At 44.3% G+C, this 138,183-nt stretch overlaps 1 protein-coding gene and 1 long non-coding RNA gene across 16 annotated transcripts; both read right to left on the bottom strand.

Moving 5' to 3' along the window:
* Positions 1-46,558: 46,558 nt before the first annotated feature.
* Positions 46,559-137,982, bottom strand: dysf (dysferlin, limb girdle muscular dystrophy 2B (autosomal recessive)). 15 transcript variants are annotated; one of them, XM_064343782.1, is made up of 57 exons: positions 137,683-137,982; positions 127,228-127,283; positions 125,726-125,817; positions 120,396-120,501; positions 118,632-118,746; positions 117,265-117,476; positions 117,040-117,168; positions 116,770-116,832; positions 116,412-116,462; positions 115,641-115,671; positions 114,370-114,485; positions 114,083-114,209; positions 113,632-113,735; positions 113,244-113,312; positions 112,716-112,759; positions 111,787-111,869; positions 109,949-109,981; positions 106,650-106,765; positions 106,077-106,190; positions 105,474-105,651; positions 104,692-104,816; positions 104,333-104,439; positions 103,651-103,846; positions 103,087-103,233; positions 102,486-102,617; positions 102,074-102,240; positions 101,474-101,588; positions 101,009-101,114; positions 99,420-99,562; positions 97,629-97,802; positions 95,938-96,025; positions 93,653-93,730; positions 89,655-89,836; positions 89,209-89,349; positions 88,125-88,154; positions 86,485-86,520; positions 86,120-86,161; positions 83,507-83,608; positions 82,569-82,730; positions 81,985-82,153; positions 80,820-80,893; positions 72,298-72,369; positions 63,790-63,888; positions 61,737-61,865; positions 61,212-61,367; positions 60,742-60,833; positions 59,799-59,969; positions 59,424-59,566; positions 56,089-56,228; positions 55,654-55,742; positions 55,377-55,472; positions 54,789-54,930; positions 54,176-54,275; positions 52,820-52,992; positions 52,408-52,517; positions 51,949-52,096; positions 46,559-49,263 (listed from the first exon to the last, which is right to left on the bottom strand). In XM_064343782.1, the coding sequence occupies exons 1-57, from the start codon at positions 137,768-137,770 to the stop codon at positions 49,204-49,206; spliced, it is 6,363 nt and encodes a 2,120-aa protein (XP_064199852.1). In that variant the 5' UTR covers positions 137,771-137,982; the 3' UTR covers positions 46,559-49,203. The 15 variants fall into 15 exon arrangements, with proteins under 15 accessions (XP_064199852.1, XP_064199854.1, XP_064199853.1 ...); XM_064343784.1 differs by having other exon boundaries at positions 72,310-72,369; XM_064343783.1 differs by lacking the exon at positions 137,683-137,982 and adding an exon at positions 131,705-132,082.
* LOC135259405 (uncharacterized) lies at positions 107,819-108,720 on the bottom strand. Its single transcript, XR_010331266.1, has 2 exons — positions 108,250-108,720; positions 107,819-107,977 (listed from the first exon to the last, which is right to left on the bottom strand). It is a non-coding gene; the product is annotated as an uncharacterized LOC135259405 (long non-coding RNA).
* Positions 137,983-138,183: the final 201 nt, after the last annotated feature.

Below are 138,183 nucleotides of genomic sequence, written 5' to 3'. Positions count from 1 at the left end.
GGCAGACCAATAGCGTTGGGTGCTCATGCATAAAGGTAACCTTCCTGGTCAGGGATTATGCGGTTTACATAGCAACTATCATAACATTTGGTAAAGCGGCAATTACAGCAGAATCATAATGACATCACTAAAAAACAATCATTTGCTTGGTTCTAAGTGCTGTACTTACAGGCAATCATCATATAATTAGTAATTCATAATTAACAAACGGCAATTCCTGCCTCTGTGCCTATCTAGAAATCGATTTCCGTCAGGTTTAGCCACTGGGGTTGCTGTCATCATCGCATTGTCACGCACCCGCAGTCCAGGAACTGCGGCGGAACGACGGGTTGAAGCCTTTTCCTGGGCCGCATTTCCACTACAGCTCTCGTGGCCAGTTTCGGGTTTCCCCTTGCGTGTACCCATCGTGCTACCAAGAAGGGCACGAGGACACATACTCATGTGGGGGCGTACCGCACACGTTCCTGCTGCGGCTGAGTGCACACCTTCGCACGCTCAAACACACACATACACAAGCTTTCAGGCCTGCAGTTAGAGACAGACACAGTCACACATATATTCATACTTGCAATATGTATGTAACAAGCTATGCACAGTGCAGAGTTATATGGTAGTATCACAATGCAGATCATATGATGCAATAAACTTTTAGTTCAGTGAGCTGGACGAATGTTTTTTGCATCTATTTCTGTTGATCCCAATTACTGCCTCTACACTTTAAGAAGAAACGGTTCCAAAAGGCTCCTCCGTGTCTCCATGGGGGAACCCTATCTAGTTCAAGAGTTCTCTGTTGGGTTCAGTGGTTCAATCTGGGAGCTTTCACATTTTTTGCACCACCATAGAGTGAAATAAAGAACGCAATAGGGTTCCGCTATGGAGACAAGCCAAAAAACCCTTTTTTCTGAGAGCGTTTCCCTGAAGAACCTCTGTTACCAGGAATGAATTGACCTATTTTTACTGTGAGAGAGAGTATCACATCACGTCAATACGAAGCGCTCAAGTAAAGCAACCCGTTTACTGCCACTGAGCTGTATGAAATGATTAATGGTCACAAAGAAAAAACAAAAATACCTTTAACTCATCCCTTTAAAAGCAATGAGGGGGCACTGGGGGTGCAGCTTCAGGTGGGTCGGGGTTTAAATGACCTTATTTTAGTACTCTACTACTCTTGATTTGTGAAGTTAGAAGGACACGTCTTCAACATAAGAAACCTTACATCGCTGAAGTGCCTTCAAATAGAGAAAGAATTTACACTAAAACTAAAGCAGTTTTAGTACCTTAGTGGATATAGGAAATGAAAAAGAATACTTCTCTAAAAATTACCCAATAAATCATAATTTATCAATACCAAAATGGTTTGTATATCAGACAAGAATAAACCAAATAAATGAATAATACTTAATCGTAATAAATTTTATCAGACGTACGCGTAGAACACATTTTTTATTTTCGGTCTGGCTGGATGCTCCAGATGACTGGAACCTGTGCTTGCCGAAGCGCACGCATTCTGGTCCGAGTTATCTGGGGAAGATGAGTGTCTCGCTGGAGACCCGAGGTGCGGGCCCAGAGGTCACGGGCGCGGGGTTCACAAGTTCAGCGGCTTCACTTCGGCTTCGCGCCGCAGACCTAAATACTGTAGGAAGTGTTCCAGCGTGTGGGTAATGAGCGGGGATAAGCGGAGTGCACGCCTGCCGCCGTGTGAGTGATAACTCAGCCCCTATCCCGGGGGAGTGCTACATCAGGGTGGATTGGGGGGGGGGGCAGCAGAGATCCTCATCTGGAACCTGGCTACCCCTGTTCAAACAGTAAGGCTGAGTTCAGAGTCTGGCCACTGAACTTGGTTTCCCTGAATTCTGGAGCAGCAGGAGCCTTCTAGCATAGACACACGCGCCAGCGCGTGCACACACACACACACACCCGAGACAGAGGTGAACGGGGGGACAAAGGAACTCATAAACAGGTGAATTGTGGGGCTGGGGGTGAAGGGCGAGTGCAGGGCACGCATAACCCTTCTGTTCTCACACTGTGTGTGTGTGTGTGTGTGTGTGTGAGAGAGAGAGGGTGTGTGAGAAAGAGTGTGTGCGTTTGCATGTGTGTCTGTGAGAGGAAGAGAGAGAGAGAATGTGTTTGCATGTGTGTGAGTGAGAAATAGAGCATGCGTGTGTGCGTGTGTGGGAGTGTGTGTGTGGGAGTGTGTGTGCATGTGTGTATATGTGCATAGCCAAGCCAAGCCACCTCTAATCGTTGTCATATCAAAAGTAAAATCTCAAATGCCTTGTGAAAAGTTTCAGATTATTTGCAGCCAATGTTTGGTGTATCTACAGCAACAGTGTTCCTGATGATCTGGCGCAGGCCAACGGCAAAAACTGATGCCGACTCACACCTCTTACACTGGGGGCTCTCAGAGGGCCAAGGACGAGAAACAATGGATCAAAGACAACAGAGTAAATTAGATTTTAACCGGCGGGACTGAAATCTGTCAAACAAGGAGCATTAAGTTTTAACAGCACCGTAGCGCAGTTTCAAAATCCCAGATATTTACATTTAAGTGTTGACCAGACACTCTTATCCGGAGTTCACAGTTTTTACAGTCGGCCCATTTGTACATCTGGATATTTACTGAAGCAAAGTGAGGTTACGTACTTTCGAGGCGAGGGCAGTGCTCCACCTGGGAATCAAACCTGCAACCTCTCAGTTAGGAGCCCACTTCCGTAACCATTATACGGCACTGCCGGCCGCAATCTTGATTAGAGAGCGGATTGCAATTTTATATCTGCAATCGCGGCCGCAGTTACTAAGTGCTCCAAAAGGAGAGCCAGTCTCGCCATGTGTACGCTCGTATGGACATGGTAGTCTCGACCGCACTCCACTGCTTCGAGGCTTCACCGCACTGGTCGGGGTCCAGACCAAATATTAGCGTTGTATCGGCCTGTTTTTTTCTCAATACAGAACTGGAACAGTGTCGGCCAGGTTCCTGTCCTGTTGGAGAAAGATGGCGAGATCGAATAAGAATAACAGGGACTGATATCCAAAATACACATGCAAGGGTGTTAGAGAGAGTTCCCCCGGTGGGAGCAGCGGGAAACCTGGGGCACGGAGGCACACAAGGGGGCTGTGCTGTCCCGTGCAGCCGGTGGGCTGGGGGAACGGCTCTCTGCATTAGCCTACTGGAACACGGATAGAGAAGAACTGTAAAAACATAGCCTTGGCTGGTTCTGCAGATTGAGCCGCGATATCAGCGCCAGTGACCCCACTCTGTTACCTGAGAGGGCCAAAGCGTGAGGTCGCTGTTTGATTTTCATTTACAATACAAGCATATAGCAGACACTCTTAGCCCCAGCGGCTTACCACGTTAGAATACGTGCAGTAAAAGCATTCATCTGATTTTTATGAGCAATAGCATCAGACCTGGTTTGATTGCGATGTCATCAATGTTTCTGCTTAAAATATTCATCTGTATTGTTTAGGTCAGACAGCTGTCAGTGGGGTGTGCTGCATTATGGTGGGAAATTCTTTGCCTATTGCCCACAGTATGCTTTTTAAGCACCCTGAGGGGAAAATAATGTGTTACTGATGTAGCCACTGGTGTGTGTGTGCTTGCGTGTGCGTGTGTGTGAGTGTACATGCACATATGTGTTTGTGTGTCTGGGTGCGCATGTGCGTACGTGTATGCAAGTGTCCATATGTGAATGTGTGTGTGTGTGTGTGTGTGTGTGTGTGTGTGTGTTTGTGCATGTGTTTGTTTGAATGTTTGCGCATGTACTTTAGGATTGGGATGACTGACTCCTGAATGCCTCCCAGTCAGGGAAGCAGCGCCTGGGCAGTTAGCGGTATGTGGGTCTCCGGGGGCCAGCGAGATTTGACTTTTTCACCTGCCCCCGCATCCTCCAGCCCCCATTGTATTTGCTCCTGTAATAATGCTTGCTGCCTGTTTGTTCTGGCGTGCAGGTCCCTTGCCAGCATCCGATCCGGTTTATTTATCCTCCGGTCAAAAGACCAAGGTGCCTGGGGGTGTGAGAGGCGTGCTACTGTGGTGGGGAGGCAGCTGCAGGGGAAAGGTGTGCAAGTGAAGCGGGACATCTTTAACCCTTTGCTGTCCTCAGCCATTTGGGTCAGCTACTTGATGCGAAAAACTAACTGAATCATTTTTTTATTATGTGTAAGCATCTGTATGTGTGCATGTGTGTGTTTCGCACACACGCGTGTGTGTGTATGGGAATTTTAGTGCGTATGCACGTATTTGTATGTGTGTGTGTGCGCATGTGTATGTGTGTTTGCGTGTGTGTGTGTGTGTGCGTGTGTGGGTGTGCCCGTGCATGTGTGTGTGTGTATGGGTGTGTGTGCACATGTGTATGTGTGTGTATGGGTGTGTGTGTACACATGTGTGTACATGTGTGTGTCTGAGTGTGTGTGTGTGTGTGTTGGAGCAATCACAAAAGGGTGCATTACTTCACTCACTTACTTCCCATAAATCAAAGTAAATAACTGCTTGAGTAAGGTGCTGTCCAGCTGCTGGGAATGTAGACCACACCATCTACATCTGGAAACCTAAAGCTAACAGACAATATAATACTGGACTTCCTTTTCCTTTGTTTTAAAAAAAGTTCTCTTTTTTGTTTTTAAAATAAATAGGCTTAAACAAAGTCTTCCCAGCCAGCTGTGGCCCTGACTGCAACTGTAACTCACGTAGTGAAGTAGTGAATCTGCCTGCTTCTGCACACAGTTCAGGACTCTACTGCTTCACTAAGGACCTCAGGCCTGTTGTGGTTCTGATCTGGATTTGGCTATTAGGGTCTGACCCAAAAGCATTCCTGCTGGGCACCTCTAATGGTCCGAGGTGGAGGGAAAGGCGAGGGAAAGAGAATTAGTGTGAGAGAGAGATGGGGTGAGATGGTGAGAGTGTAAGAGCGACAGAAAGAGAGAGCGATAGCATGTGAGGGCGTGAGCGATAGAGTGAGAGGGAGAGTGAGAGACAAGTACCAGGGGACAAACGGATACAGGTTGTTTTCTGCTGGGAGGCCAAATTCTGTTGTGCACCCTCTCTTCTACTCTCTCCACAGCCTTACCCTCACATCCTGTTTCTTAAATTAGCCTGATGTGACACATTTAATAATAACTTTATTCATACAGTACAGTGCTTTTCATACTGTGCACTTAAAGCACTGGGTAAAAAAAAAGAGAGAGCGACAATGAAAATGTAAATATAACATCGAAAGCAAGGTAAAATATACACTGACTGCAATTCACCCCAAGATCCCAAGATCCCCCAGGACAGTGGTCATGAGCCCCTACCTCTGATCTGATAAGTCGTTGATGGAGCAGCTGTGCACAGTAGTTAGCGCTGTAGCGTTCACACTGTAGTGTTCACACTGTAGTGTTCGCACTGTAGCGTTAGCGCTGTAGTGTTCACACTGTAGTGTTCGCACTGTAGTGTTAGCGCTGTAGTGTTCACACTGTAGTGTTCGCACTGTAGCGTTAGCGCTGTAGTGTTCACACTGTAGTGTTCGCACTGTAGCGTTAGCGCTGGAGCTGAATTCCGCTGCAGCATTCAGAGTAGTGCTGGGCCCGCTTCAACATATTGCTTCAATAAATCAACGGCACAAAACCCCTTATTGAATATAAACGATATTCCTCCTTTAGCGGTTTCTAATTGCGACACGGCGCAGGATTCTGGCACGGATCTTGGAGTACAGTAACACCGTTTCGCACATATCAAAGCCACCTCCTTTCTCCTTTCTTTTTTATTTTAAGCTGAAAACCATAAAGTTACAAAATTGTATTACACCGGGAGTATGACAAAGTGAAATAAGTGTCAAAATCATTCATGCAAAAAGTAGCAAAGTAACAAATGCCAGAATTCAGACCTGTCTCTGAAGAACATGAATATTCTCCCTGTACCCACAAAAAAAAACACATAAAAAAAAACATAAAATGAGTGGAAAACAAATATATTAATTTATCTAATTAACAGCATAAAGTAATTGAACATTTATAACCTGGACCCAGTTCCAATATTATATATGTAAAGCATGTAAGAAAAGTAATTTCTTTATTTCATCACCTTATTTCAATAATGTATGCTTTGGATATGATGTTGTATACTATTTAATACACTAATACTTGAACTGTTGACATTGGGAATTCAGGGAATTCAGATATCTTAAAACAGGAAAGATCAAGCAAGTAGAAGCTGGAAAAGTGTACTTCAATTCCACAGAAACAAAGAAGGGGGAGGTTCCATAGAGGCCCACACAGTGATCATTAATTGATTGATAGATCAATGTAAGGTACATGATTGGCTGAAGCATCGCTGAGAAATGGATATCATTGTCAATGGAGCTCGGGGGGGGGGGGGGGGGGAGGGGTCTGTCACCGGGGTCAGGAGTTTCTCCCAGGCACTGGAAGGGCTCTTATTGGTCCCCTCAGGAAAGAGTCGTAACGCACGCACCCCGCGTGTTTTTTCCGCTCGCAAAACCAGGTCACACAGCGCCGGCGCTGTCACGCGCACCGGGTCCGTGACCCTCCCCGCCCGTAAAAGCAGCGAGGCCCGGGTCCTGGCGACGCGACAGGAACATGCTGGTAAAAGGTCAAACAGTTTTACTGGCCAATTAATGCGGTTACATGATCACCTCCTCTTTCTCAGGGGCTGGACCCGAAACAGAGCCCGTTAAAACCGCCCTGTTACTATTTACAAAAAAACACATCAATAATCCAATAAATCCACTCGCTCACTTTTCCTTTTTCTTCTTTTTCTTTCTTTCTTTCATTTTTAAAAAGCACGGGGGTGAAAAGTTCAAAAACACGCCACAACAGAGCTGGAAAGTATTTGCTATGAGAGCCCAGCTTGTTATGCTGATGTTAGAGAGGTCTGTATAAAAGAGCTGGTGGGGGGTGTGGGGTGGGGTGGGGGGGGGTAGGTGTTAGACTTGCACAGAAAGTCAAGTAAAGTACCTCTCATTAGCCTGCGCTCTCTTCAAAAATGCCCCCCCCCCCCCCCCCCGCGTCCCTCAGAATTGCCCCTGCTCCCCTCTGATTGCTTTAACAGAGCTCTCTATGAGGCTCGGGAGGGACGCCCCAAGTTCAAAGGGCAAACAAATTTTCTGTCAGATTTACTGGAGAGCAAGTTTGGTGGCAGCCCAGTAAACATATATCCCTGGGTCATCAGAGTAACCATCTCAGAAACACACAAACCCAGAGTATGCATACTCCCAAGTGGAAAAATACTCTGAAAAAGTATACTTTAAAGTATATAAAGAGTATACTACATTGTGGACAAATGGGACAATGATCCAGAACATTCACCCAGGGTCGAAAACACAAACACCAGGCGGAGGATTACCTCAATCCAAGTGCTAAAATTTTCTCTTTGAAAAATGATGGAGGTAACTGGCAGGATTTTTGATGCTATCGCTTATAAATATGTTTATTAAAAAATAAATAGAAATGAAAAGATTATGATATATATGTTTTGCTTTACACACAGAATATACAATGTGAATTAAAAACCCCTTTAATTAATTATATGGCACATCCACAAAGATTAACGGTGACAAGTGGAACAGCATTATCCTCGAGATGCATACATTAAAACAGATAAATAAAATAAATCCAGTGCTCAGGTATGTAAGTGTGACATACAACATACACCTTGTGACATATAAAGACACCAGACGCTGTTTCAGAAGATCGAGTCTTGCACAATCACCCCCAGCTGGGAGGAGGTATAGTCAGAGGGGGAAGACTTGTCAGGGAGCAGATGAAAGGTATTTGACTGAAATGAAAGAGCAGGCTGAGGGCAGATTCATGTGGCACTTGTGCGGTGATTTAAATGTGTGGCACTCCTGGCAGTGACAAGTGGAGTAATCTGCACTGTGTGATGTGGGCCAAGTGTTTTATCAGGTGACAGGACGGCTCAGGGACTGCCTCTCATCAAGGGAAGAGTAGCTAAAGAGCTACACACACACACACACACCCACGCACACACACACACTCTACATGTATAGGCATACACACACATACAAACACTGTGCATATACAGATACACACAAACATACACACACAAACACACATACTGTGCATATACAGACACACATAAACACACACAGACACACGCATGCACACATTTTGTACATAAACACACAAAAACACACACATACTGTACATATACAGACACAAACACATACACACAAACACACATGTACTGTACATATGCAGACACAAACACGTACACACAAACACGCACGTACTGTACATATGCAGACACACACAAACACACACAGGCACACACATACTGTACATATGCAGACACACACAAACACACACAGACACACACATACTGTACATATGCAGACACACACAAACACACACAGGCACACACATACTGTACATATGCAGACACACACAAACACACACAGACACACACATACTGTACATATGCAGATACACACAAACACACATGCACAAACATGAAGTGTAATCTCAAGGAGAAGGTGTAAGGTCAGAGTGAGAGTATAGCAGAGACATCAGAATGACATCACCAAATCTTCCTTTACTGGATTTAGGATCAAGATTAGGTGCCCAATTTTACCCAAAAAGGCGCCGTAGTGCTGGGCTAAAACAAAAACCTGCACCCGCATCAGCCCTTTACAGATGAGATTGGGCACCCTGATCTACAGTAGATCTTTAGCTCGTGGGTAACACTAGAAATAATCCAAACTTCAGGGGCGATTGCCTGTTAAACAGGTGTTTGACTTTGAGCAAAATATGTAGATGAGATAGAAAAAAAAACCCTCCAAAACTCGAACGAGCTCAGTAATAGTCCTTAGGTCTGTGATTAAGAGACCATGCTAAATTGCCTCAGTGGTCTACCAAAAGGGAGGAGCAACTGCAGCAAGAATCTGCAAAGGCACTTATGCCGTAATAAAAAAGGATTTGATACACTTTTTAATAGCTTGATCTGAGACATCGATCATGTCGACCATCCGTACACAGTCATTTCACATCGAGTATCTCCTGTGTCACCGCTGACAGAATCGTAATTGTATGGTGGGCCGGGGCCCGGTGGGATTCTTCCATCCCTATATTGTGGTCGAGCCTCTGGAGCATTTCGAACAGCCCGCTGGAAGCCCATCTAGGCAGAGCTTATGTAAGTTTTCAGTTCAAAGCCCATTAAATTTATTTTACAAAAATAAAGGACAGAAGACAAATGACTGCAAGTAGGGAAACCAGCTCCCCGGTTCTCTAACACCCTGACCATTATGCAATTCCTCCGGCCAAAATAAAGACCAGAAGAACATTTCCATTGACATCAGAATGCCGTTCTTACCCACAAACCTTGGGAATATGCATGCGGTTTAATCGAGGAATTACAGTACGCCTTCATTATAGAAAAAAAAAATTAATCACGATTCCACAAAAAAGAGTTCCTGAAAAACGCTGATTTTATCTTCCCTTAATTGTGTGGTAAAAGAATGTCCACAAATCAAAGTTCTTGTAGCCCAGCGGACAAGGGATCACCAGCACAATTTTTTGTACATGTTGTTTAAAAAAAAACAACAACTTTGAATCAGTATAACATTCACAATTTCTTGAGATAAATGGGGTGGTAAAATGCTGCTGCTTTGTGGGGATGTAGGCCTTTTCTCTTTATGCTAACCTACTGTTGGTAACCCATGGTAACAAGTCTTCAGTCAGAAACTCACAGGCCTTGTGTCAGGCTGCACTGAACATGCCTCAAAAAGCATTTGAAAGCTGTTATTTGTTAGGAAATTTTGCTAGATTTTTTCATTTTTGAAATATACTTTTTATAACCACCACTGTGCATAGAAACCCATCTAAATTGAATCTCTTCCAATACATCGTAATAGAACGATATTATGTAATACGATAATAAGTAAATTGCACAATTCATCAGCACTTTATTTTATAGCACTTAGTAGACCGGGAGAGAGAGAGCAACAGAGAGAAAGAGAGACACATAGAGAGCATAGCATCGTGTCTAAAATGTTTGTGATGGTGTTTGTCAGAGAGGTCTATCAGTTTGTTACATCATCACCACCCAGCCGTAGTGAGAAGATGAGGCAACCAGTGGGGAGGACTTCCGTAGTCATGGCAGCCAGCTGTGAAGTGACCCCGTGATCGAGTGGCAGCATTAATCTGTGGGAAACCCCATCTCTCCCTGCGTCAGTTCAGCTGCTATCCTCAGGCTAACTGCACTCATGCCTTAATGGTTTCTCACATTCCTCTCTCACACTTCACGAACTGATACACCCCTAAAATGTGTTGAAATATGAAGGCTATGTTGTCTGGACCAAAGGCTTTTCTTTCTATTATTTTATGACAAGCACATGGACATTAATAAACTGGAACAAGGTACAAAGACGTGAAGAAAACAATCAATAAAGACATAAGAGAAGGAGAGAATGAAGCGCCCTTGGGCGGTGAGTGAGCTGGGGGGTCTGATGGTGTTATAATGCTCTGTATATCAGTGGGGGTCTTTCTCACACCTTTTCCGTCTGACACTTTATGGAGTGCCATTTCTGGATGAAACCAACGATGGCTAAAGCCCAGAGAATAAACTCTTCTGCCAAACAAAACCGTACATGACACACACACACACGCACACACACGCACACACGCGCACACACGCGCACGCGCACGCGCACACACACACACACACACATGCACACACGCGCTCGCACACGCACACGCACATAAATACGCACACATGCACACACACACACACACACACACAAACACACAGAAATTCACACACACAGAATACCCACTCACCACAAGAGCAGACTGAGGTCTATTGCCTAGCCTAAACACCATCAATTTCAGTCTGGGGTCTGTCATTCCCAGGATCCCACACCGGCAGCATACTGCCTTTGTCCTCCTGGGGTGTGGCAGGTTCAATAGGGTTCTTTGGGTATGGCCTGTAATCCAGTCCATTCACCAGGCACTACCGGGTTACCAGTTGTCGTCAGTGAGGTGCTATCAGAACTACCTGATTGGAAATTGCGAAATCTCACAGAACATATTGAAAGAGGTAATGCCAGATGCATCTGCTCCAAACCTGGATCAAATCGCCTGATAAAAACCAGAAATCCTCAACATCATAAAATGGAGATAAACAAGGTTAACGGCCAAGTAAAAAAAAAGCTTTTCCAACACAGCCCATGGTCAGTAGCGACAGGCTAAATTGTGTTACTTTAATTAATCCTGATGTTTTAAGAAAGAGCACAAGAGTAAGAAAAGAAAATTGACAAAAAAATTTGAGTGTGGCGTTAGTGATAGGAACTTTGTAATTATGCTTCCCTGATTGGGAAGTAATGATACCAAAACATAATATTATGCCTGGCAGGAGGTCAAGGAGTCTGATTGCCTAATCCCGGAGTTCTATTTTCATGGACGGCGGCGGTCAGAAGCGCGGCGGTGTTTGGAGATCATGGAGCTGAAACCACAACACATGGAGGAGCAGGAAGAGGCGGCGACCGTATCAGGAAGCACCGTAGCGGAGGTTGTTTTGGCAGCGGCAGGCAGGCGCAGGCGGGGGTGCTGGGGTGGGGTGGGGCGGGGGGGGGGGGGGAGCTGATGAGCTGCAGGCCCCGAGCCGGGCCGTCTCAGCCAGGACCGCCCCGTGTCACCGGGCCCGAGGGAGGAGGGGGGTGTCACGTCGACAGTTCTGCTTCTCCTCTGAATACAAGTGATGCGTAAAAGGGAAAGAGAGAGAGAAAGAGAGAGAGAGAGAGAGCATGCCATAGTGTGTGTGTGTGTGTGAGTGTGCATGTGTGCAAGCACGTGTGTGTATGTGTGTGTGTGTGTGTCTGTGTGTGTGTGTGCAAGCATGTGTGTGTGTGTGTGTGTGTGTGAGTGTGTGAATATGCATGTGTGCAAGCACATGTGTGTGTGTGTGCATGTGTGTGAGTGTGCAAGCACGTGTGTGTGTGTGAGTGTATGTGTGAAGGTGTGTGTGTGTATGTGTGTGTGCATGCACGTGTGTGTGAGTGTGCGTGTGTGCATGCACATGTGTGTGTTTGTGTGCGCGTGTGTGTGTGTGTGTGTATATGTGTGTAGGTGTGTGTGTGTGTGTGTATGCAGAACTGAACAGAAACTGGTCCAGTCTCAGCTGACTCCAGACCAAACCTCTCTCAGTCTGAGCTGGCAGCTCTGAGCAGCAGCAGGGCCTTCACCAGCTCCTGATGCTTTCCAGGGAAATCCTGGTGAATCTGATCGTCTGTCTGCCACTGGGCTCCATAACGAAGCACAGAGTTGCAGCCTGAACATCAGAGGATGGTCTTATTTTTTCAGTCAGGCGTGCTCGCACATGTGTGCGCACATGTGAGTCAGGCCTCCTGTAAATTTATCCTCGTGCACAAATCCTCTGTATTTGGATGCACCCACTCAGAGTGAAAGGAGACCCCGGTAGTCACACATTAATAATGAAGCCGTCACTCACACAGCAAACAGGCCAATGGGCTGCACAATGCTCCACAATGCTCTGTATCACACATCGCCAGGCAGATGATGTCAGTACACACTTAACCAGCGCCAGGGTCAAAAGGGGAGCTTATGAGGACAGCTGACTATGTAGGAGTTCTCTGGAACAAAACTAGATGTGTATCCCCGACACATCACAGTCACTGGGAGAACACGGGCCCAGTAATAACTAATAACTCAGCTAACTTGGCCAACCACTACATTATCTCACCTGTCATCGACTCAGTATTTTAAAAAATATTTTTAATAGTCATGCCCCAAATGGTTCTCACTACTAGTGCTATTTGTTGTACTGCTGTGGTTGTTGTATTGCATTATATATTGCATGTTTTTTCAAGATATTTTATTTTTATTTTTTCTGTCCATGATACTCGTTTGCCAAGTCCTGCGGCTAAAGCAGTGCTAGGCTGCGAATTGCACCATCACTTTAGCATGTCAAGGCTATAGATGACATCAGCTGTCTCTGAATTTGAACGTGGAAGGTGGAGGGTAGGGTGAGGTGTTTTTGCGGTAGCGCTGGAGATCCGTGGGAGTTTGACAGAGGAGCCGTGACTGACCAGAAATTTAGCACTGACAGGACTGACAGTGGAGAAAAGCTGTCAAGGGTGGCTCACCCTGCCTGTTTAAAGAGTATGTCTGGGGGGAGGCGGGGTGTGAGTCAGGGCAAGGAAAGGGCAGCAAGAGGGCAGAAGGGGGGCAGGAGGGGGCCAGAACCAGGCCTAAATGCAAACCAGTCCTGTGACTTCAGGGAATCATTAAAATGCGCACAGGGAGTTTTTTCGTTTTCTTTTTTTTTTTTTTGTCTTGGGAACTGGAAAGTTAGAGCTTCATTGGCAGCAGATGTGTGAGTGTCAGAGCACTCCTGCACTCTTCTTCCTGGTCTTCTTTTTCTTTCCTTTTTATTTTCTTCACTCCTTTTTCTTCATCATCATTGTCATCTTCATCATCATCGTCAGCACCATCATCATCCTCTTCATCATTATTGTCATTTTCTTCTTCATCTTCTGCTTCTTACCCCTGCCCTTTTCTGTAGTATAATGGGAATATGAAATAAATATATGTGTTTTCGTTATTTTATTACATGATTATTGGTGCAGTACTTCACACACCTGATTTATGAGATATATATATATGGAGTCTAAAATAGTTGAAGTTTCCTCCCCATTTTAATTATTATGTCAAAGAGAGGAAGCTGACATATCTGAGTTATTATGATAACATGTTTTCAAAGTATACTCAGGATCTTGATGGAACTATGTGAAAGCAAACTGAATTTTCAGTTCTTATTTTTTTAAAGATTTATCATAACTTATTGGTGACTCCTCCCTTCTCCTTTGAATACATTTTCATTTAGTGATTCAAGATTACTTGAAATAGCGGTGGATAACCAAAATGTGCATTATTATAGCAAATAAGTAGCAAGTACCTTTACTGGACATGGATTTTTGGGCATTCAGAGTATCTAAAGAGGAGTATTGTTACAGTCTTTCTCTGTTAGCTTTCTCACTCCCTTTCACTGTAGGAAGAGTGCAATGGCATTCTGGAGAACAGTTGTGGAAATAAGGGCAACATTACACAGTGCTTTTCTGTGTGAATGGATAATGACAATAAAGTGAAACTTCCTGTACACGGTAATTGGGGTAATAAAAGAATGTGTTGTGGGGTGATTAAAACTGTGTTCCATCTGTGGGTCACAGGCCCACAGTGCCGCAGGGTGGGAGCACATTAATGCTACTGCGCTGGCAGAGCTAACAGCCCACAGGGGACTGGCCGTGTACATAGCACACCAACCAGGCCATCCTCCTCACTTCTGTTTCACACAACGCAAAGTACAGTGTTCAGAGTTCAACATTCTTTGTGTCATAACGATGGCTACCTGTGGAATATGATTATTTTATGTAATTCTATCATTTTTAAATTCATATCTTGACCATGTATGAGCCCCATGGACTTAACTCATGTATACCCCGTAAGCCTGTCATACAATTTTTTTCTTCACAAACATTCAGCTATTGTTTGTAATGTTCAGCCATTATGTTCTATATTCTATTCTATTCTATCAAAAATAATGAAGAAATGCTATTTTTGAATTGTTTTGTTTTTGCATTTAAAGTAGCATTTATACCAAAAATAAATTCTGGTGGAATTTTTGAATTTACCATTGTGCTAGTGTAGTTCTAGCCTGACTGCTATTCCAGCCCCACAGGGAGCACCGCAGCTGAATCTGATTATGTGTGCACCTCCAATGCATTACACCAGGAGGCAGTATTCCATGCTAAAAGCCACGTGGCATACAACATCAGAGCTAGCACAGGCCAGATAGAGCCACAGCTGTCACTAGTGACAAGAGCTAACCTGCAGGTTCCTGATGGGTAACTAAGAAGTGATTATGCAGTGGCTAACCCTGGCCTATCCTAGCCCTGCTAATTATACTGTGGGATGTAACTGAAACTAAAACTGACTGTCGTGTCAGTCAAAGTCAACCGATGACATTGGCCTAGAGATAGCTAGGCTATACGATGTTCAGTCGAAGCACGTTTACAACCAGAGCCACTTGTGAGGTCAAAAGATACATTTTAAACCATTAAATGTCACCCAGAGGTAAAAGTTTCAGTCATTTTTAATGTAAAAAAATATGTGAATTTTAAGTGCAGACAGATGATATGCGCCAAAGAACCCCTGGCCAAAATCTGGTCCTCGTGTCCCAGGAAGCCTACAGCCTCTGAGTGGAAATGTAAATGAAAGAAAGGTATAAGATGGTATCATAAGAGAACAACAGTTCAAAAAAATACACAACTTAATGTGCAGTGTTTGAAACAGACAAGATCACTTGACAACTAGAATACAAATCAATATAGACAATGCTTTTGTACCTCCATGTGTATAGGCCATTGGGATCGACAATCTGAGCATCATTGGCTCCTCACCTAGCACTAAATGCTGCATTGCTGTAAATGGGTTTAGACTGATGTCCATAAGTGACTGACTGTAGCGACTGTAAAAGGATGCTGACGGACTCAATGCCCCACCACAGTGCCACTGGCCCGCACGTTTGCCACACGAAGAGAGAGTCACGTCCCCGGGACGTGTGACGTCACGCGCTCAGCTTTCCGGTGACTGTTCGACGCCGCCATCTGACGTCGCCACCCGCAAACGCAGCGCCCGTAAACTCGAAAACCTGTTTTTGTTCACTCGCATAAATATGCGCTGATCTCATTTCACCTTGAGCAAGCGCTGCTCGGAAAAGGAGCGGCTCTGGTTAAACGGCCCGGTCACGTGGACGCGGCTCCTCGGTGCCCTGAACAAAGCGCTCGGCCCACTTTGATCTCCGCGAGGGAGAGAGAAGCGTCAGACCATCAGACCATCAGAGCTGATAGAGCCGAGACTCTGACTAGCAGGGGCAGGTTTCCAGTGCCTCCAGAGTACGGCCCCATTTACGCCTCAGCAAAATGGAACCAGACAGGACCTATTTGTGCCTGGCCATTGATTCCAATCTGCAACAGCTTTAGTAATTTTCTCCCTTCTTTCAGGTCCACTTTTATTTATATATTTCCTTATTTACTCGCCGAGCTAAGCAACGCGCCTGTTTTTTTCAGCCTTTATAAACTCTCTTGGCTTCCTGGCCGTTGTTTTGAACTCGACGGGGATGCCTCAGAAAAGTGTTTTTTATTGCAGAACATGCCCTGAGCACATTGTTAGTGAACAAGATTTAAAGTACCGAACTAATCAATCCCAGAGCCCGGTTCACTGCGGGGTCAGTATTCTCCACAGTAACCGCCATTGCAACATGCCTGCCGATCGGCTATCGCTCTTCCGCACTGTTCTCCTCACGATGACGCCCAGGTATGAAGAATCATATCAGAATCATATCTCTAACTCCCCTATCCAAAAAAATAAAAAAACTGGATCGAAATGACAGCTGTCTTTACAGGCCATATCAGATGGTTAAATAACCAGTAGGATCCATTTTTATTAATCCATTAGGAGGATTACAGTAATAAATGGATAGACGTTCAGAGTTGGCACGGAAACAGGAGTGGAATATTGCTGGCAAGCGTCCAGTCTCTAATGAAGGAACAGTTTGTTCTTGCACAAGCAGCTACTTCTGTTTGCAATCATTTTAACTTTAATTTAGTTTGCGCTTGGTAATTACCAACCCCAAAGCATAATAGTGTAATTACTGTGTGGTGTTAATGGGGTGATTTTTTTAAGAAAGCTGAGATGAAATTCTGAAGAAACCCAAGTGGCCAAACCCATACAAAGGTGGCTATTGTGTTTACACATTTACATGTTCAATAACTGGAAAATGGCCTGAGAGAAGAGGTAGCCATTCTTCTGCATCCACATTTTTTTTTCACGTAAAGAACAATAATTTGAATTGAAATTTTTGCACAGCTATATTGCTTAAAAGCAACAATTCAAACAGTTGCTGAGAGCCATATTTATGCTCAATTGCAAATTTGATTAATGACATTTTTATGGCAATGAATGTAATGGATGAATGTGATGCGTGCATACACATGAATGTGATGTGTGCACATAAATTCACAACAGGGAAACAACCTGACCTTTTGGCCAGCTAAATTAGTTAATTATCTGTCTGAGCTTTTCTCAGCACGTTAGCTTCCATCATTCCAGTTATATAGCTTCCCAAAGCCCCCACACCCGCCATCCCGTCGGCACTTTTTGATCCGTTTACAGCTTTCAGGCTGACCCCCAAGCCCCCCCCCCCGAAAAAAATATATAAACTTTACTGTCCCCTTAATAACTGCCTCCTTCATCAGTGTGCCACTGGCTGTGGCTATCCTAGTCTTCAAATGCGATGAAACTGTCGCAGCGGTTGCATTTCCCCCTTCTTACTCCTTAATGATGCGCCCTGCGGAATGTGAGGCACTGTACTCTGAACTGGTTTAGAGAACTTCTGGCACTAGAATTAGGTTTTAGGGTTCAAATTAGGGTTAGTGCTAGGGCGAGGGTCAGGGTCAGGATAATGGTAGGTGTTAGGGTTGAGGTGAGATTAGATTTATGTTTAGGAGGTTTGGAAAAGGATTGAGGAATTTACAGAGGGCTTTAGCAAAGCGCAAAACATTGTGAAGCCCCTTGTGAAATATTCCCATAACCCCGCAATAATAGTTTGTTACACTGGGGCCAGGCTGAGGAACAGGCCTCAGAGAATGTAGCCAAATATTAAAAAATGGCTGAAGAAAACAACAACAGCTCGGGCAGCAGCAGGGCCGCAGCAGCACACACACACACACACACACACACACACACACACGTGTAAAACAGCTACGTAAAAAAAAGACTGTAAATCCACCAAGATGTGTTTGCAAGACCCTGGCCTCACAATCAAACAAAGCCAATCCTGTGAGAGGTGACCTGCTGCCACTTCCCTGTCTCCCAGTCACCTTGGGCCCCCCTGGGACAAGGCGTGAGATACAAAACCCATGTTCCTATAAAATAGTGAACTAATGTTCCTACCTGCCCCCGCCCTCCATTCCCCAACACCCCCACCGTTCCCCTCAAACCCCCCAATCTGGCTCCCGCTTCTAGGAGATGTTGGCCTCTCTGTGAACCAGATGCTTGAACGCACCTCAAACAGAGAGGATTTTTTCACTGAATTTCTCTCCGTTGAGGCAGCGGGGTCAGCAAAGGGGTGTTATGTTCAGCAGAGCTGGTGAGCGTTAGGCCCGGACTGAGCTGGGCGTGATGTAGCAAAGAGAGTAGCATCAGAAGGAGAGAAAGCCCGCGCTTAACAGAAGCTGCTGGGATGCTGCTGAGACATTATGGTCCGGTTGCAGACATTAACATAAGTCATGTGTCTTTCAGATGGCGCGTTGGTCATCAGCCACAACATAGAAGAACAGAGGGGTTTTATCACTGGCATACTATGACCCAGACCATTACAATGCTTTCAGTATTACTCAGACTATTACACACAGTCTTCAGCCTTTTTATGGATAGCCAATCAACAGAGCAGTGATGGTTGACTGACTTGCGCTGTAAGCATAACAACTACGTCTTGCCCAAAATCTCTGCTCTTGACTCACAATGGCAACAGCGGTAATGCCGCAAGGTTCCTGTGATTCAGCAAAGATCCCAGGAGGCAGAATGTTTCACTGCACATATTTACATTTATTCATCCTTTTTAGTTTATTTTTAGTGCTGGTATAAAATTTTAGCTGTGGTTTTCTCTCTCTCTCTCTCTGTCTCTCTCTCTCTCGCACAGAAGAGCTGGTCATAGCCATCATTGTCTGTCAGCCCTAAGGTAAACCTGCAAGCATTCCTTCACAGATTAAATGTCTCGCAGGTGGACTTAGTGGGGGTGTGCGTCTGAAAGGAAGAGGAAAAAGCTCATTAGTTAATACCATTTTCATTCAGCAGGTCGCTGATCTCTTGCAGATGGAGGGTGAAGAAGTGGAATATGACCACTGTAAAGGAAAGGACAGAGGCTTCACTGTAATTTGTCAAAAACAGGGGCAGATGGTTCTGGAATGTACGGTGGAAATCTGCGTCCAACTACAGTCCGTATTATTGGACATTGAGTGCATTTTTCGGCACTGACATGTGGAAATGCGTAAAACAGGAAAACCGTGGTCTCCTTACACGTGAACCGAAGCAGGAAGAAAGACAATTGGGCCTGACCTGCATGAAGGGGGCAGGAAATTCTTCTGGAAGTCACATTGACATCACCATTAGAGTTCAGAAGAGGCATCGATAAAATGTTATTCTTTTAAAGTCTCTAACCCAACCTGTTATTAAATCTGGGCTCTACTCCTTTTCTTCCCAGGAATGTGTTTCCTGCAGCCAGAGGAAGAACCATCATCCCAGTCAAAAGAAACATTAGCGGATGCCTCTGGGGCTCCTCTCTGAGGTACGGTGATGTCCCCAGCCCATATTTTGAGGTTTTCTCTTTGTGGAGCGCTGAGCTTTCTTGCTATGCCCCATGACTGGTAAGAGGGCCATGAACACCTTTCAGAGTGAGTGGGCATTTGAAGATGACACAAGCGGTAATGTTGAACCAACTTCAGACGGATTTGGCTGAGTTACACTTTTTCGACAGATTCACTGCTAAAACCTGAATGGTTCAATGCCATCTTAATTGACAAGGTAATAAAAGAGTTATGAGGCAGATCACAGGGTTCTAGTAGCTTGAACAATCCCCTCCTCCACCCAGTAAAGAAGTCTGGGGATGCAGAGGAAGTATGGGGGGGGGGGGGTGTTGCAGTTGATGGGTTTGGGTGGGGGTGGGGAGGTTTAAAAATGGTGTGTGGATCACACTGGTGCTCAGACTCAGTTGTCAGCACATCCCTGGAAAACCATACGCTCGGGGGCGCTTCAAATTGACTGTGTTAGCACATTTGAGTAGCGGAATATGTGTGTTAAATGAGGAATAGCCATTTCGTGGAAAGGTTTTCTGCTAAAGTCCTTCAAGCTGGGGTTAATGAAGACCTGTTGGACAGACTGATATTGATTCCGGACTGCGCCAGTACTGACTGTGGTTGAATAATCCTGTGGGCAACATATATTTGTGCTACCCAGGGAGAGAAATTTAACTGGGATGATCATGGACTCATTCCAATTGCTTATTTTATTTTATCCATCCTTGTCTACTCTGTCCTTGCCTGTCCTGGAAATTAATCAAGGTCCGCCATCTTCAAAAACATTCCAACCCATTAAATTCTCTGTGAAGGAGGTAGGAGCAAGGAGTTAGGAGGCTCCCAAAGGATGCTTGAGCAAGGACACACGAGTGCATCCTTTGTGGAAGTTTTTTTTTCATAATGCGTTACATATAAATGTCACGCATGACTTGGATGGATCCACCTCTCCCCCTCTGCCAAGTCTGTAAATGACATGGCTTCAAACTGAGGATTGAATGAGCAAGTATGTTCTATTTGTTTAATACGTGCTTCCTTGATTCCTCTTAATCCCATGCTTCCTTTCCTTGTGTCTTCTGAGGGTTGGAGCTAAGAGCTAAGAAACAACACAAGGAAAGGAAGCAAGGAGGTAAAAATTTTGCGATTAGAATGCATCCCTTGTCTTATCACCCACTGGCGCCACCCACTGGTCAATTAGGCACCTGCAGTCGCACATGAAGTATTGTTCCTTGACTCATTCATGTCTATGCAAGCTGATCTTCTGCAAAGCACTAGAGATTTTACCTAGCCCAAAAACCTGAAAAAGTTAACTTTCTTTTTTAAAGTCTTTCAGAGCCTGTGATTCTTCGTTAATTGCTCATAGGATAGGGTAGCTCTTTTTCTGTATAACTTTTTTAATGTCAAAAGAGCTTAGTTATAAGTCTGTGTGTGGTGTGAAAAGAACCAGTTGTTTAACATCACGTTTTTCAGAGGAAAGTAGTGTTTGTCTGTGCTCTCTTAGATTGATAGTTAAAGTTGCAGTAATGAGTCTGGCTGATGAATCCAAATTTGGAAGAAAAAAATAAGGTGGAAAATCATAAAAAAATAACAGGGGAGAAAGAGTGACCATCGTTGACTGGTGTAAGAAAAAGTGTACAGTAGTTCCAGAATCTGGACTCTCTAACTACCGCAACAACTTCTTCTGTCCTGCTTCCTAAAGCCAATAGCCCCTGTGCTTATTCCCCTGTGTAATGTGGTAGAAGAAAGCGTGCTCCATTTTGCGTTTTTGGCCAGCGGCTCACATTGTGTGCGTAAAGCACACACACACGCTGAGTCCCTCCGTGACGTCTCCCCCTGACAGCACACCTTGCTGGCTGGGCTGACTCAATGTATCCACTGTTCCACAGCTTCCCAGCCCTCCACAGAGCCCTGAGGGAAAGTGATCATAAGGGCAGCATGCTTCTCACCTCTCCAGGCCCTCGCAATGGGGCTATCGCCGCAGCAGCCATGAAACTCCCCCCTCATCCCACCCCACCGATGCACACATCAGAGAGAGAGGGGGAGACAGGCAGACAAAGGTCTTCCCTCCTTCTTCTTCCTCCCTTTCCTCTACACGTCCTTCTATACATCCTTGTCTCCTCCCTTTCCTAAGATAGACCCTGCGACTGCAGCCACCAAGCACCCCCCCACCCCCACCCCACCCCCCCACCCTGAATTGGCAGGTGAGCACAAGCAGCCGTCTCCTTCGCCGGTGACAGACAGGGCCATAACCGGTGGGTTACCCCGGAGGAGAGTTAACAGCGTCACGGAACATTTGGTGAGTGAGCAATCCTGGAAAAAAAATATCACTGACGTGGAACACACGTTTTAAGAGACCTACTGAGGGAAGGCTTGAATGGAATCTACCATACCGTTGGTTAGATCAGCCATCCAGAAATCCCATTTTGAGGAAGGGCATTGGCAGGGCACGGCAGGAGCACATTTGCACATTTGCCTTGGGAGAGTCTCCGTTATTCATGTGAAAATATGTTTTTAGAGAATTGGGGCAGATGACCATCTCAGGTGCTCAGAGGTGCTGTGGACATATAAAACATTCAGGACATTAATTCAATGAATAGAAGTGAACCGAAATAAGGATGACGAATGGAAAACAGGACTGCAACGTATGTGTGTATATGTGAGAGAGAGGGAGAAAGAGAGAGAGTGAGAGAGAGAGACAAAGAGAGAAAGGGAGGAAGAAAGAGACAGACAGCCTGTTATATCTAAGTCTTTTCCCATTCAGATTAAGTCCCTGAAGTTCTTAAAGTTCCTCTTTCTTCTTTTATTTCTTCATTTATTTTTCCTCATTCTGAAGTGTCATGCAAAAATGGCTAATGGCTTTTGAGTTAGAGCTTCATTATTCAGGATTACTGTCAGGGCCTCAAAGCGGAACTGAAACACACACCCGAGCCGTCCTGTTTGCGCAGCCTCTCCAGTGACCGAACTGGCAGATGCGCAGTCAAGGCCCTCTTTTTTAAGGCTCTGCCTTTTGTACACCGCATTGATCATGCTGGTCTACAGCAGTATGTCCCGACTGGCTGCCATGTGGACCTGAACGGGGCGGCTCTCAACACAAGACTCGGTTACCTAATCGCAGAGAGAGCATGGGGACGGAGGGCCAAAGCTTCCTTCAGACCCGCGAGAAAGCTAAACATTTTGTGCTCATTATATCACTGCATCTAACATAACTCAACATAATCTGACTGAGCCTACTTGCTCAGATTTTTGCATAATGTTTTTTTTTTCTTGTAAGGAAATGGAGACAGACTGAGAGGCTACGTTCATTTGGCGCCACTGGTGCAGTGCGGGTGTTTACCTCTTTATTTATTTGGTCATTTATTTATTTATAAACTTGAAACAAGAAGCACTTAAGTTCCATTTTTGAAGTGCCAGCTCAAACCACTGAAATCGTTAACCTCACACATTAAAAATGTCCAGAATCTTAATTTGGCAAAGGTTATGGAATAGAATTTTCCCCCAAAAGTTTCTCATTAATGAAGGCAGAAAACCTGGCCCATCATTCATACACTTTCAAAACACATTCTGGCTTTCCTGTTTATACAGTTCTGTGTTACCCAGAGTGGTTAATGATAGCACTGTGTGTGGATTTCATGCGACAGTGTAAAAACAATAGCAGAGTACAGTATATGTACAGATCTTGGCTCTCTTGCACCCTCAGAACATTTAAGTGAGATGATGAGAAGAGGACATTCAGCCCATGTAGGTTCTGTTATTTTGTAGCACTTTGTTTAGCCTGGTCTTCAATATTTACCTGTTCCTACTCTGTGACTTGGCAAGCCATTCCATGAATAGACTCATCACAGACAACTCATCATATATATATTTTTTTTTTTTAATTTAAATTGCATCAGCTCCATGATGTTTTTTTAATTTGGCTTTGTACTCTATAATTTTCAATTTTTAATAAAAAAATTCACATGCACAGATTAAAAAGCAAATTCTCTGATTTTATAAAATTATATTTTTTTGTCCAATTGAACATGTGGTTCATGCGCTGCAGAAAAAAAAATTCTGCAACTAGCTCCTGGAACAAGCAGGAGCTAAAGATCGCTCCAGTACAGGCCTGGCAGGGCATCACTAGAGAAGATGCTCTGCAGCTGGTGTCTATGTCTATGGGACACAAAATTCAAACCGTCATTGCATGCAAAGGATATGCGACAAAGTACTAAACATGACTGCTTTCATTTACAGTACATGACATTAATATGTCCCAAACAATATGATGCCATGAAATGTGGGCTGTGTATTAAACGCGCTATAATTTTCATATGGTGAAACAAAGTGTATAAACATAGCCTTAAATAAGAGCTGAGAATGTGCCCTTTGAATGTGCCATTTAATGTGAATTGTTTGATTTCAAATCTGAAATTTGTATAGTACAGAGCCCAATCAAGAAAAAAAAGTCTTCGTCCCAAACATTATGGTGCTCACTGTATATATATGAGCGTCCATGGATGGGTGCTATGATGTGTCATTCTAGACTCTAACCTCTAAGAAAAAATCATTTGGAAGCTGCTGGAATCTGTTCAAATAATAAATACCTGTTTCTGGCTAAAGTGCAAAAAAAGCATATAAATGAGTAATAAGAAAAAAGTATTTGAAGGTCCACTCTCCTGGTCTGTTGGGCTTGGCAGGGGCAAACCAACAGCACTGTCAATATTTCGCAATAAAACTTTTTGAAGTGAAACATCCAGCATAACATCAGAACAGAAACAGCAGAACATTCCCTTCACTGTGCCATCCCCAATATTACACACATGAAGTATCCACTCAGAAGCTGTATGATTTAGTTCAGCCCCCGTACTTATGAAACAGCTGTGTGTGATACTCCGACCACACCCCCTAAACCACCTTCTTCATTATCATCACAATGATAATGATGATGGTGAAAGATGATAGTCTTAATTACAAAGACAGCTACAGGTATCACGTGGTAGTAGTGCTGGAGGCAATAGCTATAAAAGAAGGCTCCATAAGTGTTACTTTTTAAAAGACCAAAAAAGGCTTTTTATCCCTGAACAAATAAAAACTGGATACAATTTACAGGAATAAAAATGTTTAACGGCACTGAACTTGCCACTACTTTAGGGTTGCGTTCAGCCCGTATGGCTTTCATAACCACATGGGTCATGGAATAGCCTAGAAGCCGCACATAAAGAGGTAAAGGGGACAGGTTGTGATGTCAGAGCGGCTGTATCCCGGCAACCTGTTGGAGCTGCTGCGTAGGATTGGTCCCTGTGGGTGTGGGTGGTGCTGTTCTGGTGGTTCTCCTGGTCCAGCTAGCCTCGGGCCGAGCCTGTCTGCGCTGAGGGGTAGACCGCTCTGATGTCAGGCCCGTGGATGGAAATGGCTCCAGAGCGGGATGTGGAGTCGCCGGACACTTTGAAGCCCTTTTTCCGTCTGCTCCCCGGTGTGGAAAAAGCAATCGCCACTCAGCTCGGACATAAAAAAAATCTTGAAAAAACTGAATAATAATAATAATGACTAAAAATAATGTACAAAGAAGACTCCTCACGTATATGGGGAAATGGCCTTTTTTGATTGGAAACAGTTCCTTACGAGCCACTCTAATGGGTTTACAAGTCACATAAACCCAAGGAGAAAAATAACAGGGAGTGTTCAAATAATGACATGCTTTCGGCACTTTGGTTACAATTTGAGGGGGGCTTGTCTAGAGGGTTTGGGCAAGGCGGGTGAGGTGGGGGGGCTTTCTTGTACCAATGAAAATATGGTCACATTTCATTGCTCATTATTAGAAGGCCTTTGGGCTTTCCATTAGAAAATGACACAATGACACGAGGCTGAGGATAGAACCCCCCCAAAAAGAAAAAAAACAAAAACAGTGCCAAAATATTAGAAAGATTTGAGTAAAACAACAAAGAAACATCATGCAGTTGGACCCACTGGATCATGGCATAGGCAAACAAATTGGTGTGACTGTAGGTACCCAAACTCTCTTCACCCCCTCAGGATATCTTCAACCCTTTACTAAAGTATCCATACTAAATGAGACCGTGCCATATATCACCAAACTATAATTCCATGCCAGATGGAAAAATCCAGATGACCTTCATGGAAAAGGAAAATGTATTGATGTGCTACCATCTCATAAGTCATGAAGCCAACGTCAGTTGAAAAGAACTGCTCCACGATCCCCGCGTTTACCTCCATATGCTGGTGGCTGTGGCTGTCTCGTCCAACCTGTTCAGAGTTCCAGAGTGTGTCCAGTCCCACATTCCGCATCACGCGCTGCCGCGGATGTTCCGCACTCCTCCCCTTTCCATTTCAGGTTCTATTTCTCCACACCATGGCAAACTACGCAGGGCTTACTTTGAGTAAGGGCCAAATAAATGTAAAACCACTTACAGAATAAAGGCGTTCTGTGTCTAGGATGTAGTGCTGGGAAAAGTAAAAGCGTGAGAGTATAATGTTGAGGAAGGGGTATAGTTTAGATTGTGCTTAATTAGTGTTGCCTTTGATTTTCTGAAGTTCTCACTCTGAACTAGACTGAAGTTTGGAACTGGGCTTGAGAACGGAGTTCTTGTTCAGAAGCTCGTGGGTAGTTCTGCTCAGGCTTGTGTCTCAGTTTCTTAACAGAATGTATAAAGCATTGTTTTTAATCCAGCAACTGACACTGGCATAAAACAGAAACAAACCGGAAAAAAATGAATGTTACAAGTAAAAATAAGAAGCCTAATTGTATAGTTTCACAGTGACAGGTTTTTGGCTCTGAGCAGTTTTTTGAACAGGTTTTGAGTTTTAATGGGTTTGAATGTAAAAAAAAATATATAAATAGGAAAGTAATTTCACCCCCACCTCATCCCAGCCCATTTTATTTCAGAAAGACTGAACAGAGAGATTGAGACTTCTTTAATCATCTGTGAGTGGAGAAGTTGGCAAATCAGCACCCAATGGACAAAGGCCTATACTCTAAAGCAATGCAAAAGCCATATGAATGGGTTCCACTGCACGCCCCTCCTACAGTGGCTGCACAATGCCATTATTGTTTTTTTTAACAGTGCTAAAAATAATACACAGGTATTTGCTTTACATGTGGATTTGATTGTGCCTGCACAAAGGCAATATTGTAACAGTTACAAAGATCAGGCCAGTCACCTCGTTTGTTCACGGTGCCACCACAGGAACATGGCTGCTCTCCCTCCTCTCCTCACAAAATAATTAATCATTTTGCTTTTTTCTGATCAGAGAGAGGAAGAGAAAATCACAGGCACAGATTAAGCCACTGCAGGGCTTCAGTAATGTGGCATGAAGGAGTAAAACATTTTGGGATCTGGGACCATTTTTGGTCGACACAAATGTGGCCGGTCTCTTGGAGGATTTCTGGGTAACTGCAGATTGTCAGAGGTTCTTCAAATAAGATCCTAATCACAGGATGTGGACTATGTTTAGTGTATCTACAAAATTGAATGTCTTCAAACCTGCCATTTGTGCAAATCAGCTGTTCAGAAATTATCGCAAACAGCTCCCACACAGATTTGGGAGCAGCAACTGAGACTAAATCCCCTATTTTGGTCAGCCCTGCCTTTAACCCTTTGAAGAGTAGGTTTTTTGGAATATTTTTGAAAGTCATTTTTCTAGAGCTCCATTGCTTTCAGTTACCAGTAGTGAGTGATACAGCATTGGAATGTTCAGTCAACATTGTAATCACATTTGTGATTGTACACCCTGAAGGGTTAACGTTCACTTTCAACACCAACAGAATATTTTCTGTGCAACTTCAGCTCACCTTGCAGTAACACTTCCATTTAATTGTGAACAAAATAGGAATCTTTATTGACACAAGGGTCTCAATATGTTTGTGAATTTATCAAATACCCTCAGAACTTTACAAGTCCTTCTCTCTTTAGCCAAGTATTTTTGTACTCAGATATATACCCGTTAATAAAAACTGAGAATCTGCACTTTAACTGTTAATGTTTAACCACACATCAATTGTTTGATCAGAAATCTAAAATTGTGGAGTACAGAGCATGATCAAGAAAATAAATAAATAAATAATAAATATGCATCCAAAAGTATGTGGACACCTGACATCCAACATCTCATCCAAAACTATGGCCATCAATATGGAGTTGGTCCACCCTTTGCTGCTATAACAACCACCACTCTTCTGGGAAGGCTTTATACTTGATGTTGGAGCAGTGCTGCAGGGATTTGGTTCCATTCAGCCGGAAGAGCATTAGTGAGGTTGAGCACCAATTGAGTGATTAGGCCTGGCTCACAGTTAGCTTTCCAATTGATCCCAAAGGTGTTAGATGGGGCTGAGGTCAGAGCTCTGTGCAGGCCAGTCAAGTTCTTCCACACCGTTCTCAACAAAACCATTTCTATATGGACCTCACTATGTGCCCGGGGCATTGTCATGCTGAAACAGGAAAGGGCCTTTCCCAAACTGTTGGGGAAGAACAGAGTCTTCTAGAATGTGATTGTATGCTGTACCATTAAGATTTGCCTTCACTAGAACTAAGGGCCAGCCCAAACAATGAAAAACAGCCCCAGACCAAGGGATGTCCAGATAATTTTGATAATACAGAGAATTGACTGAGGTATTTCAGGATTTAAAGATTTAAATAACTGGAGCATGGAAATGAAACCTATAAAATTCAAGAAAAACATTAATAAAAAACTACTGGGAAAAAAAGATGAACCACTGAAAACTGTAAAAAAAAAATTAAACTGTCAAATAAGTAATAATGCTTCACAGGAAAAGGCATATAAGCAATGTTTTCCATTTGTTTTGACCTTAAAATAAATATTGGGAAAAGCACAACCTACTTTTATTTAAACAGAGATTCCCTTACCTCACTGTCCTTTGTGCAGTATATTTCATTTTTTTGGGCTAATTAATCACTCTTTGGCTATAAAAGTAGCTGTGTCTTTTCTACATGTTAAAGTCATGTTGGCAATTTAAAAAAAATACCCATAAATGTAGAGTCTCTACCTCCCATGCTGTAATATCTCCTCTGTACTAATGTACTGGAGTCTTCTGTGGTTTAACCTTTATAAGTGGAATCAAAAACAAAGCAGTGCTTATGCGCGTCCACTGGTCCAAGTTTCATGTGATTTATTGTGATAACAACAAAACCTTTCTTCTTGGCAGGCGCATGCTACATTTTACAATGATTTTTTTTCTGTTTGCTTTGGTCCTCGTCTAGCAGCAGAATCCAGCTCTTCGAGAGGCAAAATCCAGCTCAGAGTGTTCTACAAATTTCCAGCTACTGAGCATATGTTTTTTCTTATCGCTAGACTTAGCTTTAATCAAGGGGAAAAAAAGGGTCCACACACCAAAAGATGTCTTTAATTCACATGTGTGATGGCTTTTTAATTGAGGACTAATCACAGACGTTTCTTGAAGAAAGATTGATGCTGTAACCTCTGTGATTTATCCTCAATTTAAAAGTGATCACTCAGGCAAATTTAAGGCATCCTTTGGTGTGTGGAGCCTTCTTTTTTCCTTGATTATTACTTTTTTCCGTGATTACACACTCAATCAAATCTGAGCTCAGTATCATTTTGTTTTTATAGACTTAGCTTTGAACCAGGAAAAAAAAGTATGTCACAATATTGTTGTACAAGGTTTTTATAAGTGTTTTGAATGTGAAGAAATAATGATAATTCAGAACACATTCCATATGTAAAGTAGTTTAACAGTACATTCAAATAACGTGGTTTGAACACCAGTTCATATTTTTAAATACTAATAATTTCAGTTACATTGTTTTGCCCAATGTCTTTACCACAGATAATGCTATGGGATGGATGAAAGATTATAATCTTTTCCATATTTGAAAGATTATAAATGGAATTTTATTGAGTACATCAATGGAAAAATGTATTCTTTTTTAAAACAGAAAGTTGTTTCACCAAGTATTTTTTTTTTTGTGAGATTTAAGATGGTTGTCAAAATTATAGTATATCAAGATCAACAAACTTTATAAATGTGGAATTTATTTTATAATACAAATTAAATAGAAGGGCAAAAGGCTCAAAATTCTAAGAGCTGGCCGTCTTAAATGTTTACAGCTGAAATTACACAGGAGCCGATCTCCAAAGCCGCAACACACAAAGATTGCAGTGGGCTATCCAAAGTCAGCTACTGAACAGTCTTTAAGAGACTGAAAGCTCTCATCTGGAAACTTGAATGTGTGTGTGTGTGTGTGTGTGTGTGTGCATGTGCATGTGTGTGTGCGTGTATGAGTGTCTGTCTGTGTGTGTGTGTGTGTGTGTGTGAGAAGGTGGGTCTGTGGTCTTCCTTGGATACCAGGTAAATGCTTTCTCTGGTTGAGATGGAAACCAAGAGTCTAGACGTGACAGTTCTGATTAGAGTTCAGCCAATCAAAGAGGGCAGGACTCTCATAGGCACTCATGGGGGGTGCGCTGAAGGTGGGACTTGTCAATCCTTCCATTCTCCTAAAATAAAGTTCACTCCAACCTCCCACCTCCCTGTCATCAGGCAGTCACGCAGGACCACCTTGGTTGGTCTCACAAACCCCAGTCAAATAGGTGTGAACTGTGTTAATTCAACTGGGATTATTTCTGTCTGGTGTGAGGCACACCAATGAGACATTATGTTGGAAATCTCAGTGTTTTAGCTGGCTTTAGAGTGCAGGAATTACCGGCAGGCATACGAAAACAAAACATAAATAAAACAAGAAATATTTACCCACACTGAGAAATTAAGGATGATACTAGGAAGACTAGTCAGTGTGAGAAATTTGTGGTTGCGATTGGGTAGTTCAGTTATATATATATACAGGCCTGGCAGAGCATCACCAGAGTAGATACTGAGCACCTGGTGATGTCTATGGGTCTCAGACAGTAAGCAATTATTACATGCAAAGGATATGCAACAAAGCACTAAACATGAGTGACTACTTTCATTTACATAATACTAAAAAATCCCAAACATTATGGTGCCCTGTAATATGGGGGCGGGGGGGAGGAGGTGGGGTGGAATGTATAAAACGTGCTGGAATTTTTATGTGGTAAAACCAAAATGCATAGAAATACTCTTTAATACAATCTGAGAATCTGCACTTTATCCACTTTAAATGTGTGAACTGATTAATTACAAATCTAAAATTGTAGAGTACAGAGGCAAATCAAGCAAAAAAAATGTGTGTGCCCAATACATTATGGAGCTCACTGTATATATATATATATATATATATATATATATGCAGTACTGTGCAAAAATCTTAGGCACCTGTAAAAAAAAATACTTTACAGCTAAGATGCTTTCAAAAATAATGAAATGAAAGGTTATAAATATAGAAAAAAATAATATAAAGAGCAGTAAATAGTTAAAAACTAAATAAAATCAATGTTTGATGTGACCACCCTTCACCTTTAAAACTACATCAATTCTTTTAGGTACTCTGTCTGGCAGTTTAAAAGAAAATCGGCTCGTAGGTTGTTCCAAGTATTTTGGAGAACTTGCCACAGTTCTTCTGCAGATTTTGGCTGTTTCGCTAGCTTCTGGCTCTTCAGGTAATCCCAGAGACTCTTGATCAAGTTTTTATCTGAAAAGCACTCTATTACTTAAAATATTACTTTATTAACAAAATACAAAAATGTATCTGTAAAATTTAATTTTTTGGAAAATTCATGTTTGTAAATCTCAAATTTGCTAAAATTTCAATTTTGGAAAAATTACAATAATTAAATCCAAATTTGCTCTTTTCTACTGAATCATAATCAAAAACATAAAATAACAAACTAATATAATATATACTATATATTATATTTAAAAATCTAGAGTGCCTAAGACTTTTGCACAGTACTGTATATATATATTTTTTAAATGAAATGAGAAATAAATGCATTTATTGTGGCTTTCCCACAAATGCTAATTGCTTGACACTCTCCAAAGCACAAGTAGTCAAAAAATTTAATGTGAATCCACATGTACGTAGTCTATAAAGGACCTAAGTGTCCTGGACTGTGGAACGGGACATGACCCGGGTGGTAACTGACATCATTATACAGCAGTGTTCAGCCATTGAGGAACTGGAATGGATCACGTGAACAGGGGAACAATTGGACATAATATGGAAAGAATAAATAAATGGTATAGCTCAGTTGGTTGAGGGCAAGAATGGAAAATTAAACTGTTTAACCACAGAAACAGTTAAATTCAAAAGGACCATTTAAGTATGCCTTGTGCTTACCTCCCCAACCTTTCTGATCATTTGGGATAATCAGAACCAAATTCAATGGAAAAACAGGAGGCCTTTTCCTACCCAATGGCCATAGTAATCTTTATGCGTCTGCCTTCTAATGTGAATATTACGACATGGTGATAAAAAGCCTCGTTGTAATGAAGGTATTTATAAAGGATTGGCTGAACGCACACGCACACACACAAGCACACACACTGATCTCATTAAAGCCCTAAACTCCGCCCCCCAGCTAACCGTCACCCTAATGACAGTGGTTATGACCTTCCTGCTTGCCTGGCACCACTCTCTGGCTGCCTGCCATTCTTCTGGGGACCCAACCACTAAATTAAATTGACATTTTTCACAACCAGAGGGTGTAAACCCCTCAGGATTTGCTTATGGAAAATACAGTGAGACTTCTGGGCGAAGTGGGGTGGGGTGGGGCAGTTGGATGGGACGAACTTCAGACCCAACTTTTCACCAACAGCACCAATACAAAGGCACCACAGAAGAAATAACACCCAAAAACGAGTCACTTGGAAGCTGGCAGTTTCACGACGGTTATTTAGACCCATGTTCTTTTACCTCACACTGTTATTTAAATGCTCATTCATTTTCAGATGAGTGATAACAACCCCTTCCTTTGTTCACACATATGGTCAGCTTTGTCAGGAGAGCAATGATCAGCAGATGAAGAACTGAGTGTTCTGCACTTATTCTTGAGAATAAATCAACTGCAGAAAAACAAGAGAAAGCATCTCAATTGTCATCTTCACATGTTGTCCATGTGACTCATACAGTGCTTTGCCACACGCCTCGCACATTAGCCGTTTAATTTAGATAGTTAATAAACAACCTTGATGGCAATAGGCTGCAGACCACACCAAACCACAAATCGTCACAGCGCAACAAATTCGCCCACGAGCAGAGTTCAACCCCATCTGAATGTGCCGACTCCGCCACCCCCGGCCGCACCCGTGCGCTAATAGCATGGATGTCCTATGTGTTCCAGCACAAATAAACGGGCACAGCTGTGTAAACGGGCTAGGTGGTACATTGTAATCATTCCAAGTTGCGTTGCATATGTAACACAATAACTTATAGAGAAGACGGCGGGCATGGGGAGTGAAAATGACAGCAGTTAGCGTATGCCAGCTGACAGATGAGTGGGCGTTTCGCTGAGAAACAGTAACACCCAGCCACGAGATAGGCCGCCACACCATCAGCACTTTGTGCTCTGGTTAGGTCTTTATTGATCTTTGTCATTTATTATATGGAGGGTGTGTCTGAAATCCAAAAGCCAGGGAAAACTGAGAACAGTTTATTGGATTGAATTCAGCGCTATATGCTCTTTTCTGGGCGGCACGGTGGTGCAGTGGGTGGGCTAACTGGAGACTCTAAATTACCTGTAGGTATGAGTGTGTGAGTGAATGGTGTGTGTGCCCTGTGGTAGATTGGCGGCCTGTCCAGGGTTTATTCCTGCCTCTCGCCTAATGCATGCTGGGATAGGCTCCAGCACCCCCTGCGACCTTGCTCAGGATAAGCAGGTATAGATGGATGGATGGATGCTCATTTCTGTCATGTAGGAATTAGTACGCAACATGATGAGGCCAGACAGACCTTAATGGCCTGCACTGTTCGTCAATACTCATGTTTTTGTATCTTTCAATTATATATCTTGTCTTGTTGTTATGCTATATCTTATTGATCATTGTGATGCTCTAAGTAGATGCTATGTTATCATAAAGTTTGTATTATGGTTACTTGTATGGTTATTGAACCATGTACAATGCTAAAAGCGGTTACACTTGAACACTTATGATGGCATTCTCTTCAGCTTGATCCTTTGTCACTGTTGTGCTACTCGATATTCTCTACATTACCCCATTATGCATAGATTATTATTATTATTATTATTATTATTATTATTACTATTACTATTATCATCATTATTATCATTATTATTAAAAATACTTGCCACATATGTTTGTGTATGTTTGCCGTAATGAAATACAGCATTGAAGCCAAATCGTTCATATGAGGCAATGCTGCTCAACTCATGTCAAACACGTGCGCGCTTGTTGTTACAGTGCGTTCGTTTCATTGTGAACTCCAAAGGCCGCTGTTCTGGCGAAGTGAAAGTGACGCATAGCTCAGGGCTGTCTGAGTCACAGGCCACTGCGTCAGTTTGGGATCAGCAGCGGTGGAGCACCGCTCATCAGCGAGCTCTGACTCACCAGGAGTTACTGCATTTGAAAGCGCTCTTAGTGGCTCGTTGAACCCCGGCAATTAGCGAACACGACTAGCACGTTAAATTTCCATCGGAGAACTACTGCAGGCGTGATTCAGCTTGGACCGTGTTCTCGGAACTATGACAAGCGCAGATCTCATATTGATCCATGCTTTCTCCCGAGGCCCGGTTCATTTAAAACATCTGCAGTGGCTGTTTCTCAATGTTTGTAAGGTCCAATGAAAAATGCTTCGCTTGACAGTACAACATGTTCCCGTTTCATATTACAGAAATAATGAAATTAAATAGTTGCTGTCAGATGCTAGCTGGCCTGCTTGATTTATTTAATCTATTTTGGGATGCTCGTGTTGGGGTATTTCAATGGTGATTAAGAAGTGCCGGTGACCATCATAGGAGCCATATTATGTATCCACGGAATATTTCATGTGATCGAATGAAAATAATGACAGCAACTCACTTAGCAAATGTATTGAACCAAACCTCAAAGCTGGCAAATTTAGGTAAAATCCTTCATCAGGGCTATTTTCCAAGGTCAAATTTCTGTCCTGAATGCATTTTTTTTTTTCATTTAATAACATAGAGTATTACTGTCATACTGTACGCTAAATGCAAACAGCAAGTGAAAAAAAGATCACTATTTACAAGATATTTCTATAACCGCAGGAAAGTAACTGACTTTTTTCAGTCCGCAAGAGAATGTTCATCCAGTAACCGCAGACTCCTCCTACCAACCGTTTCATTACTTCTCATTATTTCTCTCCCCTTTTTCCTTTCTTGCTCTTTTTTTCTAGTAATATTGAACATTTTTTGATTTACTGTGCTGTACACAGGCACAGGTCACCTCTCACTGCTTGATTCTGCACTTACAACAAGAATCGCCTCACAGGAAGAGTGCAAAGGATTACGTGTGAGTCAGAGCAAATTATTTTCCTTTTTAAAACATTCGCTCTTCCTTCAGTTGCACTCTAGGAAGGGCCCTGTATTTATTATGATACCTCCCTTAGCCTTGACTCCACTTACTGACTGATTCGCTTTTACTTAATCTATTTTTGTCTGAGTATGAAAAGCAGACACGTTTAACATTGTGTCAGAACAACTGACCTACACCGCTGCGTATTAACGAGCACAGTGTATTAATTCAATTAAGGTGAATGTTTATGGACAATGTACAGCATGATATACCACAAGTTGTTTTTTTACAAACCCACCAAGACGCCTTCTCATGTCTCACTGGCTCTCCTCTGTACCTCTAAGAACAATTGCAGGCCTATCCAAAGACCATAACAGGCAATCCAAAGACGTGAGTGCCATTGGCCAAACAGGATCACTCAAAACGAGCGTGAGGGGCCTTTTCCACGAGGAGAAAAGGCGGTGTTTGGGTCTGCCGTGATATTTTTGGCATCTCTGTTTATTGGTGACAGGAGAATAAAATAAATGCGTGTGCGTCACGTCGTGCAGAAAAACCCATTGGGTAATGTGGAAATGTGAAAGGGGGCGGGGCCAAGGGTGGTGCCCCGCGCAGGAAATTAACAAATGTCATGATCTCATAGGTTTTACAAAAAAAATTAATAAATAATAAAGCATCTATTTATTTTAAAAGTACAAAAATACTATCATGAACAATGCCAAGGAAACTATTCCACAATGGCTACAATTGTGTGATATATATGTATGTCAAAAATTCCCCTAGATCTCTTAAAATACTTTGTCCCCGTTCATTATGTTGCCTATACTAATTAATGGTTATGGTTATAGTTGATTATTTCGCATAGATTTCTTGAATTAATTCTTATTGATGTGAGTGAATAGATCCAGAAATTGAATTTCCTTTCTTTTTTGGCTTTTGTTCGCTCTAACGTTGATGGTTTTATTTATTTTTATATTTAATGCAATAATCATAACAAGCAAAACACATCTATTATAAAAATGTGAGGAAAGGCAGGATTAAGGGTACATTTAATATGCTAACAAATTAATTTATTTTATGAAATGTAATAATCACTTCCATAAAAATATATAACTTTGTTTTGACTTTTACAAAAGAAATATGTCCACTATTTCCCTCAGTTTTATAGAGGTGGTGTAAAGGATCTGGAAATACTGTAAAATATCAAACCTCATTAGGGGACTGGATTGAATCAAAACACTGAACTGGACTTTTAAAAGCTGTTGGATATTATATCATAAATGACGCATGATGCCAGTTGTTTGATTTTTCTTCTTCATATTTTTTTTTCTGTTTCAACAACTTTTATTTTAAATCATTTTTATGGGTAGGGCATGAATAACTGGGACTAAAAAATTATATTTGGCAAAAATAAGATGGAGGGAGAAGAAGAAAATGAAACATGGCTCCAGTTAGTGCATGGTTTCCACGTCTGTGTGTGAACCCGGCTTGCATTCCCGTGGGATACAGTACCTCACAAAAAGGTGGAGAAGGACCTACCACAATATGACTTGACAAAAATATTTTATTTTAACATCAATGTACTGGTATGGAACCCATACAAGTCTAAAAACAGGAATGGTTTAAACATAGTTTCCAACATGAATTTTAAAACAATTGTCTTTGAATATAACTGAGGCTGCATATTTTCATGTGGCTAATCCTATAATTACTGTCTGGCCAAGGGCAATGTTTCATCTGGAAAACTATGTTTGTAACGCTGCATGGGTTTTTTTGAAAAATCAAACTCCAGATTAGTATTAAGATTGATTCTGCTTTATTAAGTATCCCTCAAACTCGATACACTTGCTTGGTACCCTGCCCATTTTTGTTTATTACCTTACCAAATTCCATTATTCAAGGGGGTTCATATTAGCCACACAGTATATGCCATACAGATGTGTATTATTGTACTAATTCAGTGTACTAATTCAACAAGTACCTTGCTGCGGTACTTTAGAAAGGGAAACTCTGACTGGAAGCCTATCCTGTAACCCTCCAGTTATAAATTTAGTTTCCTGACCCCAAGGTTAACTGCCCACCTCAGAGAATATCTTTGCACTGCATTCGGTCATTAATCTGTTTTGATAGGTCAGGACTCTTGTTGAAGGACTCTTGTTGAAAGACTAAACATCCCTTTGTGATGGGCTTATGGCTCATGGTCATTTATACATTGAAGTATCATCAATATAACTCCACCCACACAATATATTTCATTTTCATTTATTTTAACTTTGAGACACATCGAGAGCAGGTGCCCTCTTTTACAAGCTAAATCTACATATATACAACAACAATTAGAAAATAAGTTGTACAAAGTAAAATAAATATTTAAAATTCAAAAACAAAACATATAGTAATTCAAAATAGCAACTAAAATATGGCATAAAATGAATAAATATTTTAATAATTAAAAAATATAATTAAAATATTTTAAAACATTCATTTAAAACACTCACAATTCAGGCTTAAAATCACCCATAGTAATTAATTCAGATTCAATTTGCATAATTCATTTGCAAAAGCGCAGATCAAATCACTAAAATTATCCATGGCACATTCAGCAAAAGAAGGAGGGTAATAGACTCCAATTAAAATAAACCATTTATTCTGTCCCAGGAGTAACCTTGAAGCACACAGACAGCAAAGCATGATCTGACATAAATGGCTACACCACCCTTCCAGTTCCATCAGATCTAAAAATGTTACCATCAGTAGTTACAGTGAATCATCAACACTAGTTTTTAGCCAAGTTTCTGTAAGTACTAGGGCGTCTGGGTCAGCCTGAGAGGCAATTTTCTGACGTAAGCTTTTTACAGTTACAAGTGAAGCAGGCAAAAGCCCTTCATAGATTTAAAAACAGTAGAATTATTCATTTGGGTTAGGAGTGCATTGTGAAATTGGAGCCATGAAGGTAGTTTTAATTTCATGTAAATTGCTAATCTGCCAGGCAACATCAACACCATAGGTTTGTCGGGGCCTATTTCCCACTATTATGGGAATGGAGAAAACAGAATCTGATGGTCCGAGTCCAGTAGAAGAACCATTACAATCCAAGGGGGAACCAATGTGAGAGGAACTCAGACCCAGGGGACTTCATTCACTGTTGGAGCTGTTAGCAGCTGTACCATGGTTGGCATAATTGAAGTTGCAATGGTGGATACCCGAGTAGATGTCCGAGCACCAGCTTTGTTTCGGTCAGGGCCATCCACTCTCTATAAACAACTTTACACCGAGAATAAGTTTAAATTGGTATGCAGACTCAACAACCTGCTGAAACAACCTGACCCACAGCCAAGTGTAGGGATTAAATCCAATATAAAAACATGCCTAGAAAATTTTGCAAGTGTGAATTCAACAGGTGGATAAAGTAATTTTTTAGCAGTTCAGAATGTTGCCCGGGAATGTCATTTGTTCCAACATGAACAAATGAACAACAACAATGATTCTATCAACGGATCGATGTTGAGAAGGAATCTGTGGAATTTGGCACCATGAAAACAGTAGGTTTTTACTGAATCTAGCTGCACTTCCGTGATAATAGAGTCGTCTATGATTACAGTTTTAGGATAACGTGACTGTTGAACAGGGGAACCAGCTCTGGCATTAACCTTCCAGGCAGAGGGCATAGATGGAGACTGAGTACACACCCTGTAGTGAGGTGGATGTGCTGCCACCGGCACAGTGGCTCCAGCTGGAGAGCTGGTCAGCCAAGAGGGGCCGGCAGAGGACTCCTGGTGTCCTGGCAAGGGGGATCTTCACAACTCATTCAGCACCTAGAACCCACCTAGTTTCCCAGCTGGAGGGCCTCTGGAGGTGGGGTATGGGAGGAAAGCTTGCGCTGTTGTTTATTATCCCGGATGTCAATCCACATCTCAGAGATATATAACTAATATATACAACTAGCATAATGTGAACAGAACAGCCCTCTGTATAATAATTAACAGAAGCAGCCTTCTACATAAATATGTGCTTTAAGGTCGAGCAAGCTTTTTACCCACTTGTATAAGAAGCTAAGATGTGTGTGTGTGTGTGTGTGTGTGTTTGTGTGTATTTATTTAGCCTTTATTTACCCATGTATACTCATGCATCTGTATGAATTCACCCATACTAATATTGATGCATGCATGTTTAATTTTGTAAGTGTCAATTATGATGAAATCTCTTTGGAATTTTAGTTAGCATGGCAAATTAATTTATACAATGAAAATGCATGCCATTGGATATTTTATGTTTATGGAGCAGTTTCAGTACTTTTCTTTTTTCATTTTAATGAAGCAACTCAACAACAACAACAAAAAACTGGCGCAAAAACATAAAACAATACCAGTGCTAATCATGATTTAGCATCCCGCTGAGTTCTGGGACCGCACAGTGAGCAAAACCAACAAATTAAACAAAATTAACTGGTAAAACAGAATCCCTCAGGAAGGAAAACACCTCTCAACAATAGCCTGCATTGTTCTGTGAGGCCCTTGCAAGCTGAGATGTGCACAGGGCAATGAACGGGGACAGAGAGTTAAGCACATGGCCTGCAGTCACAAAGTATCGACAGAGAGAGAGACCAGTTCAAAGAAACGGACTGTCTGACTCAGACACTGAAGCTATGCGAACACCAACCAACCTGCCAGCAGTGTAAATCTATCTCTCTCTCTCTCTCTCTCTCTCTCTCTCTCTCTCTCTCTCTCTCTCTCTCTCTCTCTCTCTCTCTCTCGCTCGCTCTGTGGTAGGTAGAGTAACAGCTTGTTTAGAGGTCTGTGTGTTTTCTGTGGATGAGGACCAGGTGGCTGTGTGCTGGGAGCTGATGGGAGGGAAAGGGCAGGCCTGGAGGAGGGGTAGGCGGACGCCAGGTTCCCCTCTGAGGAGCCCTTCATGTCCGTATGCTGTCCCACTGCGCTCAGCGTTCCTTTACAGGAGGGGGGTAGAAAATTAACCTTATGGACCTTTCAAAATGTCTCCCTCATGGAAAACTCTCCCCTGGACGTTTCTGCCTGGGGCTGATCACATAGAGGGTGGCTGGCCCTGCCCACTGGCCTAGTTCTGGACAGCACCGATCTCTGTGCTCTCCGAGTGCGGTGCCAGTTCTGTTCTCCATCAGGTGTCCTTTCATCCCTCACAGAAACCTGGTTTAGCGTTGGTTCAGTTTAGCTGAACGTTGGATCAGAACTGGGACTGCTCGCCTGAGACCAGTGGAATTTTGGACCCCACTAGGTTCTCAAACACAGGGCTGCATTCAGGCATAGGCAATACAGACGTCATCCATCCTGGGGGGTGCCAAACAGGTCCGCAATCGCTATCTCTGGCACACTCCCCCCCCTCGATCTGCAATGTTGTCAAGGGTATTAAGGCTAGAGCTATACCTGCTTTAGCATGTCTTCAATCAACCTCCTAGTAGTGAGAACAGTCATAAACTACCCAATCAGGACAAAGGGTAAAGGTCAACAGATTGATCAAGTCACACCAATCCAAGCCTGTTTTCATTCTGCACAGATTAAAAGGCGTGAGAGCGAAATCGTCTCGAGAGAAAGAGAGAAAATAAAGGTGACTCAACTCATCAAAAATCTCATGATTGTTCTCGTAAAATTATACAGCTTTTTTCCATTTCACTGTTCAAAATTCCACCTTGTTTACTTTTGATAATTACGTGCAAAATGAGTAAATACATATGTATATGCTTGCAAAACATCTTTAAGAGCGCAATTAATCCTATTATTATGTAGTTTTCTATCATAAAGCTGAACACAAAGCACGCACAGAACAAGATCCAGAGATGGATAATTATCACTAAACTTTTAGGCCGGGAAAAAAATGCCAAAACACTTAAAGAATAACTTCAGCGGACCGATGCAGAAACAATTCTGCTTCTACTCTTTTTGTTTTTAATTTTTTATTTATTTACTTATTTTCATCCCAGATTAGGTGAAGGCAAGACTGAGGGAGATACCTTAAAGGTGAAAGCTGGTCAGTCCTCCTTCCAGGGCAGAGATGTAGTTTTATTTGATGTAAACAAAGAATATGGCATATTACTCTCTTTGTTTGTCCAAAATTGAGATTAAACAAATATAAGACCTAAAAGATTGTTTTGATTAATTATTATGTTAAAAAATATTTTGCTTTCAACAAAACTGTGATGAATAAGCATCAGACAATCAACATGAGATAATTGACACTCATAACTCATAAAATAATATTTAAACCGCAACATGTTTTGTCATCCAAGACACTTGCATTATGTCAAAAAGAATTTAAGTGCATAAAGTTTTTTCTGCAGGTTCTCTGGTGGATATATTTCCTAAAAAGACCCAGACCCAGGCTGCATTTTTGGGAGGTAGTAGCATAGCACCGAGCAGAGTGTTCCAGAGGACCAGTCTGCTGCCCCACGGACCCTAATTGTACCTCTGACTCAATGTAGGAAAAAGTGTGTTCTAACAGCAGGGATGGCAGTTATTCTACCTCTCCTGGACATCCGTCTTTTTCAGGGTTTTTTTTTTTTTTTTTGCTTTTGCGTTTTTTGTATTTTCATGGTCAACGGGTGCAAAGGTAAAGCGCGGGTGAGCCGCAGCGGAGTCGAACCTGCTGTCAGCTGCAGGGCCTTTTTTTCCCAGGCTGTAGCCACCGGTGAGAGGCAAGGACAGCAGCTGGGGGTCAGGGGAAGTTCAGCCAGGCTGGAATAACACCACCGCATTGGGAAAGGGCCGCTGCTCCCCCTCTCATCAACACTGAGAGAGAGAGAGAGGAGAGAGAGGGTGGGATGGACATAGGAATGGAAGAAGAAAGGTCATTATGAAGTCTGAATAGTAAAGAATTGTTCAAATAGGTTTCAGACATCTGCAGAAAGTGCAAGTTTGGATATGCGTCAAGAAAAAAGGTACAGTATCCTCTTATTTTTTCTAAATAGTTAGCCATATGTGGAATCAGCCCTCTCATGCATGTATCAAGGCTGGTGTGACGTCACTTACTCCTGTGACCTGGGTCTCCTGGCAGGGAAGATTGGTGTTGTTTCTGTCTTTCCAGAGCAGAAGACAAAGTGAGAGAGAGAGCCATGATTTTGCCCTTTGCAGGAATGATAACTTGAGCCACATTGTCAGCGCTCATACATTTGCCAAGGTGTTTCTGTCGGGAGTGAAAAAATTGATTTTCACATGCATCATAAAATTTCATTTAGAACTGATAGGCCATGTGTTGTGGGTTACTGTCAAGTGCATGGCAGACTCACTGCTGTAAAAGGGAAAATTCATTGCCATTGGATGCTTGGTGCAAAAAACAAAAAATAAAATAAAAATCAATATCAAGGTGATAACAATCATATGCTCCTATTTCTGTATATCTTTGTTAATTCAATTCATAACATAAATGATTTCTCTCAAAGTAATTCCTTCTCTTTTCTTCTGTATTCATCCATAAGGTTTAAAAATCACTTGTTCGTGTATGTGAAGGATCTTATTTCAGTTCAATTTTGGCCTCCTCTGGATTGGAGGAAGTCCAGTTATGATGTCCATTCTGGATGTAGACCATTGCCGGATCCCTCACTTGTGGTTTTACCTCCAGTTTATGCCTACTTGCATACTTACTTCATCCTCTTCCTGCATGCTTGCACATAAAGCTGCCAGAGATGTTATGTCTTTAAAGTCAACCGGAGTTGCAATAACTGGGGAATAACAATGGACGGTAACACAAACGAATACCACAAACCAGAAATAGAGTCAGCGTGAACATAACAATAACAAAGATAAAGTTTATTGCAAACATAAGAAAAAAAAACATAACAGTACTATATGTAGGTTTACAGGATGGTTCAGGGAGAAAAAAAGGTCAGAACTAGGCTGCTCCTTAAAAACAAAATCACAACGCTAAACGTCCCTACTGGGGAAAAGCAAAAGGAGTGAATCTTCCAGCAAGTACTCTTCCTACTCTGGCCTAACTACCTACAAATGTGTTAGAAACAACAAAGAAAAGAAACTGCCTGACCACTTGTAATCTACCACAACAAAAACAATACAAATCTAATACAAAGCAAACTGAAAACAAAACGCACAGCTAAACATGGTAGCTTAAACTTTTTAAAGCGCAATGAAGCAAAAGAGAATCAAAAAGGGAAGTCTAAAGGAGCCTCTAAAATCTAAAGGGAATTGCCGAAAGGAGTCTCAAACTAAAGTGTCTTCGGGCTTTATCGACTTGGCTGTCAGGTGGACACAGGTGCACATCATCAATTAAGCCCTCAATCAGCTACACCTGCAGGATTGAGATAGGCACACAGAGACTCCACAAAGCAAGGAAATGTAACAGAGATCACCAAGGGTCCCTCTTTTTGACCAGTTGTTGGACTTTGCACCAGTTCCAATCATTTTCTTTTATCTCTATCTCTACGGGTCTTCTCCAGGTTTCTTTCGGTCTTCCTTATTTTGTTTACCTTCTGGGGTTCAGTATATTGCTGTCTTTGGAATTGCATGTGTTGCATCTCCAATCCAATGCCTCTCAATCCAATGCCAACTCATTTAGTCACTTTCCAATATTCTGACCCATAAAGGAGGACACTCGGGACATTTGACAAAAAGATCTTTGTTTCAATAGTGAGGATCTTGAATTTCCAGATATTCTTAAGCATCAAAAAAGCCTGACTTGACCAATTCTCATTTTCACATGTAGGGTGGTTTAGACCCCTTATCAGGCCCCCAATGGGAAACAGACTGTGTTTGCTGCGCTGACAGGGAGTCAGCAGGGTGTGATAAAGAGACGTTAAAGACGTTCATTATGATGTGATCTATTTGACTCACTGTCTTCACGTTGCAGAACTTCCAAGTGACTTTGTGTACATCCTCATGCTGGAACAAAGTTCCAGTTTTCCTGGCAGAGCTCCACTACTCTTTCACCATTGTTGTTAAGGGCACCAAACACCTGTTTGCCCATTACTCTTTCTCTGTATGCATTTTCTGAACCATTCGTTCTTCCATTAAAGTTGCCAACGATTAATAAGACATTGTGGGATCGAGTGTATTGTGACGCTCCCAGCAACTGTTCATAGAAAACATAGTTTTCTTCCTAATCAGAATCTTCAGTTCATACATTGCGGGCTAAAATAGACAACTTCATATTTTCAATAAAATCATGCCATAAGTAATCTCTTGTTGATAGGTTTCCACTCGACTTTTTGTGCCGTTTGTGTATAAGTACAGCCATTGTGTTGGTTGTCTTATCTTCCAGAAAGCAGTATGGTGTGTCCCATTGCTAGTTTCCTCTTTCCTGAACCAATCTATCTAGTTTTGTTCACCCCAAGAAGGTTGATGTTGCAATTTTCTATTTCTTCCAGCAAGTTTTCCGGCTTGGTAGAGTGTTTTTACATTCCAGCAATTTGGTTTTTATGTGACAGGGTTGCTAGTCCTGTGCACAACCCTCCTCCTTTCCCATCCAGGCTTGGGAATGACAGGCAATGGCAGAGTTTATGCAATTACTCCAATAAGAGTCCAGAATTCCTGTCTTTGTTTGTGCAGCCTTGGTGCCAAGTCCAGAACAATGTGAGGTTCTCTTTTTTTGGCTTTATGTCCCTCTTTCTTGCGAAATTGATGGACCTGGAATAAAATTGCTCTCGGAAAAGGTGACTTCTAATTCAGAGGACCATAATATAATGCACTTCCATCAGGACCCTAACTATCCAGTTTAGGTGAACACAAATTTCTAAGATATCATTTCTAAGAACAGTATTTCTTCCCTACAAACATGGTTGAGATCAAACAAAGCCATAGTCCACTAGCAGCTGTTGACACAGCAATATTGGCTTCAGTATTCTCACCTCTAGACTTTCCCCTATTATATCCAGATGACTTTGAATTTCTTAGAAAAAGAGAATACCCATGCACAGTCAGGATTTTTATAACATTTGCTGCTATAATTTATGAAGTAGTAACATTTAACACTTCATTACAGTCAGATACAGAGTTAAGGAGATGTGATTGTATGTATGTGTAACAAATACCACACTGCTTCAAAACAAAATATTTTAAGTGCAGTATAATTACAATGTTATTTCAGTGTAATAAGTGATAATTAACAGTCTAATTACAACTCGTCTACTCAAACATAGATAATTATACAACAGTGCAATATACTTAGTAACTGGATTATCTCTTTTCTCAATGGATCCCAAATCTATGTTGTAGGAGAGATAAAGTTTTGCTCAAGGGAACTGTAACACCCACTTTTTGATTCCAAGTTTGAGTGCAGAGACCTGACACTGGCATTGGTCAGTTTTTGGCTGATTGTGTGACACCCAGCAACGAGCCTGCCCCCTCCCTCCCAACACTACAAGCCTAACAAACTCCTCTAGGATGGACTGCATCTGAGGGTGTAATTCCCTCCAAGGCAGACCGTTACATGCGAGCGACACTTTATTTAAGGAAAATCTGACTGAATTCCCTCCTCTAACCCACAACCCCCACCCACACTAGTGTGTCCCCAAACCCCAAAAGGCCCATCTATTAATATGCGTAAATGTGTGATGGACCACCAGAAGCTGGCTGGAGAGTTTTTGGGTCATTTCCCTTTTTACCTTACCATTTCTTTATATGTCTGTCTTGGAAAAGAGGATTGGAACAATCTGAGCTCCCCTGTGGGACACTACAGAAACGAGTTGGAAAGGAGAGATAGAGAGAGGTCTAAAAAGTAAAGACGCAGAGGAAAAAAAAACAAAAACCAAAAAACATCCAAAAAGAAGGAGGTCCTTTTCCAGAATGGGCCCTGAGAGAGAAAAGGTCAGCGCTCCCCCCGTCATGTCCCTGGCCACGGATCCCCTCAGTCATCCAGCGTTTGGGAAAGCAAGTGGAACGGGGCTCCTGGCGCATTATAAACAAATACAACGTGGGCACGTTCCAGCGTACTCTACTCGGGCGCCGGGGCGACCGAGCAGCGCGGGCGACCGGGCGGCTGCGTCCGCGGAATGGAACGTGCCGGCGGCGGTAACGGAACACGCCGTTCTAGGTGCGCCCCCACACTGGGGAACACAGCCACAACGGCTTGTTTTACTAAGAGAACACCGCCCTGTTCTGCTGCGTCCATCGCCACCTATTAACTACTGTGACATCACTCCATCCAGTCGACCAATTCCTTTTTTCTTTCTTCACCTCAAAAAAGTGTCAGTTAAAAAAAAAAAAAAGCAGTTCTTAATTCAGACAATTGAGGAATACAGTAGACCATTGTGTGAAATAATTTCCTATAACCGAGAGGATAATTTATGTGTTATGTGAATATGTGGTGACTAAATGAAAAATCATGTTTAATTACATCAGAGAAGTGTTAAAGAAAACATACAATGTTTTGCAATGCCGATGTTTCTTCCACGCTCAATGTTGGGTTCCCTTTGTGCTTCTCCTCATTGTGTGTGGGAGGATCACTGTAGGAAAGGTACAACATAAATCACAAAAAAAGCTCTTAGTTTTTCCACATGTCATGTGGCTTTAAAGTTTCATTCCTGATTGGTTGGCCCTGGATTGACAAATCACACGTAGAGGATTTCTTTCATCAGAAAAGGGAGACACAGAGTGACATGGCAGGAAGTTACATTCCTGGCAAAGTGCCTAAACTAAACCTGCGAACAGATAGTACCCCTGTGTCTTGACACTGAATCACTTTTTTCTGTTTACATTTTGTGTAAAGCGATTGGAATCAGTGCCTGGGGTTGGGCATCTATATTGATCAAAGAAACGAATGGGAAATGGTTCACAATACGTGTTTCAGCTCACGCTGTGAAACAGAACACAGTCACAGAGACAGATGACTTTGTAATACTGTTTTATCAGAGGAGAGGCATATTGTACACATACATATTTTTTATGCAGATGTATGTATTCGGAGTGCACATTACATATTTGGTTAATTTTCTGAAGGCACAAGCAAATTCATAACTGATACAGTAAAAATAAACTGGTGGTGATATGTTTCTCTGACATTTCATTGTCATAAAAAAATGAACTTTTACCACTGAGAGATCCCCAGGATATCTGTAGTCTGCCAGTGACTTACTCCTTGGTGTAACAACTCAAAATAAAACTCTATTTACCAGAACATTCATTTTGCATTAGACAAAATACACTGCTTTAACAGAGCAGAAGCTAAGGCAACATATCTCATAGGGTCTGATATGAGACACTATAATAAATTCAGCACAAAGACTTAGCTTTTGTGTTAAACTATTATCTTCAAGATGAGGCGCATTGGTATTTATATAGGCATTGCTAAAACTAAGGCATGAAGGTTCAGTGCATTTTACAGCAGTAAAATTGGAAGAAGACAACCTCTCATTATTCTTCAGCCATTTCAGTAGTAGACCAGTTTTACAGTAGATTCCTGTCCCACATCCATACACAAATGAGTACATATACTGTATAATGTATACTCATGCTGAAAGCTGCTTTCTTCTTTTCCATTAAGGCTACAGCCCAGCAAATTGCACAAATTCAGTGCATTCCTTATCACGGCAAGTATCAATAAAATAAAAATAAAAAACAAAAGCTAAACTAAAACTAAAAAAAAAAAAAATTTTTAAAGTAAAATAAAAATAATAAAACAAGATAGAGACACTATTCGAGGCATGAATACATAGATTCCCTCAATGTTTTCTTTATCACCATCTAGTGGTGGAATGAAGGTAAAGTCATTACAATGAGGGAGCCACTCATTCAGACTGCAGGTGAATGAGGAACACTATCATATATTCTGCTGCTTAGTCATGACCAAAAGATAATACTGCTAATAATAATAATAATAATAATAATAATAATAATAATAATAATATGAATTCTAAGTATACACAACACATAATCAGAGCAAATACTTGACCCACTGCCTCCAATCACTTAATGCTGCCATATCCAAACATATAGGCTCATTCACAAATACGTGCATCAAACAGTATTTTGCACTTTGTTTAAATTTTGTTTACATTTTACATTTCCTCTCCCATTGCATCACATGATGTACAGAAAGCTCAGGGTTATAAAACAATTACAGTAAAGAAGCAGCTACTGTAAAACACATGATTCCTTATTTCTTTGCTGAAACACGCAGGTTCTATCGCAGTGTATCTGTTGCTACCTGTCTGTGGGCCCTCCCTCCGCGGTGTGAAACTGGGGCCTCAGAGGTTTGGGAAAAGGGGACCCTTACTGTGGTGCTGCAGTCCGCGCTCATATGTTTGGCCCCGCCATCACATCAATAGGGGGATTATTTAAAGATCAAAAGGGTTTCTCTTTTTTTTATTTTCCTCAAAACGTACACGCTCCAGGAAATCCAGGGGGATCCAGACGGATTAAGCAGATTCAGATTGGCCTCTCTGCCTGTGTTAGGTCGCAGTGTGAAGTCGGGGGGAGTGCTGTGGCGAGCAACCCGGCGCACGCGAGCTGCCGTTTGCGTAAGAGGTTCGCTGGGGCACGCGACCCCTGCGCCGCGACCCCGGCGTGACCCCACCGTAACCCCGGCACACCTGATTCCATGTAGAGTGGAGTCGTGGGGAAATGGAGTTTCAGACTGGATTTAAAAGTTCAGCGACATTTGTTTTTTTTTGTTTTTTTTGTTTTTTTTTCCTTTCTTTTTTTTCAAGTCTTCATTTTAGCCTGCGTGTGCACACACACATGCTCACACACACACTCCTGAGCCCTAAGTGCAGTATGGGTTTGTTTTTCTTTTGTATTTTTTCTTTACTAAACCAGCATGTTTGATGATTATCTCTGTCTTGCGCACTGAAAATCACTGCGGAATACCTACGAGCACATAGAGCAAATCCTGGACTTAACCCCAGGACCAGACAGCACACAAAGGCCTGGGAGGAACACAGTAGCCAGAGCTGTGTCTCATACTGCGTCAAAGTAAAAAGAAAGGGCATCTGACTGAGGAAAAAGGAGCAAAGTTTTTCAGACTATGTAAAAAGTATTAAAAGAAATGACGCTGAAGTGTAACTGAGTGAAGGAGAACAGAGTGGCCGGGTTGTAGTGAGGGCAAGATTTCAACACAGAGGAACACTGCCGCACGCACACACACACATACACAAACACACACACACACACACACACACACATTTCTCTTCATTTTCTCTGTTGGAAACTAGCGGGCTCTCGTGATCCCTGCTTTGGGGTGCAGTACTGAGCACACACATCCTGCGCAAGAGATGCTAATGCTGATGGCTATTTGTTTTCATACAGAAATGGTGCAGGCTGCAGGATGGAACTATACTGGAATATTAATAGCATGAAAGTTGCTTTGTTGATGTAACTCATTGTCAAACGGTGGCTCTGTTTATTCTTTGAAGCTGAAATACTTAAATGCTGAAGATTGCTTTGACAAAAAGGTCTTCTTCATCTGCTGTGTCAACACCCTCTTCCTTTCTCCCCTTCTGTCTCCTTTCACTCTCTCTTTCTCTTCCATCACTCACTCTGCTGTTTTCCCACCTCCGCCAAAGGGTCCCACCATTTTCATAGCAGCGTAGTTCTGGGGAGCAGAGAGAAAGCTTGTCAATGGAATCTGCACAGGCAACAGGTACTATCCAATTTTTGTAATACAGATAACAACTTTAACTACTACTACGACTACGACTACTACTACTACTACAACTAATAATAATAATAATAATCATACCAAAATGATCTCTACTCCAAATATCGAGTTGTTTTGCATTTCATTTTGAGTGCCACAAAACCATGTTTTTGAGAACAATGCCAATGCCTGGGCTGGGTCTCGGTTGCCTAACAAAACTCTGCTGCTACCTTATGTTGTCAGCTCACCTTTATAACCTCTAAAACTATATTTTACACTGAATTTCACATTAAGGCATACTGAAAGCAAAGACATTTTCTGAGTAAAAATACACAGTTAGCTTCTAGCTTCGAAAGCAACTAATGTGACTGGTGACTGGTGACAGGTGACAGGTGACAAGCAGGCTAGCCTCCAAATGACGCAAAACTTGCGTGCTACCTTGTCATCAACATTTAAAACCTTTAAAACTATACTTTTATTCAGAATTTGACATTAGGACATAGAGACCATGAAACAAAGACATTTTTCAAGTAAAATCAGATGAAACCCAATACATTAGCTTGTAGCCACAAAAGCAGCTAATGTGATGCGACTGGTGTCGGGCGACAAGCTGGTTAGCCTCCAAAAGACGTGAAACTCCAGTGCTACCTTGCCAGCTATAAAACTATATTTTACACTGAATGTGACATATTATGGCATACAGATCAAGAAAGCCAAGACATTAAAGTAGTCGTTACGTGTGACTGGTGTTGAACAGCAGTATGGTCTAAACAGTCTCATGAAACTCCAGTGCTAGCTTGTCATCTTATGTTTAAAGCCTTTAAAACTATATTTTTACTCAGAATTTGGCATTAAGGTGTACAGATTAGGAAAACCAAGATATTGTTCTGCTAAAATAAGATAACACACTAAAACATAAAAATAATAAAACAATTTACATTTTTGATCGATTCATATGAAATTGGCCATAGCGACTTCCGACTGATTACAGGGTACATATACTGTAGATTTTAATATTGTAATATTATACATTTATATACTTAGGGTTTAAAACCTGAGGCTCTATGTGCAATATCACAATATGAACAGCATAATATATAATTCCAGTGACTTCTACTTCTCTGCTTCTTCTGGCTCAAACATGAGCTTGTGCTGCTCCATGTCACCATCACCAAAACTCAGTGGTTTAAGAGCCAAAACAGACCACCGGCACAGTTTATTAGATGCAAAAAAAATGGTGGTTTCTTTGTTTCCCTCTTCTTTGTGCAGCTCAATCTCAGTTTCCAATTATTAAAGGAATGAAGAAAGAGGGCTTCTCTGGTCATGGAGAATCTTTGTGCTGAGGCTTCAAGGCATGTAGAGAGATTCAATCCTGCACACCCACCCAAATGAACTGATTCTGAGAGTACTATATATTTTTTTAAACTTTGTAATAGACCTTAAGGAAAGGATCATACTGTTTTCACATTTTTTTAGATATACTTTGAAAATACACCTTTTAGGGTAACTTCAGGAAGCCAGGTATTCATGAACCCCGCCATTTGCATATAACTGCTTAATAAAGGGCTTACGCCACATCTATAAAGGTGCTGTGTATAGTTTACTCAGGCTTTATTCAAACTTTACACAAAGTGTAACCCTTACATTCTGCGCATGTGTCCAACGTTCATGTTCCATATCCAAGGTGTATTGACTGCACTGAGATTAACATCCTTAACTTAGATACACACACACGCCTGGAAAAGCATGCAACCATGGGCCCGTTTAATGGTTTCCATGGCTGAAAAGCTGCCTTGCATTACAAATGGAGGGTTGTGCGTAAATATTGATGAAGCTGAGGCCCTGGGCTCGTGTTGCCGCTCTCAGCTGGGATTGATTTCCTTCAGACCGGGGCCTGCGGGCGGACCTCGCCCTGCTCCCTCTCCCAGCCGCCGTCAGCACAAGCGCCGCCATTGTGCCAGCCCCTCAGTCACCCCGCAACCTGTTTACGCGCCGACGCTAAGAGCCATGCGGGCGGTGCGCGAAGAGGGCGGGGAGGCGCTGGGGACGCGCCGGGCCCGCGAGGACACGACCTGCCCCCCCCCACCCTGAGATGGGGGGGCGAGGGAGGGCAGCCACTGTTGCTGCTACTATGATCTAAGATCCAGGGAGTCGGTAAAGCTGCAGCCGGCTTCAGGATAAGTCCATTTAAAGCAAGACATTTTTGGGGGTTCTTAAAAAATCAAGTAAGGTCACCCAATCACCTTCAGGTTTAGAACGGGTGGTTGTCATGTCAACACTCTATCTTTTTTAACCCGGAGCTTTAGAGCAGGATTCCCAGCTTAAACCCTGGTTTTATTTAAAACCTGACTGTGTTTTCCAGGTGACAGTGAAGATAAGAAGAGGTTGCTTCGGAATGAGACAGTTATGAGGGCTTTAAACTGAGAAGACTCAGTTTTTTTGTTGTTGTTTTTTTTTTGCTTTTCTTGGCATGCCGCCCAGATCCAGTTGCAGGCTTGCACTGGATGATCAGTGTATGAAAGCCGGACCTTCACAGCACCATTTTCTTTTATCATCAAGGCTTAGCAGGTTTTCCTGGGAGCGCTGCACCAAATGCCTTCATTTTCATTTTCATGTAAAAATGAAGTGACAGTTACTCACCGGGAAGGAGTAGAGGAAGACACCAAAGAACAGGAAGATGAAGAAGAGGATGATAAGTCCAATGATGACCCATTTGAACCTCCTCCACAGGATGTACTTCAGTGTCTTGTAAGGTGAGGAAAACCATAAGAAGGAGGTTTCTGGACGTCTAGAGAGAGATGGTGGTGGGGGGGGGGGGGGTGGTTGATGGGAAAAAGAGGTTATATGGACCCAACATGTAATAATGAGAAATTTTTTATAAAACTCACATGATTTCCCTTTTAAAACTAAATAATATGAGGAAAATAATGTGTAAAGCCTAGTTCGGTATTGAAAGGTGTCTTATTTATTTTGTACAGGAAAAAAAGAACAGGTCAGGTGAGTGATTTTCCACCCCTATAGGTGTTTATGAATAGTCTTTCCCATGGTCAGTCTCATCAGAGGCAGAGCTCTGATTGGCTGTTGCCTAGGGGGACTCACTGAGGCTCCTCCAAGTGGGGGTTCATGTTGGGTTCATCCCTCCCTATCCCTGCTGGCCGCTCGTCCTGCTCCAGCTCCGTGACAATCTCCAGTGACATCTCTACTTTCCCCTGAGAGGAGAGGGGGAAAGAGAGAGAGAGAGATACAGAGAGAGTACCTATCATCACACTGCAGAAATAGATCTCATGACAAATAGGAAGGCTGGAGCATATGCACTCTGTCATTCAGCAAAAGAACAGGAACAACAGCAAACTAAAACAATGCACTAGAATGTGTCAGAGGCTGAACAAAGGCCTACATAATTCAGCAATGAGGGACTGAAGAGGACAAAGAGGCAAGCGAAGGAAAGAAGAGGAGGAAAAGAGAGAGAGGGGAGGGTGATGTTGAAGGAGCGCTGGCGGGGGTCACTCACGGCGAGGATCTTCTCCCCGTTGCTCTCGCACACGCAGGGCCACCAGCCCTTCACCGTCTTCTGCTCAAACAGGGACACCAGCTTCTCCTGAGCCTGGGACAGCAGCTCCAGCCCGCACTTCTGCGCTGTCTTAGCCGGCCTCAGCATGTGGTTCAGGTCCATCTCCACACAGCCTGAGCAAGCATAAGGGCGGGAGAGGTGGGGAGAAGAGAGAGGAGGGGAGAGGCAGAAAGAGGGAGTGGGGAAAAAGAGGGAAGGAGAGGGAGAAGGAAGAAGAGAGGGTAGTATAATGAGAGAGCAAGGGAGAGACAGAGTGAGAAAGAGGTACGGAAGGAGAGAGGGAGAAGAAGAATGAGGTAGAGTGAGTAAAGGATGGAGAGTTGGAAAAAGGGTTGAAAGAAATGGAGGCAGAGAGGGGGAGATATAGGGGTGACAAGAGAGAAGAATGAGGAAGAGATTGAGAAAGGGGGGAGAAAGAGTGTTGGAGAAAGGGGAGAAAGAAAGGGAGGTAGAGAGGGAGAGATGAAGGGGTAAGAGAAGTAGAGTGAGTTCCCCTACATCTACCACTCACTCAGCTCACTGGAACACCAATGTGAAGGATGTGACATCTTGGCTTCATGTCTGCTGGCCTCAAGAAGGCTGTTTGTTTAGGGGAGTTTGCATATAATCATGCTGGATAATCATGTCAGCCCCTGGAGTTTCTGTGGGAGACACTTTTAGCTAACTGTGCAGGATTTGAGAATTTAGCACTCAGCTAATCACGTCTCTTGCCACAAATTTCAAGTCAGTCAACAGGGATTTGGATTTATTTCCTTCTATCAGAAGAAAAGGAAAGAAAGTCAGTGAGTTACCCATCCATACATCAGTGTACTACATCTGATGATTGAATCATAACAATGTATCCAACCTGCTTTCGATCATTCCATACCAGACCTGTTATCTCCAAGGGCCTGAATATAAATTCAACATGCACACAAGTGCACACACACATGCACATACATATATCATGACTTTTATCCCAGAGATCTGCTTATGTGCTGGAAATAATCACGCATTTGGAGTCATCTGGAATAGCTAATGTTTTTACAGGGGCTATACATCTCCAACGTATGCTGACTCCGCCATTGCGGCTCTGCGTGTATGTGGTTTCTCGGCCATTACGGCTCTGTGTGTGGTTTCACGGCAGCATCTTTGTGCAATGCGGAGCCCCACGATTTAGCACACTGGTTCCACACTGTGTTTTTATACTTTCCTGTACATGTTACAACAAGTCTGGAAAAACAGGAATTAAAAACAGCAGTGTTTCCTTTGGGCGGTCTGACCCACAGAAGGGGGTTGGATGCCTCTCAGCCTTACCAAGGTAGTCATCGAAGGAGAACTTGTCGTTGTCCCAGATCTGGATGGTGATCTTTGGGGGAATCTTGGACTCTGCTTTATCTAGGCTCCAGAAGTGTTCCTGAGGGCAAAGAGCAGTGTCAGCAGGACAGAAAGCGCCTGGGCCACACCCCCACAACCACACCCACCTCTAGCAAGGCCATTGTCCACCTCCAACCAGGACCACACCCACATTAATACCTGGGTCATGCCCACATCCAACCAGGACCATGTCCAAATTAAACCTGGGTCACACCCACATCCAACCGTGGCCACGCCCATAAACAGCCTGGACCACGCCCATATCCAACCTGGGTCATGCATATATATTCCACTGATTTTATTTACAATGATGATGATGCACATTAATAGTGTAAATCCAAGGATAAAATCCAAGTAGCACATTAATCAACCACCTGACAGCTGGCCCAACAAGAGGGGGAGGGACAGATTACTTTTCTAAGTGAACACATCTTCCTCTCAGCTTGTGCCAGGTGCTTGTTCAGGTGACACAATATTTATGGTCAGCTGGCTATTTGTTTCAGGTGTCTCTCTGCACTCCGACCTAAATGTGGCACCAGTGTTCCTCCCCCACCTTCTTTTCGATGATGCAGAGCTGCTCGGCGGGCAGGTAGTGGAAGGGGAACAGGAACCTCCAGTTAAAGTTGCCCTCGCCTCCCAGGGATCTGTAGTGAACATCAGTCTTCTGCTTGTTTCCTTCCAGCCCCTGCATCCATCTGACAGTGAGAGACACAAAGCAGTCAGTCACACACTCCTAATGCTGTGTTATATCACACACGCACCCTTTCAAACTGCATTACATCAGGCTGTCCATGGGCTTACGGCATCATCATTGTCCTCATGTATGTCATCATACTTTACATACTTTATCATACGTCTCACTCATCCCATTCTGTATGCAATATATGACATCACATCTTTTGTGGGCTCAGTCTAGTGATGACTATGGGTAGATATTTTAAGTTCTGACTTCTGCTGCTATAAACCAGTGTATTTTGTGCTGTGACACGTGGCCTACTTAACTGGGTCATTTCAGGTTTTCCAGGAGACCATTTGATTAATGACTCACAGGTTAAAAAGACATTGCTTATATCTGAAGTCATAATAATGGTGGTGAGGTTTAGAAGTGGTCTCCCTCCTTGACACTGGACTGACAGCTTACCCTTTCACATATATGTCACTCATCTTCTCGCCTGTCACGCTGACATCATCCAGAATGACATCACTGGTGTTCCAGATGACACAGCGCAGGAAGAACCTATGAGAGATCAAGGAGAGGGCAAAAAGGTTTCTGACGTGGCAGTGAGTGAGTGAGTGAGAAAAAGGGAGAGGGAGGAATGGAGGGAGGGAGGGAGGGAAGAATGGAGGGAGGGAGGGCGGGTGGGGAGGAATATGAGAGCAACCAAAGAGGCAGTTTTACACAGATTTTTGTCCCTTACTTTTTAGCTTTGCGTGAGGAGATGTTAAAAGGGGGTCCAGGGGGGCCCACAGACTTAGGGAAGATGTCTACCCACAGCTGCAGTTTTCCCTGCAAGGTCAAGAAGAGTAACCAATAGGAAGTGCAAAAAATGGCTGTGTAACCAATCAGAGCGGGCACAGCTGCTGGGAAATCAATTAGAAGATAGAAGTACAGGAAGGGCCTGATTTACTAAGACCTTTACCACATGCAAAACCATTTAGCACATGCAAAATGAATAACAAAACCGATGATTGGCGCAAAACCAATACCATGACCAATCATTGGTCATGTTATTGGTTTTGCATGTGCTAAAGGTCTTAGTAAATCAGGCCCTAAATGCTGCTGTCATAGCAGCTGTTGTCCCTTTGGGAAGGATGCGGGACAGAGATCTCAGTAAGTTTGGAGAGGTCACTACCTGTTCTATGTCAGGTTGCAGGGGGCTGTAAAGTGGGCGTGTCTCCACGTGTTCTGGGACCAGGCCCTGTCTGCGCAGGATCAGCAGGGCTAGCCGCTCATCCACTGGGCCAAGGTGAGGGTTGGGCGGCTTGGCCTCATCTGCATGCACACCAGCATCAGGGGGCTCAGTCACAGCAGAGATACAATAGGGACGCCTGCACCAGGGGGCTCAGTCAAAGCAGAGATACAATAGGGACACCTGCACCAGGGGGCTCAATCAAAGCAGAGATACAATAGGTACACCTGCACCAGGGGGATCAATCAAGCAGAGAAATACAACAGACACACTCGCAACAAAGTGCTCAGTCAAAGCACCAATAAACAGTAGACATTGCTCCACCAGGGGGCACAGTCAAAGCAGAGATACAATAGATATACCTGCACCCAGGGGCTCAGTCAAAGTAGAGATAAAACAGGCACACCTGCACAAGGGGGCTAAATCAAGTGGAGACATACAATAGACACATCTGCACCAGGGGGCTAAATCAAGCAGAGACATACACACTTGAAACAAGGGGCCCAGTCAAAGCACATACAGTAGACATTGCTGCGCCAGGAGGCTCAAAGCAGAGATACAACAAATACATTGGCAGCAGGGGCCTCTGTCAAGCAGGGACATATAATCGACACACCTGCACCAGGGGGCTTAGCCATACAGTAGACATTGCTGAGTCAAGGGCTCAGTCAAAGCAGAGATACAATAGATACACCAGAGTCAAGGGGCTTAGTCAGAACAAACATACTATAAACACACCTGCACCAAGGAGCTCAGTAAAAGCAGACACATACAGTAGACACAGCTGCGCCTGGGGGTTCAGTCAAGGCAAAGATACAACTCCTGCACCAGGGGGCAGTTGCTCTGTTTTGTTTAACTTCCCTTGATGTGTCCACAGACAGAAACACACCAACTTCAGCAGAATTAAACACAACAGAGCAACAGGAACGTCTGTTCAGTCACAGGAAATATTTACAGCAGATACACCTGCACCAGGGGGCTTAAGTCACAGCAGAGATTTACAGCACACACCTGCACCAGGGGGCTCACTCACAGTAAAGATAAAAGCACACCTGCAATACACCCTGACTAACACAGCCAGTGTTCGTGGTATTTCTCATGGAATTCATTCTGAAAACAGGAGAGATCATCACCCCTTCTTTCTGCTTTCCATTTCTATCTCAACATGACTCCTGTTTCTGTGCTTGAGCAATCAGACTACAGACAATCTAACGCTGTATTTTACTTTCACAGTCTATTCCGATCCAGTTGGCCTTTTGCTGAATGAAGTCATCAATGTAATCATAAAAGGAAAGACTGTAAAATAAACTCTCAGCATACTTTATTTCCACTGCTCCACACTATGTCTACTTCTCTAAATGATCCATTGATTTCCACCACCGTCGGTCTAAGAAGTAATTTTCCTATATTTTAAATGTTGAGGTCGCCAGGAGTTTATTGTTGGGAACCCTCTGTTCATCCTCTCAGGGAAATGTTGTCACTTGGCGCATTAAGATGGAGGACAGGTCTGAAGAAAGATGAACTACAGGAGCCCCGACGGACTGGGAAGGTCCCAGCTACCGCCGGCAACCGTGCGAGGGTAACCGCGGTAACTGGAAACAAAGAGCAGCAGTATTCCGCTCCAGTATAACGCAGAGGAGGAGGAGAAGGAGGAGGAGGAGGAGGAGGAGGTCTGTGGCGGTATTGACCTTGGCCCGGGTCTTAGCGATGGTGCGCAGTAAATCAGCACAATCTCGCCAAGCGCGCCACCGTGCCGCGCGGGGAATATCGCTGTTATTGTATTCAGATGCACTGGCTGGTGTGTGTGCGTGCGTGTGCGTGTGTGTGTGTGTGCGTCGAGGCGTGTGTGTGTGTGTGTGTGTGTGTGTGCGTGCGTGTGTGTGTGTGTGTGTGTGCGTGTGTGCATGTGTGTGTGTGTCGAGGCGTGTGTGTGTGTGTGCGTGCGTGTGCGTGTGTGTGTGTGTGTGCGTCGAGGCGTGTGTGTATGTGTGTGTATGTGTGTGTGTGTGTGTGTGTGTGTGCCTCGAGGCATGTGTGTGTGTGTGTGTGTGTGTGTGTGTGCGTAAAGCGAGGTCCTCAGAAAACCGCCGATCCGGTTATTTTTCCCGTTTTGAAGCGGAGCAGAGACGGGCTCCGCGGCCAGGCGGGGAACATGGTGGCGCCCAGCCGAGGGCGCTATAGCCAGCGCGCTCCGCGGTCCAAGCCAGAGCGGAGACCGGTGACGCCATCGCGAGGAGTGATATACGCGCTGTTAATTTACACAGTGTGTCGGAGGTATCGTACATTCACTCAGCTTTCTTCTCCTTTGAATCACCTAGTGTTATTCTCATAACTCAGACGCAAGCAATTTCTTCCACTTTTATTGCTCGAGTAGGAATAGCTGCAAATTAACTTTTTCCCCCCACCCCACCCCGCCACCCTCCACCCCGCTCCCCAAACCCCACATCCCACTTCAACCCCCCTACCACCCACATTGAGAAGATATACACCAGCAGGATTATATGCTTCATCAATGTAACTGATGCATAACAAACCAAACAAACCACTGCATGTGCTCAAGTTTAATGATAGAAGGCCAGGAAGAGGCTGATCAGTCCAAGACTTTAATTGCCCTACCCATACACATATACGTACATACCTACACATATACACACTTCCACATGTACACCCAAGCGCATACAGTGGGCCATCATTACTCTTGGAAATTCTGTATAGGCTCCGTGTGTACGGTACAGGTGCCACAAAAAGCTGAAGTGAGTGTAGCTGTGTTAATACTGTTGCTGGTGTAGTGGTAGAGAGAGGAGGAGAGTCTAAACTGGGTTTACCCCTGGGGTTGTAGGGGTATAGAGAGGTGGAGACAGTTTAAACAGGGCTTAGCTCTACTGGTGTAGGGTTATGGAGAGGTCAAGAGAGTCTAAACTAGGTTTATCTTTGTGGTGTAGGGGTATAGAGAGGTGGAGGTAATTTAAACTCAGCTTATCCTTGCTGGTGTAGCAGTATGGAGAGGTGGAGACAGGTTAGACTGGGTTAATCCTGGCTGGTGTAGGGGTATGGAGAGGTGGAGGCAGTTTAGCCTGGGTTTATCCCGACAGGTGTAGGGGCATAGAGAGGTGGAGGCACTTTAAACTGGATTTGTCCCTGGTGGTGTACGGTATGGGGCAGTGGAGACGGATTATACTGGGTTTATCCCTGCTGGCGTTGGGTTATAGAGAGGTGGAGGCAGTGTAGTCTGGGTTAAAGAGAGTGTAAATGCGGTGGGCTGATGTGAGCATGCTCACCCAGGTCAGCAGACGTGTACTCCTGGCCCCTGAAGAAGACACGGTCCTGCTTGTACACAGGCAGCTTGTAGTTCCTGCGCTCACACAACCTTCTCAGCAACTGGGACGGCTTCAGCTGGTCTCTCCACTGGTTTACCCCCGACCTGAGGAGGATAGGCCTGTTAGTGCTCATGGGATCTCATATAACACACACACACACACACACACACACACACGCACACATGCGCGCACACACACGCATGCACGCTCACACACATACACAAACGCACACACACGTATGCACGCGCGCACACACACACACACACACACACAGGTATAAGCTGCGACTCATAGACATCAGGATTGGAACACAGAGAGTTTTGGGGAGTGACGCACAGACAGTATGACTGGGGGAGTCCGCAGCGGCCCCCGTATCGGGACAGGAAGCGATTCTCCAGGTCGATGAAGGTCTCTCCGATCTTCTCATCCTTGGACAGCATGTCATAGTCATACAGCATGATTCGCAGGTCCTTCTCCACTGGGAGAGCACAGGTCAGCTCGAACATCCTGGAAAAGTGAGGGGACACGCCAATGCTGGTCATTCATTCATTCATTCATTCACTAGTTATTTCTATCTATATTTCTCTTTGTTTAATGGCATCATTCCTTGCTTATTAATTCATTTTTTCATTAATTTCCATCGTTAATATCTGCTTGCGTGCTGGAAGGACACCTCTCTCTTACATTATTTCAGACTCCTGGCATCTGAATATTTTACATTATTTTGTGCTTGCAAAGCTGGGGATTACTATTCAATAAGAAATACAGGCATGTTAGCATGCTGTACATGTGCACATTTGGGAGAAATGCAGTACTGCTGGCTTTGCTCTGTACAATCATATATAAAACCGATATAGCCACCAGTCAAAGCAAACATGTTGGTTATAATAGGCTGCCAAGTAAGAAATCACGTCTCTGCTATGATTGAAATCAGCTCTTTCGAAAAAGTTCTGTTCTTGTACTTTAGTAACTCTTCGTGACACTCTTCTGCCAAGTCACTCGTGAGCCCCTCCCTCATTACTGAGAGAATACTGACCCCTGCTGGCCACAGACACCCACACAGTGGAGCTGACACTTCTGCAGCACCTACCCAGGCACCAGATGTCCTCACGCAAAAATGTACCTTAGCTATCTATATGCACCCTATATATGCTTATATGTCCCTGAGAATACACTTACTTTGCTTGTATTACCATTATGTTATTTTGAAGCAGGGAAAGAAAGAAAAAAGAAGTAAAGAAAAAAAATGGAAAGAAAGAAAAAAGAATGTGTGGCATACTTTCCAAAAACAGGGTCCAGTGTGCACGGGATGTAGTTGTCATGGTCATTGATGGATTTCTTTCCAAGAGTAATTTTCACGTAGGGGTCACACTGCACAGAAACAAGCGCACCCACACACAGGACAAACGGAGATCAACTTGTGGGTTCTTGCTCCTTGAATCCATTACATATACAGGCTAATATCCATCACAGCTGTCCAGAATTACTGTCATGAGACATTACCATCTAGTCCATGAAAAAACTGTAAGTCTATAAACAGACTGATATTCAATGTTGTAAATCAATTAGCAGGAGCAAATAAGACTTGACACTAAAACTGAAAATAAACTGAAATCTTTCTGACTTTGGCACACACTGAAAATGAAGCACAAAACTGAAAGTTCAATACGCTTCATTTTTACAGGGTAGGACAGACAGTAGGCTAAAGAGCAGGTCAGTGATTGGACAATGGTTCTGGGCTCCACCCACCTTTCCGTTGGCATCCTTTGGCTGCAGTCCCGTGGCCTGGATGATGTAAACCCGCACCAGGCACTCCTCCAGGCCGTTGGGTGGAAGCTGGCGGAACTGGCGAGGGGGCAGGGGCAGAGAGGGGTCGTCGGGCAGGGGGTAGATCTTAAACATCCCCTGAGAGGAGGGGGGGAATCAGAGTCAGAGATGGAGAGAGGTCATTCTCTGCCCCAGAGCAGTGCATTACAACTTCAAATGTGGCAGAGAAACAAGCACTGTGAAATACATGTAGTACTGGCAGAACATGGATCAGTTAGTTTGCTTATTTTTTTGGTTCCAGTGTCCTGTATTCTTTTAGTTTTAACCTTTAGCAGAGTCACATTTCCCTCTGCACTGCTCCACCAGCCGGCTCAGATCTTCCAATGCATGGATCGCAGGGCAATCATAGACACGTGCACTCCATGTGAGATGAGAACTGCAGCTTTTTCATGTTCACTAATCCCATGCTTAGGGTGGTGTAACTTCCTGTCACATGACCAGCCTCACCTTGAATTCTCCCACAATGGAGGGGTCTTCACTGTCGTCCTGAGTCTTCCCTCTGTACAGTTTGAAGGTCTGGCAGAAGTCTGCCAGCCCCTCGAACCCTTCCACCTTCTCCAGCTCTTTCCCGTACACCTACAGGGAGGGCAAAATGAGTGACATGCTAATGGGGTGGCCTACTTTTCTGCTTAGGCCCATTCAATAAGCAGATAACATTCTGTTATGATTTAAATGTCTAAACTGAACTGGAAGTTCACTCTATTTTATGTAATGTTTCACAGCACAGTGGTTCCCAGCCCTGTTTCTGAGTATCCTGTAGGTTTTCTCTCCAACCCTAACAAAGCACCTCATTCAACAGCCAAAGATCTAGTTGAGCTGCAAATTAGTAGAATCAGGTGTGCCAGATTAAGGTTGAAATGAACACCTACTGGATGGTAGATCTCCAGGAGCAGGGTTGAAAATCACTGCCTAAGGAGATAGTTTGTGGTCGTGTTGTGGGGATGGGAAAATTAGCTTTGCTAGACTGATGGTGGGGAAACAAATTTCAATGAGTTAAAAGCACATAATTGGTCACAGTATAAAGGCTGCAGTCTGTTGTCATACCTGCAATGCTACATAACTGGATATTCAGAATAGTCTAGTTTCTGTTTTAAAATGTTCATGTAGCATATTGGAGCTCTTTGATGCACTGCATCAGTGTTTTCAGTGACTGATGGGTAGCGGACACACCCAAAAGCAATTGCTCCCCCCAAATAATCCCAAAACTATTTTGTCTGTAAAAAATTGTGGAAATCACAGACGTACAAATGTGTTTTAAAATGTACAACGTGTACGACTGTAGCCTGCCCTCAATGAGGACATCTGTCTTGTGAGTGGTGTTGCATAAATCACATGACAAAGATACAGCCATATGCTAAACAAACAAATGTGGTAACAATATGGCAGCTACACATTAACAGCAGGTCAAATTAAAACATCATAAAATCAACTCCCATGAATCAAAACAGAGCTGAATGCTGAATGATACTTACAAATCTGATGACAATTATTTTTAAATCATTAGAATCATTTGAATATTAGGAGAACCGTAATTTCCTCCTCACAAAACCCATTATTTAAAAATAATTTCTGACATGCACACGTCGCTTTCAAACCAAAAACGCCTGTGTCCCCAATGACAAAGAACGTGCACTATAGCTTGCTCCCTACAGCTGATGCTTTTTTTTCCAGAAACAAAAGACAAGGTACGCCTAAGAAATACATTGGTGGAATTAATAGACATTCATAAGAATAAGGTTGGAAAGAGTGGCTCATATCGAGGCACAAGGCGCAGAACTGGCTGCTCTATGATGTCAGTGCAGCGGTGCCCGTTAGCACGTAGCGCTTAGCCCGTGGGAAGAGGAGCCCCGTGAGGGAGGGGCGGGGTCAGCCACTGCAGGACCCCGCTGCTCTGTGAAGAGAGCTACTGTCCTCCTCAGCCGGCTGCCTAACTCCTGCCGTACGGGGTGAGAGGTAACACCCCCCCCCCCCCTCCGCCCCGGGCCGTCTGGACGGCTGACGCTCAAACGGACGATTTGCACTCCAAACAGGATGATGTAAGAGAACTACGCCAGGACACCCTGAGTGCGTGTGTGTGTGTGAGAGAGAGAGATTGTGTGCGTGTGGGTTGGGGGGGTTGCAGAGATGTTTTTCTGTGCTGTGACTGGTTTTGAACATTGGATTTGACATATTAAGAGTGATTTTTTAGAAGACACCTGTGAAAAATGTCAGTAGGTGTTCATTTGAGTGAAAATTAAGGTTGGTGGTTAAATTGAACCTGCCATGCCCGTCAGGTATATGTGACGTGAGGAAACTGTGCTGGCATGTGGCATACATTCAAGGATTATTAAACTATTAAGCCCCTGTTTATTTTACAGAAACGACCCAGGAGAGGGAACCAGCAGAAATGACAGAAGAAAATCAGGTGGGCAAATGAGTAAGGTGTAGGCACCGGGAGATGGGTGCCCATCATCTGTTGTGGGAAGAAATGCATTATGGGTAGGGTTGAGAGGGCAGGTACCTGCAGAGTGTCAAAGCCCTTTTCCAGGTAGGTTCCACATTTGTGTCTCTCTCCAGTGGAGGCATAGAACTTACTCCACCAATCCATGAACTCTTCTTCCTGTGTACAAAGAGGATGGTCAGACTTTTAGACTCCTGGATCAGTGTTAAATTTAGAGACACAGGCTAGAGACCATGACACTTAGATTAGCATGTTCTTAACTGAACATTCTAATGCTGATGTAACAATGAAAGAGGTAACTGAAAGCAATGGAGGTCTAGCACATTTACTTGTCTTGGAATCCAAAAAGCACAATGATGAACTCCAACTCTAATGAATGTTCATAACAAAAAAATAGAAAAGAAAAAGATTCACAACACTCCACTTGACTGACATGCTTTACAATGGCATGCATGAATAAAAACTAAGATCAGTTTGTTTGCAATCATGCTGACATAAGTGAAACACTATCGACTAAATAAATTCCCCATTTAGTCAAAAGTGCACCTACTGTATAGAGATCATGAAAATCATTACCATCTTTGGCCATCACGTAAAGTTTTGATTCACAATTTGAGGAGGGCTTTTCATCTTAATGTATGGTATGCCATTTGGTATTATACCCAACTTACCCACTGCATCCTCTGCGTCTCGCATTGTGTAAAAAGGATAAGGTTAGAAAGAGCATGGATGGTTTATAATATTAGTATTTCTTTAAGGTTTAGCAAATATGGAAACTGGAACAACTTTCAGCTACACCATAAAAAAACGTTGTCAACTACTTTTTAGTTGTTTTATGGCATGCACATGCATAAATTTACACTGACATTGTAATAGGTTTGGCCACATATGATTATTAATAAGGGTTCTGCAATGTTTAAGATGAACAATGGGAGCACTTTGTCCTGTGACGTGCGTACCTATTAGCACCTGACTCTATGTGGCACAAACTGGAGAAAATCTGGGGTAAACCTCAAAGTGAATTATCCCCACAATCACAGAATTATTCCCAGAACCAATCCCAGAGGGTCCAGTGCACAGAGACAGATTAATGGGCCTCTTAAGCAGAACAAATCATGTTTTCAACCAATCTTTCCACCAGCTACGGGCAAGGAATAATACAGAGGAAATGGAGAGAATCAGTCACAAATTTCACCCAGTTCACACCCACCATTAGCTCCACCACCAGACCCAGTGTGTGAAAGGGATAATGACTGATTCCAACCTCACTGAGTGAATCCAACATCCAGTGCTCTCTGAAACACACATGCACACACACACACACACACACACACACACACACACACACACACACACACACACACACACAAACATGCATGCATACACACACATACAGACACAAATGCACACATACAATTACAGACAAATAAGCACATGCATATGAACATAGCATACATACACAAATATGCTCCCTCACACAAACACACACACACACACAGGTGCAGACTCATCACACACACACACACGTGCACACACACACACGTGCAGGCGTCCCTCCCGGTTCGGTGAAAGTCTGAAATTGCGGAGTAACCCAATGTTTCTCAGCAGCGTAACGAGCTCTGACTGAATACCAGACCAGGCTCTCCTCTCTGACATGTGTGCCATTTAACTCCACCGCAGTCTGACTGGGAGTCTGCCAGGCAGGGAATTCGGAACCCGGTGCCAACAGACCAGGGCCCCCTGGCTGCCAGTTCCCATCATTCAGGGGCCAGGCTGAGCAGGCTCCCCTCCTCAGGCCCTTTAACCGGACCCAGTCAAACATATTACTGAGTAACCTCTGGATCATCAGGAATGAGACAAAATTCTAATAATGTGACAGGAGATGATTAAAAAAAAAACACTGCGAGCACTTCCAACGCTACCCTTTATCAAACGTTTATATTTAGGCCGTAACAAGGGCAAGCTTTTTCCACATTGCATACAAGCAATGATAATGAACATGTACAAAGTCGTATGACAGGACACTAAAACTCAGGGGTTTACCCAGAATCTACTTTCAGGAGAGCCGGAACAGTAAAATAGCATGGAGCCCTCCAATTTTGGCAAGCGGCACGTTTCTCACAGAAAGAACACAAAGGCCAGCCAGTGCTGACGACACCATCCGGCCCCAATGTGGAAAACCGCAAGGAAAATACCAAAAAAAAAAAAAAAAAAAAACGACTAAAAAAATGATCACAAAGATTTTGAATAGCGCCAGGGGACAGATTATCTAGTGCAACGGTTAACTCAACACATCATCCCAACAGCGAGACCCCGCACACCCATTCTCCCACACAGGGCCAAAGCTGGAAGCAGACCTATGACGCAATAAGAAACAGAACAAAGGTCCCTAACATGGCCGAGGACGGCTATGTGCGTGTCTGCACGACAGAGCGCGCTCAGAAACACAGCAGAGACTTCACCTCACAAAGAGACTTTCAACATTTTTCTCACACATGCCCATGCCCACGCCCACGGCCTGCGTTTTTCCAAACCTCTGCCTGCATTGTGCTCAAACAGGAAGGTAAAGGGAATATTGTAAAGCCGCAAGGTTTGGCGAGAAGGGGAGACTTGTTTTATTCGTGCATTTTTTCCAATGATGTCACTGTGCAGAAAAGGAGCTGCACGTGCTGGGCCCTGGCCAGTGTTAAGGACCAGGGGGTCAGAGGTCAGGGGTCAAGGGAGCGAAGCTAGCGCTCATAATAGCATAGATCCAGAGCTACGGGGTTGAAAACCACCAGACTCTGGACCAGCATAGCCGCCGCCACGTCGGCACGCTCGGTAAAGCCAGGTACACGGCAAGGGGGTTCTCTGTTCTCTTCCAATTCTTTTACAGAGGATCAGCCAATGCAGAAGAACTGGCTCACGATGCAGCGGTTCGCTCCCCAGCTTCTGCTCTTACACCAGGTCTGGGGCCCGGGGCTCTGCTTCCGTCTGCCGCCCCCCAGTTACATCTGCGGGGATCTAATGAAGTCAGCCTTCGCTGTCATAACAAGGGCTACGGGCTGGGATTCTGTCTGTGGATGTTTTGAGAGCCAAAGAGCGAGAGAGGGAGAGGTGTTGGGTGTACTGTATGTGTGTACAACGATGGTGGGCTGCACACTGGATGTGCCAGAGTCCAGGGGAATGTTGGGTGAGCTGGAGGAGAGAGGCTGGGGTTGAAAAAACCCACATGGGGGGAAATGATGGTTGAATTCACCCAGGTGTGAAAAAAATGTTTGGCTGATTTTACCTGGGTAGGGGGAGGGACACTATTATTCATAGAGACGGTCTGTAGGTGAATATTCAGGGGTGAGAACCACCTGCTGAGTAAATATTGGTGGATGAAAGGGGGAATATGGGTGAATATTCACAAGTAAAAAGAGAGTACTGGGTGAATATTCACAAGTAAAAAGAGAGTACTGGGTGAATATTCCTAAATATACAGGATTACAGAATGAACATTTCTAAATAGAGGGGATTCTTGGTGAATTCTGCATGAAAACACAAGACATGGGGCAGAGGTGGAAAGTCCAGGGGTCAGAAGTAAAAGTCCTGCCATGTGTTTCTTCCTCCCATGAACTCAGCCGGCTGATTTCACTAATTAGTTCTATGTACTGGTTGAAGAATTGTGCTAATTAGCAGTTCCAGGTGACTGGAACAAAATACTGGGGAGCAATTTTACTTTCTGGATTTATATGTTTATTATAAAGTAAATTTGGTTTGCCATTGCTTTAACTAGCATGGGGGTGAAAACAGGGAAACTTAATATTCATCTACAGTGAGTACCGTAATGCTTGGGACAAAAGAAATACAATATCTTAATTTGGCTCTGCATCCCACAATTTTAGATTGTAATGAAACAATTTACATGTGGTCAAAGTGCAGATTCTCAGCTTTTATTAAAAATGTATTTTTTTTTATACATTTGGGTTTCAATTACAGCACGTTATATACATAGTCTCTCTCATTTTAGGGCACCATAATGGCTTCACAGGTGTTTCTGATTAGACAGGTGTGTTCAATTGCTTTCTTAATGCAGTACCAAGCCTTGATTCTAGGCTTTTGGTTGCCTTTGGAGTGTATTATTGGCATTTGTCAACATGAGGACCAGGGTTATGCCTATGAAAGTTAACAAAACCATTATGAGTTTGAGAAATAAGAAGGAAACAGGCCAAGTGATGACTGGCCAAGTCATTCAACAAATCTGAATCCAATTGAACGTAGATTCTGAATCCAATATTCATATGCTGAAGAGAAAACTTTGGGGTAACAAGACCCGAAACAAGCAGGAGCTGAAGATGGCTGCAGCACAGGCCTGACAGACCATCACCAGAGAAGGTATTCAGCATCTGGTAATGTCTTTGGGTCACAGACATTTTTAAGCAGACACTGCATGCAAAGGATATGCGACAAAGCACTAAACATGACTACTTCCATTTATGTGACATTAATATGTTCCAAACACGCATAAAAAGTGCTGTCATTTCAACATGGTGAAACCAAAATGGATAAAAATGTGCTTTAATAAAAGCTGTGAATCTAAACTTTAATCAAATGCGAATTGTTTCATTACAAATCTAAAATCTGTAAAATACAGAGCCAAATCTTTGTCCTAAACATTATGGAGGGCACTGTGTATCACATGCATTTAGGAGATGCTCTTATCCAGAGCATCTTCTAAATACATACAGCTGGATGTACAATGAAGCAATAAGCAAAAAAATTAAGTAGTTTGCTCAAGGGTACAACACCAGCTTCCTACCTGGGAATCAAACCTGTAACCTTTCAGTTATATACATTATGCTACACTGCCATTTGTATTTATCCCCATCCAACAGAACTAACCATGAACACCCTCATATAGAATGAGGAAGGGAGCCCAAGGAGAGAAGAAGGTAACTGCAGGTCATTTTCACAGAGCTCAGCTCTGGAGGAAAGTGGACGAAACTGTCCAGGGAGAAAATAAATCTGGCTGGAGGACGTACCAAAACGCACACTGTGGAAAAAACTGCATGAATCCAAGTCCATTGGCCCTCCATTATACAGAAAGGAATGATAAACCATTCTGAAACAGCCTTTGGGGAATTTGTCACATGCAGCCATAGAAATGTGCAATTTGTAAATTGAGCGCAGGTTTCAGCTGGTCCAGACTGGCAAGAGGAGCCCCCCCCCCTCCTTCACCCCCCATCCCGAGTTTAATAAGCAACTCTTTTGGCGGCACAGCCGCATGCCAACGTCTGAATGCCACATTCCCACTTTGCTGGAGAGCCCAACGGAGGCTGTGATCCAGAGTAATTGTGGTCTGCGTAAATCGAGTGCTAATTTATACAACGTCGCGCGGCACGGAGCAAGCGCATGGGCAGATCTTCTGAGAGCCAGATTTTCCAGTGCATCACGTCTCGTGCGTAACATCCACCCACGGCTCTCTGGCCTACCGTGATCTGCAGTTCACACTCTGGGTCATGGGGTCTATGGTTGCGCATGTAACCATTTGGCTAAAAATAGTGAAACCGAGACAGAGAGAGAGAGAGACTGAGAGAGAGCGAGAGACAATCTAAAAGATTGTAATATTTATACAAAGTATGTCTGGTTAGTGGATTAGCAGCATCATACAACTTAGCCGCTTTGCATCTGTGTGTGCGCACACATACATGTAGCCATGCACATGACTTTGCACACACTACCAGCATACACATATGCATATACAAACACACACATAGACACATGGTGTACGGTATTCATGCACCTCTTTGGTCAGTAATTGCTTAGAAATATGCAATTGGCATTTAGGCACATCGGCTGCTGTACGTTCTCCATGACTGGGTCTGTTTCAGACGACCCCAGCCTGTGCGTCTGCCTGCCTGGGCTCTCTGCTTCCGAGCCTGGGCATTATCCCTGCAGAGAGCGCGACGTATAGGCAGAGGAATTCGGTGAGGAACGCAGAGTGGTTTGGGCTCTCTCTCTCTCATCCTCTTTTTCTCTCTTTCATCACCCCATCGTGTGGTTTCAGTCAGATCTGCGTCCAGACGAGCCGGTTCGTCTCTCCTTCCAGATCACGGAGAGGCTGTCCCTCTTGCCGTGACTAATGAGGCTTAATTGCCCTTTACGTAGAATTTGTCATGATCAGAAGAAGAAAAAAGTTGACAAAGGGGATTGGGGGGGGCTAGCCATTACTCAAGCTACTGTCAAACGGCAACGACGACAAGGGATCAAGTACAGATGATCTGCATCAGGCTCCCCCGAAATGTGAAAACACATTGGCGCAAGGACGTGTCACCCCGTTCCCAAAATCACATCAAGCTGCTGCAGCTCTGTCTTCCTCGGAGCAACGCGACACACCGTAAGATCTCCTCTCCTCTTCTAAAGCCTGAATCTTTAAAAATCAAATCAGAGAAAAACTGATTAAATGCAATCGTTCTTTCTTTCCTCCTCGTCACTTTTTTGCGTCTCACGTCTGGCTGGAGGGATACGCGTCGGGGATATTTTAACGGCCTTATTTACTTTGGCGTTGGGGAGAGAGAAAATTTAGGTTTTGATCATCTGGTTTGAATATTTTCTAATAAAATAAATATCTTTGTTTGCAGAAAGAGAAACCTCCATATCTTGGCCAGCGGGACAAAGCCAGTGCTACATTTGGAGCGTGATATAAACAAGTCACTATCAAAGGGTCCGAATAGCGTCTCAGGCTGGAAAGAGTCGCTGGGCCTGTGCTGTGACGCTGGCGGTGAGAGAACCAGGTCACATTTGACCCGATTGGGCTTGACGGAGCCAAACCCAGTCTGTCATCTCCCAGAATCTGAATCCAAATATGTGTATGAGGACACAAACACACACACGCACACACACACACAAGTGTGCACACACACATTGACAAATGCAAAAATGCACACGTATACGCACATACACATACATATTTACTGACACACACGTGTGTACTCACACACATGTATGCATGCATACTCACACACAAACACACGCACACACATGAACACACACGCAGCCACATGCAAAGACACATGTGCACACACACATTGACACACACACGCAAAAATGCACACATACACACGCGTATACACAAATACACACACACACACACAAGTACACACACGTCCGCACACACACGCACACACACAGCAATTTCATTTCAAATTCCAGAGTTACTTGGAGCTCAGATAAAAACCCCAGCACTATGTATTATTCAATTAAGCTTCCTGGGGCTTAATTTGAAACAGTGTCCATCGCATTGGCGTCGTGGAAGAGTGCGCTGTAACCAATTTCAACTGTAACAGAAGAGGGTTTTATAGGCTCAGATACAAATAATAAAGCAAATTTGGTTTGCCATTTGAAATGAAACCTTTAACTAGTATGGGGGTAGGGGTGGGGTGGGATGGGGCGGGGCAGAGAGCTGGCAGGTAGAACAGAGGCCAAACCACAGCATTCCCAAACTTCACGATCAAGCCCGGTCAAGGACCACCACCCCCCCACCCCCCGACAAACCGTGCAACAGAGCGGAGCAGGGAGAGAAAGGGGAGCCCCCAGGGAGAGAAAGGGGAGCCCCTGCTGCAGTTGGGTCGGTGGGCAGGACCCCCGCTGAGGCTTATTTACACAGCGCCAAATGCACTCTGGAGAGCATTTAGCGCAGAACCCTCCTCTCTAAGCACTAAATCCCCCCGGGCTTACTGTAACCAGCCAGTGGAAAAGGTCTGAGAGCCGTGCAATGCGAGAACCGCACCCTGGCCCACACCGCCTCGGAGAAACTTCTGGAGTTCATAATAAGAGCAAGAGGCACTGCACAAAAAAATAAACAAATAAATAAATCAGGAATCTGCGTGCTCTTACCTTAACTTTCTCAAGCATGTTTTCTGATTGGATTATGTTCACTGCGCTCCGATAGAGGGGCTTTGCTGAAAGCAGTGCGGCCCAATAACAGTCTCACCACCTTTACATGACAGGAAGTTGAGCATGTGGATTCTGATAGCATTTCGCCCCTTGAGCCCAACACTGCATAGTTGCAGTGATGTCATCCATCTCCCTGCGATTACTCTGCTCCCGATTGGTGGAGCGGACAGCCGCATTGAACTCCGGAAGACATTCTGAGGCAGTGTTCAGGACAGACCACGACAGACATGGTTTCACTCCATTTCCTCTGACATCATCGGCCCCAGCGCCAACATGGCCACCGCTTAAAGACACTGTGAACACTGTAAATAGCTGGGGTACAGTCTGACTCAGGGGTTGTCCCAAACAGGGGCCAGTGGACTTGGGGGGGGGGCACACAAAGCCTCTGTTTATTATAATTATTTTTATATACAGCAATGGGAGTTGACAGAATGAACTGATAAAATATGCCACTTTTAGTTTGTCGCTTTTGTCAGAGTGTTTTGAGTACTTGTCTTCCACTGGACCTGGGGGGCAGTGTGTGTGCACATACTGTACCCTCACAGGCAAGCAGACAGAGAAAGAGAGACAGAGAGAGAGAGAGAGAGAGAGAAAGATAGACAGAGAAACAGAGAGAGAGAGAGAGAGAGAGCAGGACAGAATCAGGACTACCATACGTACATGGAGACTGGTTCGTGAGGATGAGATGTTAATAATGGCGGAGCTGGAACCGTCTGCAGGCTATAAATCAAAACCATTTGGGTTAGCTGATTAGGAGCAGTCAAGGCAACAGCGGCTGGAACTGAATCATTCCCTTGACCTACCGTCCCATGCAACTGAAAATATGCTAATTCAAATGGCGTAAGCATTCAAGTGACAGCTTGTCCATTGTATTTATGAATTTGGCCCAATTAACTCAAGGCAGAAACAAAAGGCTGTGGTTCAATTCCAGCTGGTCTCAGATCAATGGCACACACTCAAACACGCTCAGATACACACAGAATATACACATACACATGATGCAGGCAGGATAGCAAGAGACGGATGATTCTAAATGGAATGTCATTTGTCATATCAGATAATAATACCAGAAACCTGCCATTGAAATGTTATTGAAACTGTTGAAATGTTAGAATGTTGTGATAAAAAACATGATTGTTTTGTTTAATTATTACCATAAATTACCATACTCACATGTGAACCCACAAACACACACACACACACACACACACACACATACAAAGTAGAATATAATGTGGTTCAAATGCAATCTTGCATGATTGAGAATGCGATAATGTGAAAATGTTAGAGAGCTGAGATTCAGCTGACATTTTTAAACAGAAGAGATCTGTCTCAGTTATTTATGAGGTTCCATTTAGAAACTATCATACTTTTAAACAGGATTTGGACACAGTCATTGGTGCTCATGTCCATGAAAAGTAGTCTCAGGATGCATATTGGGCTGTGAGCCCAGCACAGGCCCTACTCTGACTCTGCTCTGACCCTGCTATGACCCTGCTATGATCCTGTTCTGGCTTTGCTATGACCCTGCACTGACCCTGCTATGACCCTGCTATGACCCTTCACTGGCCCTGCTCTGACCCTGTTATGACCCTGCTCTGACCCTGCTCTAACCCTGCTATGACCCTGCACTGACCCTGCTCTGGACCTGCTCTGACCCTGCTATGACCCTGTTATGACCCTGCTCTGACCCTGCTATGACCCTGTACTGGCCCTGCTATGACCCTACACTGACCCTGCTCTGGCCCTGCTATGACCCTAAACTGACCCTGCACTGACCCTGCTATGACCCTTCTCTGGTCCAGCTCTGACCCTGCTATGACCCTGCACTGACCCTCCTATGACCCTTCTCTGGCCCTGCTCTGACCCTACACTAGCCCTGCTCTGGCCCTGCTCTGACCCTACACTAGCCCTGCTCTGGCCCTGCTCTGACCCTACACTAGCCCTGCTCTGGCCCTGCTCTGATGCATGGAGGACGGAACCCTGTACCCAGACCCCCCTCTCTTTGGTTTGTGGTGAGAAAGTGGTCTGCAGTCCTTGGCTCCCCTAAATTACTCCGAACCCCCTTCCCTCTGCAGCTCTTCTGTCATGTGAGCTTATTTATCATAACGTATCAATGCCCTGCCCCCAATCCCTCCTCGTTACTGACCTATCATCCCCCCCAAAAAGCAACCTTCCCCCTCATTTGCAGAAGCAGCCTTCCCCCCGCCCCTGCACCTCAAATAGTGACCCCTTCAGGGAACATGAGTAGGCTGGACTACAAAACCAGCACCTGACCACAGACAACTGACCATACATACAGACTGACTACAGACTACTGACCCTACATATAGACTGACCGGAGACAGTCAAACCCCACAGGAGAGCATAATCTTCTGAGAGGTTTGCTGCCTGTTTAGTGTGGGACTGCACAGCAAAAAGCATGAGTCAGTTCTGATAGTACTTTAAAAAAAAATAGACTTCCTTTTAACTGGTGGAGACTCACATAAAGGGTTGAATTAACACTAAACATTCCACCGTGTGTGTGCGTGCATGCATGCTTGCGAGCATGCGTGTGTACAGTTTCCAATTAATAATGAGGAGAGCATTAGAGAGAAGATATAGCCCAGCACTCCTGTCTCGGTGCACCTAAAATGGGAACTGCAGGCTCATGACTCACTGTGTGTTTTAGGTTTAATTTTAAATTATTATTACCCATCTCTAAATGAATTACTGATCATTTTTGGCATTGAGTAATTCACCTGTTCCTTGCCAAAGCTGAGGTTTGTGAATTCCTGAGAATCTGCAGTTTTGAGCAGTGGGCCAGCTGCTAAGCCCAGCCGTTTGGTCTCGACTCCTGTTTTTGTAGCAGTGAAATGTTTGAGGGTCACACCGACAGTAGTCTTGACTTAGTCAGAACCCTGCGGTCGTCGCTCTTAAAGCAACTTTTCACTCATAAACCACATGGAGGTCCATCCTAACGAATTTGAATCACCAATAAAGAATGAGTTTCTGAAGCATTTCTTATTTTTCCTGGATAATTTTCAAGAATCAGCTATATTTTTTAAGTATGTCTCCAATAATCATTTTACCAGATTCACAGTGGTGAAAGCAACTAAAACCCTCTCTCTCTCTCTCTCGCTCTTTCTCTCTCTCTGCAGCACTACCGTAATTGGCTGCAGACACAACATAGCTCAAATTGGTACCAGAGCCATTGTGCTGTAAACGTGCCATTGCCATTTTTGCGAGTTGTTCGGTATGAAAGCATCAGCCTCGTAAAATAACAGCCATAAAATTCATTCCATGAGGTAAATTAAAAATAATAATAATAATTCCCAAGCAGAAATTCCTCTGGAGACTCGTAGTGTAGCAGGAAAGTGTAATTTGTAGCTATTTCGGGGGATTGAAGCGGCCTATGATAAGTCTGTCCACCTGCAGGCTCTGGGTGGCCAACACTCCTGCAGTAAAATCCCCCCTCTGTCATGCACAGTCAATAAAGGCATCAAAACCCCGACTGAGCCCTTCCCTTACCTTCACCCACAACATTAAATAATCTCCCATAGTGCTAAAGGCACACATATGCTCAACGCTCTGGCAAACACAACTCAGGAAGAAGAATAACAATAACATAGACGAGAAAAGGTCTCTCAAACCATCTAGACTCTTCATGTAGCCTACTGTCTATAGGGGTAGGCAAGGAGGACAGGACCTGTGTCTGCAGTCCACGCCAAACTATTTAATTAGGCCAATCAGTTAGGTTACCAAACATTTTAGTTATATTTTGGTGAGGTCAGAGGTCAAACGGCACAGAGGAGACTACGAGTGTGGAACGGGTTTGTTTTCCCCCAAGACTGCCATCCAAGGAGGCGTGCCCAGCTGGTATGTGGACAAACGGTAGATAAACAGTGCCCCAGCACAGTACAGACCATGCTGTAATTTCACTGACAGAAGCAGTTATGTCACATCAAAATTGGGCATTGAAAAATCTCTCTTTCCCTAACCTCCTCTCCTTTACAAGAAAAAAAAAAGCCCAAAGCACTGACAGCTGAGGGCAGGAGTAGGGAAAGGGGGCCGTGTCAAAAAATGAAGGCTTATGTTGCACGACCACGTGCACGCCCATGCTAAATGCTACTGGATCCATGATCAAAGGTGTGGGAGGCGAACAGAAAGCACACCAGGGTGCTGAGTGCCAGCCGGTCAGGGGGGTCTAAGCCTGGGGCCTGGGATCTTAATGTCTGGGTCCTGGGGTCTGGGGACGACCAGGGGGGCGCCACGGTCTCCCGAACGGAAGTCATAGGGCCGAGGGCACAACATCCCTGCTGCCACCGTGGCGACGACTGTTGCCATGGCGATGGCTTTCATTGTGCACTCCCTCTCCCCTGGAGCCGACCCAGGGAGGGGATGGGAGGGGGAGGGGGGGGTGAGGCTGTTGTGGCGCCTGTGGTGAGAGGGGTGGGTCAGGCGGGGAGCAAAATTAGCCACATCAGAGGACGGCCCGTTACAGCGCCTGCCGGAGTATAGTGCCAGGGCATTAGAGTCATGCGGAGAAACCCAAAAACGGGCCCTCTCCGCCCACTCTCTCTTCCCTCTCCAGCACAGCCTAATTAGGACCAGGCCCTAGGTTGGCGATTCTCTGTTTACGTGAAGGATCGCATCACGCTGCGCCATCGCAACGCAGCATCACGCCCCCACCCCCCGGGTAACCGCGAAGACCGCCGATCCCACACCCAACCCTCCTCCTGCCCTCAGGCTCCCAAAATAACCATCCGCTCCCCGCATGAGGAGCACCGTTTGACCTGCTCACGATCGCGGAACAAACGACAAAAGCCGAGCGCAGTCCTGTCTCTCTGTGGAACTGCCTCGCCTCGCTCCCTCATGCAGAACACGTGACAGATACGTCCGTCCTCACCGGCGCACCGCGCGACCACAGCGCAGCTTTCTGTACGCGCCCGACAAGGGAGGGGGCGAGGGAAGGGTTAGGCTTGGGTTAAGTTTCTCCTAATGCACAAGAGAGTTTATTTTAGTGTTCTCAGGTTTTTAAACATGGAGCACGGAGTTCTAGTGCTGGAAACTATTGGGTTTTTTCCCCCCTATCCAGCCCAGGGCTTCAGCTGACTTGATCAGACAGAAGGTCAGACAGTCATACTGCTGCTTGCCCTTCTCATAGACCTTTGACATGTCTTTCTACTAGCAGGAAAACCCCAGATTCAGGAGCTGGGTCTTGAGCCTGCCCATTGTAGATGTCTAGGGATAATACCAATAGGGATGAGACATGACATCACCTTTCTGAGAGAAAGCAGGCAGGAACACAACCAACCACAAAGTATGTTGGTAAGACTAATATAGATGGTGATTGGTGGACTTTTTCCAGCCATACTTCGGAGATCTCTGTGGGAAATGCTAGATAGGAGTTAAAAAGCATCCTCCGATCACCATCTGCAGTGTTCTATCGGTTGTTACCAATGTATTTTTGTGATTGTACTGCCTCTGAGACGTGAAGGAACAGGGCTAGGGGGTAAAATAACGATGACTCATCCGGCCATTGGCCACACTCGGCGGCTGCCTCTCATCCTGAAAGAGCGCGCGGCCTTGATGGTCCAGTGACGAGGTTCCAAACAGTAGCATAACAGCGGCACCTTTCTGTCGTGGTTGCTCACTTCCTGTCTGGGAGGCATGATGGGAACGCGGGGAGAGCCGCCAGCGGCCGAAGCAATCCGGCCTCGCATTCTCCAGCTCGGAGAAACCCCAAATGTAAATTACATTAAGTAAGGGGGGGGGTGGAGGATTTGGATCCCCACTACCCCCCAGGCCTCGCCACAGCACCGCAACATGACAAGTGGTAAATCAAGCCGCCCCCCAAACCATTACGCCACGCTTGAAACATCCTGCGCTTCGGGACCGCGCTGGCGAACGTGCGCACGTCTGCATGCGTGCGTGTGTGTGCGTGCGCGCGTGTGTGCGCCAGGGCACAAACCTCAGGACGCAGGAATCCCACATCGAGAGCGACACGCAGCCAAAGCCTGAGGTTTCGATGCGCGGCACGTCTTACTCGCATTAAAATGTCTCCCGCGTTAGAGGAGCCGCCGCAGCGAGGGGGTCGGTCGGCCTTGCCTTTTCCCCTGCGCACATGCCCAGAAGACCCGCAGCCTCGTCTCGCATGGATTTCTGTGGTCACGGCCGCTTATTTATCCAGACCCAAATGAAGCGTTCTACGGCAGTCCTCAGCCGCCGCTGCCAACAGACAAATCATACCGAAAAAACCCTCCGATATAAACACATATTTCCCAACAGAACACATTGTGCTGTGGGATCGCAGCCATTCGGCGCGGTGGGAAGGTGCTCCCGGCACGCTCTGGCAAATTTGCTGAACACAAGATCGAATACGTGCTCTCGGGCGCCATTTTGACCCCCTTGCTGATGATACTGGCTGCTGTTAATAACAATTAGCACACTCAGAAACACAAATAATAATTCTTGAACAGAAGTCGGATAACTGAGGAAGTTTGAGGGCAGTTCACAGTTTCACAAATTATAACATAGTTCACCACGTCAGACAGCAATGCCTAATAACTGCTTCTGATCCTTTTATTTAATTACTCCAATAAGTGTTAAGCCTATTAGTTTTCCACCAGAAGAAAATACATCAAAAGAAATAAAATATGGCAGTTTTACAACTTTTGCCATATACTTATGCCATATACTTATAGAGTACAAATTAAATTCTGTTCTCGGATTTGTTAAATGGAAAACGCAACACGCAGAGAGGAAAAGAGGCTTGTTATGCCTTTTTTTACAAGTGTTGGGTGTGGGCTTTTTTAAAATAGCAAAAGGTCAAATGCAAAAAATCATTTTTCCACTGCAAGAAGGAGACATCTGAGTTACACAGAACAGCAGCGGCAGCAGCAGCGCCACCAGCCAGAAACGAAGGTCAAAAACGCAAATAAACAAGCCGCACAACTGCGATAGGGCCCACATTTCTGTGGCCGTCGCCACGGAAACCACGGGGGCAGTGGTCCTCCTTATTATTTTTTTATTCAGTGACTAAACAAATAAAGGCTGAAAGGTTGCAGCTGGGAAATGGAAACAATTTTCCAATTTCCATAATCCCACTAATTTTTTTTTTTTTTTTCTACATTGTTTGTATTTATTTTTGGTATTTTTAGAGCCGTAGCCATGACGGGGAATTGACGAACTCTCGCGGAGACAGGGGCTCTGTTTAAACTTTCCACAGCCTGTTCACAAAAAAATTACATTTAAATTGTTCTCCTCAACACTGCAGACACAGTACTGCCTTCTCTTTGAACTGTCGAAGTTCAGACCCCCGCTTCTAAAAAAAAATCTCAATTAAAATCAGGCCATTATCATGATATAATCTTATTTTCTGTGAAATTATTGTTGCTTGTGCAGCTCAAAACTTCACACTTAAAACTTGGTTGGTGGCTATCTCTGGGGGGGGGGGGGCACATTTCAGAAAAGGGGTACCACACTAGACCTGACGCAAGCAACAATGTTGGATACCTCTCAACTTGGAACATGAGCGTTAAAAGAAACCCCAAAACCCAGCTGAGGGGAGCATTAAACAAACTGTGTCCATGTGCCTGGCTTTGCTGAATGAAGCCATCAAGGACGTGGAACTTATAAAACAAAAAGCCTCCATTAAGGGTGTCAGTGGCCTACGTGTTCCAAACGCTCTCCAACCAAACCGCAACGGGTATCATTACAGTTCTGCTGAAGGTTATAAACCTCTGACCCCTGTCACATTAATGAGCAGTGACTGGAGTAAACAAAACATATTTCACATAAACAATAGCCACTGCGGCTTTGGAGCCGTACCAAAATATGCCACCAACTGTAGGCTGAAACACGAGGGGAGGCGAAGTCGACTTTTTCTTGAACCATTTCATGATGCTCTTTCAAGCTCAATTTTGACTATTTTTTCATTCTGTTTTCTCTTTTCAGGGTGGCGGCGGTTTTTTAAAGAATAGTTTTGGATTATTTTGTCACCTGGCAGGCCCAAGATGCACTGTTTACACATGTTTAGTGTTAATTCAGTAGTACCAGAGTTTATACCCAAGAAGTCCAAGAGTGATCAAATGTACTCTGCTGGAGTAAAATGTGCTCTATCAGAAATGACTTAATACACAAGACTATAAGACTTACCACCAAATGCGAAAATGGAGTCGTTTTACATATGTGGTTTTTCCATTAAGCTGGGTTCCAAAAAGTGAATTTTTTTGGGGGTATCCAAAAACAAAATCAAAACCTAACACTAGCTCCTGAACATAACCCAAATCCTGCTTCATCCCTAACACAAACTGTATTCCCAACCCAAACCCTAATCCCGGCCATAATACTATATGACTTATCCCCAAAGGGTGAAAATTGAGTCATCTAAAGTATATGATTTTTCCATGGGTGAGAAGCAATTTGACCCCTAAAATTTTACTAAAGATTGGAAACACCGTACAGTTGAGCATTAGGGGTGTTGCTCAGTGCAAGGTGATTGCAGTCATTACACCCTACAAGCCTGCTTCTTTCTCTTCACCGTGCTGCAGACCTCACTTAGCCAACCCAAGGGCGTTGCAGTACACAGACACACACACATACACGCACACTTACACGCACACGCACAGATGCACACGCGTGTACGTGCGCACTCATCTCGTGCACGCCCGCAGCAGCGCGCGCCTCGCTCTCGTTCTGCGGCGCCATGCGATCGAGAGCTCCCAGGCATCGCCACGGTTGGTCGCCGCCGCCTTTTTATTGGCTGGGTGCGGCCCCAGACTCGTCAGGCAGATCCAGTCCAGCCGCATCAGCGGTGGAAATGAGGTATTGATTCCGTCATTAAATACGCGGGGAAACTACCCCTGGAACGCCGCTGGGGCGTCCCGGGAGCTGGGAGTTGGTCATACATGAGCCCATAATAGCCCAAGACTGAAATAAGGTTTAACTGTCAAAGGCAATCAAAAGTACACAACGTCTGTAACCCACTCACTCACTCACTCACTGTATGCTGGCTGGGCTTTTGCCAAGCGAAGTTGTTGATCTAAGCGGGATCATCACCTCGCACTGCATTGTGGGTAAGTGTACCGTACACAGGACACAGCGCACACAAGGAGTGAGGAGGGAGTTTCCTCCAATTGGAGTGAGCGGTGCTAGCCTGTCTCTATCTCCCTCTCCGCTGGGCCTACCTGTCCCGGGATGAGCGGCTGCTTGTCGTCGATGTCGATCAGGACGTCGTCGCGGGGCGTTTGGAGGATCTCTTCTGCAGTGAGAGAGCGAGAGCAGCAGTTACCCATGATGTTCTCCATCGCTGCGCTGATTTCTATGTGCCTGATGTCTTCCCACAATCCCTTGAGATTACAGCGTGCCCACACTGCACCCAAACAGTGCCCACACTGTACCCAAACAGTGCCCACACTGCACCCAAACAGTGCCCACACTGTACCCAAACAGTGCCCACACTGTGCCCGTACTGTGCCAGAACTGTGCGCGCACTATGAGGTTCGCCCTTTCAGCCCAAGTCACCTGACCCTCCTCCTGTGTGTTCTGCTTTCTGTTCCAGCCCTTCTCTTGATCAATTAAGGCTGCCGAAAATGTATTTCTACCAGATGCCATTTGCCTTTTCTTTGAACTCCACAAATGGCTTCGTTTCAGTGGCCAGGTGTCCACACTTTGATTTCACCTGTCAGTTTGTACGTTAATCAATCGTCGCCATATTGCACGTGAAATAAAATTAAAACATTAGTCGTCCGGGAACTGAACTGACTGATTAAAAGTACTGGGACGTGAATATGCACAACAGCTGTGAACACTATTCGTGCCATATTAATGACTGATTCACTACAGCCCTGATGCAAATTAATTCAGCAACTGCACAACGGCAGCCAAATGTTAACAAGTACAATAGGTCATGTTTTTAGTTGCAAAATATTACGTTCCGACTATCTGATCAGACTTCATAGGATAATTGGAGTAAAGGTCACAGCAAGTTTCATCTTCTCTTCTGCATTCATCACAGACGTCTGAACACAATTATTGTTTTTTTTTTTTTTAACTTAAAAACAGATCTTGGAGTCAAGTTGTCTCCAAATGTACAAATAAAATAAAAGTCTTGAGCTGAGTTGCGCAAACGCTGATTCAATAACATTAATTGGAAACTTGCCTGTCATTTTATGAGGGATTCTTTTCATAATGGCCCAGGAATAATAATGACTGAAAAGGGGTCATTGAGCCACAGACACAATCAACTGAATGACCTTGAGTTCAACTTCTTCACCTCCCTCAACCTGTCACTCAGCCTCTGAGCCCTCCCCAAGCCCAGAAGCTCCTCCTCTGACTCCTCCCCCCTCTCACCCTGTAAAGCCTCCTCTTCAGATTCTCTCTCCAGGCTGTCAGGCTGGCAACGGAACTCTTCCAGGGTGCGGATGGTACACTGCCCCACCACGGGCTTCCTGCCAAACTGCCGGTTGTCAATCACCTTCAGAACAATGGGGGGCATGTACAGCTCCTCACAGGGCAGGCGCTGTGAAAAAAAATAGTGGGGGTCAGCGCCATAACTCAAGGTATGGATGTCTCCATCTTTCTCCATAAAATTTTGTACCGTAAAACAATATTAAAAACTCTCCACCTATTTTCTCTCTCACCAAATCCATCTGATTTCTCAGATCTCCCAGCCAATAAGCTGAGTCATGTGTCGGTGCACCAGCATCGTCATAAGTGGGGAGAAAGGTGGTAATTATTCTATGGGCCCAAAGCCAGGGAGGAGGCCCACAAAAATACAGTGGGATCATGTATAACTTAATATTTAATGGTGGTGGGGCCCAATGTGAGATCTTTTCACGGGGGCCCAAAATCACTGGTGACACCAATGCTGGTTACATAACAAGCAGGGGCAGCTGCCACTGGGTAAAGATGGGGCATAGTCGGGCGGGGCTCACCACGTCGATGAAGAGCGTATTGACGTCGAAGTTGGGCTTCTTCTTGGTGTTGCGGATGACGCAGGACTGCACCATGCGGCCCCCGCACTCCACCTGTAGGCTGGGTGAGGTCACGCTCGCCAGCTGATAGCTCTTCAGGTTCCGCACCCCCCACGCCAGGACCTGCAGGGACATGCCAGGGTGAGGCGCTAGAGCAAGCGCAGGCAAGCAACGCAGGGTCACACGACCTCACTGTGTCAGCCAGGGAAACACAGGGCCCCACTGTGCAACACAGGGGTAACACAGGGGTGCAAAAGTGAAGGAGATCGGATGGTTCTGCACAGAAAGGCAAAGGACTAGTGAAAGACAGAGACAGTGTGTCACAGCATAAAACTTGAAAACATACGGTGACAGCACAAGCACACGGTTGGTATTGAAAATTAAACTAAAATTTGCCAATATAAAGAGGCTACATTAAAAGGGCTTGATCAGAGAACAACACTGGGTGTGAGAACAGGACTGGTGTACTGAAGGACTATGTGGGACTAAATCATTCAAAATGATTCTGGATCAGTGGTATCTAAGAAGTGATATGTAGATCAAACTGATCCTGGATCAGCTGCATGTATGAACCCTTACAAAGTGATTGGTGTATCAAAATGACCCTGGACCAGTCGTGTGTGAAAGCCTTTCAATTAGGTGAGGGGTGCACAACTCCGGTCCTGGAGGGCCGATCTGTGTGCTGGTTTTTGTGCCAACCGATTACCATTTCTAAATTACACTGCTTCACTCCTGTACTTGAGCACAGTACGATCTCTAGGATACACTTGTAGACTGCGGCTGTAGCTGGTGCCTATACATATCAGATCAAGATATGATTGGGCTAATTAAATAAATGTTGGCACAAAATCTTGAAATGGATTGGCCCTTTTTGTGTTAGGTACATGGATCAGGCTGACCTCAATGGCAGTGCGCTGCAGAATGGGCTTGATCCCCTGGGGCACCATGTAGACGTTGGGCTCCCGCTGCGGAGGAGGGCAGGGCAGGTCTGTTTCCACAGGCTGAAAGCAGGAGCACGCCGCAGGGCCGGGTGAGAATCGGGGGAAAGCACCACAGTCCAGCAGAAAAGGCCACAACACACGGCCTTCAGTGATTGCATCCGGTCAGCCAGAATGAACACGTCAGCCACATTCAGAACGCATGGACTACTACAGTACAGCAACGTGAATTATAAATGCACACATGCTTCGGTGACACATGCACTCATATTCCCCATAAACAGACACCAACACCTCAACCTGCATTCATATATAAATATATGATTTATATATATATTATGTATATATATATTTATGTGCTGGAACAGAGCTGATAATCAGGCATGTTAATAATTTTCTTTTTAAGTTAGTATGACAGGCAGGTTTAAGCAGAGGTCACAACGTTTAAACCAAATTATTTTGTTAATTTCAAATCCAGCATGAATCTAAAATGGCTTCTAAATGCTGAAAGCAACCCACAAAAAAAAGAGCACCTGAGAAAAGCAAATTCTCACTAGTCTAAGAAGAGGGAAGTGAGATAAGCCGCGTTTCCACCGCAGGAACTATACCCCGGAACTAGGAACCTTTTGAGGAACTCAGTGCGTTTCCACCGCAGGAACTAGGGTCTAAATTTAGTTCTGGGGGCTTTGTTTTACCCCCCAAAACGTTCCTGCTCGGGGGGTAGTACTTTCCGAAAGTACAGGAACCTTTTGGGTGGAGCTTGCAGCGCTGAACATTTCTGATTGGTCGAGTACTCGTAGCATTTGTGTTGTATTTATTTTCCGCCATTGCCCGCCATGTTTGAAAATATGCAGCGGCAAACCAATTTATTTTCATAATAACTTCAAATCAAACTTGCATGTTATGCGGCGCAGTAGCCTACTTTTGGTTATAGCTGTCAACGTCTTGGAATTATAACGTGTGCTCTTCTGTTCTTTTCTTGCTTTAGTATTCGTTATATAAAATGCTAAGCATTCGTGCTGGGACAGCATATTACGTAGGCTACCAAAACATTCAAACGGATTAATTCGGTTGCTGAATATTTTCTTCCGGATTTTCTTTGTTAGCCCGTTGTAATTGACTCAAAACGTTTGATACAGTTACGTGAGGTATGCGGTAGTTCTGCATAATTAACATTGGTGATACAGTACAAGCAAACTGGAAATCACCTTCCGCACTTTTTATCCGGGTAAAATAACAGGTTAATTCTAGTAATCTTCCCTTTAGCTTTTTCAGACTGCCGTAATTTTACTGCCATTTTTCAATTCCACGAAAAGACCAGGAAGACTATGGACTCATTTATGGTGCATGGTTCGCATCTGGAGGGCACTCTGCTCGGCTAGCAGTAACTTCGAAGGAAAGCAAACGGTGGCTGTACCACTACTAATTTACATTTTCACGCAAGTCCGAGTTTTCGTTCTATTCTTGTCATTTTGCGATTAGCCTATATGGAATTGACGACGAGAAAGTAATAAAACAGCAAATTGTTTACAACGTGTGCATGTTTTCTGCTGTTAATGAATGTGTTTGAGAGGATATATGAAAATCAATAAATACAAAAGTAACCATATATAGTCATTGTTGGTAACCCGTTGTATATAAGTGGAATAAACCCCTCCGGGCTGTCCCGGTTATTAGAAAATAATGTAGGCTACTTCGGTGGTAGTATGGGGTTACAGAAGAAATCATATGACAGATGGACCGACGACAACGTCAGTGTCATTTGCCTAATCTTCGCGGTACTTTAGACACCGGTGGAAACGCAGACAACCATTGGCTGAAGGAACCTTTTAGTTCCTGGTAAAGTAGTTCCTGGGACTGAAAGTTCCGGGTAATTTTGGTGGAAACGCGGCTATAGACAAATGCAGCACTGGACCACAGGCAGCCCAGGCAGCACAGGCTGCACAGGTAGCGCAGAGCAGCGAGTGGCATGCTGGCTGAAGGACTGAGACGGAAGGCTCAGAGAGTGAATGGTGTGTGTGTGTGAGGGCTCTATGCAAAACAAGGTTCTGTTGAGCAGGGCTGATTTTAAAAAACCGTCATTTCATTTTTGGGGCATTGCCTATAAATTAACTTTGCTAGCTGAGTCTGAGTGTCCCAGTGTGTGTAGAAACAGAAGAGAGCCAGTGATCTCCTATGCTCTCCTGACACAGGCATATTCACTGACACTGGCTGCCTGCGCATGTTGCCTGTGCTCATCTGTATGCTACTGCAATGTCACAGTGAGCAGCTACTGTACTGTAAGGCGCAAGCCCTATGTATGGAAAGCTGTTTCGAGTGTATGCTGCATGTATGGGGGTGCAGATGTGAAGCTGATGAATTAAGGGTGTGCGTGCAAAAGTCAGGGTGCAGAGTTAGGGGTGGGGGTGCGGATGTGAGAGTGCTGAATTAGGGGTGAAGGTGCAGGTGTGAGGGTGCTGAATTAGGGGTGAAGGTGCAGGTGTGAGGGTGCTGAATTTGGGGTGGGGCACAGATATACAGTAGGGCTTCTGAATTAGGTGTGGGTTTTGGGGGGCAGATGTGGGGCCGCTGTACCCATTGCTGCAGGTTCTCAGAGAGGAAGCCTGGAAGGATAAGCTGAGGAGATCCACAGGACCCCAGCAGGGACAGACACACAGACAGACAGACAGACAGAGAGGAGGAAGGAAAAGATGCACAAAGTTCATTAATTTACTTTGAATATCCAACAGCCTTCATTTTTTACACCAAAATGATGTCCAGTTTCACACGGGTATTATATTGCATGCTGTATTGCCCTGTACATGGTATTATCTTTCTTTACTGTATTTAGAGTACATACAAGTGTAAAAAATATATCTAGTTGATATCCTTTCTACTTCATCATTTTATACTGACTTAATTCGACCCTATGCCCCTCCACAGTGAGGCTACACACTCACCTCGTCCAGGGTAGAACTGGTGGGCATAAGTTCACCCTTCCATGATGAAGAGAGAGAAAAACAGAGTTATTCCATAAAATATAGCTCAGCATAGAAAGTCTAGAAATATATTACACTTACATTTTTCTCTGGGTCTCTAACAAATATATATTTTTACATACAACCAACAGTATGTTGGTTAAAAATCAACCGGTCATTAGTTTTTGTAGGTGCCTATTTGTTTTTAGGAAAAACATAGCACAGTATTATTGATTTACAGAGCATCCTCTTGTTTTAGATTTGCATGTTGCTGCTATGGAGACGTCATCATGTCTCTACGCAGAGGGTTCTAACGGACCAGCCCCGACAGTGTGACTCTGGGGAGATTTCGGCTGAGCTCCGTTACAAATGCGCAAAGCCTGTCCATCAATCGCACCGGGCCCCAGGTTCGCCGAGTCAAACTGGAATAACAGGAAGCTGCGAATTTCATAATCCACCCTCTTCACCGCTCCCTTCATCCGAGAGAGACATTCCCCCGGTTTATTTTTCTCATTACCCCAATATCCTACCAAAATTGTGGCATGTTTTCAAATACCCCCCTGCCCACACACGCGCGCACACACGCGCATACACTCACCCACACACACACACGCACACATGCATGCACGCGCACATGCGCACACACACACACACACACACACACTCACAGGTTCAGCACTCAGCCCACATGTTTCCAATTAGACCCCTCCACTCACAGTCTGAGCATCAGCGCTCGCTATGCTAACAGGGCGCGCTGCGTAGGTCTGCTCCAACGGTACCCAGCCCAGCTTTCTGTTATGCTAAAGAGGGCTGACTACCCACAAACCCGAGGGGCTAGGCCTTGAGTACAAACAGCACATACATTCAGCCACCAGTTCAGCTGGAACCAAAATCTCTCTAATAAACTGGAAAAATGCAGTTTCCCTGAGTTATTGAACTCTTTGATGCGGATCCCAATGTAACCATGCCAACAGCCCGCTAAGAATGGGTGCTTTCTCCTTAGTATTTTTTTCCCCCACTTCTGTGCGGTCAAACGTCTATACTGTATGTGTGTGTGAGTGTGTATGTGTGTGGGTGTATGTGTGTGTGCATGGTTGTGCACGTTTTTAAGGATGGGTGTGTGTGTGGGGGGGGGTTATGATTTTGCTTATGCATGTGTGCATGTGTACACATGGTTCTGCGTGTTCTGCATTTCTCTTGGGGTCATCCACAGGTATAAACGGGTCCCCAGGCGAGAGCGACTGTGGGTGGCTATTCTGTTTTGCATTGGTGTAAGTGCGCACTTTAATTTGATTTCCCCCGTGATTAGCCTCTTCTAACACAAGCCACCTGTGCCATGCCTAGGGAGGGGTGGGGTCTCTGGCAGGGAACAAGGAGACGCCGTTCCCGAACCACGCTCCACGGCGGCTGATTTGGCTGGATGCAGGTACGGTGGCGCTACCCGAATTTCGGGAGTCCAATCTAATTATCGAGCCACGGTCGGCTGGGAGACAAGAGTAGGGCGTGTCTTTTTGGAGAGAGACGGAGGCGGGGCCAGGCAGGGGTGTTTTGTGGGAGGGCGTAGGGTGTAAGGTGGTGGTGGTGGTGGTGGTGGGGGGAGGGGGGGGGGGGCGTGCACAAACCTCCTGTCCAGGGATGTGATGGATTGCGGGCTGTGGGAAAAAGACAGAGAGAGCAGAAGTTAATGAGTCTGAAAGGAGGGGAATGACTTCATAGGACATTATTAAATTAGCCTCTAACTGCTGGGAAAGCTGGCTTTTCACATGTGAACGCAGACTCATCAAAAATCAGGGGAGCGAGCCCCCCGGGACCAAGGCGCCCCTGATACAACACAGGGCCTGCGTCTGCCAATGGGGCGGTCTAGTCCCCCCCCCCCATGACCACTCACCTCCTACTGTAACATTTAAACATCCAATCACATCTGCAGACAAGCAGCGATGAGAGACAGTTAGCCCGACTGCAACTAACTTGCCCATGAGGAATGTCTACAGTACATGAATCCACGGATCAAAGGACATGTAATCCTTGGATACTGTACTGCAATTGGCTGTGCAGGGGAAGTCCCGGCCATTTTTTAACAGCAATATAACAGCTGTCAATCAAAACACCCCAGGGTCACTGGGCCCTCATAACCGTGGCCCTGATGAGTTTTAAAAAGGAAACGGTATTTTCTCTCCACGCCACAGCTGCTCAGCACATGTCCTTCCGTGAGGAGGACATTGACGTCAGGGCGAAAGCATCGCCGCTGTCACACGCCCCGGTGCCACATGTCACCGCTTTGTCACCGGCGTCACGGCGGGCGAGCGTTCAAACCGGCTGACGGCGGCTGACGTAAACGCCATCAGGACCGGGCGGCCGCTGACCGTAACGACCTTCCTCTGACGAGGATGACTCTGGCCGACGTGCAAGGGGATTCTGCGATTTGGGAATTCGGCTTTCCCTGAACATTTGCAGGTTTGAATCCCTGGTGAAGCACAGCTATAGCATTCTTGAGTAGGGCATTCGCTGTGCCCTTAATTGGCTTAATTGGTTTAATTGGTATAATTGGTAAAACACAGACAAGGGAGCCTTCTAAGTGAATACATTTCAGGGTTTCAGGAAGGGTCATAAGTATCTGACGGACAGGCAGGTTGGCAGACAGCGCGAGGTGCGCAGTGTGCCTTCTAGTGTTCAGTATTGAAACAGCAACGGAGAGTGCAGCCGTACCTTCTCTCTGCGTATCAGCTCAAAGGCTGCCAGCAGCTCTCCAGCAAACTTGCCATTCTTCTGGATGGGGTACCAGGCAAGGCGAGGCGAGGGCATCAGGGAAGGCTGGCAAACACACCGCCCCATGAACTCATCAGCCCCCTGGTGGACACAGACGCAACAGCAGGGCATCAGTGAGATGTATACAATTAGAGATAGTGCTGCTATTATGGTTCTAACACAGTACATAAAAACAGATTAAAAATAACCGCTACAAGTAGCAAAGCTTGTGGAGATACTGCTCTCAATTTAGTTTTTCCCTGTTTCAGGCAGTAAGCTGTCATTCATAGATTGTTCTGGAAAATCTATGACCTTTTTCAAAAGAGCATAGAGAGCTTCGAGAGGAAAATTGCTCTCAGAGTGGATGTTATGTTATTTGACCTCTGACCCCCGATGGTCGCACTTACGTAGGTGTCCTGGTCGAACAGTTCCACCACGATGCCGGGGGGGCTGTGCTCTGTGACCTGGGGATCACCGAAAATCTCAATCTCGTAGAAGATGAGGGTCTGGTCCCAGGTGGGGTTGAGCGTGTTGCGTATGGTCACAGTCTTCTGGCTCTGATTGAGGAAGGACACCGTCGCATATGGATCTGTGAAGGGGCGGAGGTAGAGAATCGGTCAGGAGAGGAGTAGGGTCCTACGCTAAGCAGGTCCCATTTGCACATGTACCAGGTACAAACACACAGGGGATTCACCTCAATTCTGTATGATGGCTGCTGGGCCATCTACCAGCTCAGGCTTTCTAATGCATGGAATCACTGTTATATTTTATTATTCAAATGCGCTGTAACTGCATAGTTTGGAAAAGCAGTGTGTGTTGGAAAACTCTGTAATGACGTAGGTCCAGTAATAGTGCTGTGGTGATGTGGTGTATCTTGATCTCTCTGATCTGTCTGCCTTTTCAACTCCCACAGTCACTTAAAACATAGTTTATTTAGTCTGGAACATTATATCGTATTTAATGCTTAGGATTCTTATAGATGGAGGAACTGCTAAAAAAAAAAACTAAAGCTGTTTAATCCGAGAAATGAAACAGGCGTTTAAAATTTTTTCCAGAAAACCACTAATTCACTGTAAATTGTGATGTGTATGTGTACACGGGTGTGCGTGGCCGGTGCTTTCTGTTATACTCTCCGGAGAAATGAGTAAGTTGTTTATGTGTACAGTGTGTATTCCGAAGATGAAGAACTGAAACAAAAAAAAAGTTTTAAAAAATGACATCAATGGCTGAGGAATGCCTGAAACCAAGGGACCGTCTCCCGTCTCCCAAGTTTATTATTCCAGGCCATGTAAAGAGGCTCTGCGGGATCGTTTCACCCGGAGCCTTTTCCCAGCTCGGATTAACCACCCCCTCGCTGCAAAAAAAGCGCATTACCTCAAATAAACAGCGGGGGAAAGAAGCCCCCGGGAACGTGCGCTGTTTTCCAGGAGTTGGTTAACAACACCAAGGGAAATAAATGCGCAAACGTGGATCGGCTCCAAGTGTGCCGTGTAAATAAATAACCCGGGGAAACGAAGGACGCCGCCGTCGCCGCTTCTGCCGCGGTCCCCGGCCGCTGGAGAGCCGAGAGATCGCTGAGGCAGCGGCTCGGAGAGAGAGCGAACAGGCAGGGCGAGGGGCGGGGGGAGGGGTAAGGGGTGCCAGGTGAGGGGTGAGCTGTGAGCAGTGAAATGTGATGGGCGAGGGTGCAGGTCAAATAGGGGACTTCTGCCATAAGGGTCACGGTCACTGTCCAGATTTGACTTGCTCCCCAATCCCTGATCTCAACCCAAACCTGCAGTGAGTAGGCTGCAGTGTGGAGCAGCATTAAGGGCACCTGATACAGCACCAGATGGTTTTTGGTTCACATCATTGATGGCCCAATGCTGCTGCAGCCCTGATTTGGTGCAGTACAATTGACTTAAAATAAATCCAATTTTTAATTCATACATGTGATAGGGTCAATATGGTCTGTTTAGACTCTGGAAACCCAGGATTGACCAAAGCAACTTGACATACCAAATATTTATGTTTTTTTTCTAATAATCACTGCAAAAATTTCTGTAGGTTAAAAAAGTATGCATAAAACAGCACACCTCATTCAACAGCTAGAGATCTTGTTCAGCTGCTAATCAGGAGAATCAGGTATGTCAAATTAGGGCCAAAATGCAAACCTACAGGATAGAAGAACTCCAGGAAAGCGTCATTAGTAACAAAAGTTACCTGTATGTAAAACTACATATAAGAAGGCACTGTTCATGCTGGTTTAGTTTTGTGCTCTTGGGCACCTCTAATGGTGAACTACTGTTACAGCGGCAGCTGCTAAACCGGCCAGTCTGCAATCGAGAGATACTGTCATTTCAGTGTCTCTCCCCCCAAGAAAAATGAATAAATAAAGCAATAAAAATAATAGCGGGTACATTTATTAAAGGCGAATCATACTGCTTACCACAAGACAAACAGCTTTCTACATATTCATAGAAACCACTCGCACGCAGTTGACTCAGACATACGATGAGGATGACCGAGTCCAGTCTGTTTTTCACTGCGGCCTAAAGCAACCGATGGCCCGCATCAATAAACATTCCCGAACATTCCCAGATCTGTAAGGACAGCAGTATGGTTCAGGGCACTCTTTGATTTACAACAATATCAGATATTTCTAGATCGTCCGTGTTTTTCCAGGGGACCCGAGTGAAATCCTAACGGCGCGTTCTCCAGGCTGCAGTTTCCACCGTCTCGTTAGGCGTTGGAAGTTTGAGGAAAATAACATCCTGTCGCTTCCAATCGCCTTTTTTCTCTCGCATTACGGCCTCTACACAACCGAGGCATCTGCATCCTGCGTTTACCTTCGTACATTATGAATGCTATTATCATCAAGCACCTCAGCCTGATATAGAGAAAAAGGAGATCAAAACTTCATATCGTAAAAATGGACATCATTTAAAAATAGCATTTATTTGGAATTTTAGCGATTTTTGGACATTAACATGTGGTATCTAAAAGTTGCTGTTGCAGCGAAGAAAGTATGCTGTACCAACAATCATCATCATCAAACTGGTATCTATTCCACTACCACAAAAGCCTCTTTATTGAAAATAATTACACCCCTATGAGGCTCTCCTCCAGGGCAATGTAAACAGAAGGCGGTTTCAGTTGCACACTTTCTGCAGCCAGTTTTACACATTCCGACGTTTGAGTGAAGTGCAGCATGAGCTCCGCTAAGACAGGAAGCCGGTGCCCCGACCGCAGCTTCCCAAAACGAGGGCCGCCCCGACCTGTTCCTATGGCGAGGCTGGGAGTGTCCTGCACCTTACGCCACCCCCACCACTGCCTTAACTGGGGAGCCCAGAGGCTTCTGGAAGCTTCTGGAAGCTGGTCCGGGCTGGGAGGAATGACTCATGAGCCCAGGGTTCTTGCGGCCGTGTCTGCGGCTTCTCTCTGCCCACATTTGTAGATCCAGGATCGGCACGTGCTCCCAGCAGCCCCCAGGGTTTCCCCCCCCCCCCAAATCTGCCCCCCCTAATCCACACACACGCACACATGCACATTCTCACATACCCATACGCAAACACGAGCCTACATACAGCCATACATGGACACACACACACTCAAACTCAACAACAAACCCACACACAGACACATACACATTGACAGGGCAATATTTTTCTCCTTCTAACTTCAGAGTTTTGTGGTTATGCTGGTCATCAGTTTCTCAACTCTTTTACATGTTAGAACATTGACTTTTTTGCTGTGGATTCTTACAAAAATATCCACCATCATTATTGCTCATCAGGAGTCTGTGCCTGTGTAAGAATAAACTAAAAGGATATTGACAGAAAACACACCAAAAATAGATTTCATTTATCCAAATGGAAACCCCGTCCTTCTGGCACCACACAGGAAGCACTGTGCAATTCAAAAGCATCAGACACGGACACAAGAGCTTCCAGGTCACATCTCTGATGAGATACCATTACAGTGGGGAAGTCTGTAGCAAACCAGACCAAGGCACAGACAATAATCCACGAACCTGTTTGTGCAATTGTCACTAAAAAGTCTCTAAATACACTATATGAACCACGACAGGGGTTTATGTTGGGCTGAGTTGACTTACCACCAAATGTACTGCAATCATACATACGCAAGTTAGACCATGTTTGCAATGATAGAGTTTGGTTGTATTTTTGAAGAACGCAGCAAGGACCCAGTCCTTCTCAGCTAACTGAAAAATCTTACTCATAGTCGACTGCCTATGTACTCTGAGATACAATGAGAACCAGAAGTATTCTGGTCCCTTGTGGTTCACGCTCCATTCTGACGATGCCAGGAAGCCCATCATTACTCCTCCGTCACACTGCAACACAAGGCTTCTCTACAGACAGGAGTCAGTGAGTTGCCCTCAGGCCCCAGCAGGCCTGCTCACCTGAGAAGCTGTCCTTGTCCATGGCAATGAGGTCTCTGGCCTGGTACAGGTAACAGCGCAGGTGATATCGTATGCCACCTGCAAGAGAAGACAAGTTGATTGACATGTGACCTTGCTACTCAGGTACAGCTACCAAACAGCTGCATTGAATATATGACTTTCTTCGTTAATATGTTTTAATGATCATTTTTAATTTTGAATACACAACTTACAGTGTGTATGCATGGTATATGCAATGAAAAATATTTTGAGCAGTAGATGGTATGATCATTGTTTTAAAAAGACATACAAACAAATTGCATTTAACATCTAACGTTTAGTAGCCAAATTTTAAAAGCAGATTATTGCCCCTACATTTATTTCCAGTACTGCTCTCATAGGGAAAAATAAGCATGTAAAGTTTGAGTACTGCTCTGATAGGGAAAGAGAAACAAGTATAGTTCCATACTGCTCTGATAGGGAAAGAGAAACATGTATAGTTCCATACTACTCTGATAGGGAAAGAGAAACAGTTTCCATACTGCTCTGATAGGGAAAGAGAAACAGTTTCCATACTGCACTGATAGGGAAAGAGAAACAGTTTCCATACTGCTCTGATAGGGAAAGAGAAACAGTTTCCATACTGCTCTGATAGGGAAAGAGAAACAAGTATAGTTTCCATACTGCACTGATAGGGAAAGAGAAACAGTTTCATACTGCACTGATAGGGAAAGAGAAACATGTATAGTTTCCATACTGCTCTGATAGGGAAAGAGAAACATGTATAGTTTCCATACTGCTCTGATAGGGAAAGAGAAACATGTATAGTTTCCATACTGCTCTGATAGGGAAAGAGAAACATGTATAGTTTCCATACTGCTCTGATAGGGAAAGAGAAGTGTGTCCCTTTCTCAGCACTGCGTTCTCACAGGGACAGAAGAACGCACGTGTTTTTAGCGCTGGACTCGAGTACAGTTGCACCACGAGTCTCTCCCTGGGAGATACGAGCAGCCAAAGGCTAGGGGAACTGGCAGAGCCAGAGAGAGAGTACGATTAGAGGGAGGGAGTGCGGTGCTGGTATTTTTTAACCATAACGGCTAAATAAAATCCAGATAATCACATCTACACGGGACTAAGGTCTTAGCTAGAAAAACATACATGAAGTTATCGAAAATAATAAAAGAACAAGACCATTTGTGACTGATCTCTAATTAGGCTAACGAGCTTAAAGTTCCCAAATTTAGCACTGAGTTCACAGGGCTGTAAAGTGACCTGCTGTAGAGGTTTTGGGCCCACGTGCATGAAAAATGGCATGACCAAAGTATGACTTCGCTGCAGCTGGCCGTCTCATTTTCAGATAAATAAGCTTGTAGGAGTAACCTGACTCTGAACAGCCCATTTGCATGATGGGAACATTAGTTTTAATATTGGAAATGACTCCGTATGTGCCAATGTCAGCATATGTTTAGCACAACGTGAAGCCATACAGATTTAATTCACACCTCGTTTTGCACCTATTAGTGATACATCAGACGGCGATCGCATTAAATTTGAACACCACATATGAAAGTGCTCTTAAATGTGTCATGCTCCAGATACTGTATTGAAACCATTACAGCCATACGGTATGTTTCTATGGCGACCACCTGCTCCATTTAGTTTGGGAGGGAGATGGTTTCCAGGTGGGCCATTCCGTGAGTCTGATTGGAAACAGGGCTTGTCACCAGGTGAGGGCGGGGCCTGGGGAGGAGCCTGAGGATTCATGTAACCTCTATTCTGCTTTATGAAACGGAAAAATTTCTGAACATAAATTTCCTGGCAACAGCTTTGGTTCGTGCTCCCTGTAGGATTCATGACATTGAATAACAAGGGAAATAAAAAATTTTACGAAGTGCCCAACTATGCTTTCATCTCATGCTACACATCCTCTCTCTCTCTCTCTCTCTCTCTCTCTCTCTCTCTCTCTCTCTCTCTCTCCCTTTATATGTCTTATATGCCTCCATGACTTCATTACACCATACTATAGCAGTACCAGTAGCTGCAGCAGTACCAATAGCAGTAACTATGGCAGGAGCAGTAGCAGCAGCGTCACCATCAGTAGTAGTTGTAGATGTCACCACACAGGCAGCTTCTGGAGTTGAAATAATCATAGCAATAGCAGTGTTTGTGTGTTCGCTTCAGTGTCTTCACATGCATGTGTGCATGCACGTATGCACGCACGTGTGTGTGTGTGTGTGTGTGTGTGCTTGTGTGGTTACATGTATTTAAAGTGACACCCCGGAGGTTCATCATCAGAATTTGCTTACTGTCGAAAAAGCAGGAGATGGTTGGCCGGTTGACCCCAAAGGCAGTCGTCACTGATTTGTCATCATTCTTGTCATCCGTCACATTACCCTATTAAAGCAGACATAAGTGGACATAGCATCAGCTGTGAAGGACAATATCATGACACGCCATCTTTAAGACCACAACAGAAATTAGCAGTTTGGATCAGTTTTATTGTATTCCATTCCCGATCCCATGAAATTCCCTATCACTGAAACAGCAATTCACATTAACTGCTCTAACTCCCTAAGAGAGGAATGCAGTAGGTTATCTCCATTTTCACAGCTCAATAACGCCTCCTCTGTTCAACTGGACAAACAATCTGCCTGTACAAATGAATTCTAGAGTGAAAAGAAACAGAATCTGGCAGCACACAGTTCAGGTAGGGAAGGCAGGTACAGCAATGCAGCAGGTCTGCAGGTAGAACCAATGCAGCAGATCTGCAGTTAGGACCAATGCAGCAGACCTGCAGTTAGGACCAATACCACAGACCTGCAGTTAGGACCAATGCAGTAGATCTGCCGTTAGGACCAATGCCACAGATGTGCGGGTAGGACCAATGCAGTAGATCTGCAGTTAGGAACAATACCACAGACCTGCAGTTAGGACCAATGCAGCAGATCTGCAGTTAGGACCAATGCAGCAGATCTGCAGTTAGGACCAATGCAGCAGATCTGCAGTTAGGACCAATACTACAGACCTGCAGTTAGGACCAATGCAGCAGGTCTGCAGGTAGGACCAATGCAGTGGTTAGGGTCAGCCATTCCCCACGGTGCCAGAAAAGAAAAATGATCTAAAATTCAGAAAGGGATGTTAAGGGATCGATCGTGGGATGCTGTGAAAGGTCCAGCAGACAGAAAGAGCAGGAGGGAAAACAGTACTGTTTCTTCTCACACTTCATAATACCTTACGAGATGGTGAGGGGGGGGGAAAGGAGTATTTCCAAAGTAGGATTCCACACCAAACATGGAAAGTTGAAGCGGTGCCCAAGAGGCCCCTCGCCAGATCTGCCTGCCGTCGGCGTAACCGCGGAGACGGCGCGGCATCGCCTCCCTGCTCGGCCCCGCCCGTGCGGAGCCCCGATCCCTTGGCCCCGCCCCGCCCGCCACTCACTCGCGACGGTGAGGTCGCGTCTGCCAGCGGAGCAGCCCGGCATACGGACGCCTCTCTTTCAAAGGCCCACGCTGTGAACCGGCCCAGTGACTTTGGGCAAAGCAAGGCGCTACCAAGACCGCCGGCAGGCCCGGAGCCCGGGAGCTCAAGCAGAACCAACACTGAGAGAGCCAAGCGTCCCCATCCCAAACCCAGGAGTTCTGCTTCCCTGCCCAGAACCGCCACCGAGCTGAGGCATCCTGGGAATCCATGGTAAGGCCTTGAGTTTGTCATGTGACAGAAGCTCACACAACTAGAACCTTCTGTTTCTAACCATCCTCCTTCTCCCAGCCTGTGAACCACCACCGCATCCCTCTCCTCCCCGCACCCACACACATACGTACACATACACACACACGCACATACACAGATGCTCACACACACACACACGTTCGCACATGCACACACTCGCACACACACACATGCTCACACACACACACACGTTCACACATGTACACACACACACACGCACACACGCACATATACACACACACACAGACGCTCACACACGCACACTCACCAGAGAGCACTCGAGTGCGAAGATGGCGGCAGGCCCCGTCTTCTCCAGCGGCTCCATGCGGCATCGCCAGCGGCGACGGCGGAAGGAGTCGGTCTTGCGCTGCTTGAGGTGGAACTTCCAGCCAAACAGGGAGGCGTACTCCCAGCCCTCCCTCTCTGACTCGTCCGGTCGCTGCTACAGGTACACACCACACAGCAAGCCGTCAGGAGAGAGAGACACACATCCCACTGACTACAACATGGACAAATGCACCATGTGAGTATTAAAACATGCTCAGCCTGAATAGAGACACACACAAACACATGTGCACGCGCACGTGTACACACACACACACACACAGAGGTGGAAAGTCCATGGTTCAGACGTAAAAGTCCTGTCATGTGTTTCTACCACCCATGAACTCAGCCAGCTGATTTCACTAATTAGTTCTATGTCCTGGCTGAAGAATTGTGCTAATTAGCGAATCCAGGCGATTGGAACAAAATACTAGAGAGGACATACTTTCTGAACATGGATTTTCCAACCTCTGCAGACACACAGACACAACACAGGATATGAACACACAAACACCGCCTGAATAAAAAACAGTATGGACACATACAGCACTGAACTCCTAACCAGAAGGTTGCATGTTCACATTCTGAAGTGGGAACTACTGATGAATATCTGAAAAAAATCCCCCTGATTTCAGGAAATATCCAGCTGTACAAATGGATAGAATGTAATCGATATGTAAGCTACGCAAGCCCTCTGGATAAAGGCATCCAGAAAAAACATGGATAAATTAAATTAAATTAAATCAAACAAGCTGGAAAATCATTTCTGCGCAGTCAGTAGACACACAAGTGAAAAAACTGGGTGGAAGAACTGTCTGAGGTGCACAGTACTGATGGCCGTAATGCATGTGCTCGTCACGAGAGGGCGCTGTTTATTTCCCTGTGTATTTCAGCGTAATGGTCCCTCTGCTGTTTTCGTCTCTCGCGTCATATTTTTCAATTGAGTGTTCACAGGGTGCCCCCCAGAGGACAAAGTATGGAATATCATCTACGGAGGTGATCGGGCATAAAAACCCCTGGCGTCTACGTCAACTCAGGCATCCCACTGGTCCTTGTATATGGGTCATTACTCAAAAAAAAAAGTCTGTCTAATCTTTACAATAAATCATTATTAATGCATAGTCTGCATGTGCTCATTCTAAATGTTGCGTTACATTTTGACTTATTGTCAGTCACACGCGCACACACCTACACCCACAAATGGACACACCCGCACACACGAGACACACTTGTGGAAAGAAATGAGAATGTGGATGAATCGCAGGCCCGGCCAAGCTTAAACTGAAAGAGCAGATATTGGATTCAGATCTCATTTCAGATTCTCGGCAGCTGGCATGACTGATGGTGTGTTTCCCTCGGACATTCTGAAGACGGCCAGAGACACTGGAGAAGGAGCAGCCCGCCCCACCGCGAACAACGCGGCCCTTCCCACAGACAGCGAGAGGACGGCGAAGTGCGAGGGACTGGAGCGTCTGATCTTTGTTTTTCTCCCATGATTAACTCTACTGAATTCCAGGGGAAGAGGACAGACTTTGAACTGATTTACTGCAAGTGATTTATGAGGAGCCTAGATGGGCTGAGCGTTCTGTCCTCATCATTATGCGGTCCTGCTTTGTTATGTTCTTATGAGCTCGTGGCATGCGGAGCAGCTGATTGGAGGAGGGTCTGTCGTTTGAACAATGGCGGTTCCGGTCCATTTGGGATGAAAAACGAAAGGGGGTTACGGGGGCCGCACCTTTCTCAGCGTCTCCATCTTCTGCATGTCCCGCCGTCGCAGTCGGACCCAGCGCTGGCGCCGGTTGGTGTGGTACATCTTTTCGGCCGGGACCCACGCTTTGGGCCTGCGGTCGGGTGGGATGGTGAGACCGTACTCCCAGCCTTGGGGGGGGGGGGGGGAGGCAGGGCAATCAGCTTCTGTCGCAGGCTGGGATCACATGCTGAGATAAACTGGCTACAGATTTTAGATCGCATTACATCTGGCCAGCACTGATTAGATTTTAGACTACATTACATCAGCCTACACATTGTGTGTGTGAGTGTCTGTGTACATATGTGCAAGTATATGCACGCAGGTGTGTGTGTGTATGTGTGTGTGCATATGTGTGTATATACATTCATGTGTGTGTGCAGGCTTGCATGTCTGTGCTGTGTGTTTGTGCATGCATGTGTGTGCATTTGTGTGTGTGTATGTGTGTATAGTCATCCCAGGTCACCCACTCTTGCTGTATCTCTGGCACAGCCAGCTCAAAGTGATGGACACCCTGCAGTTTCCCAAATTCAATCAAGCAGATCTCTGCAACCAGGTAACAGGCCTTGGTGACAAGCACAGCATAGACTTTATTCCTCTCGGATACAACTATATATGCAACTGTCAGGGCTCACATGGTGGAGTCAGATATTTCATCGACGGCCTGCCAGTTACGCAAATCGGCACCACAGCGGTCTGCTAGCGGCAGGATTGGCTAACAATTGCATTCTTTCAACAGATGATCCTCATCTGCACTGATTTGCCTCAGCTGTATACTAGAGCAATGCTGTGGTGCCAGTCTGTGAATGCCAGCAGAACCACAGCTATGCCAACAACAAGCTGCTACTATAGGCACTTTATGGGCTGCTGGCTGGGCTCAAATCCCCCAGTTCTGCCAATGAGACACTGGTGTCGGTGTTCATACGGTTCCCTCTGCACTTCAAATGAGACAGGGCACGTGTGAGAGAAGCCAGAGGCAGAGGAATATTGTATCTGTTATTGTAGCAGAAAAGGGGACAGATCGCAGGCCCCTGGCAGAGGTTTCCATCTGGCACAGGGGGTGCTGGCTGCAGATTGGGGGACTGGGCAGGGAGAAATGAGGGAGAAAACTCTACAGTTACATTCGAGAATAATAATAGTAATCTGTAGTGGTGCTACTGCCATTTTAGTATACTGTCTCTAAGTCTTCTTCAAATGACAGAAGTACTCAAATTATGTGGGCGGAAATGTAGTGGCACATTCAGGGCAGAGGATAAAGCCTACATTGTGTCCCACAATGGGTTTGGGCTTCTAGAAAGTTAATTCTCCAGATGGGGCGATGCACCCTTGATCAAGATAGCTACATTGCTATGGGGAAAAACTAAAGATGTATAAACGGACCCAAGAAACCAGACGACCTGGCTTAGCTGTGTAATAAAATGCTTTAACTGATGAATTGTGAGCTACTCATCTTCTGAGTAACAACAAAAACCAGCAGACCCTGTGGCTGTCCAGGACCAAGATTGAGGGCCAGTGTTATACACCATTTAAGGGTCCCTGCACATGGTCAATGAAGGTGAATGTAGCAATGAAGGAACCTTGGTCGTCCACAGCTCTGTTCAAGTCCTCGCTCCACTCCACGTCCTCCCAAACCCAGCCAGGGGGACACTCAACCTCGTCCTTGGGCACTGCCTTCTCCCCGTTCTGCCCAAAAAGAGAAAAAAGCGTGTGTCTGATATCCCAGGATGGCAGTTACAGCTCTGAAACCTTCCCTTAATCAGTCCCAATGGAGCCGTGGTGTTTCCATCTAACATGCACAAGGAACTGAAGTATTTACAGGGATTACATGCAAAATCATAATGAGCAATGGACAGACCAATGTGTCTGTATTGTTTCCTAAATAGTACTGGTTCCATGTCCATAGCCCAAGATAGCTCCATGGTTCCAGGTGATTGAGTGATTATATAAGGTAAGAGTACAGCACAGGTAAGCAAAGGTATACAAGCTCAGTACACTGGCATACACTTTCTTTGAGCCATAACCAAGACCTAAACGGCACTGACCACGTCGGTGTACCCCTCCGGCATTCCAATCCACTGTCCTCCAGGCAACCGCATCTGGTTCTCAAACACCTCCTCCATGAATGTCATGTGACCTGCATCCACATCGTACAGCAGACTGAGGAACACAGGAGACAGCAGTCAGTGGTGAACCATCCCTTAACAGCTCCACAGACACATCCTATACAGAGCTCTGAGGAAGTCTGAAAGCTGGCAGTGTCTGTGTTTAATCACATTAAGAAAATTTACAGTAAGAGAGGGAAGATAATTTAAATAATTTATTATGTCAGCACTGGTAAACTTCAAAGATATCTTTTGTACCACACTCTGTACCCTGGATGAACAGGCAAGAGCTCAGCCAAGAAGGTCTCTACTTAAAGAGACAAATGAGTGGGGTGACATCATGGCACAGTGAAAATTACACACAGTCAGAGACAGACACCTCATTCCAATTCCTCTTTACAGACAGCTTAATACAGACATTAGCATGTGGGGATGTTCAGGAAAACAGATAGAGAGACAAAGCACCTCCGTTCTCCCTCTCTAACCTAACTCCCTGCCTCCACTCTCTCTCTCTCAAACTCTCCCCCTTCTCTCACTCACGTCTTTTCGGGGCTGATGTACCACTCCCCAGCCCAAGTCCAACCGGGGGAGGGGCGGAAGCTCTCTTTGGACAGTTTGACCTTGCCGGTGATGTCGCTGAACTTGGGGTACGTCAGTCCTGTGGTGCCCCAGCTCCCCAGCAAGGCCAGCTTGGTCTGATTCTCATACTGATGAAATAAGATGGAACAGGACAGGAAAACACCAGTCAGACTATGTAACTAATATAAGCATAGATAAACGCAGTGTAGCTACCTAGTCAGAAAAGTCACACATTCTTAGTTAGTAGTCGTACATAATTCCTAATGTTGTAATACTGCATGAGAATGGATGCTGGACAATAAATAAAATATTTGGCTACTTATCCCTGCTGTGTGTTCTTGTCCCGCCCCTCCCCACCAGTTTCACCCCTCACCGTCTCGGCGAACACGGAGAGCTTCCCCTCTGCAAACTGGTTGAAGCTCTTTGCGTCGGCTGACAGCCCAAACCACACCTTCACCCGCAGCTGTGCTGGGATCTTGTCATTCGCCCCACTGCCCTGGGGGTACTGCAGAGAGAGAGAGACAGTGAGAAGGGGGAGACATGGTCTTACACCAAGTGCCCAATCTGAACTCATTTACTAAACACATATACAGCAGCTACCAACAGTTTTTCCATGTGACATCTAATTACAGTACCATTTATGTTATTAAACCAGAAGGGGGCAGAATCACATATGCCAAACTCCAGCTGAGTCCTTGTGAAAGTTTTATTTAGGCCAGAACACCCACATAAAACCTCTACCAGGAAAACTTTAATGCGTTGCATAAACATTCCATGCCCTTGATGAAAATCACTTCATTCATTTGTTTCGCCATAAACTGTTGAGGTTATGAAATGCTTTGATCAGGCAGTCAGCAGCACCATTCTTTACAGGTGTTCTGCAGGTGCTGTGCAAACAACGGAGCGTACTGTAACAGAGTGAATCCATACTAATGGGGTTTCCATCAGGTTATACTGCAGTACTGATGAAGTACCTTCATAAAGATGGTCTGCAGCTGCCCACAGTTCTTCCCGCAGTGGTCCTGGGAGAAGAGGACCTCGTGCGCAGGGATGCGGTGGTAGGCCAACCTCCGGTCTCCCTGCAGCATCCAGATCACGATGTCCGGCAGGCTGTTCTGGGGCTGAGTGCAGGAAATTGGCAGTGAGACACAGGGTTGGGGGAGGAGGGTGGGAGATCTTTTTTTCCTGGCAAAGTTCACTGAAATGTCCTCAGCAGATCCACCAACCCAAATGATGAGTTTTATGCATTATCCATACAATACTGTGTAAATAGGTGTGATGCTTCTTTATCACTCTCTCTCTTTTTATCTAGATCGCAACAGCGGGGCCAGCCCTATAAACGCGAATGTCTGTGACTGAGTGACTGAGTGAGTGATGAAGTTACACCACTGGTCGGCCGAGTTATGAAGCTACACCATTGGTCGGCCGGATGAAGTGTGTTAGGTCCAGCCATATACTAGGTTTTGACCTGGTCTTGTTATTTCTACACCATACCTCTCTCCCTCCTCCTGCCTGCCTCTCTCCTCCTCCCCCCTCACCTCCTCGGCCAAGGAGCGCAGCCTTTGCGCCCAGTCCTCCGCCTGTTCCAGAACGATCTCCAGCTCGGTGGCGGTGCCGTGCTTCAGGGTGAGGGCGGCCTGCTCGATCTGCTGCATGTTGAGCTTGCGCAGGTGCCTCAGGGCCCGGTCCAGGGGCGTCACGCACGGCCAGTCGTCCAGCTCCGGGAGCTCCTCGCTGCTCCGCGCAGGAAGTGACATTTAACAGACAGTCAGATGCACTCAATCTCCTCCCCGTGGCAGCCAATGCTGAGGCAAGCATTACAAAGTGAAGGGTTTAGGAGAGACCTGATGCATTAGTCAACCACTGAAACATGGCAGCTTTGGTTAGATAAATCCAGAAAAGGAGGTGGCTGTTTTAAACTCTTATTTTCAGAAGGCTCCATTACTGGTCAGACATGCAGTCCTTTGGTGTGAGATACCCAGTCTTTGGTTCCATGATAAGCACTAGTATAATTCATTAAAAGGAAAACAATTACTGGGCTGTTATTACACACTAACCAATACCTGGCATACCTGGCACCTATCCTTTCAACCTCTGACCCAGCATCCAAAGAGTTTTTGTTTTAGTTCTAACTGATTTAATTTGAGTTGATTGTGTCAAATCCCCTCATTGCTCCCCCCAAGCTGGGAGCCACACTGGTAATTTTTACACGAATGGTACCTGCAGTCGGCGATGATGTCATCCAGGAGGTTCAACACCTTGCTCTCCACCACCTCCAGCTCGCTGCCAGCTTTGACCTCCAGCTGTATCTGCTGCAGGTTAGCTTCCTGCAGACAGAATGATGGACAGGTCAGGCCAAGCACTTAACCCTTTGAAGAATAAGGTTGTTGGAATGTTTTTGTTTTTTTCAAAATTTCTGTCAGTGTTCTAGAACTCAATTTTTTCTATTATAAGCAGTAATTATTACATCAGCATTAGAATATTCACTTAAGAACATTCTAATCACATTCTTACACCTTAAAAGGTTCAATAAAAACTATCCGACCATAAGAACAATAAAAACCAGGTGCTGGACTCACCAGGCGAGTTATGATGGTCAGCAGCATGTTCAGGGCCTCGATTCGGGGCCGAATGTCCTCCCACTCGGAGGACAGCACCACCACGGGCTTCACGTTCGCCCACGGCAGGTAGTAGTACTGACACCCTGTGGGACGGCGAAGTGCATCCCCTTAATTTATGCGCACTGCTCAACCACACACTTCACCACACTGCTTTGGTTTCTTATTCCCTTATTACATTACAATGACTTAGCAGAGGGTGTCAAAATCCTGTCATGGAGGGTCACAGCATCTGCTGGTCCACACACTTTGTTTGTAAGGCCTTCAGTGGCTGCTGATTCAATAGAAATGAGAAAAACCCTCCACTACAGGAGTTTGACATCCCTGACTTAGCAGATGCTCTTATCCTAAGTGATGACAGTAGTGGATTCTCTCGTTCAATCCCAGTCGGCATCCCCATCCCCATCGACCCCTCCACTGTTCCCCAGACCCATTCCTCTCAGGGGTGATACAAGGTCAGCCCAGGTGTTTCAGGTAGGCTAATTAATGGAAATGACAAAGCAGATTCAGTTCTCTGGGCTCTTGGTCTGTGATAATTGAGGTGATAATTAAGATGTGAGAGTGAGGTTCATGTTCCAACACCATTTTCACCCTGCCAAAGTAATATGTGTATGTGAGTGTGTGTGTGTGTGTATGTGTGCATGTTTGCATGTGTATGTCTCTTGTACAATGTAAAACCATGAGAGCTCTCTGCAGAGCGCATGCTGTTTGCAGAACAGACAGGAGAGGGCGCCGTATCTCACCATCGAAGACGGCTCGACTGTACTGCGTGGTGGAGGCCAGAGGGAGGCAGGTGTAGTCAAACTTGTTGCCGTAGTTCCCGATGCTGACCTCGAACTGGATGCCGTCGTCCACGTCCTGCAGCAGCGTGGCCGAGTAGAACGCCGCAAAAAGGTAGTACTTCCTCTTCCTCATGAATTTCTAAAAACAAGACACACAAGACACACATTTGGCAATCCCTATTCAGGCTCCCAGAGTCAAAATAAAGAAGACAGAGTGACTCCATTTTACAATTACTGAGCAGAGCTCATCATTGAAGAACATATCTGGCAGTATTGCTTATATTAATTATATGCATGATGTCACTTAAGTTTCTCCAACAGGACTCTCTGGAAAGTCTGGAAAGGATCAACTGCTAAATGAATGTAATGTGATATCATTTAATTAATCAATCAGTTTTGAAATGTAATCAACAAATGTCATTTTCAGATGAATTTTCTGTACATCTTCTCTCATAAATACCACCTAATATGAATTTTATGGTTGAAATACTGTATATACAGTATATATGAATATCCTCCATGATGCTGGGCCTTGTTTTATAGTACAAAAGGTGTATTTCTCACCTCAACAACTAGCAGGTCATCAGAGGGGATATCCTCAACCTTATGCTCCACCTTGTCCACCAGCTTCGTGCTGAGCTCCAAGAGGACACGCCCCCGGTAGGCCACGCCCTCCCCCTGCAACATACAAAATTTGCATTACATGTATGACTTTAACTACTTAATTCATGTTTTCTGCCAAAAATGCTATTATGTTTTATTATGGCAGTCATATACATCATTTAAAGCTATCAGGGAGCTTAAAATCTATATTAAAGTCAGTATTAACTCACTAATCTGTGGTGAACAGGGAGAGACATGAACTTTCTCAGGTTACTCATAAACCTTGCATAGTCATGTTTCATGATGGCAGTTTTATAAACATTATTTAGACTTAAACTCTTAAAAAGCAGGAGGGAGTACACAGTAAAATGTTCAGTGTTAAATCAACTCTTACAGAGTTTATGGGAGTTCACTATGGCCTGAGTTGCAACTGGACATTTTACTGTGTAGACATGAAAATTTTTTTTCTGTTTTAACAATAAGATGAGAGCAGATTGAGTCGCAGGCCTGCGGTGGACAGGAGCAGTCAGGCACCTTGCCCATGTTGAGGGCCTCGTAGGGGTCGGAGAAGGCAGTGAACTCTCTTGGGCTCCCGTACAGGTTGATGAAGCAGGGCCCAAAGGTGGGCAGGAACCCCAGGCTGTCGTCCACTGCGTGACAAGGGGGAGATAAGAGAGCGCTGAGCCGCATAGTCAGGTGGCACGTAGCACACTCACAGGCTACATGAGGCTCACTGACTCAGTGGATGAGCTGGTAAAAAAGGCACAGAAATTTTGACTAATCGTTGTGTTCGGAATGACAGAATCCATTAATCTCTTTCTGTACAATTACTATTGAGATTACTATTTCTAATTCTAAAATCTATACATGAATTTGATTTAGGGACAGAAATCATAGATACTCTAACCATAATCACATACAGAAACTCAAAATAACAGCTGTTTGATTGCATGTGGCAGGACAGTTACCTCAGCCTAAAATGTAACCTGTTTATTATCTGTGGTCTATAACTGCCCGTTTGTAAGGGGCAGAACAAGCTGGTTTATCATTTGAGCTGCATTCTGACCTCGTTAGCAGCAGCTTAGCTCAGCTCCCCACTCAGCGCGTCTGATTAAAAGAGAGCTGGTGACTGAGCGTGCTCAGGCAGTGGCCTCTACACACCCAGACCCTGATCCAAACAGGGGAAAGAGCCCACGCCCCACTGCTGTCCCACATCAGAAGGGTGTGCCGTCTTCCCCAGCAGGATGCCATAATTAGTCCACACATGTCACTGACTCCGCAGAAACTAAACTTAGCTGTGCCAGGACAATATGACAATGTATTTATGTGAACCTGGCAACCTTAAAAAAAACCCAGCAACCCAATAACAACCATTTCAGATTGCTGATGGACTTTTTCCTGTCTTTATCTATCAGCAAGATACAGGACTGCAATCAGCCCTGCAGAGACTGTTTGACAGCTCTGAGGAACTCAATGAATTAACCATTTCTGTAAAAAATGATTTGTATCAGCAGAGCAGCAAAAAAAACATGTTTCTGTGAAATATTCAGTAAAACAGTAAAAGAAATCCAAGGAGCTGCTCACGGAGAAAACTGAAAACAAGGAAAACATATTGCTGGTACTGTTAAGCAATGTTCCCTCTAATTTTTCATGTATCTGGGCATACACACAAGCTCCCTGAGCAAACTGAGGACTACTGTGAGCAACATTAGATATGCACGCTTTATTTTTAAATAAGTAATTTGGTCCACTTAAAAAAAGACAAAAATCTGAAAAATGGGATGTGTAGATGTTATACAGTATGTGAGAGTCCTGCTTTGGCCATGGGAAGAGTCCTGCTTTGCCTGGCTGAGGGTCCTGTTCTGGAAGATATGAGACATATACACCTTTCAGACATAACATTTTGCTTACATTAAAACATTCACATTTTGCACAATGACTTGTGCTGTAGCTTGTGATACAGTGCAAATTCCTGTAACACTTTGTCTGTAAAATATCTAATTACACAGTTTTTCTTGGCATTTCTACTACCCATAAATGATCTAATAGTAACAACATTTAATGATTAATATCCATAAAGACAAAATCTTAATAACCGTCACTAGAATATGCACAAATCTGACTTAAATTTTACCTTATTTTTCACGTCTGTCCTTCTCACTTCTCCAATGGTTGTAGGTGGATTTGTTGAACTGACAGAATTGATGCATTCATTTTGATGGCAAGTAAAATATTGTCAATGAGAACTTTAACTTGTTCAGGGTCCGATTTTGTTTTGTGTGACAGCTCGTTCCTTTTCTCTCGCTCTTTTGCGCTCTCCCGCAATAATGTACCAATCCCCTGTCCCATCTTGAGTCTTCGTACAGTTTCGACAGCTTTTAAATGACTTTTATGCTGAACGTGACGCTTGAGATAGTCCAGCTTCCATTCAGTCCACATTTTTCCCTCTGAAAACTCACTTGCTACTTTGGCATCGCTGCATGTTTTGCAGAGTAGACCTTTCTCACTTGAAAAAGAAAAAATCTCACCCAATTTCACCGCTTTTTCTTCAATTTGCACATACTCCGACAGCCATTCCATCTTAAAAGAACTGCATTTCTTTTTTACTGTGTGTCGCTGCCTGTTCGTTTCGCCATGATGCGGGGTTTGTATTAGCATCTATTAACCTGCTAGCTAACCTGCACGGCGCATATAGGCAGGGCCCAGACGCAAGCACCGTCAATGCCATGATTGGCTTCGTACCGTAAGTGAACCGTATCGTATCATTGGCTGGACACCTGTCACTCACTGAGTGAGAAACAAAAAAACAATATTATTGGGCGAATTAATTAGATTAGATTAGGTCTAATATTAGATATGAATTAATACGTTATGTTGATGTTGTTTATGCGCTGGATAGATTTTCTTGTGCGCTGAGAATGTGCGGGCAGTGCGCGATTGCGCACGCGCGCAGCTTAGAGGGAACATTGCTGTTAAGGTATGTATATACATTCAATGTCTTCTATTAAGTTTATTTGTATTATAACATACAATGTAACAATTTTAAACTTAGAATTCAGTAATACAAAAAACTTGGAAAACAACTTGAAACCTGAAATTTTAAAAATTCATTTCTTTTTTTTTGGGACGGGGGATGGGGGGGGGGCAATTCAGTATTGATTTAGCATTGATTCCTGGTCATTGTGACACGTTTTCAGGTTTCCATCAGATAAGACCCTAGCCTTGCAATACCTTGAATGAATGTCCTTCCCCCTGACATAGATTCATGAATACTGCCCCTTTATCAGCTTCAAGAAATAGATCAAGGACAAGTCGCAGACACTCAGAAAAGGAATTTTGCATTCTTCGGCACAAATGTAAAGCAACAAGATATACAGCATTGCACTTTGTACAAATCACTTCTGATTACCAGTATTTGCATCTTATATGTACATATGCCAGAGACACCACTTAATGCTCTATAAAGCTAAATGACAGGGAAACCGAAAGAGCACAATGCAGTTATAGATTGAATTGTATTGTATATAATGGATTATTACAAACGTATTTATTCAGACAGAACATAAACACATACACACACATACACACACACACAAACACAGTTACATAGTTTCTGGCACACACACATATAGATCTAATGATATATTATTATTGTGAGCAATGCACATTATTTCATGATTATACAAAGATTGTACAAAAAAATGTATAATCATATCTATATCCTTTCGCTGACCTACTTTTCAGCTGGCACTATATATGGTAAGTCACATTACTAATTGTGTGCCATATCTATGACATCATCACACGAGAGAGGAATGAGATTTCGGACGTACTGATGTCTGAGGGGGTCCTCGGTGCCAAGTCATCTGAGTGCACAGAGAGAGCGGTGGAGATACATTAGGACACCGCATGGAGCTCCAGAGGGTGACCAGAGCACATCGCATACCACACACCACACTGTTATTGCCAATCCCATGCAGCTGGATCTCACCCTACTGCAGTCTCATGTACTTCCTTAGTGCATGTGCAGCGAACATCAGTGTGTAAGCTCAGTGCATGCTGGGTGTAAAGACCGCGCACTCGCTGACTCGCTGTTAGTATCCCATGCCAATCCAGCGCTTCTGAGAATCAGTCCGCTTGCTGTCTACCCTTAGCACACCCAGGTGTTCTTAGGAACTCTGAAACCCCTAGGGAACCTGTTCCACTGCAGGAACACAACTGCCATTTGTACAGTCATCCCTCAAAGTTAGAGCAGGTGTAGGCAACATTTCCCTTGAAGGACCAGAGATGTTTCTGAATTTTTGCTTCATCCAAACATACAATTGGATTAATTATTAGGCTTAACGAATGTATGTGACCATGTGCTGGAGGTATTCAGCTGAGTCACCATTAAGGCTCTGGGTATTCTCAAGGTCTTAATAAGCAGTCAAACTCTTGAGCTCAGACATGAATTGAATGAAAACCAGAAACATCACTGTAACTCCAGGACCAGGGTTGCCTACTACTGGTTAAGAAGGTTCTAGAAGGCAGCAGCAGCCTTCAGGCTTATCAGCTGCTTGCTGTGGCTCCTGGTGGGTGGCATGAGCTCATTTCTGCTTCAATGGCATAAGGACAATTCAAGATTCTTATGTGGCTGAATGACTATTACAATAAAGAGGAGTGAGCTGCTATCTAAGACACTGTCCCATCATCAGGGTCATGAGTTCAAATCCCTGGGCAATAGAGAGTGACAGGTTAAGAGAAACACCACGGCCTCAGACTCCCGATCTGGTGGAGAAACCTATATGCCCAGAACGCAGAGCCAAAAAGGAGAACAGCTCTAAGAGCCTGGCCTAGAGGAAACCACACAACATTGTAAAGAAGAGACCAACAACAATATTAGAGCCTCAACACCTTCTGTTGCTCAGACTCATGTCCACTGAGAAATCCAGTCCATAAGGCTTTATCAGGCCACTGGATGAGCTAATTTACTGTTACTGTGCACACACCATTTATCAACACAAAAAACCACCTCTGCGCCAGCTCAAACAGCAGAAATTCAGCCATAAATGCAGTCTTATTACCAACATGGTTATAACATGGACCACATTCGTTATCAGCATATAAAAATATAATAAACACATATGCATAATGAATATATAGGACGGAGTGTAGCACAGTGGGTAAGGAACTGGGCTTGTAACCGAAAGGTCGTAGGTTCGATTCCCGGGTAGGACACTGCCCTTGTACCCTTAAGCAAGGTACTTAACTGAAATTGCTTCAGTATATATCCAGCTGTATAAATGGATGCAATGTAATGCTATGTAAAAGTTGTGTAAGTTGCTCTAGATAAGAGCGTCTGCTAAATGCCTGTAATGAATAATATATATATATATTGTTGTACAGTCAAAATTAAAGTAAAAACATGTATTTTTTTATCGAAAAAATGAAATGAAATTTCAGATGCTGGGACAGCCCTGACATTTCGAACATGTTGGGCCTTTTGCTGTCCACAGTGAAGAATTGCAAGGCAAGTCATGGCACCCCCATGGAGAGCATGCTGCACACAACCCCTCCGGGAGCCGAGCTGTAATTAAGGCACTAAATCCCAATCCTTACCATCCAAACTTCCTCTGATTATTAGATCAAGCACCCCCACCCCCACCCTCACCCTACCCCCTGAGCGCAGTACCTTCTATCTCTCCCCCCGGGGCGGAGATACGGGACATGCACAGGTGCGTCGTGCCGATGACATCGTTATGGCTGGCTCGGTCCCTGGGAAACAGAGGAGTGATGGCACAACCTTACACAAGACTATAAATGACCACAAATAATTACGATGTACGTATACTAAAGGCTACTATGCAGGCTTTTTAGCTGAAATATATTATAAAATAACCATCCAAAGGCATATCAGTGATGCACTCGAAATATTTGTCCTTATGCTCTTTTGTCAAATTTGTTCACCTTTACCTGTATTTGTTATTCTAAAAATATGTTTGTTGCAACAACTAGCTAGCCACTGTAATGGCCCAGATACAGTGAAACAAAAAGCCAAGCCAACAGGGTTTGCTCAAGAACTAGAGTTACTGTAACCTTGGATACAGTAACCCTGGATTCATTAACCTTTATAAAATAGTTTGGCTCATTTTGAAACTACTGCAGCAACAATTTCACACAAACAGAATGGGATGGTTACATGACGAGCACATTCAAATTTCAAAGTGCTATCGGACAAATTCTACTCTCACATAGATTCTACGCAAAACTAGCATTTCAAACAAATAATCTGCCAACTAGTCAATAGAAGAGTCATTTCTTATCATCATAAGTTGTAGCTGAGGTTTGAACCATTAATATAGAACTCTGTTACATATTATGTCATATACTGTAGCTATACTGTGTAAGTGGCAGCTGGTAAACTGGCAGTAGAGAAATGAACTGCTCATTGCTCTCAGTCTGTTTTCCTTAATTTTTCATTGATTAAACAGCACTATACTCCAGCAGCCATCACCACTCTCCCCGTACCTACACTATTCATCTCACTCTGTCATGAGAAACAGTGGGCAGACAGGAAAAGAAAATAATAGAGGAGAGAGAGAGGAGAGTCAGTTCTCTCACCAGTCCAGGATACGGATTCTCATCTTCTCACACATGGAAGGGAACTGGAAAGAGTTAAGAGGAGAGTCAGTCTGGTCTCTTCTCCACGCTCAGAAGGGCCTGTGCTCAGTCCAGGGTGACTTTATAAACTCCATATGAAATGTATATTAAATTATTTGTTCAAACAGATATCATTTGTGTCCATACCAACACACACACACCACACACACATACAGTAAATAATACATTATTAACATAACATATATTATTATTTTTATTATGAATAATGCATTATTAAAAAAGAATTCATGATTATACAATTATAAGATTTTATGATCATACCCTAGGGATTTTTCTTTTTGTGTGTGTGTGTGTTTTTCTGCTGGCGCTATATGGTGAGTCACATTATTAATTCTGTGCCATATCTATGGGAGAAAAGTGAGATTCCAGACATACAGGTGTTTGAAGGGTTCCTCGGTGACAAGTCATCTGATTGAAAATATTTTTTAATTGATGTTTGGTTTGACCTGATCATGAGTAGAGTCTTACCCTGATGGGAAGGGTCAGATTCTGGTTCCACTGGGGGTTGGCATTCTTCTCCAGGATCTTACTGTAAATCTGTGTGGTGAGGGACAAAACACTCACCTGTGAATGACACTGGGTGTTTCTGAACACTGGATGTTTCTGAACACTGGATGTTTCTGAGGGATTAATGATGAACCCTGTGTCACTCTGTGGATGTACTCTGGTGTGGGAGTGCAGGGTGCTATTCCCCAGACAGCAATAGCAGAACTGAGTGCCATGGTGTATAGAAAAGCTGTGTTATTCAGTAGTGGATTGGACCAAGTTTCTCTGAGGGTTGTGTTATAGCAAGAGTGGTGCCGTTGGCAGAGTTGTGTTGCAGGGAGTGTTGGTCAGTACTCTCAGACATTAATACCGTTTTGCCCGCAAAGTTAACTTCCACCATGGGGTCCACCAAGTTCTTCCTGTTACTCTCAAAGCCGAAAACCTGCCTCATCCCATCCATGAAGGCATCATCCACTGGGGAGAGAAACAGACAACATCCCCTCCATTAGCATTGCATCTACAGGCAAAGGCTTACAAACACGCATACACACACACGCACACACACACACAGACACACATAGACACAAACAAACACACACACAGACATAAACACACACACTCAAACACACACATGCACAAACACACATACACACACACACACAGACACAAACACATACATTCAAACACACACACGCACACACACACACACACACAGACACACAGACACAAACAAACACACACACACAGACATAAACACACACACGCACACACACATGCACAAACACACACACACAGACACAAACACACACACTTATACTCACTCTGGGGCAGGTCCTCTGCCCGGAACAGTTTGAGTGTGAAGATAGCGCCCCTTAGGGTGAGCCCCGTGGGTCTCAGCAGGTTCCCCTCAATGTCCTCCTTCTCTTCCGCCCCCTCTTTTTTGTCCACCTTAAAACACAGAGCCATGACAGGGACACTTTACGGCGCACGTTATGGCCCCTACATTACTGTGCCCATGAAGGACTGCTGTGCTTCCACCTGGGCAGATATATGTATTCTGGGTCAGCCTTGTTCAGAGGTTCTGAACTTTAATGACGGGATGGCTCACCGGGGCCTCGTCTCCAGTCGCCAGCACAAACAGGCTGACCTTCAGGTAACCCCGGGCGCCCGCGGAGAGGTCTTCCGGGTCAGAAAGCAGAAGCCACTTCCTGAGGAAGGCGTGTCCTGGAGGACAGAGTGACGAAGACCGAGGACTGTGTTAATACTGCAATAGTCACAGTCACCACAAATATGAGCACTGTGTTAATACTGCAATAGTCACAGTCACCACACGTGAGCACTGTGTTAATACTGCAATAGTCACAGTCACCACACGTGAGCACTGTGTTAATACTGCAATAGTCACAGTCACCACACATGTGAGCACTGTGTTAATACTGCAATAGTCACAGTCACCACACATATGAGCACTGTGTTAATACTGCAATAGTCACAGTCACCACACACATGAGCACTGTGTTAATACTGCAATAGTCACAGTCACCACACATGTGAGCACTGTGTTAATACTGCAATAGTCACAGTCACCACACATATGAGCACTGTGTTAATAATGCAATAGTCACAGTCTTCACAAATAGGACCACTGTGTTAATACTGCAATAGTCACAGTCTCCACAAATAGGACCACTGTGTTAATACTGCAATAGTCACAGTCTCCACAAATAGGACCACTGTGTTAATACTGCAATAGTCACAATCTCCACAAATAGGAGCACTGTGTTAATACTGCAATAGTCACAGTCTCCACAAATAGGACCACTGTGTTAATATTGCAATAATCACAGTTACTACACATAGGAGCACTGTGTTAATACTGCAATAGTCAGTTGTCAACACAACTCAACTTCAGATTCCAATTATTCATTGTTAAAACTTTTCAAACCTCTCAAAATGTAAACATTTCTAATTTCTTTCATAAGACAATACACATAATTAATGTGCACTTCATAAGCAGCCTCTTTAAACCACACAATGAGACTGATGGGCAAGTGAACACATTATGGAGTTCTTGTTACACCAGCAGCCAAGTTAACAGGAAAGGTAGAAAGTGTATTATTCAGTCTTTGCACCTTGGTACAATTAATAAAAGTCAGTGAGGTCACTTGTAATAGTAGCAGGTTGTAATAGTGTAGTAGTAGTAGGCTTTAACATCAATTTCATCCCATCATCCCTGACTCTGACTGAAATACGTCAAGGTGCAAACAGACCACAAGTCCATGCTTTTCCACTTAAAAAACGGTAATATCAATTATCATGGCTTAGAACGGCCAACGACAGCTCCGGCTCCTTTGGTAAAAGGAAGCAATAAACACTTACTGTGCTCTGCGTATACTGTCCCAACATCAAGCTGTAAATGAACCAAAGATGAGAGTTAGTACGCCCCCTCCTGCATCTGCATCTGTGATCTGTATGACATATTTATTGATAAACAAATTCAAATCAACTTTTCGCTGCAGGTACACTGTGTATCCTGTGCAATCAGTTCACACATCAAGTAAACTATACTTCAATTGCAAAAATGCCTAAATAAATTAAAATTTAATATTTAAATTCAGACTAAAGCTGGACTTGAAAATACATGACAATACAGCAAAGGAGGTTGGGTGGTTTCATTTGGAAAACTTTCTTTTAGCCTGTTTGGTTCTCTGGCTTCATTCAGACATGCAAGTTCAATAACATGAAACATTCAAACATGAGCAACAAATGTGATACTGTTCCAAGTCTCAGGAAGTTTACGTTGAAATTATGAGAGAAAATTTGACATGGTAGGCTCAGATTCATGAGCCTCTCTGTGAGAATTTAAACACCTGTGTGTACAAAGATAGAGAGAGGGAGAGAAAAAAGAAAGGGGAGGGAGAGAAGGGGGAGGGACAGAGAGAGGAGGAAGAGAGAGGAAGAGAGATAGGGCAGAGAGAGGGGAAGGAGAGAGGGGGGAGAGTGAGATAGAGAATGTGATAGGGGGAAGGAAGAGAGGGAGAGAGAAAGAAAATGGGAGAGAGCGAGGGGATAGAGAGAGTGAGAGAGGGGAGGGCAAGAGACAGAAATTGGGAGAGAGCGAGACGGGTAGGAGAGAGGCTGTAGCTGTACCTTGAATTCTCCAATCACAGAGTCAGTGCGCAAAGATTTTGAGTCAAGAACCTGTGCAAAGAGAAGGAGAGAGACAGGATCCATCCTTCATTTGCATTATTTACATGACATGCACTGAGTATGTAACAAGGGTGTTACACGGTCATAATCCCCCCAAACTCTGACTGAAAAACTCACACAGTGTGTTAGACTTTACAGCAGTCATTCAATTTGTTTGCTAAGCTATCCACCTGTTTTCAGGAAAATTGTTCAGAAATATTAAGTTTAACAACATAATAAATTGCATATATATGTGAGAATGCTGGGGGTAGCAGTGTCGGATGACTGGGGTGTTAAATTTTTCCACAGATGAACTCACTGTGACAAATATTGTCTCGTCAAACATATCAGAAGGTGTCTCAAAGAAGTTGATGAAGAAGGTCTGTGAAAAAGTAGAAATTGTGATATTAACCAAGAAATCATTCAATATATGCACTATTACTACTATATAGCATGGTTATTACACATATAGCACATAAAAAAACCATTTGGGAATAAGCTTTTGTCAGTTAGCTGAATAAATTAATTCTGCCAAAATTTTGAATGATTGATCAGGAAAACTGTTCAAGATGTGAAACATTAAATTTACCTCATCAAACAATGGATTGTTGCCTTTTCTAATTCGAGTTCTTTTGGTTTGCCCGGCAACGGTTATCTTGACAACCGGCTTTATGTTGACACCTGGCAACTGCCTGCCCTCAATTATTCGCACTCGTATCTAAAATAAGTGAGAAAAAAAGTTCACAGTCAGGATGTAGACAAGGCATCACATTCAGAACAGCACAATGGAGGCATTTATCACACACTGACTCACCTGGAAATCCTGCGGCTTGTTCGGGAGAGGCGGTCTGTTGGAGGGACGTTTCTTCTTCTTTGCACCGTGGATGAGGTTTGGGGGTGCCTTTTTGGGTGGGGCGGTGGGGGTCTCCGGCCCCTGGGGGCCCGGCACTGGCTCAGGTTCCTCCGCAGCCTCCACCATGAGCATACTCTCAGTGTCGTCCTCCCCCATGGTGTCTATGGAGTAGACTGAGCACAAAAGAACAGCCCCCTTAAAGTCAATCAGCCTCATACAACCATACATAGTGTCCTTGAGCAAGAAGTGTCCCTGAGCAAGATACCTAACCCCTAATTGCTCCCAACGAGCTTGCATGGCAGCCTTTCACCATTGGTGTATGAGTGTGTGTGTGAATGGGTGAATGAGAGGCATCAATTGTAAAGCCTTGGATAAAAGCACTATATAAATGCAGTCCATTTACCATTTACCATTTACCATACTGAAACACTACAGCATAAAACATGGCTCATAAGAAGCTGCTGAATGCTTAAAAACTGGAGTGGGATTTCATCAAAAAGGTAACCATTGTCATAAGCATGTGTATCCAGACAATAGACACACAATCATAAGGTTTGTTGTAGTTTAAGTATTTTTAAGATCAATGGTTATTGGGTATTTTGGTAGATGGTACCCTATAGGGTATCATTGATAAATTCAGATATACAAAAACAAAAGTAAAACAAAAGTGGGGGCAGATCTCAATGCAAGCCACATTTTCTCAGAGATTATAGATTTTTTCCAAGCTATTACTGAAGGAGAAAAATTAAAACCAACTATCTACACATCAGCAGTAAGAGCAATTTTGATCGCTTTATCACATAGGAAAGCTGAAAAACTACACCATCACAGTTTTTGTCTTTTGTCTACAATAGTCACAAAATAAATATACCTACACAAACATAAACACAAAACAAAATGATTTGCTTTCCATTGAAATACCAGTCACATGTTATGGATTATTTTATTAATAGTACACAGCAAATACACCTATAATTTTTGTAATTCTTGTAATTTGTTAAATTTTTAATTTTTTAAGCACCACAATAACATCACTGACAGCCCCGCCTTCGTTTCGGCTGGTGAAGTCCTGAGTTCAATGTGCCCTTGTTTGTGTGAAACTGCCTTGTTTCTGACACTGCTGTGATTCACAATGCAAAGCATACACTGACACAGACAGCATTTCCCTTACCCTGAATGCGGGAATTGTGGCACAGTCACATTTGGCGTGCAGATTCATTTAACAAATTCAAGTTTTAAATGGTACTCATTCACTAGTTTTAAAGTCATTTGTGTCCAGAGCCATTTAAAGTAATTTGTTTCCAGAGCTTACTGGGTGTGCCTTTTACCTGTAACTGTGTCCAGCTCCACTGGGCTATGCATGGGCTCTGGCTGGGGAGGGGGCTGAAAGATGGGGACCATACCTGGGGGAGGGAAGTAGGAAATCTGCAGGCATACTGTGGCCTACAGGAGGAAGAGCAGAAAGAGAGGGGGGAGACAGGGGTATATAAGAACAATCACAGTGCTACTTGTCACTCAAGTTCCAGCTCCGTGAGCAGGATAAGACACCCAGCTCTATATCACAACCGCGAGGCTTGGTTTTGCCGTTCATTGAGCCCAACAGCTTCACTAAGTCAGTACCTATACACATAGTTCTTAAGACGTTTTGAGGTTCAACAGGGGTTTTGCTCAACCCGTTATCTACATCTGGATAAAAGACGAAATAACCATCAAGACAACAGAAGGCCAGTTTAATAAACTGATACAAATGTGTCATGAGTTAAAACCTTAGAGTACAACGCCTTTAAGCAGTCGCGTTGTGCTGTAAAGTCGACTTCTTAGGAAGAAGATGTTCAAACATGAGGATCTCACACTCATAATAGATGTCTCGTGGCATAGCCAGTAGAGCGTTTTCCACATGCTCATTGCGAGCCGTGACGTCGGCGGTTCGAGTCCGACCATCAACCTTTGTCACGTCTCTCCCTCTCTCTCCTAGTTCTTCCTGTCTCTCTACACTGTATTGTTTAATAAAGCCCAAAAAAGTGTTTTAATTTTAAAAAAGATTGAGAAAAAAACAACCTATTGCGGGTGAGGCTGGTGTAGTTACAATGTGAGAAGTGCATTCTCTGGGTTGTTTTTGAGTTTTTCAGGCCTGGTGTTAGGGGTTCTACCTGTGGGCCAACAGGGCTTTCCTGAGGATGTGACAAACTCCGGGGAGAGGCTCTGCGCTCGTTCAGACAGGGGATGACCCCTGTCGCAGTTTCGGAGAGGGACAGGGGAACTCTAAACACCTCCTCCCCTCGCCCTTCCCTCCCTCATCCCTCCCCCGCCCGCTCTCTCCGGCCCCACGTCAACCCACGGCCCAACGGACAATGCGAGGAAACCTCCCAGCCGCCCCCGCCAGCCGAGGCCTTCGCTTGGCCGCGTGCTCGCGAACGACGCGCCCTCTCGCCAAGGGAGTCGGGGAGGTGACAGGAGGGGGGAAGGGCGGCGTTGGGTTGTTATTGTAGGGGGGCTCGCAGGAATCGGCTGTTTAGTTTGAGTTTTTACATAAATCAGTCTAGCGATAGCACGCAGCGCTTTTGGGCTGCGATTGCAAGTGACACTCGCAGGAAAAAGGTGTTTATGTCGTGGGGTCCAAGCATCACAAAAACAAATGTTTGATGTCCTTTGTAGAGGGCGTGCGAGGCGAACAGGGACCTGGCCTCGAGGATGTGAAGTCCCGGGGATGGCGGCACTTCAGCCCCATGTAAAAATATACACAGGCGCATTACTGACTGCAGGAGAGTGTGCTGGAGCACTTCATCAGCGCTGATCCTTGAGCTGGAAGCTCACACTGTGAACCCCCGCAGTGAAAAACGTGTTTATATCAGCGGCTGTTGAGAAATATGTGGCAAGTACATGCACGTGTAGGGGGGGGTGTGCACTTGTGTATTTGCATGTTTGTGTGTGTGAATGTGTGTGTGTGTTATACCAAGTCCAAAAGTCGCACGAATCATGTTGAATGTGTAAGCATGTAAGTCATAGAGCCCTGTTTCTGGGCACTGTCCTTGCCCAATGCTGTCTCCTGATTGGTTGATGTTTGCAGGTACAGCAGATTTGTGATGACTCACCCCAGTGTTGTTCCTCTTGGTGTCCAGCAGGGACACAGTGAAAGAGCCGGCCAGGTTGGGAGAGTTGAGAACATCACGCAGCGACACTCTGCACTCCCCCAGAAACCTGCAAGAGAAGCGACCGTGTGAGACCTGGAGAGAACACACACACACACGCACTCACAAATGCACATGTAGAAATACATAGACAAACACACACACCCACACACCCACACATGCACACGCACAAATACATACACACACGCACATGCACACACACACACACAAACGCACACACAAACAGAAACACACACACAACTTATCTCTCATCACTGACTAAGTGAATTACAGTAGGATGAGGCTGTTTATCAAGTACAGGGCGTACAGCATACCGTAGGGTGAGACAGACTTTCTTCTTAACATTCATCTTAACATTCCTCGTCTGTCTCCATAGCAACACAAGAAAATGCTTTTGAAAAAGGGCATATATTTCACCCACCATTTGTCAAACAAATTTCCATTCAGATGAAATCATTCGTTAGGTGGAAGGCAGACAGTGAGGTCTCCATTGTCTCTGCTGGGTTTCACAGCAGTTTTAGGGCCCACAGATATCTGTCACGATCTGAATCTAAACTGGATGCCATGTTGTTAGTGTGGAGGAGAGGTGTCTCACATTTTGAAGGATGGCCTGGGAGGAGACGTGGAAGGTGCGAAAGGAATTATGGGCATTTGTCTGTGAGCTTGGCAGTTTACCCATCGATGTGCTGGGTAACTTTGTAGTTATGCAGAGAAATGAAGCCCTGTGATCTGCCAGTATCCTGCTAGGATACTCAAACAGGACACTCATCTTACTTGGATACTCACTTTCCTGAATCACAGTTATTCTAGAATCACAGTGGTTTCTGTCATACAGACATATGGAACAGCAGTCAACGAACTGGCTTTGTAACCAAAATTCTGCAAAATTGGATCTATGGCAGGACAATGCTGCACCCCTTGAGTAAAATAGAGTAGCTTGCTTGAATTGTTTCTTAAGCACAGCAACCCACTGTGACTGTAACCAACTGTCCAAAATGTATGTAAATTTTTTTTTAATTCTGTGTTAATTGAACTGTTGTTTTAGTGACCATTTTTGACGTCAGAAAAGGTTGACCTCATTATTAACTTCCTGCAAAATTTCCTCTCTACTGCCCTTCCGTCCTTCCTTCTCTTCCTCTCTCCCTCTGTTCATTCTTCCAAATAAAGAACAAAAACAAAAACAAAAAAAACAATATCCACGTGTGTCCTGACTGACCCATTGTCGGACTGTTCCAAATGACTGACGCAGAACGCACAGCGATCGCCTCATTGAGTTCTTGTGCCCAATAAAACAATGCACACACTATCCTGGTTTCACAAGGACAGTGACTAATCCTGCATCCAAGGTCAGGTCAGTCCAGACTGTGGGTGGGTTCTTTTCATACGAAACTTTGTGAGTCCTACACCAAAAGCCTGAACTTATCGGAATCGCCCCCAGTGTCGACACTTGTTGGCTGGAGCCATTTGCCAGCATTAAGAAATGCAACGCACTTTAAACCAATCAGTTGGGATTCAATTGCTGTAAGGCAGGATTTGCCGTGATTATAACCCACCCTCCAGAGACAATACTTACCCAGTATTTCAGCAGTCATTCACTGCCACTGTTGCCTGTCATACTGTGCTGGCAGTCTGAATAACAGCTCTCAATGGTAAGCATTTACAAACAAAAAGTGGTTTTCTTAAAATGTATAGTATTACCAGAAATTAGATTATTGACATCCACAAAGTTATAATTTTGGTCACAAACATTATTGAATGTATTATTTTTAATGTGAGGATGCCAATCTGTATGAAGTTAAATGTCTGCTACTATTAATTGTTTTTCTTTATGTACTATTTTAGGGCTTGGGACACAGGTAATGGAGGAGAGAGAAAAACAGCAAAATACTCTGAAAGACATTTTCCTGGCCCCAGGGAACAATGCCTCCTGATTGCCATTTACCTGCACATTTCCGAGGAACAATGCATGCTGGGAGTGTTCAGTTTCCTCATACCCAGCTGATTAGAGTTTTTCAAGGAGGAACACCCAAGCCATTAAAGTAAAGCAATAAAAATAACTTAAGTTTAGATTCTATTTTCAGGAAGATTCACAGAAAACATTGGTGAAATACAAAAAATGTGAAATGGCAATTTTCAAATACAAACCAGCAGCAACCTACAATTCAGACCAACAACCTGTTCTTAAAAAAAAAGCATTTTCCACACTCCTGGGTGGCTGCTACACAAACCTACAGTCATTCACAGCTGTCTTTCTGCACACGTACAGTAATCATAGCCATAAATGGTGGCAGAGTTTCGCCAGATGCTACTATAGCAGCAATGCAAGTGCTACAGAAAGGAAACTGTAAACAGGAAGCAGGATGTTTAGAGCTTCAGGAAAAGCTCTACCTGTTTAATTTACTCAAGAATAATCCACCACACCAAGAGTGGAAAATTCAATACATTTCTGTGGCTCTAAGTGGCCTTTAGACACACATGATATTCATTGTTGTGCCATCTGTAGCCACTAAGCTAATATAAAGAGAAGGATTATCACTAATGGTGGTTGATTGTTGATATGTAATGATCGTTACATATCTCTGAATAATTGTGAGATAACTTTAACCAAAAAAAGCTTCCAAAGTTGTGATCAATATCATAATGAGATTTTACAATCCTTAATTCATCAGTCTCCTCTCTCAAGTTCTGACATCCACACCTCCTCCATACCTTCCAAATTAAATGTGAGACAAATTCCAGTTCATGTGAGAAAAGGTAAAGAAATGGGAAGAACAGGAAGCCAAATTGTTTTTAGTATAGCCCTGTTAACCCTGAAATTACAAGGAATTAAACACCGGAATGCACCCTTTGAAGAATAGGTCTTGTTTTTTTTTTTTTTCTTCAAAATTCAACATCAGTGCTCTAGATTAGAGAATAGAGAGTGCTTTCAGTCAACATCAGTGATTGTTACATCAGCACTGGAATGGTCAGTTAAGAATTCTTTAATCACATACTTGTGATCTTACACCTTAAAGGGTTAAGCAAATGTGCTTAGTCGAGTGTTTAATCTTCACCACACACCACCATTGCGAAACCCCATCTGTGCTCAGGGCAGCCAGATAAGACTTCTCAATTTGGGCCCCATTTAAATTCTTTTATCCATTCCTGCTCATGTCACCTTTGGATACCATATAAGCCAATGAGCTTCCAGTTAGCTGCGTAAGTCCGGTTAGTAGTGCACCACAGTGCACATTTCGAGATGTAGTCCTGACAGTTCACTGTGATTTGCTGTGCTGTCTGAGATGAACAGTGCAGGTAAGATCAAGTAGATGACAACAAGTCTTCCTGGGCCCCTCGGTGGATTTCCAATACTTCTAAATCACTGGGCCCCGGCACAGTGACCAATCGTTATCCGTGCCAGTGCAGATCTGGCTGGTTGTCTCATAAGGTGTGTCTCGGGAATGCAGTTTCAGCCAACCTCATTGCAAAACAGGGACTCCTTTTGTTATGCAGGTGTTAACACCTGCGTCTTGCCTGTGTCAGCTGCGCAAAATATGGCTTTGACTGACTGCGCAGCTGAGAGTGTTGTAGTACCGAATTAAAAGGAGTACACACACTGCAGTCTGCAGCAATGGGCCAGTCCTGTGACTGTGAATGGGCATTCCAAACAGGCAAACGTTTGTGATCTTACACCATATTAATCCTTTATGGTGAAAGATCACAAATAGTAGCCTATGTAATTAGAATGCTCTTAAATTAACCTTCCAATGCTGATGTAACAAGGACTACTGGTGATTTAAAGCAATTGAATTCTAGAACACTGACTTACGCTGAGGTAAGGAGACAGGAGAGAAAGAGAGCAGATGGAAGAATGTCAAGAAGAGGAACTATACAGATTTATATGTACATGGAGCAGGCTCAGAGTCACAGGAAAGCCTGGAAGTAATCAGATAATACCTTTAATAACATGAAATTCTGATCCAGGGTTATACTGGAAGCACAAAAATAGTCCATTTGATCCACCAGTTCCTCTTCCCCTTCTGTTCCTTATTCAATTACACTTTTAATAAGGAACTTTAATATCTCAGGTGTACAGATAACTGTAGATTTCACAAGTCATCTCTCTTGGGATTACCTTCTGACAGAAGTAATAAGATTGGAATCTAACCCACTTTCTCGCGATCCTGTGCGGTGACTCGTCTCTTTCTTTCAGCCGTTCTCTTTCACAATCTCTCTCTCTCTCTCTCTCTCTCTACCTCGCTTTCATCCCCCATTTTCAATAAGATCACAGTCTGTACCTGCAAGACTGTTTTTTTGTTTTTCTCTTTGCTTCACTTCCTGTTTCCTCCACTTTTCTATGACAATATCCTGTTTCCACTTCACACCCAGAGCCAGCTTTGAAACCCATTAAAATAAATATTATTTAATCTTTTTTCCCAAGGGAAACTCACAGAGTATTCACAATTACTATATACAATATAAAATATATAAAAGATGCCACATTTGTAACCGGTTTGTATCCTGAATTATTTTATTACAAGTTTGAATGTGCCATATTTATAATTCAGTTCATTGCTGCAACATTATCTGCAGTTCCAGAGGGAGCAGCAAGTTCTTTTCTGGAGTGTGTGCTTCCAACAAAAAAATTGCTTAATATTTCATTTGATATTTATCCTTTTTTCCAATAATTATTTGCCCTGAATTCTGTCTTCTGATGCATTCATCAACAGCCAGCAAACCTTGTGAAAGACTGGTTATTGTAACAAATCCTGTGTAGTTGAGCGAACTCAATTTTGTGTTTGTGCATTCATGGTCAAGTTATAGTCATTACATCCATCTCATAATACAGGCTGCCTTATCTGCTTTCCGCCTGTTATTTGGTTTATCGAGAGACATTCCCAGAATTCCAAGACTGCGGAGATTCATAATGCTGTCACGTTCCCTCTCATTGTGTCCAACCAGCCCCTGGGCAGCCACATGCACCCTTGTTGGCTGACTCTGCTAAAATACCATTCAGCTTTCATTTTTGTTTAGTTTTTCTTTAATGAAATGTTTAAAAGTACATACTTTTCTAAAACTATGTCTCCCCATAAAACCCATTGGCAAGATAAATGGTGTAAACAGATGAGTAAATGTACCTTATAACTCACATCTGTAGAAGCAGCTGCCTCCTAGATACCATCCCCCCCCCCCCCAGCTAATGCCAGCTGAACCTCACAACCTCCCACTCCTGCTCAGTGATGACAATCCCTTATTCACCACCCACCCCCCAGTACCCTTGTGTTGGTTCCTACCTGTTCCTGCCCATCTTCTCATGATCCTTCACCACCACGTGAAGCTCAGCACCCGAATCCAAGGGCACACCCTTGAGATCCCACTCAAACCCCTGTTAGAGAAAGAGGGACTATGTGACAGCGCAATCACTAGACTAGTACCTTTTTTTTCCCTTTTCTGTCTGCCTGGTCGTTCCCAAGAATGTCCATTCTCACACAACCAAATACAGTGCTGAGGGGTACAGAAATGAGCAGAGTAAGTCAAGTTCTTTCCTCAGGACAGGGGTTTGCACATCTCCCATTCAAAGAATTTTCAGTTGGTGCAGGCCACTGAAGTACAGTAGCTCAACATTTTGTTTCTTTTTACACAGCCAGTTGATTACCTTATTTTTGTGCATAGCAGTAGTTTACCTGGCCTTACAACTTATGATGAATTTATCAGACATGTATTTGAATTCAATTCAATTTTATTTATATAGTGATTTTTTACAGAGACACTGTCACTGTCAAACTAGGCCTGAAACCCCAAAAGTCCCCAATTGCAAGGAATCTCAGGAGGATCCCAGCTATACAGGGGAGCCCATCCTCCCCTGGCCAGCCAGGTGTAAGACAAGACAATGAATGGTAACAGAAATGTAATGAGGGATCTAATGTCAGGTAGGACTATGGCATAAAGGGTGAATGATACTGAAATCACCATTGCCATTGTGCTCTTTGGCAAGATAACTAACGTGTTGTTCCATTGCACACCCAGCTGTAGATACAGAACATTAAAAATGGATGTGTAAGAAATGTAAGCTTCTCATGCTCTCATGTTGGATAAGTGCCTTTGCCAAGGCATTGAGTGACAGAAGCTAATATCACAGAGCATTGCTACTGTGACGTGGGCAACAGCACGACTGTGCAGAGACTAAAATATAAGTGTGTGCAGCTATTCATGTGGAAAAACTGAGTGAATGATAAACTAACAGTTAGCTATGAATGGATGCCTTTTTCTGGAAATATTTCCCCTCTTTGCCCTTTGAAATGGTCAGGTGAAGATTTTGCCCAAGGCAGAAACTCTCCCCCATCCACACCATAGACAGTAATCAGGTGTTCATAATCTCAAACATGTAGAAGAGACACTGATATAAAGCAGTGATATAGTGACAGAGATGGCATTATGGGAATATTTGGTGCATGGAGGTTGGTGGACTACTCTGAGAGCTATAAGATGACCACTTGCAACCAGTATAAACCACCCTGGTGTGACCCCAAAGTCAATGGGGGGCAACAACGTAATAGAGGATTGGGTTGCAAGAGGGGTCACAGATGTGCTTCATGTATACAGGCCTCTGTTTTATTTAATGAAGGGTACATGTCAGAAACCTATACTTCATATGAGACAAAGTGTTTTTTCATTTACTTGCTTTTTTGTTTCTTTGTTTGTAAAGAAAGAACACTGTACAATGGGTTCCATTGCTAAGTCATCAGATTATTTTGGAACCTGAGTGTTTGTGTCTGTCTCTGTTGTTCAAACTCACCTCATTCCACACAGGATTCACATTATTCTTGATAACTTTTGTCTTCTTCTTGGACCCTGGGGAACGAAGGAAATGAAAAAAATATTTTCATGAAAATGCAAGGGATTTGGTTGCAGTAGTTGGCCCTCTGAAGTACAGTCTGTGCTGTTAACTTGGAGTTCAGTCTAAACAGTCTAAGCACAGTAATAGAAAGTTTAAATAAACCATTAAGGCACCAATGGGCACCAATGTGCTCCACAGGTTCAGAATGCCCTGTGCATAATAGCAGGTAGTGTATGCTCTTTATAAAACACTGCCCTTAACACCAGGGCCTAAGCTATAGCTTCCCCCATCTAAAAGCAACACACAGGAAGCTGATGGTCTCATAGTCCGATAAAAGAACCTAACTTCCCCAAGGGTTGGGAGATGAGCTTATCGTGGAGTACAATACATCATGAATCATTCCCAGATGTTCTCAAGACCCAGATAAAACAAATGTGAAGTCTGTCTGCATCCCCTTTCAGCTGGCCCAGAGCTCTGGTTTGGCACTGAGGGATGTGGTGGGGTTTTGGGCGGTGCTGCTGTGCCACAATGCCTTGAATAAAGAGACTAGCCCAGTAATTAGATCAAAACTAGTAAACAGGGGTCAAATGTTATATTCTGCTCAAGTCCAATCATCATCCAGCAAAGCACTAGAATGCAGATTCAGAGATTTCTAGTTGAACCTTCAGGACCCACCAGTTGTCTTGACACAAATACACAAGGGCATATCCTCTGCTAAAACCGTCATAGATTCCCTTACAGACAATAACACACACTGTGTTCCAGTCAAAGCCAGGAAACATCACAATATATCAAAGAAGCATGCCCCCACGCACCAACTACCACTCTACCTGCAAGTCAGACATGGGGAAGTGGGCGTTTGCCTTCCTGTTTTGCCTCTGCCAACACAGTGCAAAAACAGGCTCTACTGCCAGAAGCCGTCTAGAGACAGGGAAGACCACGCCCAAGGCACCGGTGGGAACACTTCTCCACCAACCGGAGGAGCTGAAAATAGCCCTTGAAAAACAGCCCTACCACCTATCCCAGAGGAACTAAAGGCAAAAGAGGACAATCCAAGGAGAGGTTCAAAGGTCACAGTATAGCACAACATTTGGTTGCTGTGCATTTGGGAGACGTAGGCTCATTGCATAACCATTCCAAACATTTCCCCTCAGCCTCTAGGCTTGTTTTTTTCATAACGGTATTGATGAAGCAGGAAGGCAGCACCATTTACTGTCAAGTTGACTATCAGCCCATCTGACTAGATTTACAATAGGGTAACAGTCTAAAAATAGCCATAGCTTCAGCAGTGGAAGCAGTTGGGAAGTCTATGTATAGCTGCAGCAGCACAATGGTCTGGGCCGGTCCAATTCCTGTGCTTAATTATGAAATGAAAGTAAGGACACAACATAAGTCAAAACCTAACGTAAGTCAAGTTGCCCAAAATATGACTGTCTGATATGCGTTCAAACAAAGTCTATGAGTGAATTATGCCTGGAAAATTGTATCAGCCACACAGGGAAAGAGGGGGTGGAAGAGGAATGCACATTTGCGCCAGTCACTGAATTGGTTTGTTATTTAATGAACAATGCTGTTTATATGAAGTAGATTTTAGCTAACAATGCTCTTTATCTCCCTACAGTTTCTCATCTACTGCCCTCTCTCTCTCTCTCTCTCTCTCCCTCCCTCCCTCTCGATGCCTGTTTGGTGCCACCTTCCTAATTTTCTGGTCTGATGTCTATAAATGGAAATGGCATTTGATTTTGTGGAGGAGAAATGCCACTTTAAAATGTTTGGAGTTTCTCTCTCTCTCTCTCTCTCTCTCACCCTCTCTCCCTCAGACAGACACACACATGCACACACACACACACATGCTCTTCATTGGGAATTTTGGTCACTATCAGACAGGAAGGGGGACACACAGGTCTTCTGATCTGCCAGATTGAAGAAAGAGTTTGGATTATACCTGTTTCTCAGTCGTTCATGCATTTCTCCTAACAAGGCCTTAACATTCCTGGTCTCCTCTTTGCCAAACACAGGATCACCCTAAGCACAGGTCACACACAGCATGCACATCCCCACAAAGAAAGCTCTTGAAAGTGATCATATCTCAATGCACAACGAAGTAGCAGGAAATAGCAGGAAGTCTAATTGAGGGGAAAAAGCAGTGGGATGTTTAAGTCACATTCCAACTGCAACCCCCAGCCCTTTCAGGCCCTTCTTAAGGTTGATAAAGTTAGAATATGTAAAAGGCTCCGAAAAACAAGTGAAACTATGACTACGCACTAATTACATAATCAATTCACACTTACTATAAGGGGTGTTTAGCACCTAATTTAGAACAGACACTGAAGAATATTTCACAGCAGCCACTTTCACAACCATTTCAAAGCAAATGTTTTAGTTTAGAATTATCTTCTGGGTCATCTTAAAACTAATGATAAAGAGCACCTTACTCTTTTTCTGGTCAATCATTTACTTCATAGTTTATTTGAAAATCTGGAAGCATGCTGAAAAATCATATAGAAGGCTTATAGAAAAGTAGAGAAAAGAATTCGTATGAAATTGTAAGACTTAGCTGACACAATGACAAATGGACGGCAATTATGAGTACTGCCGGAGTGAATCACAGCAATTGTTTCTGTAGAATATTCTGGAGAAATGTCCAGACGCACAGGATAATGTTCGCACAGGGTCAGACAATGTGTTAGTTAAGGAGTACCTAAGAAGAAAATCACTTAACGCTTAACCAGTGTACATGTCAAATGCAGACACGCGATTACAGAAGTACTATGACCCCAAACGGTTAGTGGCATTTCTGACCTGTGGCAACAAAGGTAGTCGAGTAACTGTTAGAAAAGAATTGCGTTCTTTACACACAGCTAGATGTCACAGGGTAAACGCTCCAAAGTACATGGACAGGGTGGCTCCTGTTTTTTCATTTTGATTTTTAATTAAGGCTACCACGTAACCTCCAAACATCCCATAACTGCAGCTCTAGAGAGAGTGGAGTCTCCCCTATAGGTCACCATTGCAGCGTCAACCTCATAGACAGTCTCACATCCTGAGCGACCGAAGAACGAAACAGGAACTTCAGGACAATGACAGGAACTGCCTCTCACCTCGTAAAAAAGATCCTGCACCAGCTAAAAGAAGGCTGCACTGTCATTCACTGTCACAACAGACAAGACGGGATGGAAAGAGACCCCTCCTCCCCCTCAGACCCCCCCCCCCCCACTCCCCATCCGACAATGAGGAGCACTGGTGCCGACTGCCCAGACACACACACACACACACACACACAGGGTTCTCATATCCTCCTTCCTGGTGTTGACTCATAGGTGGAAAGTATCACTATCACAGACATGTCAAATCGACGGTAAGGGGAAGATGAGCTCACTTTGCCTGGGCACAAGCCCCGGCCACACAGGCAAGGATGCAAAACTGCACCTTCATCACACTTAATCACGTGTATGTTTTTGATGGTGGATTTTAAAATGGTCGAGGAGACGTCACATTGGTCATTTCAGAGTACCATTCCACTAAAGTCTTGGGAAGATGGAAAGCAACCACAAAATAATCTGTGGACAGATTACTACAGAACTATTTTAATGGGAGGGGGTACGCACATTCAGGGTAAAATCAAGACCCAGTGGTCGGCTTTAAATATCCACATCTGTAGCGTTCCTCTTCATGTAACATGTATTATGTTTAAATATTTCCAGTGTTCAGATCCTGAGAATCACTCAATAGTTCAAAACATCCCAATCAGCAGTGATGTATTTCTGTTTCTGTGTATCATTTTTGAATACAACCAAACAGCAATTTAACACTGGGCATGCTTCACACCACTAAATCACAACAGCTGGCTATGTGGAACAGTGTTTTAAGAACAAAGTGCCCTGTGGATGAAGTAAATTATTACCCTGTAAAAAGAAAAACTACCCCATATTTCAGCTATATTATTATCATTTGAATAGGGTTCCTTAACTTTACCTTTTTATCTAATAAGGTAGGTCAACTGAAAACTGAATTGCTCACTCTTTTAGTCAGTTTCAACAATGAACTGAAAAGCATATTACCATCCTGCAGATTAGGCAAAATACATGGTTCTATATGATTCTATGGATAAGGCACATTATAGCCCAATGGATGTGATGCATTGCAGTCCTCCGGACAAAGCAAAATGCTACCCAAAATATGATGAGAACACAATAAAATATTAAGTGTTATGTAGCTTTTACAGAGTACATATGGTCCCAATTGGACTCAAATGTACTATGTTAGAGTTGAATTAACACTGGACATTTTACTGTGCAGGATGTGTCCCAGAATCACACTGTCTTGTTGGGTTCTATGTCAGGACCCCCTTGCAAAATAGATTTTGATGGTCAAATGCAGGTAAAATTAAAATGAAACAAAGGTCCCAGGCCACCTCTTAAAGCAGAACCCTTACCTCGGAACGTTACGCTGGCTAAAGGGTCTCCCTTCTCCACTTTGCGCAAGTTATAGGCCCGCTGCAGGACGCACCTCAGCATGTTTCCACGGAGACCGAGAACCGAACACTTAGATCTCCCAGGAAAGGGTAGAACATCCAGGCATCCCAGAGAGACCCGGACACATCCAAGGGGTAGTTCCAAAACTGAAGAGCTTCGGCGTGCGTGTGCGCGCGCACTCGTGTGTATCAACGTACGTGTGTGTGTGTGTCTGTATAATGACTGTGCCTACAGCTGTCCTTGGGCTAACCAGCTGGCAGCACAGGAATGCCAGAGTAAGTACTCCCTTGGTCTCCCTTCCCTGTATGACAAAGAGCTACACTGAACCAGGAGATCTGTGTCTTACTCTCTCTCTCTGACAGCCCAACCCCACCAGCACCATAGACACTCCCCTCGAGTCCTGAGGAAGTGTAAATATTTCCTGACCCCCCCACCCCCCTGCTGAATCCATTATGGCAGGAACTGTTAGAAAAACACCTTTATGGCAGAATCCAAGGCATAATAGGCTGTCTTCACATCCGATACAGTGCCAGGGCACCGGTCATCAGACCAAAGATTCAGCCGGCTCACCAGCAGAGCAACCAGCCTTTCGCTTCAGTAAAGTTCACTTAAGGAAAGAAAAGAGAAACATTCAGACCATTGTCTGCCCCCATGCAGACGTGTATCGGCTTCCTTGACAAAGTTTTCCTCCGGCTTGACAGTAAAAACATAGATCAACCTGGACCGATGGAAGCAAAATCCTGAATCTTGACATCTAAAAAGGTTGAGAGATATTTTGACAAAAACGGTCTAGGTTAGCCCACCTGAGCTCTAATTCAGGTATTACCCAGGTATTCCTGGCTATGTCCTAGTACACTAGAAAACATTCACTTTTCAGCCGAATGTAGCCAGGTTTTCACCTGAATGTTCACATGGTATAAATCGCTACTCTACATGTGATAGGAACCTTGCCAAGTAGGCACTGTGGGACAGAGAGAGGGAATTCCATGACCATTGACCGGCGATCCAATCACATGGTCCCACTATGGCAGAGCAAGCTCTCCAGGTCGAGCAGCTCCACCTGCTGACACAAACTAAAGACCACTCACTGAAAATGTCTAATTCAACTGCTTACATAGACCTGTTCACTGAAACCCATTACACAGTTAAGCTAATCACCAAAACTGTCCACTGTAACCATTTGCTTGCACTGTTCACATAGGCACTTCACTCAAGTCACTCTCTCTCTTAAACCATTCTTTTAAACCATTCACTTAAAAGAATGATTTTTAAAAATTAAACATACCAAATTTCAGCCTTCAAACAGCTCTGATTACTGCTTTATATTTTCTGACATGTCCAAGCTACTGTATAAGCCTAATTATAATCAGTTGTTGACCCTAAGACATTAGAGCAGACAAAACACAGCTAGGGTGTTCAAAACACAAGATTTTTAGTTGCGATGTATGTACACGTTTCCAAAAGTATGTGGACACTTGGTGGTTTCAGCTATTTCAGCCACACCCATTGCTTACAGCCATACAATCTCCATTGACAAACATTGGCAATAGAATGGGTCATACTGAAGAGCTCAGTAACTTTCAACATGGCACTGTCATAAGATGCCACCTTTCTAACAAGTGAGTTCATCAAATTTCTGCCGAGCTGCTCAGGTCAAGTTAAGTGCTGTTATTTTGAAGTAAAAACATATAGGAGCAACAACAGTTCAGCCGCGAATCAGTAGGCCACACGAACAGGACCACCCAGTGTTGAAGCTTGTAGTGTGTAAAAATGATCTGTCCTCAGTTGCAACACTCACTATAGTGTTCCAAACTACCATTGGAAACAACGTCAGCACAAGAACTGTTCATCAAGAGCTTAATGAAATAGGTTTCCATGGTCGAGCAGCGAATGCAAGCCTAAGATCACCATGCATAATGCCAAGCGTCAGCTGGAGTGGTGTAAAGCCCATCGCTATTGGACTCTGGAGCAGTGGAAACATATTCTCTGGAGTGATGAATCACACTTCACTATCTGGCAGTCTGACGGATGAATGCATAGTGAATGGTTTTGGCTGAATGCATAGTGCCAACTGTACTGGCCCGATTACTGCTAACTGTAAAATTTGGTGGAGGAGGAATAATGGTCTGGGGCTGTTTTTAATAGTTTTGGCTAGGCCAATTAGTTACAGTGAAGGGAACTCTTAATGTTACAGCATACAATGACATTTTAGAGAACTGTGCACTTCCAACAGTTTGGGGAAGGCCCTTTCCTGTTTCAACATGACAATGCCCTCATGCACAAAGCAAGGTTCATAAAGAAATGGTTTGCTGAGTTTGGTGGGGAAGAACTTGACTGGCCTGCACAGAGCCCTGACCTCTACCCCATTAAACACCTTCAGGATGAATTGGAATGCGAACTCTGAGCCAGAGTTGGCATTCCAATGCCCAACATCAGTGCCCAACCTCACTAATGTTCAGCAAAGGGGGGTTCAACTCCATATTAATGCCCAGTTTTGGAATGAGATGTTCAACAAGTACATATGGGTGTGCTGTCCAGGCATCCACATACTTTTGGAAATGTAGTGTACGTGTCTATGCATTTGTGCGTGCATGTCAATAAATTGCAGGAATTTGTGTTACATTTCTGAGCAGGATAACAAACGGAGCTATATTTCGCATATTATCTATCAACCTTATCGATCAAAGCCATTCATTTATTTCATAAAATGTTCTCTTGGATCTGAAATGGTTGCAATGAAAAAACCAGCAGACCCTGCAGCTCTCCTTGACCAGAGTTGAATAATGCATAGAAATAAACATGCTGAAACATAACATAACATATTGTATTCTTTGTTGATATTCTGCTTCCACTATTTGGGGTGAATTACACAGTGCACAGATTAGACATAATTTAATCAGCAGGATCTCAAGCCATTCAAGCCATCTCTACCTGCATGTGCTTCTCCAAAGCACTCCAGCCCCCAACTTGTGACTGAAACCTGCTGGAAGCTTGTCTCATTCGTTGACTGTCCAACCAGAGTAAGTAGTCTGGTTTCATCAGTTGAACTTCAGCCAAAATGATGACCCACCTACTTCTCATGGTAAATGGACTGCATTTATATAGCACTTTTATCCAAAGCGCTTTACAATTGATGCCTCTCATTCGCCAGAGCAGTTAGGGGTTAGGTGTCTTGCTCAAGGACACTTCGACATGCCCAGGGTGGGGTTTGAACCGGCAACCCTCCGACTGCCAGACAATCGGTCTTACCTCCTGAGCTATGTCACCTCTCATAAAGTAAGACTTATACTTTAGGCTTTATATAAAAAGAACAGTCAGTCATCTTTCAGTAATTTAATTTGTATGTTGTTTTTTTCCCGGCTTGTAAATAACTCTTCACATTTCGCTTTGCACAATATATTTAAAGTTATCTTCTGTCCTGCACAGGCCAGGTCCTAATGTTAAGAGTCACGGTAATATTACAGAAATGTGAATCAGTGATGTGATATGGCACTCCCAGCCAGTGTGGGACTCCACACTCCCCCCCCCCCCACACAAACCCCCTGACCCCCCACCCCCTCTGCCAGCCAGGCACCCTCCTGTGCCCCCCCCCCCCCCGCCTCATCCCCCTCCCCAGGCTCCTGCCGTGTTGCCAGTCAGCTGTGCTGAGTGCACAGTCAAGGGGGAAATGGGCTGTGTGTGTGATGATGATTTCAGAAACAGTTCAAAGAAATGGCCTCCCTGTGAAAGATGTGCATCTATGTGGAAGTACGTGCACGCTTTGGGATTTCGGTCACAAGCAGCTATGAGTGAGTGTGCCAGTGTTCTGAAGTGATTAAAACAGCCGGTAAGAGCAGTTGGTGTGGGAGATCCCTTCAATACACACACACACACGCATACACATGCACACGCATACACATACACACACACACACACACACACACACTCAGTTAAGCTTATAAAGGCCAGGGATACAGACTCCAGTGACCTTTATCCTTTCCAGCTAAACCAAGGTTCAGACTCCAGGATACTTCTATAAATCACAAATGAATTATCCACAGACACATAGAAACATACATATTCACACACACATTGTCTTGGGGAAGCGTCATAAAACATTACATATAGCGCTTATAGCACATCCATATACTATATGCATGTAATGTGAGCACCAGCTGGTGGTCCTGAGTAGATAGGCTGAGAAAGAAATGCAATCCATTCAGACAGACAGGTACAAATTCCATGTTTTCTTAATTATTGAACTTTCCAGCCTCTGGACTTTGTAACATAGTTAAAAACTATCCTCACCAAGGCATGATTAAGAGACAGGATATGACAAAAATCAATAGCTATCTCGATCACAGAAATGAATTCCCGTTACTGCGTGCAGGAGGAAGGAAAGATCAGCTCAGAGATGCCAGCTGCTGCACAACAGCTGAATCACCCTCAGCAACGCTGAAATTTCTGCTCCCAACAGCCCGGCTGGTGACAAGCCAAAATCCTCTGGTGCAAAAGCCCAGTACATTCTCACATCTCAAGTGTCAAGAGCTTCACAGGGCAGAACAGTAACACAGAGCAAGGTTTTCACAGTGAATTCCCACAGCATTCGGATTATGAGTGGGTTTTTTTAAGTGCATTTGATAAGAAAGAGCTGACAGGTTGTTCGGCTGGAAAATCCCCTTCTGCGGTCTGCTGCAGCCTCCCCTAGCCAAACTGGGGCCTTACTGGTTAAGAACTACAATTAGGCATGCAAAGATTGGTTAGCAAGTCACATTTTCACTTGCTATGGATCAACCCTTAACCCAAACAACCACAGTTACGAGAAACTCCAGATTGCTTTATTGGATTTTTGTGTTGTTATCGAAAGACTGGACTGTGATGACTGAGGAATGCAAACACACTGTGGATTATAAAAAGACACTGCTGCCATTGCACAGCAATCTTCCATAACAGAAGCAAAATAGCTAACCTGAAAATAAAGGTCAATAAATACTATTGACTGAAAGTGAATTCCGTACATAATTTCTCTGATTTGTTTGTTATTACCATACAGTTCAAGCACCAGAGTTTCAAAAAGAAATATGCAGTGGAAAGGCACAAGCTCATGCAAAAATCACAATAGACAACGATCAGAGAGATGTGACACATTCCCAATGATATAAACATTCTCATCTTAATACAGCAGCACTCTTCATAGCCAGTATCCAGCAATGTGAAAAGCTAATTAATCTGAGATGCGGCCTCTGTTGTTTTTTTGCTTTAGTGTGGCTAGATCAAAAACACAATTTTGGAAAAAGCCCAGACCATGCGCATGCATTCATCTGATGTCTTCCATTAAGGGTCCTAAGTCCTCAACCGAGGATACAACAGAGAATACTACAATATAAGAATTTTATGAAAATAGAACATAAATAAATGCTTGGATATGGCTCAACGGTTTTACACAAGAGTCCAAGGAGCTAGAATACGTTGTCACTGCTATAAACAGAGGAGTTAAACCTGGTTTCTTTAATTAAATAGTTCAGAATGCCACTCAAGTCTGATCCAAGTCATTTAGACTGCAGGACGACACCACAGGCTCTGTAAAACAGAATGGATAGGAGGCATCCCAGGCCAGTCCCCTAACTAAACAACACTGAGGACGGCAGAGCCACAATGGCTTCTTCACTGCAGCTTGCACTATAAAGACGGCCATGCCTCACTGTGAAACAGGATCCCCTCCTCGCATCTACCCATCAACCCCCCCAACCACCGCTTCCACACCCGGGCAGCACAGCAGAAATAGTGGGCTGACTGGCGCTGCCTTTCCTAATAATAACCCCAGCTGCCAGAGCTAATGGGAAGGAGAGGCAGAACAGAAAAAAGCAGGAAGGCTTGCTAGGTACAGTACTGCCAAACACAGCCACTGCACACACAGCCCCCTCACCCACACCCCCCATTTCTCCTCAGGCCCCCTTACCTTCGAAGGTGACGCAGCAGTAGGCATCGGTGATGTCCGCGTCCGGAGTCACCACATTGTTGGCGCATAGGATGAAAACGCGCAGCATGGGGGGAATCAAGGTGGGGGCTGACCTGAAATCAGCCTGGCCTGGGGGGGACAGTGGGGAGAAGAGAGAGAGGAAGGGTCCTGAGTCTGGGGTCCCCAGGTAGCCTTTCAGCCTATGGGGGAGAGGGACCAGTACAGCCAAAAACACTGGGGCTGGAATCTAAGGCAGTGAGTTAATGCTGCTGCTGTTGCTGCTGCTGCTGCTTCCACTGCCCAGGCTCCACACTCAGAGGCACACGCGCACCACACACACACACAGTCCCTCTCTGCTTAAAGGGACAGAGCACATTTCTCCCCCCTCACTCAGGGCAATAGGCATGCAGCCCAATGCAGAGGGAGGTCTCCATAGAGGAAAAGGCAAAGGCCATAACCGAGGGAAAAAGCAACACAGCACTAATACATGCAAGTTTCTCT

This window comes from Anguilla rostrata, chromosome 7 (genome assembly GCF_018555375.3).
Source record: "Anguilla rostrata isolate EN2019 chromosome 7, ASM1855537v3, whole genome shotgun sequence".
NCBI classification, from domain to species: Eukaryota; Metazoa; Chordata; class Actinopteri; order Anguilliformes; family Anguillidae; genus Anguilla; species Anguilla rostrata.
The sequence above is the reverse complement of the archived record's forward strand: the minus strand, read 5'-3'. Positions and strand labels throughout refer to the sequence as shown.

Bases quoted from the DNA above. Each gene is read 5' to 3' on its own strand.
- dysf (XM_064343782.1), bottom strand. From the start codon at position 137,770: ATGCTGCGCGTTTTCATCCTATGCGCCAACAATGTGGTGACTCCGGAC. The intron at 99,563-101,008 runs GTTCCTTCATTG...CCCCCCCCCAAG, and splicing joins CAGAGCTGTGGACGACCAAG to GCTGGGAGTACGGTCTCACC. The intron at 52,097-52,407 runs GTGAGTCCCCCT...ATCTCTCTCTAG, and splicing joins CCCCACTTGGAGGAGCCTCA to ACGTCCAGAAACCTCCTTCT.